A 144,179-nucleotide genomic window follows, 5' to 3' on the forward strand; every position below is an offset into this window, starting at 1 on the left:
TCCTGATTGTGGCGCTCACCTGCACGGCGCCAAACACGCATACGATCATCATTGGCACCAAGGCAGAAGCGACTCTCATCGCTGAAGACGACACGTCTCCATTCGTCCCTCCATTCACGCCTGTCGCGACACCACTGGAGGCGGGCTGCACGATGTTGGGGCGTGAGCGGAAGACGGCCTAACGGTGTGCGGGACCGTAGCCCAGCTTCATGGAGACGGTTGCGAATGGTCCTCGCCGATACCCCAGGAGCAACAGTGTCCCTAGTTTGCTGGGAAGTGGCGGTGCGGTCCCCTACGGCACCGCGTAGGATCCTACGGTCTTGGCGTGCATCCGTGCGTCGCTGCGGTCCGGTCCCAGGTCGACGGGCACGTGCACCTTCCGCCGACCACTGGCGACAACATCGATGTACTGTGGAGACCTCACGCCCCACGTGTTGAGCAATTCGGCGGTACGTCCACCCGGCCTCCCGCATACCCACTATACGCCCTCGCTCAAAGTCCGTCAACTGCACATACGGTTCACGTCCACGCTGTCGCGGCATGCTACCAGTGTTAAAGACTGCGATGGAGCTCCGTATGCCACGGCAAACTGGCTGACACTGACGGCGGCGGTGCACAAATGCTGCGCAGCTAGCGCCATTCGACGGCCAACACCGCGGTTCCTGGTGTGTCCGCTGTGCCGTGCGTGTGATCATTGCTTGTACAGCCCTCTCGCAGTGTCCGGAGCAAGTATGGTGGGTCTGACACACCGGTGTCAATGTGTTCTTTTTTCCATTTCCAGGAGTGTATTTGAGAGGTGGCGCTATAAAATAATGTTGAAAATTAGGTGGACGGACAAGGTAATGAATGAGGAGCTTCTCTGCAGAACCGGCGAGTAAAGAAAAACATTGACAAGAAGAAGGGACGGGATGATAGAACATATGTTAAGACATCAGGTAATAACTTCCTTGGTACTAGAGGGCACTGTAGAGGGTAAAAACAGTGGACGAAGGCAGAGTTTGGAATACATCCAGCAAATAATGAAGGATGTAGGTGGGAATTACTACTCAGTGATGAAAAGTTTGGCTCGGGAGACGAATTCGTGGAGAGCCGCATCAAACCAGCCATAAGACCGATCACCCAAAAAAGAAAAATGTATGCGTGGCCATTTCAGCGCTGTTCGACACAACGGCTAGAACCAAATTCACCACCCATTGCAGTTGTCCCCATGTACTACACTATACTCATATTTGGGAAACCACCCAATGCTGTGTACAAAAGGGGTGTGATTTGCGTTTGGAATATTATCTGAAAATCTCACTGACGTCTCCACTTGCTTAATAATTAAGGCTATTTCGATAACCGCAATTAATGCACGTAAAATTACTCTAAAGATTGAAGCGAAAGTGTTGGACTTCATGGAAGTGTGAGGGCAGGTATGATAGTCATTAGTGTTCCGGTCGGTCGACGACGTCTGACCACCACAAAGGAAAAACTGCCGCTTGTGCTCCAAGCGCATCATAACCGCTTCACACCAGCGCCGAGATCAACTAATGGACACTCTGCAGCATTCTGTGTCATCGTGGTCGGAGGCAAACACCATCCAAACTGCGAAATTACCATCCTTTGCATAGGTTGCCATTATTACCAAAGCACAAGCTGCTGCATTTACCATGGCAGGGTTGCGTGGGGTGCTAACGAATGGCGTCGCGTTGTGTTCAGCGATGAATCCTGTTTCTGCTGTACCTCGCTAACCATTGCCGGCTAGTATGGTGGCGACCTAGAGGGTGTCTGATTCTTTCAATGTTTTGGGGAAGCAAGGTGGTGTTATTCCTGGAGTCATGGTGTGAGAAGCCAACGGGTGTCATTTCACGTCACGGCTGGCAGTAACTGAGGTAACTGACGGCACAGCAGAGGTGAGACTTTCAACATGACAGTGCTCTTCCACACGTGGTACATGTGTTTATGAATTCTCTGCATGATGTAGAGGTTCTCCTGTAGCCAACAAGATCTCTGGGTGCGCTCCCGATAGAACATATGGGGACCAGATCCGATGTCAACTCCATCCTAGTGTCGGAAACCAGGATATCAAGGACCAGTTCTACCATTTGCGAACAAGCTAGCATCGGAGTGGAAAGTGTACCTCATCTACAAACGACACCACATGTAGCTTGTATAACCAATTCTTGAGTACTGCTCGAGTTCTTGGGATCCCCACTAGGTCGGATTGTGACATTACTGTTATAGATCGCCATGTAATCTCAATTCATTTCTCACCCACTATTTTATGGTTACATTTGGGAGACGCTATAGATGTGTACTTGGAGGTGAACCTTCGTTCCCTCCTATCAGTTCATATGGTATTGTCTTTGGTGTCCTTTCTAGGCAGAAGCCAGTCTGTGGATCTCATTAGGATAAAGAATGTTTCTCTGGGTTACTGACTAACCTTTGTGGAAGCCAGGCTGTAGCCTGCTCTGTAGGTTTCATGTGATCATGGCCGGCACCAGCCTAAGTGCTGGACTGCGAATAACGCACCCTCTCGACATCCTCTCAGGATAATTTGAGAACAACATTTTCGCTTTTCTGCAGTAACTTCGAACGCCCAGACATGGTAGTGCCACTTCACTAACGTGAGACTGTCTGTCCCGTTTCGCTCCAAAAATTTTGTTTATGCGATGAGGTTGCATCATCGCACCTCGCCCATGGCGGGCATGGCCAACCAATCAGGGTAACACTGCTTCAACCGAATGATAACCTCGTGATAGTAAAATGTGCATCTTGTAAGGAATGAGTTTGAAGGCTGCTGTCCCTTAACCGAGCTTTCGTAAATTTCGCTACATTCCTAGTCCATTACATTGGTAATAGCTTAGAGCCGCGACCTACCTGTTGAAATTTGGAAGTTGGATAGGAGGATGTAATGTTTTGGACGTTTAGTGACAGATTTTTGAAGTACTCCCGAGTGGATGGCTATCTCGAGGCACCATTCGCTGATCCCGAGAATAAAGTTTTCTGTAAGATGAGCACATTACACCCTACATGTTTCTGGTATGCATCCTCAGTTGCTGATTCAATTACAATTTGTGTTTTGTTTCTGTAATCTTGTATTCATGAGCTGCACAGATAAGGGTTTCTTTTACTTCCTCCTCCATACGGCCTTCGTCTCGTTCGGTGCCTCCCACAGTGTTTGTGTAATTTTTGTCACGTAACTTAGCAACTCAGTTATGCTTGTTCACTGATGGTTTTTGGTTAACCTTTATGAAACTTAAAAGTAAATAAGACTCTGTTAAAGATGTGCTTGGCATCTGTTTCAAGATCTTTAACAGAATGTACAACATTCCTGGTTAGGTGACCCATTGAAAATAAATATAGCCCGGTGTAGTACCAATCGGTGTTTTGGTGTGTTGTCATTGTCCTTTGTGAACAGGGACCAAATAAGGCAATGAGTTACAGATTATTTAACTCTGAGAGAGCAACCAGCATGGCAATCTGCTAGACATTACTAGAACACTTAACGTTTTGACCCTTAGGGTTTCTTTTAGACTCTTGCAGTTGCGATGGCACAAGGCGTAATTTAGAGACCATATTACTCCTTCTTGTACGTTAACATGTACTAATAAGCAACGGCAACATATGCTACCTCTAGAAAGTGTGTATTTTGTTTTCTGTAAAAATTATTTGTTGTTTGAAACTGTTGTGTATTTCATATGAGGATTTCTCGTATTTCGTGTGAAAATAATTTTGTCTTCAGAGAAATTCACTCATGGTAAATCTTCGATGGCGAGAGTACTCTGAGTCGTAGACCTTTCAATTTCAGTGATAGACATGGATAGGGCTAGCAGTACCTGGTCTAGAATGGCAGAGAAAATTTGCTAGGAGAGTGGATTCAGTAGATCCAGAGGAACTCGTTTCACAACTGTTCATGGGCAGGTGTCAGGAACAACTGCATTGCTAGAAATGCAAGAAACCGAACCAACGGCATAATTTAGAGAAACTAGAGAAATTAATGAGACAGAGTCTCAGAGACACAGAGCAATGCAGATTTTGGAAACATGGGAGATACTCCTCCATGGGCAAAGCAAATGCTAGAAAAAGCGACAGCAGATCGGAAAAGGCAGGGAATCACATGATACAAAGAGAACTGGACGGGAGGAAAGCTGAAGCAGTCAGAAAAAAAGCACACTGAGAGATTGCGAAGACCGAAGCAGACAGGGAATTAGCTGAAGTGGATAAGAAACAAGCCAAGGAAGACGGAAAACAATTTAGGTAAAATGTGGCAGCGATGTAAAGAGAATTTCATGGTCAATTTAAATCCATTGATGAAGAAGTAGTTGAGGCTTCAGAGGCAGTAAAAGCATCTCGACAAAACTGGTAGAAACTGAGGCAAATTTAAAGAAATTAAAAGAGGGAAACACATCGCTTTCTCAGGGAATGTTGACTTCCGAAGACCAAACTGAGGGTACAGAGCCAGTGTGTTTCTTCGAATGTGAGTGGTTTATGTTGATTACAGAAAGTGAGGAGCTCGTAACAAAAGAAATAGAGTGGCCATGAGTCGTAGAGCCAATAATGCTCCTAGTAGTAAGTGCGAATTGAGAGTCTAAAGGTGCGCCATCAGTGATACAAGACAGGGCCGTTACAAGAGAATCGTGGCAGTCATTGAGATTCTTGTCCATCAATGGACAGAACTTTTGATTATAAGCATTTTTTCTCACCTCAAAACCTGGCTAAGCCAATAGAAAGACAATTTGCTGAACTCTACGCCAGTCAAGAGAAAATCATGGTTGACGAGCAGTCATATGAGTCGAGACGTCATCGCCAAACTGTAACATATCGCGAAACAATGTACCACTTTCATAGAATGCGGAACAGAAATTATGAAGTTATACTGATCGCGTACAGAAAAAATAGGGTTTGATGAACTACAATAAAAGCTCGAACACTGGCAGCAACGTGTTTCCAGTCCTATTCAAAGTATGTAGACATCTTACAGAAGAATCAGTTTCTCGACCATTTATAAAATTATCGAATGCTGATTCAGTTTTTCTTCAGCACAGAGCAAAACATTGCTGCCTTGTAATTAGAAGAGTGACTTGGAGGCGTTTAGGCTGGTCTTAGCCATGTATTTCCAAAAACGTATGAGAATAATCTCTGCTTGCAGCAGGAATCTGTACAGAAACCCTCAGGAGAAGCAATGAATATATGGTAATGTCAGAGAAAGTACTAACGGTGGTTAGCTGCAAAATCAGAATAGTCACTGGAATAATCAGAGACCAAGGCACTACGAGCGTCGTCTGTTTGGAAATGACGTTCAAACACAACTGACGAAGCAGGACAACAGGTTAGAAGAAATATTAGTGATAAGAAACTCTGCCTGAGATGGTAGTCAACATGTCTGACTATGTATCCATTGGGAAGCGTGCGCAGACAAGGCTCAAGTCATGAGGGATAAATAAGTATATTTAGTGATGAACATGAAGTACGTTTTCTTTTCATTTTATATGATTATTTGCTTTCTCCTGGTTCTTTTGTAGGATTTTTTGAGGCAAGTCGGAGATTGAATAGATGCGTATGGGGTCGCAGATAGACGCACCCACCAAAAGTAATTTTTCTTTTAGTGTGAAAAGCCACATCAACCGTCGCAAAAACCCATGGCGTGGCTATTCGGTATTGCGTGAGCGTAATACCTGTTTTGAAATATTTTTAGAAAACGTTCACTCACCATCAGCATTAATCATCAGTGGATCGTGACGAAACACTTTTAATTTTTCTTTTCTGCAAGGTAGCATTGTAATGTACCCTTCCTCTATAATCATTGTTCTGATTTTATGGACTTCCATTTCATGTTTTTGCGACTGGTCTATGTCCTGTGTAATTTTAACTTCAATGACGAGATAGCAATGTAGGACAGTTTTAGTTCCTGCTCTTCCCTTTAATGTGAAGAAGGTGTAACGATATATTTTGAGAAGTGGAAGGTGGGTTTTTTTGGCGTGCCGTGAGGAGCAATTATAGTTCTTTGGTGTTTTTGTGTGGCCATTAGCCACTGCAGATGTTACTAATGTGGCCTGATCATGATGGTTATTTATATATACAGTCCACTCCCATCTTAACATGTACAGGCGGAGACCTCACTTTTGACCCCCACATGGGAAGCCGTTTGTAATGTTTTGTATTGTATGTTAACCGGGGGCCTAGAACCGACGGAGAGGCTCCGTCCCCGCCGCAGCCGCAGTGGTCCACAACCCCACGACGACTACCACAGTCCACTTCACCCCTCTGCCGCCCCACACCGAACCACTCTTTCAGGGTTATTGTGCCTTTCGGTCCCCGGTGGACCCCGCCAGGGAACGTCTCACACCAGACGAGTGTAACCCCAATGTTTGCGTGGTAGAGTAATGGTGGTGTAAGCGTACGTGGAGAACTTGTTTGCGCAGCAGTCGCCGACATAGTGCAGCTGAGGCGGAATAAGTGGAACCAGCCCGCATTCGCCGAGGCAGATGGAAAACCGCCTGAAAACCATTCACAGACTGGCCGGCTCACTGGACCTCGACACAAGTCCGCCGGGCGGATTCGTGCCGGGGACCAGGCGCTCCTTCCCAAACCGGAAATACGTGCGTTAGATCGAACGGCTAACCGGGCGGGCTTGGGAAGACGTTTAGTAGTGCCCCAAAGCAATTTGTCAGACTTAAAGACTTTTGGAAATAAGAAAACAGTCTAACATAGGAGTAACTACATTTTTTAAACGTATGAGTAATCTTCTAAGTGAGGATCTGAAATTATCTTTTACTATGAAATACGCAATTTGTTTGAACTTATTCAGGAAGAAAGTACCTTAAAGAAAGTATCGTCAACTTGCATATTTTTCTTCATACCAAATCTCTAGTGCTATGTTAATGATATTGTACACTTACAAAACTTTACTCTTTGAAGTCTACAGCTGTTACAGAAACAGGTGGGTCAATGCAAGAAACAGCAGGAGAGCCAGCCGGGCAGGTGCGCAAACCTGAATGCTTCCCTCTCTCTGCGGACTGCGTGGCCCGGGTGTCGGCTGACGCGTTGAGTCATAGAAAGACCACCGCACTGGGCAGCGTGGGGTCTGAAAGTGGTCCTAAGGTACAAATGTCAGCAAACCCCACCACAATGAACTGACGACCCTTATGAGAAAGCATCACTGTGCGCGACAACCTAATGAAACCAGGCCATCCTTCAGAGAGAAGGAAACTTCTCACTATCAATTGGCACAGAGAATTCTTGCAAAGACTTAATACGCGTCGATTTGCTTACATATTCAAATGGAAGTCTCCACCAATTAACCGTTTAATATCATACACTCTACCATCTAATGACTACTTTCCGTTTTAGTTTATTTTGGGGAACAAAATTAAGGCATTACTCCTTTGATACTTACAGAAACACTTTTTGGTATTGTCATAATATGCCGATGTGGGAACACATTATTTATCCTCTTGTTAAAGAAAAATGGCCGATGCATCAGTTTCTCTTCTATTTTCTTTTTATGGCACAAACAAACTTTGTAAGTCAAACACACTATTTTATTTAACTAACTAAATCAAGATACCCCTATTTGCGAAAACATAATTTCTCTTATCATGCACAGAAATAGTTTATAAGTCAATCAATTTTTCGTCATGTACAAAAGTAGTACCTAAGTCCATGAATTTTATTATTATACACTTATTTCTGTAAGGAAAAAGACTATATTAATTCAGTAACTTAATCAGTTCATCTCGATGTGGATAAGATTGTATTCACTTCTCAGAAACAGTATTACTCGCTATGTCAGCATTTTCAATTTTTTTCTGTACTATGGACAATTATTTTGTTCAAAGCAGCATGATATGATGTTTAAGTAACTCCGAACCATTTTCAATAACCTGATACTCAATACTATACAGTTGGTGGATTAAATTTAGACTGATTCCCTGTCGTTTACAATCGGGTTAATGTACGGGCCCTTCTCGCTACCTTAACAGACAGGTGTGAAACCTCAATGCCGGAAACGATTCTTTTGTTTTGTACAGAAAGGTAGTTGTTATGTCAAGTTCTCTTAAATCTATTTCTATCGCACACAAAAAATTTTTTGATGAAACATGGAATGTTATTTAGTTAATTCAATGAAGATAACGTTCATTGTGACAAACCTTTACTGTACCTAGCAACGAGTACATCACTTCTATAGAACACAGTTCGCTACTATATGGTCGTAATGTTTTGCTACCACATAAAATCTATCTGCAACCTTCAAGTACTATGTTCATCCTCAGATTACTTATTTTAATTAAGAATCAACTGGGCACTATTATATTCTCCCACTCCCATTATCGTGAAAGAACCGTTAAAAGTTGATTTGTGGATACGGTGCTCGCGTGAGTTTGTTAATTTTATAGGATGCCAATCCCATGGGGAAAGCTATAATGGAATTGCTTTTATTCATCTTGAGATTGACAATGTGGTGATGTGACATTATTTTTACATATCGTTATGCGATATCAATTCATTATTGTCCACTGACACTTGGTGGTGAAGGTAAGGCAGGATCCGGTTACGACTGTGGACGAGGCCGTAATCAGTTGTTATTGGTTGCCTTTTGCAGTTACACACAATTTATTTTAAATCAGTAATTCCAGACTCAACAATAAATTAAAAAATATCACACGTTATTAATGAAGGAATAAAACAAGTGTAAATAATAGTGTTTTTAGTGAGTTACGATTTAGCATATCACCATTAAATTCAGATACAACAGATAATGTTTTAAAAGCAATCCACTGTGATATGGGCAGAAGGCCTTACACGTGAGGAATCGCAATAAATTAAGAATTGTTCATAACTCGCTGCAACTTACGACTTACAGGTACTGAAATATTAAAGGCAAGTCGCCACAAACACCGCAGAAGGCATCAGACGCCAGGAATGGCAGTAAATAAGGTTTTAAGGCTTAGAACTAAAATACAAATACCAAATAGGATTTTAAAGCAAATGACCACAATCACGTCTGAAGGCCTTACACGCCGGGAACAGTAATAACAGAAAAAACGTTGAAACCTGCTGCAAAACAACAAATAAAATAGCAAAAGTTAGTTAAAAAACAAGCAACTGATCCAGCAGGTGCTCGAGGAATCGACCTCTGAGAAGGTCCGGCAACAGACACATTCGCGAGCGATGAGATAGGCAGCCAAGAGTTGCAATCACTCAGACTAGTGGCAGTCTAGTGAATGACTAATGTTAATCTTGCTGAAGCTACCTGACGTCAGATAAACCAAATGCAACGATGGAACAATACGCCACAGCCAGAACCGGCGGTCTGCACTACATCCACAGAATACTGTCTTTAGAGCGCCCAGAACGGGAAAGGAACCACTACCAGATTTCCGTCCGATTCCACAAACAAGTCACAGTACGTAACACGAGACAAGCTAACAGTAACCAAAACTCCACTCGATTTGCGTGCGAGGCAAACCCGAAATGTAAGCAACCAGAATCAGCAACCACACGTCATTGCGTGTTTCCGCAAAACCATCCAAATCCAAGTACAAAATGAGTGACATCAAATTCATTAGGCACACAACCGAACACCGGACTCACTGTGACAACTCTGACGACGGTTGGCAGAATGAAACAAATCTCTTCACTGCGTTATTAATTCATAGTTGAGTAACCGCACCGTCTATTCACTGAGCACAGGCCTTGCCATCAAGTCGGGATAATTTGAGCACATCATCTTTGCCTTGCTGCATAACTTCAGAGGTCCAGAGACGACAGTGCCTGTAGACTGGTTTGGGATCGTTGGTTCCGTTTTCTTGCAAAAATTTTGTTTGTCTAGTGAGATTGCCTAGTGTTACCTGGTACATGACGTGCATGAGATGATCAGTTAATATAACAATGCTTCAGCTCAATGCCGACCTCATCACGGTAAAATGCACATCATGTATGCAAGAGTGCAACGTTTTCTGTCGTTTTCGTGAGTTTTCGTAAATATTGTCTTATTTCTCGTCTGACACATTGGCAATAGCTTGGAGTCGTCCTTTGGAACCTGGGCATATAGGGACTGACCGTCAGAGGAATCAGGAGCTGACAACCCTCCATGACTGTTTGACACACTTTGCTCGTCTTGAAGGCAATAAGTTTCCACAATGAATGGTATGGCGATCTTTAATCTCAGCAGGTTGTATCACAGTTGATTTTGCTATGCAACCTGAGTTGTTATGTTCCTTGCATCGGTAATGATGTATCTGTGAGCTGCACAGATAAGGATATCTTGACGCTTCATCCACCATATGATCTTCCTTTCATTCGGTTCATCCCACAGTATTAGTGTAAATTTTGTTTCATTAATCCTTGTGAAACTTACGAGTAAGTAAAATTCTGTTAAAGATATACTCGACTTCTTTTGAAGACCCTTGGCATGCACTACAACTTTCCTGCTTACACGACCCATTAATAATAGGTATAACGTTCCGTACCACCAATTTGTGCTTTACTGTGTTGGCGTTGCTCTTTGCATACAGGCCCAGCCAGGTTACCTTATAGGTTATTGGTTATTTCCTTTTGTAATAGCAAAGGGCAAGGTAATCCGCTCGACAACAGCAGCACACTTTCTTAACAGGAGTAAATGAGGAGATCGGATCAATTCCGAAGCATGCTGCTAGATTTGTTACCAGATGTTTCGACCAACACGCGAGATACATCGTGAACTGAACTCAAATAGAAATTCCTGTATGGAAGACGATGTTCTTTTCGAGTATCAGTGTTTAGTGAGTTTCCAGAACAGGCATCTGCAGCTGACTGCAGAACGATTCTACTGCAGCTAACGTACATCTCGCGCAACCATCACGAAAACAAGATACGTGGAATCAGGATTCGTACTGAGGCTTACAGACAGCTGTTTTTCCCTCGCTCTGTTTCGGAATGACGTAGGAAAGGAAATGACTAGTAGTGGTACACGGTATCCTGTGTTACACACCGTATGGTGTGTGACGGAATGTATACGTATCATTAGATGTAGGAGAAGATACGACGGCTTTGTGACACCTTCCCCTACCAAATCTGTACGTTCATTAAGGGCAGAGGCGGTGCAACGTCAGACTGAGGTGTGAACTCGTGTTGCGCTTTCTGTGCAAATTTGTCTCAGTTGCAATCACTGAAATAAAGTTATCCACCATCTAAACCTGTTCAGTTCTGGGAGCTTCAAATTTTTGTCAGGCAATGTATTAACGAGATATTTGAGTAATAACACTGTCATTAACACGTATTTGAGAAAGAGGACTATTTGTTCGCGAGTCGTACTTCAGAAATTGTTGACGGGCAGAAGGTAACCCGTATGAAAATTACTGCAAATATCAGTGGTACGTGTACTTAGATTCATCTTCCACGCAAATCATCATCCCTGCCGATGATACCTGTTGCCACCTGTTATACCCAGAACAGAATAGAAAACCGTAGGAGGTCTAGTTTACAACTGACGGCCTTACATTTCGACATACATTAGAAGATGTCTGACACGATCGTAGGCTTCTAGTTGTGAGACAGTCTCCAGTTACTGTTGCCAGCTGTTTCATAAACTTTTATAGTGGACAACGGAGATCATTAGAGTACCTCAATAGACGGAAAGCGGACCGATACAGGACCACTTTGATATCAGCCTATCTTTCTGACTGTTAAGACCCCATTTTCTCTGGAACGGGCAGAGGATTCAAGCTGAAGGTGTTGTCACATACTGTTGTTCATGGTCCCTTGCGGTGTGCAAAACGTAAGCATCTAAGTCACTCCAACGAAAAGATACGGCCATTTAGTCACTTGTTTTGCTACTCGCAAACTCATCGACCTTGAAACATGGAATTTGGCTAGAAGCAAGATTTGACAGCACAATTAAAGGAAGAATACCTGAAAACAGTTAATTTGTAATTATTTCATATACAGGTTTCTTTGTGCGACTGGCTGTTTGTTCTCTGTTGAAACCCCCTTTCCTCAGCAACGGGTAGCGGTTAGAAGTCGAAATTTAGAGGTATTAAGTCGAAATTTATGTTTTATACTATGTCCACGGTCCCTTGGAGGTGTAAAAAGTTTGAGCTCACATGTCAATGCTATCAAAATATACCGCTTTTACGTCACATATTTTGACACTCGGTAACTCACTCACTAACCTGTAAATGAACTATCTGCATGCATAACTAAATTAGTACGGTACCCTCAGGATGCGGGTTCTCCGCGCACTTGTCTGGCTTCTCTTTATATGCTTTCTTTGTTCTCCATTGCTAATCAGGGCACTTTTGGGCGCTCGTTCACTATCTTAAGAGGTGACCCACTTGTAAGCTGCCAACCTCTAACGAGTTTTGGAACAATCAATGTGCGTCTGAGCAAAAAATTTCTAAGTCCTAGTTCGGTGGGACATGCAGGTCTCCTGTGTCAAGAAGTGGGGGTGACAAACAAAGTGCTGGTAGAATGTTATTAGAATTCGCGGACGGGAGGAACCCAGAGGCAGTGTTTACTCGGGACTCAGGGTTCCCGCTGCGGGCAAACAGTTATTTCCTGATGCAAATAACGGACGCAGCCTCGCACCAGCGCTGCTCGCATGCCGCTGGCCGAGCGCACGCCCATCGCCGCCTTCTGTGTACTCCGATTTTATTAGAGGGCGGTGAGACCGTGGAGGCAGCTGCGCGCTGAAATGGGGTACACATCTGTTCCCACAGCGCACCGCTCTGGACCCACGTATACCGTCAGATGGTGGTCGACTAGTCGTCAGCTCGCCTTGTTTACACCGTGTTCGCGTACAGTAATTGCAGCACCTTTGTCTTCTTCTGTAGTATTCATTTCCTCAGTGGTGTTCCCTGGTTCTGTTCTCTCTTCTGTTTCTCCGTGTTTGTCACGTATTACGAAATGGTCACAGTTCTTCGCTCCTCCACAGGTTTTTTCCCTTCTTCTCGGAATTTATTCTCAGATGCATGTTAATACTTTTATATCATGGCAGTGCATCACTTCCACCTGCTCATGTAGCTTAAAGGTTGATTCCTACTGATAGTGGAAGGAGCAATACGTTGTAAGCCGGCCGGTGTGGCCGAGCGGCTCTAGGCGCTTCAGTCTGGAACCGCGCAACCGCTAAGGTCGCAGGTTCGAATCCTGCCTCGGGCATGGATGTGTGTGATGTCCTTAGGTTAGTTAGGTTTACGTAGTTCTAATTGTAGGGGACTGATGACCTCAGAAGTTAAGTCCCATAGTGCTCAGAGCCATTTGAACCATTTTTGAGCCAATACGTTGTAGAGAGAGAGAAAAAAAGAACTTATCATTGACACGTGTGGCCATGTGAGCGTCACACAGTATCTAACAGACCAGTAGCAAAGTGTTTCGCTTTTATGTACTCATGTACATACATCGCAGTAGGCACTCAAAATTTGAAGCAATCAGACATCATACAACTGAGGACCTAAAGTTATCACAAGACTCAACTTTCGGTCTTCAATTGCTTCTGATACGCATCAATGATCTTCGATTTTCAGTGTCAGAATATCTAAGACTTGTCCTCTCTGTAAATATTTTTTTTTCTTTTTTCAGTTGCAAGAATAATATACATTGATTCCGAGAGATAGGTCAACCCTAAATACACATCTAACTTCAGAATTTCGACAACGGTCTCCGTTTTGATGCAATTATGGTTTCTACAGATGCTTATGGAGGCCTTTAGGTCCGTGTTATATGTTTCAGATAAAATGACGGGCTATCGCAATCAGACCTCCCTTTGCAAAAAGCAAAAATTTATGCCACTACACAAAGGACTCAACGGAAAGATCAATCTGAGAGTAAGCTAGAGTGAACAATCGTACCTAAAGGTACTGACTTTCCGGTTTCCTGCGGCACTTTCCGCAGGAGCGTCCCTTCCTAAAGACGAGCAGTAGTATTCCATATGCCTTTCTTACATTTTTCCATGGGAAAAATTCCCTGGCGCTACAGTTTTCCTTGTTCATTACTAACAGGGCCAAGGTTATCGAAGAAGAAATCCAGGTGATCATTCAACATACATGCTATAAGTGACATGCTACATCCCATAACCGGTTACTATGTCACTAGTTCTCGTTCAGTATTGCGTTAGTTCACTGCCCTATAGTTGCCTAAAAAGAGGATAATGCTATTCTTTCAGTAACACTCAACAAATGAAGGTCATGGTCATCAGACGTCAAAAGTGTAATCTGCGAAGCTACAAATACTCCTTTCTTTAGTTTTGCTTTGCCGATATTTAGAAAATTCTTTCACAAATACAGGAATCTACCTTCAGTTTTGGCTATGGTTCTCTTAAAGGTTTCGACCAAACTCAATTTTTTGTGTGTTTTAGAAAGATACAAATTTTTGGGGCAATATGAGGAATAGTTTGCGAAGTTGCTAAGCAACAGTCATACAACAATTCTTAGGTGAACACATCGTCGTTTGTAGTGTTGTTTATTTAATTACGACATAGGTTTCGGAGTATCAGGTCAATTTCAAGTGATTTTCATTAACATATGTTGTAGGACATCAAGCTCAAAATTGGCAACGAATTAAGAAAAATATTGGTTCCCCTCGAAACGCTAGATGCAAAATCACCATCTTGTAAGAAGATCAGCACGTAATGGTGGGACTATTATGACAATCATTATGACTCACGGACATGTGTTCATCTTTTATATACCAAAGAAAACCTGTTTTTACTAAATATGATGTGATCACACAGGTCTTTTAACAAGATGGTGACTTTACATCTTTAATTTCGTGGGGAGCCTATATTTTCCTTAATTAATGTTCAATTTTGAGCTTGCTGACCTGCAATATATTTTAATGACATAAGCTCAGTCACTTGAAAATGACATAAACAGCCAAATCGCTATGTGTTCATTAAAAAAAGAAGAAGATGAATGTTCATCACATTATTCTGTCCAATCACTAATTCACAGTGAGCAGTCTATTTTTCCTGCTACAATCGTTCATGCTGTCCCACTTCTATAGAAAGCCGCAATCGGTTCTTCATGTACCCTAGTTGTACTCCGAGAAGAATTCCCGGTACCTCGAGATCTTCGTATACGAGGGGCGTCTAATAAATAATGCAACATACTTTTTTCTGATAGTAGGTTGGTATTATTGAAGATTCCAATACACCATATTATTCCGAACTCTTTTGGCTAGAAAACAATGTTTTTCAGTATAATCTCCATTCAATGCAACGGCCTTACACCACTGACATGGGAGAGCCTGTACGCCCGCATTGTACCATCTTATTGGTCGACGTCGTAGCCAACGTCTTTCTAAATCAATAACCTGACCGTCACCCATGTACTGCTTCGCGCGGAGTGCATCCTTCAATGGGCCTAACAAATCGATGTAGGGAAGTGTGAATGGTGAATGGGGAAGAATAGTCCAATGAAGTTTTGTGAGCTCATCTCGGCTGCGCAGACTTGTATGATGGTTTGTGTTGTCATGGAAAAGGCGAAGTTCGTTTGCATTTTAGTGCCAACAAACCCGCTAAGGTAACTTCTTCGATTTCCTGAGGGTAGCCCAATACTCTTTATAGTTGATTGTGGTACCACAATGGAGGAGAGCGAACAGAAGAATTCCTTCAAGTCCTAGAAGACCATCGCAATGACTTTACCGATTGAGGGTGAAGCTTTGAACTATTCTTTAGAGGAGACGTGGTGTGGTGCCACTCCCTGGATTACGATTTGTTTCCAGCTCGTAGCGATTAACCCATTTTTCATCGCCTGTGGCACTGTTCGTTAAAACATTGTCATTATCAGCCTCGTAACGCTCATATGGTCCCTCGTTGCTTTTTATGGGCTTCCGTTAGGCAGCGAGGAACCTAGTGAGCACATACCTTTGAGTACCTATACTGTTAGACGAATGTGACTGCAGTGCCAACAGAGATGTCGAGTTAAGCATCGAGTTGTTTCATTATGATCTGTGGATCACCTCGAATCAGAGTGTCGGCACGTTCCAGTACAACAGGAGTCGCAGCTGTGTGCGGCAGGCCGGCAGGCGTGGGATCGGACAGGATTGGGCGAGATCGTTGTGCTGATGTCAGACTCCTCGCCAACGATCGACCGTGCTTTTCTTCACTGACAGATCTTCGTAGACATTCTGCAAGTACCTATGAATACCTGCGATACTCTAGTTTTCCGCCAAAAGTAACTCAATGACAGCTCTTTGCTTCCAACCCATCTCCGTTGCAGGCGCCACTTTGACGGCTACGTTTAGCTCCCCCACCATGAAGTATGGAGGCTGAAGCAGAAGTATTCCATATCTGAGACAGCAAATTCTGCAATTTTTTTCAACTGAAGTTTGCCGAAGAAAAAAAGTTTGCATTACTTACTGAACGACCCTTGTATGAACGCCATTTATATTTGTTGTACTAGATCCGCGAGAGTGATATTTTAAGTTTCATATACCTCTTTCAAACTAACATCAAGAGCAGTCAAAGAGAAGAAAAGTAGTCCACGTTGTGGAGACGTATCCCTACTGCTGGAATCAATGAATGAACGCTACTCATTTATAATGGAATCATATTGTAGAGTCTCCACAACGCATTCTATATCATTATAAAACCAATATCACCTTACAGGGAAAAATTCTCAGGAAAAAATCTTATGGTAGTCGCGATAAACTCTCACCTGTCGTGAAGAATAAGATTACATCATATTAATCTCTAAGTTAGTGCTGCTTTGACGAACTTAAATCTCGAACGAGTTCCTTAAGATCCCATCCAACAAGGGATGTGGGTCATTTGATTCGCTGTGGTCTTGGAGTTTTGGGTCTTCACTCATATCTTCCACGCTCTCTTCTGTGTGTTTGCCACTCTACTGCTTTCTCCTTACTGTGACTGGAACTGGTAGCGGAAATTCTTTACCGTGGCGTGCAGTCCAAAGAGTGCACAGTAATTTTCTATTATATCTTTAAAGTTGTCTACAGCCTCGTCGTAATTTCTGTGCGATTAAGTATTTTAATCATCCGCCGTAGGCTGTTAAATTTTTCATACAAAATGACTTTTATTGCGCCATGTAAAACATTACACGGAATGACAATTTAGGCCTGTGGTCAGTTTTAAATGCAATTGTGTCGGTGAATGTCACATTTAAAAACTATGACTAACATATCAACGACGCACTTGCATTTGAAAATGCCTTGTAGTGGACTGACAAGGCAGCCAGTCCATAGAGACGGGTAGCCGAAAGGGCACACGTACACACACGCCGACTGGCGCGAAGTCTGGAGCAGTATACGTGATGAATGTGATAAAGAAAAGAACGTAGCTACTAGAACACTTAACTTTTATATCGTCCTTTGGTATACAGCATTCTTGATGATACAAGTGAGACTCTTTAGATTCATGAAGTAACTAATGGCGCCTTGCTGGGTCGTAGCCATGGTCTTAGCTGAAGGCTATTCTAACTGTCTCTCGGCAAATGAGAGAAAGGCTTCGTCAGTGTAGTCGCTAGCAAAGTCGTCGTACAACTGGGGCGAGTGCTAGTACGTCTCTCGAGACCTGCCGTGTGGTGGCGCTCGATCTGCGATCACTCAGTGGCGACACGCGGGTCCGACATGTACTAATGGACCGCGGCCGATTTAAAGCTACCACCTAGCAAGTGTGGTGTCTGGCGGTGACACCACATGCCTACTAGCCGAAACTGGTCAGTAATGTAATGTACGTAGTACATGATACAATGAACATCATCTTGTACAAAACATTTGGCAGCTTATGGTGGATATTTAAACAGCAATTTAGGATACAGCACAGTTAGCCTTCTTTTTGGGAGAACTGCATCTGTGTCTGTCAGATAAAAATAACAGTCCATTGTGTGGTCCGTTGGCTCCAACGATATCGTTGGAACGGCTATGGGACACGTGACTAGGTCCTTTTAATCAGAGTGTCAGAATTGTAATACGTGTCGAACAGCGTATGGGGAGCCCAAATATTGGGCATCCGAAATAAGGTTTCTAACGCTTCTTTACAGGAAGGTTAATTTCCTGATTTTGCTATTTCAAACTTAGCTGCCCGCAGATATAACAAAAAGTACTTGCAGTATTTACGCAGCCACGAGGCATTTTTTCTCAGAATTATCAGTTAACAAAAACTACAAACACTTACGAATTTAGAAAAATAATCAGTCACCACGAAGAACTGTCTGAACTCTCAGTGCTGAGAGGCCAGTGGCAACAAACGGACCGTGATTCTGCGTATTCAAGTGTGACTCTTCGGCAATGGCCCCCAAAATAACTTAAAGTCCTCGAGGTTGATTTCTGAACTGTATGTCATACGTAATAATTTGATAATTTTTCAATAGTTAAATCTGCAGAATACCTAAATTAAGCCGCAGAAGAATAACTGACAAGAGCATTTTCTAGACAATGGTGTATACTGGGTAGCACGGCACAATAAATTTAAGCCTAGGAGCCAAAAATATTACTTTACAGTTTAGTAGCATCGACTAAGTAAAGAACTCTTCAGTATTATATTTAACAAAGCATATTATTGACCAGTGGTACATTTAGTCACGAGGTTTTGTTTAGAGCGACCGTTTCTTTCTTTGTAGGCTTTAACCCTAGGATGCGTGGTGACAAAAACACACATGAATGCATATGCAGGGCCTCCAAGGCCCTGCCCTAATTTAAAATTTTCCTCTTTTCATATAATCATTCTTTGGAGTTAAATTTATTTCTGTCAAATTTGTTGTCATATTGAAAGATTCCTAAGATGCAGTAACAGGATCTGGTGGGCCTGATTAATATTTTATAATTTTTTTAAAAAACTCTAAGAGTGAATTTTTATTAGTTACATCCATTTACATACAACATATACAAATAATTTTATTAATTCACTTCTAAGTTGCAGTTTACATTTTATAACATTTATTACAACCAATTTCTTCAATTAACACATACAAATTATTCACAATATTAGGTATATAGGCAATATTTTGACAAACAGTTATTATTCATTGTTCACATAAAATTGCATTTTTCTTAGTTTTCATCATGTGACAAACAAGAAGCACAAAGAACGCCACTATGTTTCTTACAAGTGTTGGTTACACACTTAGTGCATGTCATATCACTTTTCCTGTGTTTATTATATGGACAATAATTGTATCTTCTTCTATTTCCTGAAACAGGTAGTTGGTTTGGCAATATGACATCTTTTTGAACACCACATCTTTGCATGGCATCAACGATTTTCTTGGGAATATTAGGGATCTGAATACGAAGTTCCATTAGTGGTCTTACCATTTCCTCTGCTAAATCTCTTGGGAACAAACGCCTATTATCACTTCTTTCACTATGGTAAGAGATGGTGGGCGCAAAGTAAAATTTCACTGGTCATTGCTGCGACGTCCATCATATTCATCCATAATGCAAATGGACGTCTTCTTGTTTGTCTTTTGCAAGTGTAATGACGAATTTTCTGGTCCATTAGATCAACTCCAACCTTCGTAGAATTATAGAACTTTATTATATCTGGTTTCTTTTTTGCATGAGTTTCATCAATGTTTCTGACATGATGCATTGTGCTAATGAGAACTACAGACTTTTTCTTTTTGGGAACATAACTCACCATTGTAATGTCACCTCTAAATGCAAACAAAGAGGAATGAATCGCTCTTGAGGCAGATGGTTTCATCTCATTAGGAATTTCTGGTTTATTTTGTTTGATTGTTCCCACCACTGTAATTTGCTTCTGAAGTATCTCTTCTGCCAGCTGCACACTAGTAAAGAAGTTGTCAACAGTAATATTTTGTGATGATCCTTCAATGCTTTTAGCAAGATATTTCACTACATTCAATCCAAGATTTTTCTGAGTAGGTTCATGGGGCTTCCTTCCCGTGTAAACAATTCCGTCTAAAGCATATGCAGAAGTAGCATCACATAACCAAAATATTTTTATGCCATACTTGGCTGGTTTACAGGGCATATACTGCGTGAAGCTGCATCTTCCACGGAATGGGACTAGCTGTTCGTCATCTGTGAGCGAATCATCGGGAATCATTCTATTTCTACACTTGTCAAGAAATAGTTCCCATACATAGCGAAGAGCTGCAAGTTTGTCATCTGCAGATCGAACTTCATGGGTACGCCTGTCACCAAATCTAATCATTCTCCTTATATCCTCGAATCTATTTACTGACATGGTGGTCTTATATGTAGGATTTGCCTTTTCATCCAAGAATAATTCTCTTCTCAACACCATTAAGCAGTAAAGGACCAAGAAAACCCTCCATTTCAGCAAGCGAAAAATTTTACCACGTAAAGCAGCCTCTCTTCTGCCTTCAATATTTGTGCAGTTGATGATTTCCTCTGGTATTTCCTTGGAGATGAAATAGTCCCAGGCATCCTTAGATTTACAGGTTTTCAAACCACGGGCTGGACCAGGTGCCTTCTTTACGATATTATGGACAGGTGTACGAAAAGTTGCAGGAGGATCTAATTTCCAAATCGTTCCATTCCGACTAATGTATGTGTGGTCTTCTATACCTTTTTGTGGTGGATCTTCATGTTCTGACTCTGATGAAGTAATAATATCTGAAGGACTGTCATCTGCCTCAATATTCATATCTGCAGGTTCACTGGGTGATTCTTCACTACTTGCATCTTCAAAAATATTTATTTCCTCGCAAGAATCATCTTCTTCAAACCACTGAGCCACAACACTTTCAAAATTAGCTGCATTTGCACGTGCTGACTCTCTTGCTTTGCGTGTCGAAGCCATTGCAAAAGGCGTGTCTCTCGAACAGCAGCTTGTGCAGCACTAAACGAGTCATACTCGAAACAATATGGGCCTTGCAGCAACAAACAAACTACAGTAACAATGAGGCTGACAAGAGCAGCACAGGATAACAATACTATGCAATAATAAAATATTTGATAGCAAAAAGATCAATAATACACCGACATCACCAATACGGTAAGTAGTGTGTATCTCTTTTAGTTATACAATTACTACTACAGCTACTGCTGCTGTTGGCACTCCTGTTGCTGGAAATACCACTACAGTTATTGTTGAATTAGTAACAGCTCCCAAACAAATGTTGAAGACAATATAGGCTAAAAAACATTTATAAATGTGTGAGGGCTTCTGAATCCCTGCTTATGCATTCACGGTGTATGGGTAAACATATTGAATTATACAAAAAACGTAAAAAGGTATCTCGTTCAGACTTGATAGGAGGAATGTCACAGTGTTAGTGAAAGAGTACTGGAAAGCAGTTTGAAATCAAACAAAAAATTATAGAATTTTTTTAAAAATAAAGACATATAAGGGACTCTGAGGACCTGTATATGCATGCTAGGGTTAAATCCGTTGGCCCTTGTGCAGCTGGTTCAATATCAAATAGTCCTCAGCTTTTCATTTACTTATACACTGGAGAGTAAAGTTCAGAGTGCAACGCACAATGGTGGACAACGCGCACGTACGAACAAAGGGTTATATCGCAATCTGCAGTAGGTTTGTGAATAACAATACAAATAAATACTAGAAATGTTTAATGAGGTTTATATTACGTCACAAGCAGGGAGTTTGCACTGTATACAATAAGTCTTTCATCCACTCTTTGACAAAGCCGTCAGCTACGATAAACAATGCTAGTCGCGATAGCCGCAAGCGGTCATTTGCCGACTACCAAAACGTACTAAAATGTAGAAAGAAAAATAAATCTGAAACACTAATGTACGACACACAGGACACACGTGGATACTGTTTCATTACCTTTCAGTTGAATAAGTACGAGAACGTTCCACTATGCTGAATGCGTAGCGATCTAAAATGTACGCGACGTTCAGAAAAAATATCTTTATTACGAAACCCTCACTGTTTTAGAAATTACATAATTAATTATAACACTGTAGGTATAATTACTGTAATGGTTAAAATCCTTACGGTGTTCGGCTCTTTTCATAACGGTAAATATTAAGTATGCAGCTGCAGAGTTGGATATTGTTAACGAATCCAACACTATGCTAGCAATTACAGTACTTGTTAATGGCTGAAACCAGGACGTCTTGTCAAAATTAAAGTTTTCCATTGTGAATCTGTTGAGCTATTGTAAATACGAAGTTGAACACGGGTGAACTCAACCACATTCGTCTCTACGAATTTCGTATGGTTAGCGATAACCTTGTCGTTGAGCGCCTCTAACCCCCCCCCCCCCCCCCACACACACACACACGTGAACCAGCTGATGCATTTGGCTGCATTCAATACAAGTTGAAGACTTATGGTGCTTCCCGTTTCTCAAGATAATAACTCCCGAAGGCAATTCTGACTTTAGTTCGGAGGTAGTAGTCATAGCAGTAGTGGACTTTTTTTGTATCATCAGTCTTCTGACTGGTTTGATGTGTGCAGCTACGAGTTCCTCTCCTGTACGAATCTCTCCATCTCAGAGTACCACTTGCAGCTTAGGCGCTCAAATATTTCCTAGATGATTTTCTAATCCCCGCTTTGCTTTACAGTTTTTATCATCTACAGCTCTCTGTAGTACCATCGAAGTTACCCCCGATATCTTAATACATTTCCCATCATCCTGTACCTTCTTCTTCCCAATGTTTTCTTTGCCGATTCTGCAGGAATCTCGTCATTCCTTACCCCACTTAATTTTCAACATTCTTCTGTAGCACCACATCTTAATTGCTTAGATTCTCTTTTGTTCCGGTTTTCCCACAGCCCATGTCTCACTGGCGTAAAATTCCATACTCCAAACGTGCATTCTCAGAAATTCTTCCTCAAATTATGATCTGTGTTTGATTAGTGTCAGTATTAGTATTAGTAGACTTCTCTTGGCCAGGAATGCCCTTCTTGGGCTGTGCTGCTCGGCTTTATATTTCTTCCTCGCTGCATCCATCGTGGATTATTTTGCTTCCTAGGTAGAAGATTTCCTTAGCTTCGTCTACTTCGTTATCCCTAATTCTGACGATACATTTCCCGCTGTTCTCATTTCTGATACTTCTCGTTACATTCGTCTTTCTTTAGTTTATTGCCGGTCCGTATTATGCATTCGTTAGCCCATTACGTTCAACAGTTCCTGCAACCCTTCTTGGCTTTCGCTGAGGATAGCAATGTCATCGGCGACATTGATGTTCTTATACCCCGAATTTTAATCCAGCTCTTGAACTTTTTATTTCCATCATTGTTTCTTCGATGTAAGGATTGAAGATTACTGGTGAAATATTACTTCTCTGTCTTACATTCTTCTTAATCCGAGAACTTCGTCCTTGGGTCGTCTAGTCTCACTGTTCCCTTTTAGTTCTTGTAACAAATCGTCAACTAAAAGATCTTCAGTTTTGTTTTCCATTCTTCTGTATATTATTCTTGTCAGCAACTTTGATTCATGAAAGGCTGATGGTACATCGCCAGTTTCATACATTCTATACAACAACGTGAATAGTCATTTGGTTGCCGTATTCCCCCAGTGATTTTAGAAATCCCGACGAAAATTTTATTTATCCCTTGCGCCTTATTTGATCTTAAGGCTTCCTAAGTTCTTTTAATTTGTGATTCTAAACTGGATCCCTTTTCCCTTTCTGGTCGGCTATTACTTCTTGTTCCATCGCGTCATCAGACAAGTCATCACCATTACAGCGGGCTTCAGTGTACTCTTTCCACCTATCGGTTTTCTCCTCTGCATTTGACAGTGGTTTTCCCATTGCACCATTAATGTTACCGCCCTTGCTTTTAAATTCACGAACAGCTGCTTTGAGTTTCCGTGTCCTAACTCAGTTCATCCGACGATCATTTCTTTTCCGATTTCTTCACAGTTTTCATGCAGCCATTTCTTCTTAGCTTCCTTCCACTTCCTATTTATTTCATTCCTAAGTGGCTTATTTTCCAAATTTCCCTGAGCATTTTTATACATCCTTCTACGCGATCAACTCAAGTATTTCTTCTGTTACCTATGGTTTCTTCGCAGGTGCCTTCCTTGTACCTATGGTTCTCTTTACGATCTCTGTGACTGTAGTAGCAGTAGTAATTTCTTCATCCGTGTATCACTGTACAAGGATATTTGGCATGTCTTAGTGTTATAGTTTATTAACATATAAATAAAAACTTAATTCATGTACAAAGGCAACTAAATCTCTTGTTTGACAAAGATAGGTCAAGTATTAGATCTTAGTGTTATTGCAGGAATAATTCCGGCATTTTCCTGAGGTAATTTAGGTACATCACAAAAAACCTAAATCAGAATTGGTTATAAAGAGTGGAGCCTCACTTTTCTTTACAAAGAAATTATCTAATAGCGTAAAAACTGGTGCTACATTGTCCACTCATTTCCCACTGAAAATCACTACAAATTACTACACACTCTACACACTATACTGTAACACCATACACACTATGAGATGATATCAGGACAATGGCTATGCTGTTTGGTTTCCATTTTGTGAACCGCAGTCTGTCATTTGCTTCCTAGGGATATTGCGTCAGCATTTCTGCAGAACGTATGAGATGTTGAGCTCGGAAAGAGGATAAAGTGTTAGTAACATGTATTCCAGAGCTTTTGGGATAACGTTTTTCACAAGAGAAAACATTACGGTGCGGAAGTATACTATGAAGTGACATATGTTTATTATCATTATTATTTTATTCTGTTACCTTGTTTACCAAACAACAACTCCGTGTTATCTAAGTAATATTTCACTGTATAGAACGCACTGTCCAATAGGTACATTCCCACTGCATTCTGAAACACGTTTACGTTACTAATCTGTTTAACTTTCTAGGACAGTCTATTGTACTATTTTATTCCTTGGGAGAAAATGCCCTTAAGAGTTTTGTGTTTATTCTTTATTGGAAATATGGTCATGGACGGACCTGACTGTGCAGTAATTATCAATGTTATTTTGCATGTGCATGACGGATTGATAAATTCTCTCTCTTCGCTTTGGGATTTCCCGAATGTTTCGAGAGGAGCTTTCTGATAAGTAGAATTACAACGTTCGGTAATTATGTTTATGCTCGTTTTCTGTAATTTGAAAACTGTGTTCTCATTTTGCCGGCCGTGTGGCCGAGCGGTTCTAGGAGCTACAGTTTAGAACCGCGCGACAGGTACGGACGCAGGTTAAAATCCTGCCTCGGGCATGGATGTGTGTGATGTCCTTAGGTTAGTTAGGTTTAAGTAGTTCTACGTTCTAGGGGACTGATGACCTCAGAAGTTAATCCCATAGTGCTCAGAGCCATTTTGTTCTCATTTTGTGCGTTTGTTCCCCATAACTGAATTAATTATCTAAGAACTTATTGTAGCTATGAAACTAGCTTAAAAACTATGGCTGTTACATACAGAGAATAAATAGTCATTACTAGAAATTTTGTATATTTTCCTCGTAATGTATAGTGTCATTTTCCCTCTATAAAGTGAAATCCATGGCATTTGTTTTCTCTATGTTGAGTGTAACATGGATAAAGCCTGGAGACACAAAACGGTTTCAGATAGATTATATAATGATAAATCATAGGTTTAGGAATTAGGTTTTAAACTGTAAGACATTATCAGGGGCAGATGTGGACCACGACCACGATTTATTGGTTATGAACTGTAGAAGAAAACTGAAGAAACTCTAAAAAGGTAGGAATTTAAGGAGATGGGACCTGGATAAATTGAAAGAACCAGAGTCTGTAGTTTCAGAGAGACCATTAGGGAACGATTTACAAGAACAGGGGAAAGAGATACAGTAGAAGGAGAATGGGCAACTTTGAGAATTGAAATAGTGAAGGCAGCAGAGGAACAAGTAGTTAAAAAAGCGAGGACTAGTCGCAAGCCATGGGTAACAGAAGAGGTATTGAATTAAATTGATGAAAGAAGAAAATATAAAAATGCAGTAAAGGAAGCAGGTGAAAAGGAATACAAATGTCTCAAAAATGAGATCTACAGGAAATGAAAAATGGCTAAGCAGGGATGGCTAGAGGACGAATGTAATGATGTAGAAGCATATATCGCTAGGGGTGAGATAGATACTGCCTACAGGAAAATTGAAGAGATCTTTAGAGAAAAGAACACCTGTATGAATATCAAGTCCTGAACAAAGAAGGAAAAGCAGAAAGGTGGAATAAGTATATAAGCGTCTATACAAGGGCGATGTACTTGGCAATATCATGGAAATGGAAGAGGACGTAGATGAAGATGGATGGGAGATATGATACTGAGTGAAGAATTTGACAGAGCACTGAAAGACCTAATTCGAAATAAGGTCCCGGCAGTAGACAACTTTCCATTAGAACTATTGACAGCCTTGGGAGAGCTAGCCAAGACAAAACACTTCCATCTAGTGAGAAAGATGTATGAGACTGGCGAAACATACTCATACTTCAAGAAGAATATAATAATTGCAATGCCAAAGAAGGCAGGAGCTGTCAGGTTGAAAATTATCGAAATATCAGTTTAATAGGTCACGGTAGCAAAATACTAACACGAATACAGACGAATGGAAAAACTGGTAGAAGCTGACCTCAGGGAAGATCAGTTTGGATTCCGTAGAAATGTTGGAACACGCGAGGCAATACTGATCCTACGTGTTATCTTAGAAGACAGGTTACGGAAAGGCAAACGTACGTTTCCAGCATTTGTAGACATAGCGAAAGCTTTTGACAATGTTGACTTGAATAGTCTCTTTCAAAATCGGATGGTAGTAGGGGTAAAATACAGGGAGCGAAAGGCTATTGACAATTTTGTAAATAAACCACATGGCAGTTACAAGAGTCGAGGGGCACGAAACGAAATCTTATTATTCAATCAGTATATTGAGCAAGCAGTTAAGAGAACAAAAGAAAAATTATTAGTAAGAATTAAATCTATGAAGAAGAAATATAACTTAGAGGTTTGCCGACGACATTATAAGTAGAGGCAGCAAAGAACCTTGAAGAGCAGCTGAACGGCATGGACAGTGTCTTGAAAGGATATAAGATGAACATCAGTAAAAGCAAAACGAGGATAATGGAATGTAGTCGAATTAGATCAGGTGATGCTGAGGGAATTACATTAGGAAATGAGACACGTAAGGTAGGGAATGAGTTTTGCTATTTGGGAAACAAAATGACTGATGATTGTCGAAGTAGAGAGGATATAAAAGTAGGCAGGCCATGACAAGGAAAGCGTTTCTGAGGAAGAGGAATTTGTTAACATCAAGTATTTATTTGAGTGTCAGGCAGTCTTTTCTGAAAGTATTTCCATGGAGTGTAGCCATGTATGGAAGTGATTCATGGACGAAAACTAGTTTAGACAAGAAGAGAATGGAAGCTTTCGAAAAGTGGTGCTATAGAAGAATGCTGAAGTTGAAGTGGGTAGATCACGTAAATAATTGGGGGGGGGGGGGTACTGAATAAAATTGGGGAGATGAGAAATTTGTAGGACAACTTGACTAGGATATGTTCAGAGTCATCAAGGGATCACCAATTTAGAACTGGAGGGAAGTGTGGAGGGTTAAAATCGTAGAGGGAGACCAAGAGATGACTGCACTAAGCATATTCAAAAGGATGTAGGTTGCAGTAGTTGTTCAGAGATGAAGAAGCTTGCACAGGATAGAGTAGCACGGAGAGCTGCATCAAACCAGTCTCTGGACCGAAGATCACAACCACAACATTATTGCATATTGAAGATTAATAAACGTTCATTAAGGTTTCCTTTGATTTCTCTACAAGGAGCAAAAAGAAATTTCCCCTTGATCAATGATACTGAGGAAATACTTGTAATTTATGTGTATCAGGAATAGAACTGGTTTTACTATGTTACCCTGAGGAATTCCTGCATTATCGTATTTTGATTTTACGACTAGTTTAGCTTTATTCAAGGTTTATGTTATCTCTGTTCTTTGTAACCTGTCTGCAAGCTGTGATCGGAACCAGTCCATTAACGAGGCCTCTTATTTGTAACGAATCCAGCTTATTTTGTAGAATTCTACGGTCAACGGTATCAAAAGCCATAGAAAAATTTTAGACTACGCCTAGGACACACTTATCCTTTTAAGGGCAACAGGTACCAATATATGAATATGTGCTTTTGTCATTTTGGAACCATGTTGTTCACTGAGAAAATTGTATTTACTTAAAGAACTTATTATTATGGCTTTCATAATTGATTCTATTAATTTTGGAAAGATGACAGTGAAACTGACGTTTAGGTTTCTAAGTCTTTGCATTACTTTTCTCCAATGGAGGTGAAACTCTTGCCTGAACTGATTTACTTAGAATGTTCTGTGAAGCGAATGATTTATTTACTAGGCTTGTTAACTGAGTTTTTATACTATGTATGCATTGTTTCAGCAAATACATTGGCGTTTCATCTCACTCTTCTGAGTTTTAATTTTAGATTTTGTAACTTCTTGCTCTCGATAGGTAATAACTGCTTTACATTTAGTGTACACTTATCTACAATTGCTACATTTGCTTTTGATAATTTTTGTTGCTTTTTCTCGGCAAAACGTGAAAAATTTTCATTAATGTAGTTTACTAGCTGGTGTGGATTATTTATTATTTTACCCACACCGTTTTCAGTATGTCACTATACATTTGTTTCCCTCTCCCTCTTCCCTGTTAGATACCGTCTCAGACCTATTTAGTTTTGTTCTCTACGCTGTATCTTATTTTGTCATTAAATGAGTTTTTTCAGCAATCATCCTGTCCTATACCTATTTGTGTAGTACCTATGATAGTAATTTAATAGCTCTACCTCATTATAACTTTTTTTCATGAAACAAAGTTACGTAAGGGTCTAGTGAACATTGAAATAGCTTCTCCTATGCTTTGCTATTAATGTGGGTATTACCCGAAAATTTGTTTTCAAAGTTCAGTTTTAGAAATTTCGAGAGCAACTTTGGTTTTTTGGATTTTTTGTGGGCCTGCAGTTTTCTCATTTTCCATATCTGTTTTTACTATTACTATTTGATGCAAATGGTAATGAATGGTCTTCCATTATTCGCACTTGTAATATTCGCTTTCTACGCCGTTTATGTTTTGCAACGGAGGCCACGTACTTGACTGTAGACAGAGGACTGATAAGTCACAGCCGACGTATTTGGCAGCTTCTACGTACCTCTTGGAAACGTCATCTAAGCACAGTCGTGATATACGAATAAATTTTTAATTGTGACAAAAATATTATTAGCATGGCAGAAATATGATTTCCATGTACAACAATTTAACGATTACAGTGATAAGGGTAGTATCATCGTCTGTAGCTGATCTTAGAAGGTGTTAATATACTGCATCTAGAGCACTTATAATATGCAACTTATAATGTAACCCGAAATTATCTTCTAATCAACGCATTGAAAGAATTTCAGCACAAGATAAGCATCAGTGAAAAAATTGAGACATTGGTAATAATTGCGCACCATTCGTAGACTGTGTCAGCGTTTCTTCCCTTTTGAAGAATTTGGTGTAAAAGCAGTTAATGTAAGTTCATTTGTGGAGAGCAAGTTTTGATATGAAATAACTTCTCGATGTGAAAACTCCGTTGGATGTTCTTGCAGGGGAACTGTGAAATATTCGTTTACGAAAAGAAGACATTACATTTTCACGTTTGCAGCAACACAAATTATTGTCAAATTTTGGCTGTGGCAGATCTTCTTATTTCTGTGCGTAGTAAGAAAACCCTGTGACTTGCATAAGGCAGAATTAGTATTCAAGGAAAAGAAACAAAAAATTTCACTGATGAGGGCATATAGAGCTTCGAAACATATGAGTAGCCCAGAAGCAAAAGTCGCCAACAGCAACCAACTATTAAAGTTAAAGACTTCATTTCTTCTGTAAAAGTAAGTAAAAAACATAATTAACTACATGGTATTGATAGCTGGAATCGGCGATTATATGTTATATGTTAAAATCTTAACCCTCCGACAGTCGCGCATGTATCTGTGAGATACATGACCTACTTTTTCTCTAATATTACCGCAATGAACAGTGGTAACGGTTTTCTGGCCCACGACATCTTGTGTCATACCTTTCTTATTGCTTCACAGGAATTTCAGTCTTATCCCGATACTGACAAGGTCATAAATGAGTCAGGTGTGGGAACGTGTACTGCCTGTATCTCTCAGATACAGCGTGCTTACTCGGGTAACGCTTTGTCGCCGCTAATGACTGCAGCTGTTGCATTGTTTGCAGCGTACGCAAGTCCGCAGTTGCGTTGTTGTCTTCTAAATGAAGCAACGTTTCGTTGTAGCTACGTGTACTCTCTTTCAAAATGAGTAAACGATATGATCTAGAAAATCCTAAGGATTTGGATGAAGTACATCGCCTTCTTCTCGACGACGAGGTATCCTTTGAACATCAAGACGATCTTGCAGAAACTGATTCAGAAACCGAAGATATACTCGAAACACGATCTGTAGACTCAGACACAGATCATGAATTTGATGAAGAGGAAAATAATGAAGCGCAGGAAACTGATGAGCATTACTATTTTGGTGAGAAGACAATAAATATGCTTTCAGATGTAATAATAACAATATCTAATAATGTTGTAATGTACTTATTTTTTTAATTTTAGGTAAGGATGAAACTAAATGGAGGAAAGTGCCTTGGAAAGCAACACAGACACGGCCTCATAATATACTAACCAAACTGCCTGGGGTACTTCGAGACGCAAAGAAAATGGTAAATGAAATTGACTGCTGGAGCCTATTCATCAGTAATGATATCCTAGATCTAATTGTGGTCAACACTAACAGGCGTATAGCTGATCTAAAAGGAAACTTTGCTCGCGAGAGTGACTGCAAAGACACAGACGCAATCGAAAAAAAGCCTTTCCTGGCTTGTTATTCCTTGCTGGTGTGTTCCGTGGTGGGCGACAGAATATTCACTACTTCTGGACAGCAGATGACCTTGGTCTGAATATTTTTAGAATGACCATGTCCGAAAAACGTTTCCTGTTGCTAATAAGATGTATTCGTTTTGATGATGGAGCCACAAGACAAGAACGGCGCAACACAGACAAATTAGCAGCCGTGAGGGAAATGTTCACCATGTGTTTGAATAACTGCAAGACACATTACTCCTTCGGTCAGAACGTCACAGTTGATGAGCAGCTACCAGCATTTCGAGGCAGGTGTGGATTTCGCAAGTTCATACCATCCAAACCATCTAAATGGCTAATGGTACAAATGGCTCTGAGCACTATGGGACTCAACATCTATGGTCATCAGTCCCCTAGAACTTAGAACTACTTAAACCTAACTAACCTAAGGACATCACACAACACCCAGCCATCACGAGGCAGAGAAAATCCCTGACCCCGCCGGGAATCGAACCCGGGAACCCGGGCGTGGGAAGCGAGAACGCTACCGCACGACCACGAGATGCGGGCAAACCATCTAAATATGGCATCAAAATTTTCTGCCTATGTGATGACAAGCTTTATTATACTTACAGCATGGAAATATATTGTGGATTACAACCAGAAGGACTCTTTCAGAATAACAACTCCGCCAAATAAGTAGTTCTGAGACTTGCTGAACCAATATATGGGACGTGTAGAAATATTACAGCAGATAACTGGTTCACTGGTTTGGAGTTAGTAAGAGAACTGCATAAAAGGAGACTGTCGTTTGTAGGCACAATTAGAAAAAACAAGAAGGAACTGCCATCGAATTTCGTAGCACCAAAAAGTAGACAGCAATATGATAGCGTATTTGGCTACAGCAAGAATGAAACCCTTGTATCGTATGTCCCGAAAAACGGGAAAACTGTAGTCCTCCTTTCGAGTATGCATGTATCGTGAAGTGAGGTTTCGGAAGGTTTAGAGAAAAAAACATCAATTATTCTACACTATAACGACACCAAATCTGGAGTTGATTTAGTTGACAAACTCTGTGCAACCTACAATGTAGCTAGGTCACAAGATGGCCTATGGTGATTTCTTTCCACCTGTTGAACATTGCAGGCATCAACTCAAGAGTAATTTTCTTGGGCAACAAGAATAACTACTCAAATCGGCGCGAGTACCTCAAAACTTTGGCTCGGACTACTGCAAGATCCTCTCAAAAGAAGAGCTCTTATTATGATTCTACCTGATGATATAAAGTCAATGCTAGTAAAGTACAAACCTAAAGGAAAAGAGGAAGAAAACGCTGAACAATCCTTGGAATCAGAAAACAAGAAAAGAAAAGGTGCCAGTCATGCTACAGGGAGACAAAAAAGACTTGTCTCAGCAAGTATACATGTGAAAAATGCGGTACACATCTTTGTTTGCAAAAGCACGCAAAAATAATTTGTGAACAATGTCTTTTTGTAGAGGGCAATCAGTAAAAAGAGACATGCTTTGATTAGTTCAATAATTTATTTGTATCTATAATAGAATCAATTTTTAAAATAATTTCATGTACTTCTCCATTACAAAATGTCAAATATTTCTGTTAATTTGAAAGTGGGATGAGCCTGATGTTCACTTCTGTATTTGTAAAATCTGTAACAATAAAGGTAACTGCTATTTAAAACAGAAACAAAAGAAAAAGAACCTGTAAACAAACAAAAAACCACAAATATCATCGCATGTATCTACGAGATACATCGCGACTAGTGGCGTCATAAAAGTTGACGCGCCTGCTGGAGGGTTAAGTGAAATATTGAATTAGCTGTTTTTGCAACTGATTTATGCAATTAGCGAATTTTGCAAATGTATCGATCCAATACTAAACAGACTTTAGGTTGCAAAATCCGTTCTAGGCGCTGAGTCCGGAGCCGCGCGACTGCTACGGTCGCAGGTTCCAATCCTGCCTCGGGCATGGATGTGTGTGATGTCCTTAGGTTAGTTAGTTTTAAGTAGTTCTAGGGGACTGATGACCACAGATGTTAAGTTCCATAGTGCTCAGAGCCATTTGAACCATTTTTGCAAAATCCGCTATTCACTGATATGTTTGGAATGACAGAAAGGTGGAATTTAATTATTGTGAATATAAGCAGACTATGTTTTATTTAAAAGAGAAGTCTGAGAATTATGTAAATTTGAGTATAAAAATACGATGGTGACGTTATTTTACCAGGAAAAACTGACTTACCTAATGTCAGAAAGAGAATGGATGTGAATGCTCCACATAACGTTTAAAGAAAAAAAAAAAACACCATCACGTGTTTGATATCACAAGAAATCGTAGAAAATAAAATAAGCACCAAATCTGCACCTTCCATCGACAGCACAGTAGAAACTTATATTACTCGCAATTCGTTTGTATTGTGGTCGGCATTTAAACCGTCTACACAATAACTTATTTTGTTCAAAACACTGAGGCAAATACATTAATAAACAGACTACTGATCAGCTAAACTCTGCTTACTGGCGTATATTTAGACAACGCATCGGCAACGAGAGCTTCATTGTTGCTTGCAAGTTCGCCACAGCGCAGCCAATCCAACTCTGAATCAGACAAATATTCCTCCCAATCGTTACAAACTGAAAGGTAGCTTTGAATGTCTAGATCGGTAAGTCTGATGTAAATTGGCATTCCCTGCATACGGACGTGGCAAGGCGACTGCCAGGCCCATTCAACTTGGCAGGTTTTGCAATGGTCGGATATTTAGCCGGCTCTGAACCCCGCGACAACGTGCAGTTAGCGGCTTTTGCAACCGAACAAGATTTTCTACAGCCAGTGTCAACGCTTTACAAATGTTTTTACACCCTAAAACCTATTCCATCGTGTCAGCGCTGAAATAAATTACATACGGTAGTGTGCTCAACTCAAAATCGACAAAAATGCATTTAGCGGCTTTTGTATCCGGACTACTAATATGTAATTGAGTACTAACAAAACTATAAACGGTATCCTACATCAGGCGAAATTCCTCTCCAGAACGCATAACAGCATCCGTATCGCTTGGAGCGTACAAAACATCAGACGATGTACTGATAAATCATACAGTGAGACTAGTTGTAATCTTAGCAATCCATATGTCTACTACTCTCACTTCGAATCTAGAGAATACCGGTACATAAAATATTTTTTAATATATTATAGATTTTGTAGCACTTGCCACGATTCTATGAGGGTCGTATTTTCTCTACTTCATTTTTCTTTTAGCGCCTGTCTGAACAGGCAAAGGAGTTGCCGCAGTGGTAACACCGGTTCCGTGATTTTTCGATAAACTTATGTAATTGATGTTCTGATTTCATTTCTTTTTTGTTTCATGTCATTATGTTAAGAAAACTGCAAATAAGTTTCAATGTGAATATTAATGTTTATGTCAAATGTCAAGCAATATTGTAATAAAATTGAAACGTAACAAATGTTGAAACTGTTTTAAGATATTTAAAATTGTAACTGTGCGTCTGGTCCATACGTAGGCAATGTGTTAGGATATGTAGAATGCAAAACCTTGGATGAATACCCGGTCTGTCAGGGAGCGGTAAAAGGTGGATGGCAGGCGAGCGCGGGAAAATGCACACGGGCACTGCACAGCACAACGGGCTGAGTAGTAGTTGGAGTTTGGCACTGGTTTGAGCAAAACCTTCTGGAGCGAGGAGGCTCTCCTGGAAGACATAGCTTCACTGAGCCTCGGGTATGCCGTTCCAACGCCCACACAGCATGGCAAAATTCCATAGGCACTAAATGGAAAAGTATTGCGACGCTAAGAAGAATTAAAGGACCGATACGTCAAGAGCCATAGCTGTGGTTGTATGTGTGCTCTGTGCCTCGTCATTTCTTCGCCCGCCAACAGCCGCATCGATAATAGTAGGTTGAAACTTTTAGTACTGTATTCGTATCGATCAGAGAGTGAACTATGCAATAATAACCTAAATTTAACCAGAACTTTCCCATCATTTAATTATCCTCACAACTAACCTAGACAGGCTCCTTTCCAAATATTGTGCAATCCGAGTGTCCCGAAATGAAAAAATTAAATTTTGTCTTAATAATAATTATTTGCAGACCTAGCTATGTTAGAATGGTGTTTAAAGAAATGTTTTGTTAATGAACCAGTAAATGAATAACGAAGGTCTAACGAAGTTGAAGGATAACTTTAATATTGATGTAGTAATGAAGTTTATTATTTCGAGAGATTTAAAGGAATTTAAATGAGCAGTAAATAAGATGAAAAGAGTAGTAACCTATATTCTGGAAATCTTGAACGCATAATAGATTCAGTAATCATTTTTTTTTAACACAGCGATCGTAACAGTTTCAGGATCCCCCCCCCCCCTTTTATTCATTTGAATTCTGAAGTGTTCTAAATTGGTTTGACCAGCAAAAGTTAAAGTCAATTTAAAAGTAAAAATTTATCAGTGTTTTATCTTTATCAAAATTGACATTGTGTGTGTGGCACGAAAGTAATATTTCTAGGGTAGCCTATGCCCGATTTTAATCAGATTAATAGACAGTAAAAAGTTTTGCAGTATGCATTGTAGTGTATTATGTATTCATGGTTATTCCATACCAGTACAGAACGTGAGACTATCAGTGCAATAGATTTTCTGGCTCTAAAATTCTGCTATATTATGCAGTGTTACTACTTGTTGTTTTGCATGAATATATACCAACTTGTAAAGGGAAGAAACTCAGTTAATGCCTAATAAGGTTGGCGACCGTATTATTAACAAATCTTCAGAGTTGCTTTTGGTCCGTCCTGACGTGTAATTGCATTTCGAACTTACTTGACGTATCATTGTTATTACAGAGTGGATGTAAGTCTGATTTGCCACCATTCATGTACACGCGGTAGATATCTATACGAAAATCCTTTCTCATAAGGTGAACCCCGCTCACTTACCATAGTACAGGCTTTAACGAGTACTGTGTCACGCGGAGGTTACAGACCGTCCGGTCTACCGAGCGCTATTGGCAAGCGGAGTGGAGCCCTTCTGAGACCAACTGCTGAGCTACTTGATGGGGAAGTAGCGGCTCCGGTAGCGAAAACTGGCATGGGTCTGGAGAGTGGTGTGCTGACCACTTACCCCTCGACATCCGCATCTGTCGGCTGAGGATGTCACAGCGGTCTTTCGGTACCGTTGGGCCTTCAAGGCCTGTTCGGTCGCAGTTTATTTTAGTACGTCCGAATAGCCTCCATCGATTGCCGTCATTACTAGCTGATGGTTGGCAGCACTAGAATGCTGCTCCAAACTACTTGCAGTGGTGGCATAAAATTCAGATTTGACATTCATAAACAAGAGTTCCTTTCTTGACTCGTTTCGCATATCTCTTTCCACAGCTCTTGAATGCATGACTATTCTAGCTGTAGTTTAGGTATGGGGTGATTTTTCGCTCCGGAAACGGACTTTCCAATTATGTATCCTAACAAAGTCCAAAGTGTGGTCGAATGTATTTTTACTGATGTCTGGAATATTTCTCCTGGACATCAACAAATATTTTGCTTTGTTGCATTAAGGCTGCTCTGTGATTTCTGCCATTATGTCTGCTTGCCATTTCTCCTTCGTCAAAATTTTAACGTTTCCGACAGCTTCCCGCACAAGACTTCTCATTTATAGGTTACTTTCGCTTTTGTGAAAGAATGTAACAATTTAGCTCAATGTAATTTTCATACTGGTATATGCGTTTCAAAACAGTAGGAAAGACTCATAATTTCGATTGCTTAACTCGCAGTAAAAGGCAGAAACTTTTCGATCGTGTGACGTGTTGCGTTCGTTGCATACCGCAACATCCTTTTAATAGAGACAGACTACATCTTCTCCATGAATGACGATAAAGACCTATGACATTTTGGCTGGTTCAAATGGCTCTGAGCACTATGGGACTCAACTGCTGAGGTCATTAGTCCCCTAGAACTTAGAACTAGTTAAACCTAACTAACCTAAGGACATCACAAACATCCATGCCCGAGGCAGGATTCGAACCTGCGACTATGACATTTTAACGTTATGTAATGGACTACAGAGTTTTCACTTTGAAAAGAACCACCACATTTTACATGGCTATTTCTTTTAGATGCATGCACGTAACACACTGGGATGATATTTGCAACTACTTCTAGGTTTAATGTTTTCATATGCTCTTCACATACGTTCAATATGCCCTCCACCGCACCCACGACCAACATCAAGGCGATAGTCAAACTCAGAACCATACTTTAGCCAAGTGACTAGAGACGCTGTTTACTGCTGTTACTATGTGGCACCGCAGATCCCTCAAAGGTGTTGGAAGGAGACTCTCTCTCATAGGCAGAACCTCCAACCAAAAAGAATAGAAATATCATGTACCGTGAGATGAAGCGATCTTAAATGTCTGTTGTGTAATGGGGGCTCCATACACTCCTTTCACTGCACGAGGTGGAAAGCCGAACTCTCGATGGAAATAGTGCCACACCGTTGTAGCTAAATGTGCCTCTCGAAACGGACAACATAAAACTCCTTTTGATGCCCGGAACACAAAGTTTGAAGAACTAGGCGTAGGTATTCCAAGTTTCTGTTTTCTTTCATACAGAAAATTTGGACGTGAAACTGAAACGCACTCTATTTGCCATGGTGCCATGGAGCATTAACCCGGGGGTAGAATGGTAAGGTCTTGCCAGCATATGTGCATACGTTTATTGTGTGTGCTGACACCTAGTACATGGATCCACCAGTCAACTTTTAACTGTACGCCCGTCATTCAGATGAATTAACTTTTTTACTCTTTTTCAAATGTAACGTATTTGTAATCAAATTCAGGCAAATGGGTCGGAATTATTCTACAGTTCAATGAATCCAATTTGTTTGGTTGGAATGAAATTGACAGTAAATGTGTTTCCTAACATATTGTGCTTTGTGATAACGCAACATGCACCAACGAAAGGATGGGCACTTGACTGGAGTTGCAACGTTTTTATCACTCGTAACACAAACGGTCGGATGTCCATAAGTGTACTCGTTGTTCTGATTTTTTCAGCGTGTTTGAGTTTCTCAGTAATAGCCGTCTACTGCAATATAAAATCTGGCCTTTGAAAATGGAACCCCAGGAATTAGGACAAATAACCAAGTTTTTACGCAAAGTATGTGCAGCATAACACGACAAATGCATTATTACACTATGTGAGGAAGCACAGGTTGCCAAATTTTGTGCTCAGACTTGCCACGTCTGTCAGTAACAATAGGCCTAAACCGGCTGATCAATCAGTCGCAATGAGCGTGGATGACAAATACAGGTATACAGTTCCACGCTACGTCATCTCTACGACACAGTCGAGCAGCTATTAGGCGGTAATGTGCTATTCTCTCAGTAATCCGCGGCCAGATGTTTCTAATGGATAACAGACCTAGAAAACATGATAAGTAGGGCAACGTTTCCACTTTATACAGAGGTCATAACAGGATAAGTGTCCAAGGAATGGAAAAGCAACTGAAATCACTCAAAATAGGAAAGTCCACTGGACCTGATGGGATACCAGTTCGATTCTACACAGAGTACGAGAACGAACTAGCCCCCCCCCCCCCTTCTAACAGCCGTGTACCGCAAGTCTCTAAAGGAACGGAAGGTTCCAAATGATCGGAAAAGAGCACAGAGTCGTCGAGCAGATGCGCAAAACTATAGACCTATATCTCTGACGTCGATCTGTTGTAGAATTTTAAAACATGTTTTTTGTTCGCGTATCATGTCGCTTCTGGAAACCCAAAATCTACTCTGTAGGAATCAACATGGATTCCGGAAACAGCGATTGTGTGAGACCCAACTCCCTTTATTTGTTCATGAGACCAAGAAAATATTAGATACAGGCTCCCAGGTAGATGCCATTTTCCTTGACTTCCGGAAGGCGTTCGATACAGTTCCGCACTGTCGCTTGATAAACAAAGTAAGAGCCTACGGAATATCAGACCAGCTGTGTGGCTGGATTGAAGAGTTTTTAGCAAACAGAACACAGCATGTTGTTCACAATAGAGAGACGTCTGCAGACGCTAAAGCAACCTCTGTCGTGCTACAGGGGAATGTTATGGGACCATTTCTTTTCACAATATATATAAATGGCCTAGTAGATAGTGTCGGAAGTTCCATGCGGGTTTTCGCGGATGATGCAGTAGTATACAGAGAAGTTGCAGCATTACAAAATTGCAGCAAAATGCAGGAAGATCTGCAGCAGATAGGCACTTGGTGCAGGGAGTGGCAACTGACCCTTAACATAGACAAATGTAATGTATTGCGAATACATAGAAAGAAGGATCCTTTATTGTATGATTATATGATAGCGGAACAAACACTGCTAGCACTTCCTTCTGTAAAACATCTGGGAGTGTGCGTGCGGAACGATTTGAAGTGGAATTATCTTATAAAATTAATTGTTGGTAAGGCGGGTACAAGGTTGAGATTCCTTGGGAGAGTCCTTAGAAAATTTAGTCCATCAACAAATGACGTGGCTTACAAAACACTCGTTCGATCTATACTTGAGTGTTGCTCATCAGTGTGGGATCCTTACCAGGTCGGGTTGACAGAGGAGATAGAGAAGATCCGAAGAAGAGCGGCGCGTTTCGTCACAGGGTTATTTGGTAACCCTGATAGCGTTACGGAAATGTTTAGCAAACTCAAGTGGCAGACTCTGCAAGAGTCCAGGTTTCGAGAGGGTGCGTTTCTGGATGAGGTATCGATTATATTGCTTCCCCCTACTTATACATCCCGAGGAGATCACGAATGTAAAATTAGAGAGATTCGAGCGCGCACGGAGGCTTTTCGGCAGTCGTTCTTCCCGCGAACCATACGCGAGTGGAACAGGAAAAGGAGGTAATGACAGTGGCAGGTAAAGTGCCCTCCGCCACACGCCCTTGGGTGGGTTGCGGAGTATAAATGTAAATGTAGATTTAGACGTATAAAATATCATCCTGTGTTATCCTGCAACCGAGACCTCAAACATATTGCACAACCACCGATCTTGTAACTGAGAAATCTAATGGCTACTTGTTGTGCCAACTTGACATGTAACATAATGGGACCTCGTACCAACACACCAGGCACTGGTCCGTGTAGGTATGACGGATGAGCTCTGACGATGTTCGTTCTCCTCATACTTTCATAGAAGAATCCGTTCAAATGTGTGTGAATTCCTAAGGGACCAAACTGCTGAGGTCATCGGTCCCAAGACTTACCCACTACTTAATCTAACTTATACTAAGAAAAACACACACAAACAGACACACACACACACATGCCCGAGGAAGGACTCGAACCTCCGGCTGGAGGGGCCGCGCAATCCGTGACGTGGCGCTTCATACCTTGCTGCCACTCTGCGCGGCTAGACAAATCCGTCCATAGCGATGCATGGATAGACGAATACGTCCTTCGTGATGCTGTACTCAAAACCTGGGATCATCTGAAAAACTTCATGGTATCACCTCTACCCCGGTGTTGGGGTGGGGCGCAACACTGTGGGGGAACCTCTTTCTGCCTGTATTCGAAGAAGTTGCAACAGTGGCCTCTCAGGGCCTAGTCTCGCTGGGTTACTGGTACCTTGAATGTCGCTGAGTATGACCCCCTTGAATCCAGCAATTCCTTATTAGTAAGGCAGTCGGTTTTCCCCAGCCAACGTGAGCAGCAATATCAAGGAATAGTAAACTGTAGTTTTTCTAGACCCGATGCAGCCACTGTCGAATTTCACCTGTGCTGGAAGATGTAAACGGAGCGTGACGAACTCATCTGAGAAATAAACAAGATTCGAAGCGTCACACTGTCCGTGTGCATACATGTCTTATTGTTAACAAACCCATTTCCTTACTCAAGGTACCCTGACTTGGCTACGTAATCTGACCTTGTATACATAATGTAGATGTTGCAACTCCAACCTGCTTTGGGCTAGCACAGGAATACTAATAATATGGAAATACTGCCTTGTAGTATACTTCATGCCCTTTTGAGCTTTATTGCGTAGCTCTTCCGACATTGTGCTGATGCAGTGTCATTTGTCAGACGTGCATTTAAAAGGAACTGAGTTTTATTATGAATTTATTACATCAAAACTGAAGCGTATAAGAGAAGGTACATTCACAGTTTTATAGTTTAATTCTGCAGACTTTCCTCACTTTATGTTTCAATATTAAGAAGTTTCTACTAGAAACTCATAAGTTTAATACAGTAAGTCACAGGAAGGAAACTAGACATTTTTTTGTAAAAGTAATTATTGTAACATATCACTTGTCATACCAGGAAACTAAATGTTGATTAATAAATACATTTTAGAATGAGTTTGAATAAAATTTATCCTCCGCTAAATTCTACCATTCAAACTGTGGCTAAATGTAACTTATTTTAGTAAGGACTATGTTTCCTCATTTTAGACGAAAAGTCTCTAAGGGGTGTGTGACCATATCTATACTACTAAATATCTCAAACGCGCATCGAGTTTCAATTACAGGTTGCCTACCTAACGGCTTCCTCAGGCAACAAAAATTTAGTTTTCAATATTTCATACAATTATCGACCGAAATTGAAAACTTAAAATTCTGTCGTTATCTAATCCTTAAGAGGTACAATCTCACGTTAATGGTTAAACACTAAAAGTCAAGAATTGAAGTTGATAACTGTGTCTTGAGGCAGCGTATTTCATGGTGCACAAATTACCCAGATTATTTGTGATAAGCATTCCCAGTGAATAAACTGTTTGAACTGTTGTCCAGCGTCCAGCTAGGTGCCGTCGTTTCTGTAACACAATATTTCGATTGCGTCATCTATTGGTCATACATGCAGAATGAGCGTCTTTGCTACATACCGCCTCCTTTACACTCTTATCGCCCCCTCCCCCCCCCCCCCTCAACCTTCCTCCACTGCCGGCCGAACGCTGCGACAGATGGCGTGGTGGCTGGTGGTGGGAGTGGGGAGGGGGTGCGGGGACGCTGGGAAGAAGATGCCGCCGGAAAATGGGCGCGAACTCTGGTCCCACAGTACTCCTGTGGCCAGCGTCGGACTCGGAAATTGCTTTCAGCATCACTGTGATATCAGATTGCTGAGTGCTTGGTCCCAAGCTTTGCTGAGAGTGAATCCATTGTCTCTGTGGAGGAGCAGCCCGTCAGCCGCTTGTATTTCAATTGCCTCCTTCAGAACAGAGGCTCAAAACGACGAGGTTCGTGTTAGCACTTCCGTTTCTTCGTACTTCACGGAGTCCCCTGTATTCACGCAGTGTTCTGCAACCTCATATTTTGAAGGTTGCTTGAGTTCTATGAGTGTTCTGTATTCCTTGCAGCTTTTTTCGAGTGTCTGTACAATCTCCCCCACATAAACTTTACCTCATTTACATGGAATGCGGTAAACACCCGGTTTATGGAGCCCCATGTCGTCTTTCAACGTACCTAACAGAGCACGTGTTTTCGGAGGTGGACGGAAAAGGCTTTTAACGTTAAGTCGAGCCAGGATTCTGCCGATTTTGTTCGATACTTCACCGGCGCAGAGCAGATATGCCATTGTCTTTTCCTGCTCTTCGTTTGCTGTCTGCCGGGCTTTTACTTCCTGCCGGAAAGCACGCTCGATATGCTGGATTTTTATCTCGTAGTTTCCTTTTTCCTTGAAAACGTGATAAGGTAGTTAAGCTCCCTTGGAAAGCTTTCTTCACCCGATATTGCGCAGGTCCAATGTACCAATATACGAAGCACAACCTCAAGCTTTGAGGGACGATGGCAGGTGCCAGCGGGAAGTTACAAATCAGTGTGGGTGGCTATCCTGTGCACACTGTGTCCTATATTGCTGTTCGTTCTACGCTTGACTAAGATGTATAAAAAGGGGAGTTCGCCATACTCTACCACCTCTGTGGTCAATCTTATACTGGGGTGCAGAATGTTCAGATGCCGGAGGATGTAGGCTTCAGTGCAGGTGTTTCCAAAGATTTCTCTTCTAAGCTCTCCATAAACAATTTTGCCACGGCTGGTAGTAGAGGGTACCCCTTGGCGACACCATCAGTTTGTTCATAATAGTCGTCTTTGGAGACAAAGAATGTTGATGTGAGGACAAATTCGACTGTGAATAATTACCTCGATTTTTTTTTCAATAAATGTGAAACATAATTTGAAACCTTCTCCAAACACTTCTGGTTTTGAATTTTTTCATTAGCTGATGGGTGAAAAATTTGAAGTTAATAAAACACAATTAGTTACAATGAGTTACAAAATTAAAGAAATATGCATAATGTATAAATGTATAGCCACAGTATGCAACATAGTATGCAAAAATTACAAACCCTCTGTAATGTTTATTTAACTCAGTGTTTAACACGACATATCTCATTAACTTTTGTAGTACGATCATGTCGTTTTATTGGTACATTTGGCGGCGTATTTTTACACTCTCTGTGCAGTATGTTGGAAATAGAGGTAGTAGCAAAGAAGTAATAAATTATACGTCATGTTTCAAGCGGCAGTTTTTCACACATCTCTGAGTTTCTGACGTCGTGTTTCCTTATCTACATTTCATACAACGGCGTATGTAGATACTATCTGCGAAATCTATTGCGAATAGAATTACAGCACAGAAGCAAAAAATCTGAATATCGTGCGTGATGCGGTAATTTGTCACTCATCTCATTGCCTATGATATCATATCGCCTGAACTATGGTAGGTTGGTGCTTTCTATCCACACAGCGGTTGTTGCCCGACAGTAAGGGATGTGTGCACCAAGTTCGTTTGAAATCAGCCCAGTGGTTTAAGAGGAGATGTGGAATATGCATTCATACACACATCCATTTTTATAATACATATCGTTATGTACAGGGTGGTAAAAGAAAGCTCCCATATTTTGAGATGTGGTAGTGTGGACCACAACAAGAAAAAAATGTCCTGCGACGCTGGGTCTGAAATGCATAGCTTAAGAGTTGTGAGCAACTGTCCATCTTCGCTAACTGTGAAACATATCTCTTCTACCCTAGCCTCTTTGCTATTGTAGAAGTCACCCACGCCCGGTCTGGAATAGTATACTCTTTTGTCAGAATTGGTGGCCTGAGGATTTGTTAGACGTCATTTCACGCAAATAAGATATCTCACATTTCATTGTTCAGTATAAATCTCGTAGCGGTGACCTCAGCGAAAGCCAGTTGCTGCGTAGCGGACTCTGTTGTCATCTGTGACAGAACCAGGGTTGCCCGGTGGTTGGTGTGGTAGCCTGGAGTTCAGGAAGGCGAATCGTGATCTGGGGGGTTGCCCACATTCCGAATTGTAGGCGGTCCCCACGCAACAGTTCTGCTGCAAAGGAGGTATGACCGCAGCCGTATATGAGTGGTTCACACGGCAAGCTGAGAGTGCTCTGTCCCTCTCTTCTGGCGGTTGCCCCGTCACATGGACCACGGTGTCGGGTGCCGTGATGTCTGATGTCGTGGTGTAAGCTGGTCCTCACCCGCCGATTTATTAGGCCCTCTGGTTCGTGCGATATTGAAGTATCAGAACAGCTAAAACCTTGAACTGGAACGATGGTGGTGGAGCCATGGACTACCCTTCAGTCCTTGTCTCTAGCATCACTTATCAGTCGTAACAGAACTGCTGTCATTACTCATGGCAACGAGAATATGACTGGCACAGTGTGACAATACCGGCATCGTCTTACACGAGATGCTCCCGTATAACAACAATTAAATGCAAATATCATGGACGATATCGATTCTACTCATCGACTACCTCTAGGCTGGATTTTCAGAGTAGCGATTGAACTGAGGAGATGCTTTTCTGTGCGACGTCACTCAAAATGACAAAATTAATCCAGTTTATTATGAGCGGTTAGTGATTCTTGTTCTGCTACATTAGCTTAACGGGTCTGTTTCAGTATCGTAAGAGCTCTGTGAGGTACGCGATGTGCATCGGCGCGTCCTGTCTAGTGCATCTTTTTTAATTTTAATAGAGCAACGAAGGCAATTTGGAAAGCTTTCGCTTTACTCTTTTCCACTGAGCTCGTTCCCTCTCACATAGAGAAGTGTCTTGGTGACCGACTAATGTGTGCAAATGTTTGCGCCTTGCGTCTGGCTGGGGACTGGAATTTTTACTTTTGCGTTCCCTTACAATCTCAGTGTGTAACACTATTACGAACTAGCCATAGAATGCAGTAAAGAAATGAGAAAACAAATGACACATTATTCTGTTGATGTGAAACAGCAGAGCTTCAAATGTAATATGCTTTCCATTACGTATGATTTGCACTTGTGAGACGTCCCTATAGGATGTGCTCAATATGGTGTCAATTCATAGTAAGGCATGCTTATGTCCGACATCTTATGGAATCATGCACTCTCAAAAATTCCAGGTTGGTCACTAACGCGCAGACAGGCGTTTACGACGCTGTTCTGTAGTGCTCGTAATGCGGCTTACATACACCAAAGAAGTATCCTCACAACTAAAAATCCAGAAGAGCAAATTCGGGGGACAAGCTGACCTCCGTAATGGACTTCCCCGACCGATCCATTGCCCATTAAATGTCTTTATGTGTGTGTGTGTGTGTGTGTGTGTGTGTGTGTGTGGTGTGCGGTGTGTGCGGTGTGTGTGTGTGTGTGTGTGTGTGTGTGTGTGTGTGTGCGCGCGCGTATCCCTTTGTGTGTGATATTCTCGAACACTTCAGAGAAAATGATCTGGTGCACCATCATGCAAGAAGCATATTCCCACTGGAATGGTACCGCCTCTGGCAGGTTAAGCTAGTCTCTTGACAGGAAGTGACGATATCTTGCACCAGTTAATGTGTATGGTACTATGTAAGTCCTTAAGTCCTATTAATATATCGCCAATAATTGGTAACCATACATTAACTTAAAATCGTAGTGTTTGTTCGACTCCTTTTTGATTAGCATCAGTTTACATTTTGTGCTTATGAAACTGGCAATACCATCTCGTGTGGAACCAGCTTCGTCTGTGAGCAGTATCACTGTTGTGAAAAGTGGCTCTTCACCACATCTCTGCGACAGGCATTGCCAGAACTGCATTCTGGAGGCTGATATGACGTAAGTATAGCAACTGCTCACGCAGGATCGTGCAGACCATGGGATGACTATGTGAACAATATCTTGTGCGCACGTTCGTTTCCAAAGCTATATTCCACATATGTCGTTCATTAATACTAGTGTTTGGAAATAAAGTGTAATAATTGATAACTTACGTAACCAGTATTAATGTTATACGAAATAGTGATAATAGTAATGATCGTTTAAAAACTATTTAGTTTCGTGACCGGAACGCCAATTATGTCGTTTCCTGAAACTTCCTGGCAAATTAAAACTGTGTGACGGACTGAGATTCGAACTCGGGATCTTTGCCTTTTGCCCGCAAAAGGCAGAGGTCCCGAGTTCGAGTCTCGGTCCGACACCTAGTTTTAATCTGCCAGGTAGTTTCATCTCAGCCCACACTCCACTGCAGATTCAAAATTTCATCTGATATCCTTTTCTTTTCACCACTCAAAAAATTACATTTTACCCCTCGAGGGTAATTGATCCAGACTTGAAACCACTAGATTAGAATTAATAACGCGCTTCACTTACCCAGAACTGTGAACACGATTTATATGATCGACATTAATAGATATTTACTACAATCTGTAATCATGGTTAATAACACAGGAATGTGTCCTTATCTGTTTATTGTATTCTGTAGACCGTTCATAATAGAAAAGTTCGTGCAGTCAAAGATGTGTTTTTCACAGTAGCCAAGATGAAGAACTGTTCGTAGATTTTAAGTTATTCATTTTAGGGTGCATGTTTACTGGATGTTTTTGTCTTGTTTTGCTTCATGCTATCACTTTCCAAAATATGGAATAATTTTTTAACACCCTGTGCATAATAAAATTGTTAATGAAGTAATAAAACTGAAGCGCTGAGAACAGTAAGTGCCCGAAGCACATACACCAAGTTTTGAGAAAAATTTATGTTACTGAAAATTAAATTTGCAGTCTGATAGGCATGAGCTGTGTTTTAATCAAGTCTCAACATCTTATACTTCATATGAAAATAACAATTTTCCCATTTTATGCAATATTAATTAAAATTTAGGATTATATTTGTTAGTAATGTTAATTAAAAAAAATTCCATAAGCTAGTGACAATAGTGTCCTAAGACAGTATTGCTGGAGGTTTTTTTATGTTTCCTTAAATGGTCACAAGCAGTTACTGTATTCTACTAGCTCCATCAAACAGCCTTTCCCACAGAGCTGTAACTGGTTCTTAACTGCCGGTGGAAGAAACAGTGTAACTATTTCCATCATTCCAGTTTATTCACTGGTATGGATCGTTTCAGCTCATTCACCGAGCTTTAGAATATATTACCTCACAATGTGTGAGGTAACGGCTTTTGTGCGTGCCTTTTGTGAGTACTCGTACTGTACCTTTGTTACGCTCACGCGCTCTGCTCATTCGCAGCGTCTGCTAAATCTGCTAAACAAATGATTTTCCCTAACTAAAGTTCTTTGTCATAACAATTGTATTCTCATAGTTACATTTCCAAAGCAGTAATCAGTGATGTACAGCAGATGCACACATAAATTATTTACAAACTTTGTGTTTTATACAGAATGTTAAAAGAAGTGTCGAATATTTACAGAACTGGCAGCACTAACAGAAACGAGAAAAGCAAATCGAATAAACATGCGTCTTGAACTACTTTCTGAGTTTTGAAGGCATGTTCGTAGGAATGCCTGAAAAATAAATTTTTGTTTGCGGACATAAGCCCAGTCGTTCTATTGGCGTTCCGACAACGGAGCGCTTCGATGCCTTTGTCAACACACATTAAACTGAGCATTAGATAGTCTGTCGTTAGATAATTTGGTACGAGTATTGTATTACTTCTGTTTCAGTGGTGTTGGTGTGTTGCTATACAGTAAAATATTTGCAACTCTTGGTGCTCACAGAAATCTACATCTACATCATACTCCGTAAGCCACATAGTGGTGTTTGGCGGAGGGTACTTTCGATACCACTATCTGATCTCTCCAATCCTGTTCCACTCGCGAATAGTGCGTCGGAAGAATGATTGCCGTTAAGCCTCTGTATTGGCTCTAATTTCTCGAATTTTCTCCTCGTGGTCAATATGTGAGATGTATGTGGGGGGAAGTAATATTTTGTCTGACTCCTCCTGAAAAGTGCTGTCCCGAAATATCAGTAGTAAATCTCTCCGTGATGCACAATGTCTCTCTTGTAACGTCTGCCACTAGAGTTTGTTTAGCATCTCCGTAACGCTCTCTCGCCAGCTAAACGATCCAGTGACGAAACACGCCGCTCTTCTTTGGATCTTCTCTATCTCCTCTATCAATCCTACCTGATAGGGTGCGAACAAGCACCTTATAAGAGATACATTTCCTTAAGTTTCTTCTGATGAATCTGAGTATTGTGTATGCTTTTCCCATTATCTACTTTATATGGGCATTCCACTTAAGATTGCTCTGGATATTTTACGGCAGACGCACTCTCCAGATGTTTTTCATCAATAGTGTAGCTGTACAGTAGTGGATTTCATTTTCTATGTATGTCCAATATTTTACATTTATTTACGTTCAGGGTCGACTGTCAGAGTGTGCACCATTCAGCAATTCTCTGTAGATCGTTCTGCAAATTTTTACTACCTTCTAGCGTTCCTGCTTTGGTATAAACAACTGCATCACCTGCGAAAAGCCTTAAAGAGCATCTGACGCTTTCTACTAGATCGTTTACATAATTGTGAACAGCAACGGTGCTATCACATTTCCCTTCGGTACTCCAGATATTACCTTTACATATGTCTATTTAGTTCCGTTTAGAGCGACGTATTGAGTTCTACCTGCAAGAAAGTCTTTAATCCAATCGCAGGTCTGCTCCGATACTCCATAAGCTCGTATTTTTTTCATTAAACGGCTGTGCGGGACGGTGTCAAATGCCTTACTGATATCAAGGAACACAGCATCAGCGTGAGCGCCGTTGTCCACTGCGCTGTGGATCTCATGGAGGAACAGAGCGAGCTGAGTGTCGCAGGATCTCTGTTTGCGGAATCCATGATGATCTTTATAGAGGAGCTGTTCAGTTTCCAAGAACGTCATAGTTCTTGAGCATAAAACATGTTCTATAATTCTACAACAGACTGACGTCAACGATGTAGGTCTATAATTTGTGGATCTGTCTTACAGCCTCTCTTAAAAACGGGAATGACACGCGCTTTATTCCAGTCGTTTGGTACCTTCCGTTGCTCAAACGATCTACGATAATTTATTGCTAGAAGGGGAGGAAGTTCTTTCGCATAATCTTCATAGATGCTTATAGGTATCTCCTCTAGTCCTGAAGCCTTTCCACTACTAAGCGATTGTTGCTGCTTTTCATTTCCGCAGTCGGTTATCCCAATATCTGCATTTCGACGTTCGCACGACGATTGAAAGGAGGGACAATGTTATGATCTTCCGCGGTGAAACAACTTCGGAAGACCGAATTCAGCATTTCGGCCTTCTCTCTGTTGTCTTCCGTTTCGGTGCCGGTGTGGTCGCTGAGAGAATCAATAGACGATTTTGACCCACTTACTGATTTTACATACGACCAAAATCTCTTAGAGCTTTTACACAGGTCGGTTGACAACATCTTACTTTCGAAATCACTGAACGCTTCTCTCATTGCTCTCCTTACGCTCATGACTTCAGTTCTGCGATTATTGTTATTGCGCTGATTGTACACGTGAATGGTGCAGTATGTTTCATTTCTCGAATTGGAAAGTTACCTATTGAGCAAGTGATTTGTGGGATAAGATTTTCTGTTGTGATTGTGTTAAAAGGAGTAGCTTGCGCGTCCTTGCCTTCTGTTGTCAAAAATATCTTCATAAGAGAGTACTCCATGATTAACTTTTCTTGCATTATAGGGAATGCCCGCATATCGTGGTCGTGCGGTAGCGTTCTCGCTTCCCACGCCCGGGTTCCCGGGCTCGATTCCCGGCGGGGTCAGGGATTTTCTCTGCCTCGTGATGGCTGGGTGTTGTGTGCTGTCCTTAGGTTAGTTAGGTTTAAGTAGTTCTAAGTTCTAGGGGACTTATGACCACAGCAGTTGAGTCCCATAGTGCTCAGAGCCATTTGAACCATTATAAGGAATACAGGTTCTCTGGCATCCAGAAAGGTAAACAGTGGAAGGGCTCGATCAGTAAGCACGCCTGATATGTTGGAGCTTGTACTACGTGCACTGATACTATTGCGCGACGCTGTTCTTCATGAACAGCTGGTACACATCTGGGCGTAATTAGTTATTCCGTAAGACAGAGAGATTCATTGAAAGGGGTTGATGACACATCCACTCCCACGGAAATGTGTTCCAGTCTCACGATGAGTCATTTCGGGTCCAGCAATTGTTATTCTCCTTTCGCAAGAAGAACAAGCTCTCAAAATTTTCGACATACATTTTACAGTTCGCATATTGGCTTTGAAATAATAACTGAGAACAGTGTCCAAATTACAGTAAAACAAGACTATCACCTATCCAACGTGTGTGTGTGTGTGTGTGTGTGTGTGTGCGTGTGTGTGTGTATGTGTGTGTGTGTGTGTGTGTGTGTGTGTGTGTGTGTCTTTTGTACCGTATTACTTGTGCCACAAAATTTCCCGTAGAGTCAATGTGGAGTGTACCTCGATGTACGAGGGTCGCTCAGTAAGTAATGTCCCAAATTTTTTTCTCAGAGCGTATTTACTGTAAAGAGTCAGAATTTGGTGACAATATACATCACCATATCTTGTCGTATTTTTCTACGTAGTCCCCGTTAAGTTCTACGTTAGCAAGCCGACGTTGTGAAAGTGCACGTATTCCCTGCTGGCAAACGCTCTTCTTCTGTAGGTGTAGCCATGTTTTCACTACACGACTGACGCTCTTGTCATCTTCAAAGTGCGTTCCTCATACAGAATCTTTTAGCGCCGCAAAGAGGTGGAATTCAGAGGGTGCCAGGTCTGGACTGTAGGGTGAATGAGGCAATGATCTCAAACTCCATTTGACAATGTGTTCCCGGGTTCTCAGACTTGTGTGTGGGAGTGCATCATCGTGTTGGAACAAGATTTCTGCTTGATTCTTCTCCAATCGAACATATCGGAAACGGTTCTTGAGTATATTCAGAGTCTTCACGTACGACTCTGAACTTATGGTTAACCCTCTTGGCATTACATCGACGAGAGTCACACCATCATAATCCCAGAAGATTGTCACCATGACTTTTCCGGCAGAGGAGGTTGTCTTGAATTTCTTCTTTTGTGGTGAATGAGGATGATGCCGCTTCATGAACTGTGTTTTTGTTTCCAGCGCAAAGTGGTGCACCAAGCTTTCGTCTCCCGTAACGATTCGTGACAGAATGGCCTCTCCGTCGGTGTCAAAACGTTGTAACAATTCAGGTGAAATGGCCTTTCTTTGAGACTTGTGGTCCGCTGTGGGAATCGTATTCTTTGAATAGCCTAGAGTATCGATCATTGCAGAAACACTTCCAATGCTGACCGACAACTGTAAAGCCACTTGTCGAGTTGGGATGCGCCATTCGGCACGAGTAATGGCATCAGTGGCTGTAGCCGTGACTGGACGATCCGAGCGTGGCTGACCATGGAGCTCTGTTTCTGCATTTCCTGAGGCTGTAACTTTCTTTGCCCATCGCCCAACTGTACTCCTATCAACTGCAGCATTGCCATACACTGCAAAAAAAAAAGGTTTATGGATGTTCACCACGGTTTTGCGCATAATAATTCAATAATAGCACGCTGCTTGACAAGTGTGTCGTAAGTAGACGCTGTACTGCTTCTCTGCCATCAACCAGAACGGTTCAAAACTTCACCGGCGCACACAACAATCATCAAATGTGGAGCACCAACGCGGACGTTTGTCTGTGTATATTAATAGCTTTTTCAAAATATTTGAAGCATTACTTACAGAATAACCCTCGTACAATGCAAATACGTTACTACACTTTTTTTAAGAATGTTAACGGAGTCAACTTTTGGCAAACTGCGAAGATTATAATTATGAAATGAAATACGACGAGACCAGTACCGTGGTACCAGCGCCAAGTATCTGGGACATAGTAATCAAGGAGACTATTAAAATAAAACTTCAGAGAAGTAACAAACCGTGACGGATGTTTCAATTTGAGTGAGGTTTGGGACTAGGTCTTCAATTTTCTATGTTATCGCCACTCATCACGTCAATCCGAGTTGAACATCGCTGGCAGCTAACCCTCAGCATAAACTGTTGGATAATACTTCGTACAAAACGGTACGGGGAGGTGGGTTATACAGTGGTACAGCAGTGTCGTTGTATGGAAGATGAACAGGAGGGAGGATGGACAGGAGCAGAAATGATTAGCGAACACATAAATACAGTGAACAGAAGTTTTACTCAACTTGTAGTTTTCTCCAAGCATTGTAGCATTGTGAAGAAACTTCACAAAAGAGCAAACAGCAATAAAGTCTAGATATGAGAAGAAGCAACTGAAAGCGTCGTGCAGTGTGAGGCGTCCGTTACTAACGTAAGAGCGAACTATCGAAGACTAACTAGGACTCAAGACTGTCGAAGACTATGACTGAGACGGCGGTGAAGCTGCCGCCAGCCTTCATATATCGCAGCTTCCAGAGGGCGCTCGTAGTCGGCGATTTTGAACGCGTGACTTAGTGGACGTGCATTATTGGATCCGTCAGGTGTCTGCGCAACAGATATTGGTGCCTGATAGAAACCTGCATTTCCGTTGCCATCTGTGAGGCGCCAGTGATTGTTGATTGATCTATGACAGCACATAAACTGAAAGCTGGTTTCGCAGGATAGACCGAATCAGGTAGTTCTGGAGGGGGCCGTAATCAGTTAAACTGAAAGCTGGTTTCGCAGGATAGACCGAATCAGGTAGTTCTGGAGGGGGCCGTAATCAGTTACTGTTAGTTGCACAAAGCACACAAACTTTATTTTCCTAAGAAGAACTTAATTTCACATTGCCTTAAAAGGATCAAATAAAAACAAAAAACTGCTGAAGGCCAAGTTAAGAAAATTTGCAATACTTCCTGAGATGAAGGCGCAATACCACCCCAAAAACAAGAACGGCTGAAGGCCTGAACACAAGTTATGAAAATTGCTTTAAGGAATACACGCTACTGCAGGCCTTACTTAAAAAAAAATTCCACGTAAATACTCGGCTGAAGGCCACACACAAGACATTGAACAACTTAGTGTTTAGGGCCGGGATAACGAGAATGACAGACAGAACAAACTTTCAAAATTTTAGTTATTAAACAAATCAGTCTTCAAATTTTTAATTTAAGTTGGCTGAAGGCCTTATTTAAAATTAAAACAAAATAAATTAATAGACGGCTGAGGGCCTTGCACAGTACATCAGACTAAAATGAAAATCACAATCTAAAACCAACAGAACAGTGGTGCTCAGAAGTATTGCGAGCGTCGGCCTGAGGAGGTAGCTCTAACATAAGGTGAAGTGAGACAGGCAGCCAAGAGTAAGCTTAAATAATCGGATGGCAACCCGATCCAGAGACGGCTGAAGGACCGACCAACAACTTAATCAATGCCCTTTCGCCCGACGAACGGTACGACAACGTAAAATATGAGGCGCGAACAAAGATACCAGCAGCACTACGTCTTCCAAATTGGCGTCTAACAACTGCCAAGGCACAATAAACATTCTTAAGAAAAAAAATTGAACAAACAATTAAAAGGCTGCCGAACTACACGCGGTGCCGGACAGCATCAACACGGCGAGGAAAAACACACTGCCGGAAAACTACGCTAACGACCAGGGCAGGCAACTGGGGCGTTAACGGCTATTATCGATAAGCGCTGCTGCTGCTGCTGCCACTGACGCAAGCAAGTGAGCAACTCACTATGGTAGTAACTCAGGGAGAAATAAGACGCCACTCGATTGCGACAAAATGCCAAAGAACAAACGGCATGAATGCGAGCCGGCCACGGCTCGTAAACAAATGTAACATCGTGCGGATAAATAGACAAAAGTCCATAATTGTTTACGTTATTGCAGAACAATCGGCCGGCCGGGGTGGCCGAGCAGTTCTAGGCGCTACTGTCTGGAACCGCGTGACCACTACGGTCGCAGGTTCGAATCCTGCCTCGGGCATGGATGTGAGTGATGTCCTTAGGTTAGTTAGGTTCAAGTAGTTCTAAGTTCTAGGGGACTGATGACCTCAGATGTGAAGCCCCATAGTGCTTGAGCCATTTGAACCAAATGCACCTTTTAGTGGACGTTAATATGACATGTGCCCAACCACGGCCGTTACGGCAGCTTGACTCAGTTGCGGACGCCTTCAATCCAGTGATTTAATTTTTGTGGAGCAGCGGTAGCCTATTCTTCCTCAGAAGCCGAGACCATAGAAGGTACCGACGTCGGATGCTGGCATTTAGAACGATGTCGACGTTCTAACTCACCCTAAAGGTGTTCCATTAGGTTCAGATCGGGGCTCTGGGCAGACCAGTCCGCTTGAGAAGGTTATCGTTCACAAAAGGCTGGCTCACAGACGCTACTATACGACGGCAAAATTTGGAAATTTGTGGTAAGATCCTACGGGACCAAACTGCTCAAATTATCGGTCCCTAAGATTGAGATTTTCACTCTGCAGCGGAGTGTGCGCTGATATGAAACTTCCTGGCAGATTAAAACTGTGTGCCCGACCGAGGGCCAGGAAGTTTCATATCAGCGCACACTCCGCTGCAGAGTGAAAATCTCATTCTGGAAACATCCCCCAGGCTGTGGCTAAGCCATGTCTCCGCAATATCCTTTCTTTCGGGAGTGCTAGTTCTGCAAGGTTCGCAGGAGAGCTTCTGTAAAGTTTGGAAGGTAGGAGACGAGGTACTGGCAGAAGTAAAGCTGTGAGTACCGACCGTGAGTCGTGCTTCGGTAGCTCAGTTGGTAGAGCACTTGCCCGCGAAAGGCAAAGGTCCCGAGTTCGAGTCTCGGTCGGGCACACAGTTTTAATCTGCCAGGAAGTTTCATATCGGTCCCTAAGTTTACACACTACTTAATCTAACTTAAACTAAATTACGTTAAGGACAACAAACATACACACTCATGCCCGAGGGAGGACTCGAACCTCCGACGGGGAAACCGCGCAAACCCTAGACTACGCGGCTATACGACGGTGTGCATTGTTCCCGAAACCTTCCTCTACTGCAAGCAGTACACAGTGCAATAAAATTTGTCCACATACATTAAGCGTTTTCTTACACGGAAAAAGAGGACCACAGCCTAAGCACAGGCAACATCACCATACTATAACGCTACCTCCTCTATGATTTCACTATTGGCGCTGCGTATAATGGCAGGTAACATTCTCCTGGTATCCACGAAATCGAAAATCTTCCACCTCAAGTATCACTTACCACTGTCAACAAATGGCTCTGAGCACCATGGGACTTGCCGGCCGAAGTGGCCGAGCGGTTAAAGGCGCTGCAGTCTGGAACCGCAAGACCGCTACGGTCGCAGGTTCGAATCCTGCCTCGGGCATGGATGTTTGTGATGTCCTTAGGTTAGTTAGGTTTAACTAGTTCTAAGTTCTAGGGGACTAATGACCTCAGCAGTTGAGTCCCATAGTGCTCAGAGCCATTTGAACCATTTGAACCATGGGACTTAACTTCTGCCGTCATCAGTCCCCTAGAACTTAGAACTACTTAAACCTAACTAACCTAAGGACACCACACACATCCATGCCCGAGGCAGGATTCGAACCTGCGACCGTAGCGGTCACGCGGTTCCAAACTGAAACGCTTAGAACCGCACGGCCACACCGGCCGGCCACTGTCAACAGAAATGTGTGGCTTGTGGGAGACTGCTCTATCTACATCAATATCTATATCTACATGGTTACTCTTCAAATCACATTTAAGTGCCTGGCAGAGGATTCGTCGAACCACCTTCACAATTCTCTATTATTCCAAACTTGTACAGCTATATCTTTCCGCGTGAGCTCTGATTTCTCTTATTTTATCGTAGTGATCATTTCTCCCTATGTAGGTCGATGTCAACAAAATATTTTTGCATTTGGAGGAGAATGTTGGTGATTGGAATTTTGTGAGAAGATTCCGTCGCATCGTAAAACGCCTTTCTTTTAACGATGTCCAGCCCAAATCTTGTATCATTTCAGTGACATTCTCTCCCATATTTGTTAATAATAGTGCTGCCCTTCTTTGAACTGATGACCTCAGAAGTTACGTCCCATGGTGCTCAGAGCCATTTGAACCACAGCCATTTCTGCAGAACAATCACTGGAATCAGTCGCACACATAATATACATAGAAACAAACGTACGTAGTGATTTCAATTGGAACAGTCACAGAAAAGTAATCCCACGTAGGGCAGTTGTCAGATTAATTGACTGGAAGAATCCTCAGGAAGTGTATCTCATTAAAAAAAAAAAAAATGGTTCGAATGGCTCTGAGCACTATGGGATTTAACTGCTGAGGTCATCAGTCCCCTAGAACTTAGAACTACTTAAACCTAACTGACCTAAGGACATCACATATATCCATGCCCGAGGCAGGATTCGAACCTGCGACCGTAGCGGTCGCGCGGTTCCGGACTGTAGCGCCTAGAACCGTTCTGCCACTATCTCATTCACAAAGGAAGTACAAGCACTGGACAAAATTACGGAAACACCAGTGCCACAAATCATTAACGTGTCTAATACATGACAGGAAACCTACTGACATAGGAAACACCTTCCTGTCTTCTCGGACTGGATATGTATCGGTTCTGTGTGGTTTTCTTCTCGCAAAATTGTGATAAGTGTAGGTAACGATGGTGGAGGAGGATAGCGTTAACGCACCCTCCTCTCTACAATAAGCCACAAAGGATCAATAATATTGAGATCAGGTAAAGTGGTGGCCAGGGGAAGTGGACAATGTGAACTATGAACTGTTGTAACAATGTGCGTCCCATGGATAATTTATTCTTATGGAATATATTTCTGTAATATGTGCAAAGAATTGTAGATTCCATATTTACACTTTTTGTCTCATGATAGATCCTATGGTGGCATTTAGGCGAAATGCGTAATCAGAGTCTGAAATAATACATTTCGGTGAAGATGGGAAAAATGGGTACTTATGTAAATAGCAGCGTCATACGAACAGTACTTCACAGTTTAGTTAGCATTTGGGCGGCGAGTAGATGTAACACCACTGGTTGTACCACCTGAAGAAAACGACTGGTTTGCTCCAGAAGTTTTGTTTCACATCAGTCTTGCGCCTAGGTTGATGCTGCCCGCTACGAATTTCTTTCCTGTGCCGACCTCTTCATCTCTGAGTAGCACTTGTACATGACATCCTCAGTTATTTGTTGGACATATTCCAGTCTCTGTCCCCCCCCCCCCTCTTTTTTAGCTCATTTATGTGCTATGGAAGTTATTCCTTGATATGTTAGCACCTCTGCCATCAACATTTTTCTTATCAATGTTTTTCTGTGTGTTCCTCTCCTCGCCCATACCGCGGAGAATCTTCTCATTTCTTATCTTTTCAGTCCACCCAATTTTCAACATCCGTCAGCGCACAAACTTCAGCACCACACGTAAAAAGCTCCATTTCTCGATTCCAGTTTTTCCATAGTCGATGACTCACTTTCATACAATGGTGTGCACCAGGAGTACACGCTCAGAAATTCATAGCTAAAATTAAGATCTTTTTTTTATAGTACTAAGAAACTTCATTTGGTTAGGACTGCACGGGTTGCGTGGAGTGCTTTTAAAGATCTCATTGGATCTCATTGCTTCGTCAATTTCGGGTTATTTTGCCCACAGTGTAGTAATACTCGTATTTCTTAATTTCCTCTACTTCGTAGTTACCTAGTTTGATGTTAAATTTGTCGCTAATCTTATTTCTGCTCTTTCTCATTAATTCTCTGGTTTTTTCTCAATCCATAGACAATGCTCAGTTTACTGTTCATTTACTCAACAGGATCTACAATTCTCCCTGATTTCTTGAGGAGAGAAATGTCACCACCCAACATTATGGCTTATATGCTCTCACGCAGAATTTTTCTCCTTCTGCTGTACCCTTTCTTTTTATTTCCATCATTATATGTTAAACGTGTAGAACGAACAGAAGGCGCGAAAGATTACATCTGTCTTGTAAACTAAATAACACGAATACTTCGTTCTGCATCTTACGTAATTATTTTTTCACTCTCAGTTCTTGTACGTATTTTATAGTAGATACATTTTTTTTCAGAATTTCGAATATCTGGCACCATTTTACATTATCATACGCTGTTTCCTGGTCGACAAATCCAATGAGAGTGCTTTGACTTTTCTCAAGTCTTGTCTCCATTTCAAGCACAATGCCAGAGCCGATAATCTCGTAACAAACCTACAGTTTTTTTTCCGTTCTTCAGTACATAACTCTTGTCTGAAGTTTTTTTATTTAATATTTTAATTACGGTCTTCCGGGAGTCGTACATTCAACTATACCAACGGAAGAATTTCAATTATGACGATATGAACCGTAGAGACAACACAACACACAGTCCCCGAAAGGAGAAAATCTCCGACCCCGCCGGGAACCGAACGCGGACCCCTCTGCTAGGCAATCCCCCACGCTGACCGCACAGCTACCGAGGTTAACATTGTTAGAAGTTGGGTGCATGAGCTGTTACGCTGATTCTATGATAGTTCTCGCACTTGCCTGCTTTTGCTATTTTTAGGATTGCATAGATGCTATTTTTCCGAAAGTCTGATGTTAGTAAAATAATAAAAAAAAAGATCGAGACCATACTTAATAGATCGCAGAGTTCGTATGCATAAAAATGAGTAGTCTAATGATAGAAATTACTAATTAGAAAAAAATCTGTGAATTTAAACTATATGCTTTGTGGATAACTGATGACTATATAGCAAAAGTCACTGTACAATTTGAGTCTGCTTGGATTAAGCTTGCAGATTTGTAAATGAGAGACTTTTTCTAGCACCCACGCGACACGAAACGACCGCTTAGTTCCACCTGACAACCAAAGATTCTTGTATTATTCGAATAATTCTAAATCCAGATGTAGATTATCGCTATAATAAACGTGGCGAATCAGATGATTGTAATCACAGGTGGATAACACACATCATTAACGAGCTGATAAATTTGATAGGCGATTTTCAGCCTGACAAATAATTTTCTGGGTAGTTCCGAAGCGAACGATGGGTATACAAAGTAAAGAATTATTAGGAGAGAAGTCCACATAATGTTCAAATTTCTACAAGCCGAAATATTAATACAGTACCAAGATGCGGATTTGGTGAAAAGAGATTCTAGCCACTATATTAGAATTCGGTTCGGTGGAGGGCCTGTTGACGCCTTTTCAGAACGACTATAGTGAAACTTCCAGTTTGACCCGTCGCGAGAGGGAAGCGCTGCGACCTTATGCATTTTGGCAGCGTAGGAATACAGGGTGATTGAAAAAGAATACCACAACTTTAAAAATGTGTATTTAATGAAAGAAACATAATATAACCTTCTGTTATACATCATTACAAAGAGTATTTGAAAAGGTTTTTTTTCACTCAGAAACAAGTTCAGAGATGTTCAATATGGCCCCCTCCAGACACACGAGCAATATCAACCCGATACTCCAACTCGTTCCACACTCTCTGTAGCATATCAGGCGTAACAGTTTGGATAGCTGCTGTTATTTCTCGTTTCAAATCATCAATGGTGGCTGGGAGAGGTGGCCGAAACACCATATCCTTAACATAGCCCCATAAGAAAAAATCGCAGGGGGTAAGATCAGGGCTTCTTGAAGGCCAGTGATGAAGTGCTCTGTCACGGGCTGCCTGTCGTTGCAGAGTTTTAAATTCCTAAAGTTGTGGTATTCTTTTTGAATCACCCTGTATATTTTTCCAGGGTAGCAGCACTAGTGTGCCGTCCCCAATCTGAAGCAGATCCTCGTCGCCGTCAGTCACTTCTGGACCCCGTTACTTACAAGCCCGACGTACTCGATAAAGATGCAAGTTGAACCCGATTGCATTTCTCGATCATGCACGCTAGGATGCACTGACAGTAAGCAAAGTGCTGACGCACTCATTTTCTTTTTCCCTTGTCTAAATGTCATTTCATTATGTGTTCGTCTTCACTTGATTTGTTCCCTTTAAAGGCTACGGGTATTTTTTCCATAACACTCGACGAACCCACTATTTACTTCTGCCGTTCATGTAACAATTTTCCGTGGATACATTGATCGGGCCATTCGTAGTCCAGTATCATGGATTCCTGGCTTCCTCTTATCGTGAAGGCTGTAATATTGTTTTACATTGTTCTTGAAGCAATGAACCGATCATAATCCAGTTCGCAGTATCTCAGTTGCTTTTGAAGCCCTTTCCTTACCCATAAAAAAGGAAATGATCGTATGGCATTTATGGCCGGAAAGTTCGGTCGCCGAGATGCAAATCTTTTCAGTTGACGACACTTTGATGTGACTTGCATGTCGATGATGATGAAACGAGGAGAAAACAATGACCATTTTCTGAACGCAGGATGCCTCTGACCAGGCCAGGTATCGAACCTGGCCTACTGCAAGGCAGTCAGATGCATTGACCAGTTACCCAAGTGGGCGGACCTCCCACCCCCCCCCCCCCCCTCCTCCAACCTGCCCATAAGTAACCCCACTGGTCAGAAAGGCAGTTCTGATTTATCTCTGAAATTAGGCGAAGTAGTAGTCTAGATGCAATTAATATTGAGTCAGTCATTCTCCGTCTTTTCTGTTTCTTTATCTCTTGATGGAGAGTGATAATTCGTTCCAAAACTACACAAGCCTATCTCTTCAAAATTTACCACGGCAGCACATGTGCTGAACTGATACTTGTATCAGCAATAAAGAAGCGTTAAAACAAATTTGGGGCTTCCAGGCAGTCGTTGTTTAAGTCGTTGCATGATGTTTCGTCTGAGCACTGGCAGGTATTCAGCCTAAATATCATGCAATGTAGTAAACGACGACTGGCTGCAAGTCCGAAGTTTGTTTGAAGATTCAATTCGCCGGGAAAATTTAAAAATTCAGAATAAATAAATCGATTAAACGCGAACGTGAAAATAAACACTCGTAACAGAAGCATGCTACGGAAAAGGAAAACTACCATACATGAAAGATAACTGTAGGAATACAAGTATATAACTCTTCAGGCTTTCCCGGCGATCTAATGACATCTTGGGTTGTCGGGTGTTCTGCCGGATGTCAGCGTCGTACTTGCATGATATTTCGGTCACGTAGCTCGTAACCTTCATCAGGTGCGACCTGAGACTGCTCCTAGAGTGGACCTGGTCCAGTATTTATGCCTATGGCCTTCCCCCTCCAACAACGGCTGCAGGCGCTTCCTCTGTGGTCCGCGCCCATTCCCTGCGACCTGCTGGAGCGTTGCTGCTCCGTTTTCCATCCGCTGCGGTTCTAGGTGTTCCCTCTGCGGTCCGCGCCCACCAACCCCGCTCCTGGGGGTTTCATCTACGGTCTGGGGCACCAAGCGTTCCCCTTGCGGTCCGCGCCCGCTCACCACGACCTGTTGGAGCGTTGCCGCTCCGTTTTTCGTCTGCTGCGGCTCTGGATGTTCCCTCTGCGGTCCGCGCCCACCAGTCCCACTTCTGGGTGTTCCATCTTCGGTCTGGTGCGCCTGGCAGTCCGTCAGACGCTCGTTTTCCACCTCCATGTCTCTGGTTCTTCTGTTTGTATAGTGTCGCAGCTGGTCCCGTTGTTCCTTTAACAATTCCAGAGCCGGATCCCAGGCTCTGCTTAGCTGGTACCCTGTGTCACGGTTCATAAGATCGTCAGCCATTTTAATTTCTATCGATTCTCTTATAACACTGTCCCAAAATCTGGGTGTTTGTGCTAGAATCCTGGTATCCTCATACTTCATGGCATGATCTAGTTCTAGACAGTGTTCAGCAATGGCTGACTTAGTCACCTGTCTTAATCTAGTGTGCCTCTGATGTTCTTTGCACCTGATCTCCACAGTTCTTGTCGTCTGGCCAATGTAGGACCTGCCACATTGACAAGGTATATTGTAAATCCCTGGTTTTCGTAACCCCAGGTCGTCTTTGACACTCCCCAGCAGTCCCCCAATCTTGTTGGATGGACAGAAAACACACTTGATATTGTGTTTACGGAGGATCCTACTGATTCTGGCAGAAATAGAGCCAGCATAGGGCAGATATGCCACCTTCTTCGTTTTATCTTGGTCTTCTTCAGGAACCTGTGGTATAGTGGCTGGTTGGAGTGCCCTCTCAATTTGTCTGTCCGTGTATCCATTCTTGGAAAAAACTGTTTTGAGACGTTCTATCTCTATAGGTAGATTCTCTTGGTCTGACAGGGCACGTGCTCTGTGGACCAAAGTCTTCAGAACCCCATTCTTCTGTGCAGGGTGCTGACAGCTGCTGGCCTGCAGATATAAATCAGTGTGTGTTGGTTTTCGGTACACACTGTGGCCAATTGATCCATCTGCTTTCCTCTGGACTAGTACATCCAAAAATGGCAGCCGGCCATTCTTCTCCAGTTCCATGGTGAACTTGATATTAGGGTGGCATGTGTTAAGATGTTCAAGAAACTCATTGAGCCTGTCCATCCCATGTGGCCAGATCACGAAGGTGTCATCCACATACCTATAGAAGCATGAGGGTTTCCTCCAAGAATGGATACACGGACAGACAAATTGAGAGGGCACTCCAACCAGCCACTATACCACAGGTTCCTGAAGAAGACCAAGATAAAACAAAGAAGGTGGCATATCTGCCCTATGCTGGCTCTATTTCTGCCAGAATCAGTAGGATCCTCCGTAAACATAATATCAAGTGTGTTTTCTGTCCATCCAACAAGATTGGGGGACTGCTGGGGAGTGTTAAAGACGACCTGGGGTTACGAAAACCAGGGATTTACAATATACCTTGTCAATGTGGCAGGTCCTACATTGGCCAGACGACAAGAACTGTGGAGATCAGGTGCAAAGAACATCAGAGGCACACTAGATTAAGACAGGTGACTAAGTCAGCCATTGCTGAACACTGTCTAGAACTAGATCATGCCATGAAGTATGAGGATACCAGGATTCTAGCACAAACACCCAGATTTTGGGACAGTGTTATAAGAGAATCGATAGAAATTAAAATGGCTGACGATCTTATGAACCGTGACACAGGGTACCAGCTAAGCAGAGCCTGGGATCCGGCTCTGGAATTGTTAAAGGAGCAACAGGACCAGCTGCAACACTACACAAACAGAAGAACCAGAGACATGGAGGTGGAAAACGAGCGCCTGACGGACTGCCAGGCGCACCAGACCGAAGATGGAACACCCAGAAGTGGGACTGGTGGGCGCGGACCGCAGAGGGAACATCCAGAGCCGCAGCAGACGAAAAACGGAGCGGCAACGCTCCAACAGGTCGTGGTGAGCGGGCGCGGACCGCAAGGGGAACGCTTGGTACCCCAGACCGTAGATGAAACCCCCAGGAGCGGGGTTGGTGGGCGCGGACCGCAGAGGGAACACCTAGAACCGCAGCGGACGGAAAACGGAGCAGCAACGCTCCAGCAGGTCGCAGGGAATGGGCGCGGACCACAGAGGAAGCGCCTGCAGCCGTTGTTGGAGGGGGAAGGCCATAGGCATAAATACTGGACCAGGTCCACTCTAGGAGCAGTCTCAGGTCGCACCTGATGAAGGTTACGAGCTACGTGACCGAAATATCGTGCAAGTACGACGCTGACATCCGGCTGAACACCCGACAACCCAAGATGTTACAAGTATATACTTAATGGTAAGAAAGTATTTCTAGGGGATCAGTGATAAAAATAACTCAAATGAATTCGCAATTGTGAATAATGACTAGCATCAACTGTAGAGTGGAATGACGACAAGGCAAATTTGAGCCGGACAGGGACTCGAAAACGGATTTCCACGCTTATCTCGAGCGGTCGCATTACCATCTGGCTATCCGTGGACGACTCACACCCAGACACAAACTTACATATGTCATCAACCATACGTCTACGATCTGAACTCATACATCCATCATGTATATTCCCGTACAGGTCAGATGTTGTACTTTAAAGTCGCTTGCTCGGTATCGCCAGATGAATGCGATATTGCAATGCCTCTGTTATTCTAATTACGATGCAAAGTTCCTTTGGACATGCATGCTTGGGACTTTGCGTCGTAATCAGAATAACACAGGACTGTGATATCATAGTGATAAAAATGGTTATGCCGCGCAGGATTAGCCGTGTGGTCTAAGGCGCTGCAGTCATGGAATGTGCGGCTGGTCCCAGCGGAGGTTCGAGTCCTCCCTCGGGTATGGGTGTGTGTGTTTGTCCTTAGGATAATTTAGGTTAAATAGTGTGTAAGCTTAGGGACTGATTGCCTTAGCAGTTAAGTCCCATAAGATTTCACACACATTTGAACAAAAATGGTTATTGTCTCAGCGTAGCTTATTTGTCTAGTAATCAAACGATTATGGGTCCTATGTTCAATCCTAACCACTACTTTACTTCAGAATGAAAATCATCAGCAACGACGGCTGCAGATTCCTGATATAAGGTGTCACCTTTTCGGAATGAGCTGGTAAGCGGGCAGAGTTTCTGGACACCCTCTTTCGTTTGGGATTGGAAATTGTCTCTAAAAGGCAGAAGGACATGCTTTATCTTTTCTAATGGCAACCTGACCATCATCCAACAAATTACACATCGTGCATAAAAATCGATTCAAGAACAGGTACACGCTATGGTCCTGGCCAGGATGAATATCGAAGTGGGCTTATAAATGCAGGCTTCAGGTAAAATGAAAAAGTTATTTGATCTTGATTTCACATTCTGGTACACGGGACACAGTTTGGTGCGCCGGAGTCGGATTACCAGACTGTTAGCCATCAACGTTGTCATGCAAGGTTATAGTTTTGAAGTCAGAACAAAGTCTGGACAGACAAGGGGAGAGAGAGTAGGCTGTGTACGGTGGCGTGGTCTCCTGACCTTCATTTCTTACAAATTCCGTCCTCACTATCGTATTATGCACATCAAGACCCTTCATTCGCACCCAAACTCGATAAGGTAGAGTCAATTTAGTATGAATTCATGTAAGTGATATGGAAATCTAATAAGTAAATTGCAAGTGAGCACCAAGGTTGAAAAAGTCGAGGCTGGCGTACACAACATGACAGCCACAGGAATTTCCGTTCTAGGGAGGCGGCCAGTCCACTGGGAGGCTCATCCCTTCAGAGGGGTGAGTCAATACAAACCTACTTCGGTGGGAACGACCACCCAGAGAGAGGACAGCTTTTGCCAGAGCGAAAGGATAACAACCACCATGTTTGGCTTAAAAGCAAATTCCACTACATTTTGTGGGGGCGCCCAGAAGACGCATTTTTTGACAGAGCGACTGCATAGTTATGGAGTTCTCTCAGGAGGACAGTATACACCTAATGGAGATGTTACATCTTCCCGCATTGGTCAACTAAAACGAAATGTCATTCTCCCATTTAAAAGAGCAATGCTGATTGGCAGAATATTTCTGAAGCAAAGAGCCAGAGGAGTGAGGGAAGACAGCGAATGATATACCCTTGCAACTTTTCCAGAAAAGGGGGCCGTTCCGTTGTCGCTCTTGAAGTGGGAACATGTAACGAGAGTGAGTGCGCTCGTACATGTACGCAAAGAGTGAGGAACAAAGTCTCTCCTCAGTACTTCACTGGGAGATGACCTCTGTCGTTAGTGAATCGGAGTGATACTCTATATTGAGTCACTCGCGATTAAGCATTGTTCACTGTCTTGGCCGCCACACTTATTGTGTGGTGTGAACACCGACAGAGTACTAGTTAAACGCCTGTGAGCGAATATTGAGTGGCATTGCGGTGGACTGGTTATCTGACCGGTGTTCCACGCCAATAGTTAGATTAGGGGCGGATAGGAGTGCTTGACTTCATCAAGCGTAGGAAAAGTTTGATTGGCTAAGGTCAATCCAGATAGAAAGAGATAGTTGTGTTACTTGTTAGCAGCGAGCGATGCAGGCAGCAGTCGATGCAGCTCACGGTATTATCCGGTACATCGTATGCGAGCCCCATCTGTCCTCCAGAACAGTACACTCCATTACATTTCTCACGTGACAGCCTTGACCTTACCTAGAAAATTATTCAAGTTGTGTAGGCGCGTCTGTCAGCCATTCTGCCGAGTAAATAACATTCTTAAAGAAAAGGGCGAAAAGAACCTTTCCATACTTTGTAAAATAATAGCATTTCTATCCAAAAGAGGCAATCTACTGTTCCAAAGAAAATCTGGAATCTTATTAATTTATAAGAAAAACTTTCACTGGTTTTCTCAGAAACTTTTTGCAATAAATAATTTTTTTTCATTCGTTTAATGTTTTTCTTACACTAACTAGCAATACTCCAGTACCCAAGTAATCCACTAGTTACATAAAAATATAGAATATTTTTGTATCTTTTCCTTACAGTGGACGACTCCAGAAGATATTTGTTACTGAATGTTTTTCAAGCAGTTCTTTTTGGTACATTAGGAGCGTCTGTCTGACTTGTGTAATAGTGTGAGGTGGAAATTATTTCTTGCAGGAGCCAAAGGGTACTTGTTGGATCAATCCATTATGCAACTTGACAAAATAAAACCCACATACTCACTGCTGGAACCAGGGAGAGGCGATGTGCAGCCATCCTGCTATTTTTTTCACGCACTCACTGGCTGTCCAAAAGTGGTGCGGTGGGCGGGGGGGGGGGGGGTGTAGAGGTGGAGGGGAATGCCGATCAGCGCATTTTACGGGAACAAGCAACCTCTGCTGAGGCGACGATCCTAGTCAGCACTCAGACCGCAATAAATTTTATTCGAACATTATACCAGAAAAAGTTGATGTTGTTGTGGTCTTCAGTCCTGAGACTGGTTTGATGCAGCTCTCCATGCTACTCTATCCTGTGCAAGCTTCCTCATCTCCCAGTACTTACTGCATCCTACATCCATCTGAATCTGCTTAGTATATTCATCTCTTGGTCTCCCTCTACGATTTTTACCCTCCACGCTGCCCTCCAATGCTAAATTTGTGATCCCTTGATGCCTCAGAACATATCCTACCAACAGGTCCCTTCTTCTTGTCAAGTTGCAGCACAAACTCCTCTTTTCCCCAATTCTATTCAATACCTCGTCATTAGTTATCTGATCTACCCATCTAATCTTCAGCATTCTTCTGTAGCACCACATTTCGAAAGCTTCTATTCTCTTCCTGTCCAAACTATTTATCGTCCATGTATCACTTCCATACATGGGTACACTCCACACAAATACTTTCAGAATCGACTTCCTGACACTTAAATCTATACTCGATGTTAACAAATTTCTCTTCTTCAGAAAAACTTTCCTTGCCATTGCCAGTCTACATTTTATAGCTTCTCTACTTCGACCATCATCAGTTATTTTGCTCCCCAAATAGCAAAACTCCTTTACTACGTTAAGTGCCTCATTTCCTAATCTAATTCCCTCAGCATCACCCGACTTAATTCGACTACATTCCGTTATCCTCGTTTTGCTTTTGTTGATGTTCATCTTAAACCCTCCTTTCAAGCCACTGTCCATTCTGTTCAACTGCTCTTCCAAGTCCTTTGCTGCCTCTGACGGAATTACAATGTCATCGGCGAACCTCAAATTTTTTATTCCTTCTCCATGTATTTTAATATCTACTCTGAATTTTTCTTTTTTTTTCCTTTACTGCTTGCTCAATATACAGATTGAATAACATCGGGGAGAGGCTACAACCCTGTCTCACTCGCTTCCCAACAGGTGCTTCCCTTTCATGCCCCTCGACTCTTATAACTGCCATCTGGTTTCTGTGCAAATTGTAAATACCCTTTCGCTCCCTGTATTTTACCTCTGCCATCTTTAGAGTTTGAAAGAGAGTATTCCAGTCAACATTGTCAATAGCTTTCTCTAAGTCTAGAAACGCTAGAAACGTAGGTTTGCCTTTCCTTAATCTTTCTTCTAAGATAAGTCGTAAGGTCAGTATTGCCTCACGTGTTCCAATATTTCTACGGAATACAAATTGATCTTCCCCGAGGTTGGCTTCTACAGTTTTTCCATTCGTCTGTAAAGAATTCGAGTTAGTATTTTGCAGCTGTGACTTATTAAACTCATAGTTCGGTAATTTTCACATCTGTCAACACCTGCTTTCTTTGGGATTGAAATTATTATATTCTTCTTGAAGTCTGAGGGTATTTCGCCTGTCTCATACATCTTGCTCACCAGATGGTAGAGATTTGTCAGTACTGGCTCTCCCAAGGGCGTCAGTAGTTGTAATGGAATGTTGTCTACTCCAGGGGTCTTGTTTCGACTCAGGTGTTTCATTGCTCTGTCAAACTCTTCACGCAGTATCGTATCTCCCATTTCATCTTCATCTGCATCCTCTTCCATTTCCATAATATTGTCCTCAAGTACGTCGCCCTTGTATAGACCCTGTATATATTCCTTCCACCGCTCTGCTTTCCCTCCTTTGCTTAGAACTGGGTCTCCATCTGAGCTCTTGATATTCATACAAATGGTCCTCTTCTCTCCAAAGGTCTCTTTAATTTTCCTGTAGGCAGTATCTATCTTACCCCTAGTGAGATAAGCCTCTAAATCCTTACATATTCCTCTAGCCGTTTTGCACTTCATGGGAAAGTAAGTGGATAAATTTTAGTAACAACATAAAAAATTCCCTTAAGCCGTAGATGGGATAGGCGACCTACACCCATACCAACAATTGCCATGTCACTACAAGTGTTGTTAAGATAGGCTTGGTGTCGAACTGTCGCTGGACAGCCAGAGCAGTGGCAGCCAGCCAGTGGGTCGTTGGTCAGTGCGAGGTGCGAGAGGGAGAGGTAAGCTACCAGCGGACGGGCTGCGGTGCCCGCTGTGCTGCGTGGGCGCGGCCAGAGGCTGCAGGCGGTGGCGCCTGGCGGTATGCAGCCCGCGCTGCAGCGCCACGGAATCCCGCCCGCAGCGTGTCCACTGCTGTTGTGTTCTGTTCTGGACGCGCCGCAGCGGCGTGCGGTCGCGCCGGGCCCTCCCGGCCACCTCCGCAGCACTCGCTTTCCTGTCCAGTTGCGGTTACATTCCGCCGCAGCCGACATGCGCCAACATCGGCCACCAACAACGGCGGCTATCACTGCGAGGGATTAAAATATGGAAGTATTTTATATTTCTTTCATTTATTCTCTCTGGTTTTGTGGGAGCCTCCCAGCCGAGGGTACTTCAATGGCAAGCATATTTCACAGACAGCTAATTAAAAAAAATGAGCAAGATGAAAAAGAGATTTGCGGTATTATACGGGGAATCCCATTTATTTTGAGCGCCGTAAAGAACTTTTTATTCAGTAGAAAAACAAAAAATGCATCAAGCGAATGTTTAGTTACCGGGACGACATTAACCAACATGATTGTCTTCCCTGTAATTTTGTTCGTTACGAAAATTTGAGTAGCAGTACACCTCTTTTCCAATAGCACCTTACGTTTTTTTACGAGTATTGATTTAAGTGTCAGGAAGTCGTATCTCAAAGTATTTGTATGGAGTGTAGCCATGTATGGAAGTGAAACATAGACGATAAACAGTTTAGACAAGAAGAGAATAGAAGCTTTCGAAATGTGGTGCTACAGAAGAATGCTGAAGATTAGATGGGTAGATCACATAACTAATGAGGAGGTATTGAATAGAATTGGGGAGTAGAGGAGTTTGTGGCACAACTTGACTAGAAGAAGGGATCGGTTGGTAGGACATGTTCTAAGGCATCGAGGGATCGCCAATTTAGTACTATAGGGAGCGTAGAGGGTAAAAATCGTAGAGGGAGACCAAGAGATGAATACACTAAGCAGATTCAGAAGGATGTAGGCTGCAGTAGATGCTGGGAGATGAAGAAGCTTGCACAGGATAGACTAGCATGGAGATCTGCATCAAACCAGTCTCAGGACTGAAGACCACGACAACAATATCAATCAACTTCTACTCGAGACCCATTCAGAAACTATCACGACTTACCATTCCACTAACTATCGTTAAGAGCGTAAGACAAAACTGACATAGACTCTGCTATACCACCACCGGACAGGATGGCGTGCTAATGTAATTTTTCCACTCGATATAACTGCGAGTAAATCACTGGAAACACAATGAAAACGTACGACGGTCATTCTGTCCATTGCTTTCAGTTCAAATTCGAAGTCTTCGTTGCTTTAGCTTGTACTTATGCATGCCATAGACTATAGACACTCGACTCAGTGAACAGTGAGCACATGCTTGAGTTACTACTGTATTTGTCAGCCAACTCCAGCGAGCGGACGAGTTACGTACCGCCGGTATTTCTTCTGCTTGTTTGTACGGCAGAACCAGTCAATTTTCTACTACGTTTTTAATAACCAAGTTTACCTGAATGCGCCACTGTGATACGTATTTGAGCAGGTCTTGAGGACGGGAAATGTGTTATCGAAAATTTTAATTTTCTTTGTGGAGAAAAAGTTACTTAAGACGGTCAAGGTAAATTGTACAACCTCTGTACGCACAATGAGGGCGATAAAATTGGCTCCGGAAGTTTTCGCTTTAAGGACATGCAGTTGACCTTTGTGAGTGAACTTAAGACCTGGAATCGATGGAGCACTGTGTTCGATTTCTCAATTTGTAATGCATGCACAGCAACTCTGTCTGATGGCCAGCAGCAATAGCTTTTTCAGCGTTCAGCTGTACCTCTTTCAGTGTGTGATGATTAGTTTGTTACACCTGACCATTCAGTTAGCACCACAAGTAAAATAATCACAAGGAGAGAAGTTAAGTGATCGCGTTTGCCGAGGGCACCGCCTCTGCTGACTGCTCCCTCCTCACCGGTCACCTCATGCACAAGTAATAAATTCATCAAGGATGTGTGTGCTTTTGCTCAGTCTTAATGAAAGTATCCATACATTCAGTAATCATCTGTGAGCTCATCCAAATATGATTACAAAGTTTCTGGACACACCAGCCAACATTAAGATTTTGACAAAAGAATCGTCTTACGACGCGGACTCCAGACTCTGCGCACCAAACACCAATCTTGAGATTAACCAACGGCTCTTCAAAGCGCTTAGTGGAACTTTCTGGTTGATAATGGCACATGTTTTGTGTGTTAACATAACCTGACAGGCTGAAGCAGGCCATGTCTGAAGAGATGAAAAACTGCGGATCCTAGAGTTGCGATCCAATTTTACCAAGAAACCTCAGTCAGAACCTAACGCCAGAAAATTCTTCTTTAATTTATGCACAACAGTAGATTTGTGAGGATGTAGATGCAGTTCCTGTTTGGTGTTTTGATACTACTATTTCTTCATTCCAAATTGGACAGACAAACGCAGTAGAAATTATGTCGGACTATGTCCCAGGATTTCCTTCCCCAGTACAATGTTTTCGGTGTTTTTATTCGCTTCTGAGCTCGTTTCGCATTGAAGACTCTGCTGAAGCTTTTATCAAAACACTTCCAGGCTTCTGTAAGGGCATTACATGGCAAATGGACTTTAGTAATTTTTATGTTCATAGTACGAGAAAGTTACAATTCAAATTTCAGGCGTCCGAAGAAGGTCGACGCAACTCTGAAAGAATACCGAGAAAATAGAGTTTGATATTTTTTCCGAGCATCTTTAGTCCCGTAGAGCTAGCAAGATCATTCGATGGGCCACATAGCTCTGTGGTAGATGTTCGCATGCCATGCACACAGCCCAGGTTTGATTCCCAACTGACACAAATATTTAATCAAAGTTACATGTTGTACGAAAGATCGATAGTGCTCGAGACAGGTAGTCACTAGTTTGAGTAGTTTTTGTCATTATTTTTCTGACTTTCTTCCGTTCAGTTCTAATAGATACATCATTTAAAAGAAACATTTATCATATTATTACACATCGCACACAAAATTCCAGTTTCCACTCCATATATAAATTCTTAACCTCTTCAGTTCCTATCATATATTAAAACTGCAAATGAGCAACGTCTTTGGTAACTGCTTTTTGATAATGATAGCCAACAATGAACGACAAAAATTTTTTAGGAAGCCATAGTGAATTTGTCGTAGATTTTTGAGACATAAGCAGGAGAATCATGTAGTTTAAGGAGAACTTTGTACCAAATATTGCAACAATTATAAGTAAAGAAATCGAAATATTCACCAAAAATGTACTCAGTAAACTATAAATAGAGGAAAACAGTAATTATTTTAATCACACACTTAGTCTTACTCATTTTTATGTTTCCCGAAATCGTTTCCTCCTCGAATATCAGGAGGAGGCACTGTTCCTTCTTCTAATGTACTGCATCAAAGCATCATTTCATCATCTGATTCATCAGTCTCTATATCATGCTCATCTCCATTAATTCTGTTGAGCAGCTTCATCAGTCAAGTTTGGGAGTCAAGTGGGAAAAAAATATAAGCACACTTCAATTGACATACATAAAGTAGGAATGGAGTCGCGAGTTGTCATATGAGTTACCCAAAATTTTAAAGCTCATAAATCTATTATAACGCTAATTCAGATTTCGCTACTAATTAAGCAATGTCTGTACATTTTTATACCATACTAAAGCATGTGAAAACACATATATTTTGCCACACGACATTTCATTTCATTAGAAAAAGTGGTGTCTTTATTTCGCCGAGACATGCTTTGCAATCGAAGTATCCGAAGTTTCCAGTCAGTGCTGCCGCATCATGATAGTAGAGGGGCGAACAAATGAGCTTACGCAAGTGAGATAGTACATGATATCACATGTAAGAAAAGTTCAGCTGTGTACGCGAGAGAGAAATAAAACTTATGTGTATCATATACAATACCTCGGGGCTGAAGAAGTTTATTGGGAACTCATCTCTTACAGAATATTGTTAATGAATGCCGTTTAAATTTAAAAAAAAAATTGAAAATATTTTTTCAACTTAATGTATTTTACACTTCAAGGAAATACTCATCGAACATACACCTTTGCTTCAAATTTGTATCAGCGAGGAATCGAACACTTCCCTCCCACATGACAGGCGAGCAGTCTACTACACAGCTACTCTACTACACAGCTACGTGGCTGACTGGAAAGACAGAACTGGATTTAGCTAATTAAAGTTGCTCGGAATACTTCAAAGTCGATTTTCTCGAGAATTTTTGAGGATTACATTGAACTGCTTTTAACAATTGATATTTGACTCCTGAACTCCCACTACTACACATATAAAAATACGACAAAAAATATATAAATATCCGAATAGCGTGTGGTCCTACTGTAAAATTGTTGCACCTAGAGTTCTGCGCATGTTTCCCACGAATTGTGCATCCCTTAATAATGGCCAATGAGTTGGCGCAGTTTAAAGGTAGGCACCACTTTGTGTTGTATTCAACTGGTCACTAAACACGTCTGCTTCTCTCACTCGCTCAAACGTTGTGAAATGGCCAAATATTCAGGACAAGGCATATGGTAAATGCGCATGTGCAGGCAATTGTCGGTAGCTGGTTGGGGCATTCTAATCACAATTCCCACAGTTCTCCTGTTCGTTAACTGGGTTCATTTCTACGACGGTCATATAAAGGTTTTCCAGACCAGTTTTATCTCCTCCATGAATAAAACAAAATAGCAATCAACAATAAATTTGCAAGGATAAAATACTTCGAGTGGCAAAAAGAAACTAAAAACAAGTAGAACTGATGAAGGTCATCGGCTGCCGAAAATTGTAATACCATGACAGCCTCCGGTGAAGCAAACACTTCGATTTCGTTCCGTAATTTAGCACTTCTCAGTTTTTAACGTTCGTAGTCGATAACTGTTTGTGAATCCATCTAGCACGCTTTAGACATTAATTCCGCTGTCGGCGCAACATTCAGATGTCAAAGAGACAAGAACGCAACAGGAAGGGGAGACGGATCTATCATCGTTTGTATAGAATACAAGTCGCTGAGGAATGAAATAAATAGAAAGTGCAGGGAAGCTAAGACGAAATGTCTGCATGAAAATTGTGAAGAAACCGAAAAAGGAATGATTGTCGGAAGGACAGACTCAGCGTACAGGAAAATCAAAACAATCTTCGGTGACATTAAAACGGTGGTGGTAACACTAACAGATCAAGGATAATTCCAGTGTTAAATGCAGAGGAGAGAGCGGATAGGTGGAAAGAATATATTGAAATCCTCTCTGAGGGAGAAGATTAGTCTGATGTGGTAGAAGAAGAAACAGGAGTCGATTTAGAAGAGATAGGGGATCCAGTATTAGAATCAGAATTTAAAAGAGTTTTAAAGGAGTTAAGATCAAATAAGGCAGAAGGAATAGTTAGTATTCCATTATAATTTCTAAAATCATTGGGGGAAGTGGCAACAAAACGAATATTCCCATTGTTGTATAGAATTTATCAGTCTGACAATACACCATTTGACTTTCGGAAGAATATCACCCACACAATTCTGAAAACAGAAAGAGCTGCCAAGTGCGAGAATTATCACACAATCAGCTTAACAGCTCATGTATACAAGTTGCTGGCAAGAATAATTTACAGAAGAATGGAAGAGAAAATTGAGGATGTGTTAGATGACGATCAATTTGGCTTTAGAGAAGGTAAAGGCAAGAGAGGCAATTCTCACGTTGCGGTTGATAATGGAAGCAAAACTAAAGAACAATAAAGACTCGTTCGTAGGATCTGTCGACCTGAAAAAATCGTTCGAGAATGTCAAATGGTACAAGATGTTCGAAATTCTGTGGAAAATACGTGTAAGCTGTACAGAGAGACGGATAATATACAATATATACTAGAGCCTAGAGGTAATTATAACAGTCGACGACCAGGAACGATGTTTTCGGATTAAAAAGGGTGTAAGAGAGGGATATAGTCTTTCACCCCTAACTTTCTAACTGTACAACGAAGAAGCAATGATGGAAATAAAAGAAAAGTTCCAGAGTGGAAATAAAATTCGAGGTCAAAGGATAAAAATGATACGATTCGCTGATGACGTTGTTATCATTAGTGAAAGTGAACAAGAATTAAATGATCTGCTGAATGGTATGAGCAATCTAATGAGTGCAGATATGGAGTGAGAGAAAATCAAAGAAAGGTGAAAGTAATGAGAAGTAGCAGAAATGAGAACAGCCAGAAACTTAACAGCACGATTTATGGTCACGAAGTAGACGAAGTTAAGGAATTCTGCTACTGAGGAAGTAAAATAACCAATGACGGGCGGAGCATGAAGGACATGAAAAGCAGACAAGCAATGAAAAAAAAAACAGCGTTCCTGACCACGAGCAGTCTGCTACCATCAAACATAGGCCTTAATATGAGGAAGAAATATCTGAGAATGGGCGTCTGGAGTACAGCATTGTATGGTAGCGAAACATGGACTGTGGGAAAAACAGAACCGAAAAGAATAGAAGCATTGGAGATGTGGTGCTACAGACGAATGCTGAAAAGTAGGTGGACTGTTACGGTAAGGAATGAGGATGTTCTGCGTAGGATCAGAGAAGAAAGGAGTATGTGGGAAACACTGATAAGGAGAAGTGATAGGATGATAGGATATCTGTTAATATGTGAGGGAATGACTTCCATGGTACTAGAGGGAGCTGTAGATGGCGAGATCTGTAGAGAAAGATAGAGATTGGAATACATGCAGCAAATAATTGAGGGAGCAGGTTACAAGTGCTACTCTGAGATGAAGAGGTTGGCACAGGAGAGCAGTTGGTGTCGGGCCACATCAAACCAGTCAGAAGACTGGACTGATGACCCAAAAAAAAAAAAAAAAAAAAAAAGGGCGGGTAGAAGGCGGATGAGTGCACGACTGAGAACATGAATTTATTCCGATATACTCCATTACACTGTCGTCAAAAATTACAACACCATCACGGATTGTGGTCAGTGGCACCAGGTTTTAATATGCGCATACTGAGAGTTTGTAGTGTTATGATACATTTGTTGCGATCATCGGCCATTAGCTGTAGCTGAGGGGGCCTCTGTGTACATCCCTTGTTTTGACTCCGCAGGCGGTAACTGTGATGAACGTAGAGGTGACCAGTGTTGCAAAAATTCATTCTAAGGTACAACTATGCCGCAAAGGTGAACACATACTGCTGTTGAACAACTTCAGCTATTGGAGTAGGGTCGCACTGTTCCACGGACATATTAACGGGGCACATATTGGTCACAGTATAACGGTGCTGTGCCGCTGCTTTCAACGGGTATCCGTGGAACATTCCCACACCCGAAAACCAGGTTCTGGATGGCAGCATAGTACAGAAGCGCGTCAAGGTCGACGCACTGTGCAAGCAACAATGGAGGAAGTAGAATCATCCAAGAAAGAAATCTGTGCACATTTTGCATCTGATGTGTCACCAAGGTCCATTGGGAATCTTCTTTTTGCAAAAAAATGGCTCTGAGCACTATGGGGCTCAACATCTGAGGTCATCAGTCCCCTAGAGCTTAGAACTACTTAAACGTAACTAACCTAAGGACATCACACACATCCATGCCCGAGGCAGCATTCGAATCTGCGACCGTAGCGACCGCGCGGTTCCACGTTGAAGCGCCTAGAACCGCTCGGCCACTCCGGCCGGCCTTCTTCTTGCAGCAGGAATAAGATCACAGGTGCGTCTAGCCAGGATGGCATTGACATCACGACACCACAAGCACGGCTACTCTGGTGTCGTGCAAGGATCGACTGGAGTGTGGAATGGCGCTCTCACTGATCAGAGTAGGTTCCGTTTATATGTGAGTGATGCAAATATATACACGCGGCGTAGACTTGGCAAGTAGTCCTTTGCGCACTGCATCCGCCCACGACTCACAGGTCACAACTCAGGCACGATGGTGAAGAAAGCTATCACTTACAATGTGCGGCCGTATTTGATGTGCCTGCAGGATAAAGTAGACAGTGCCTGCTACATTTCTCAGATCGTTATCCCCCTTCTACTGCCATTTCTTTGACAGGAAGGTGATGAATTTTTTAGCAGGACAATGCCTGTGCACATAAGGCAACGTCCTCTTCGTGGCGTACGACAACTACCATGGCCAGCAGGATCACCAGGTCTCTCGCCAACTGAACACTTACAGTACGTAATCATGAACTTACCCCTTCTTCTGAGGCTGCAAGAACTATTGCTGAATTCCATCAAAAGGCGCAGTATGTTTGGTACAATCTATTGCAGGATGCCATTCGATGCCTTTATGATCCGTTGCGTGGAGGTATATATGCTTGTGATATCGCCGAAAAGTGTTACACTGTGTATTGATACGACTATTTTGGTACCTTTAACTCTCACGTGTGTTTCCACTGGTCTAAATTTATCATAAACTCCTACGATGATGAACTGCCTATCACATTACTTTTCAGCACTATATGCAGAAATTCCAACATTTATAAACGCTGCACAAAACAAGACTTCTTACCTCAAAACAAAAAAAAACAAATGTCTTGGAAACTGCTAATGGCGACTTGTAGCGCACATTCCTTCATGTGGCTCTAAAATCAGTCACTAGAATAAAACGTAAATAAAGGAGTTAATAATGTGCGATGATGATATGAGAAGCACACTTTCCAGTCAAACGTAACTCTACCCGTGACTGTAGGAAATCAGTGACTTTTTACATTTTTCCCATTTTCAAAAAATATTTATCGCGTTCTAATGCTTTAATTCACTTACGCATTACCCATAGGATTCAGACGGTCTAGTTGATGTACTGAGTGATCCTGCTAAACTTTTACCTGTATATGTCCAGTAACGTCTAATACACAGCATTTGTGTTCAAATGGTTCAAATGACTCTGAGCACTATGGGACTTAACATCTTTGGTCATCAGTCCCCTAGAACTTAGAACTACTTAAACCTAACTAACCTAAGGACATCACACACATCCATGCCCGAGGCAGGATTCGAACCTGCGACCGTAGCAGTCGCGCGGTTCCGGACTGAGCGCCTTAACCGCGAGACCACCGCGGCCGGCCAGCATTTGTGTCTCACCCGATACGACGTTTAATACGTCGTCGTAGTTATATTAGTTCAGTTTTTGAAATGGAGGTTTAATGACTTCTTCTGCTAATGCCATAGACCTCAACAAGATTCATCCAACCGAGTTTTATTATGTGACATCGGATACATTGATTCTGAGAAATTAGAACATTTTTCTGTTATGAATATCAAAAGATTTGTTGAACTTATGCAGAAGTTTCTGTCACTTTGCAACGACCATGAAGTTTATATGAAACAAAAGTGAAATTGGCACGATGTGTACTGAATGCTTTGATACCCAAATGATTATACTATCAGTGGATGTAGTAGTGTCTCCATCTACATTATAGAGGGTGTTTCAAAAATGACCGGTATATTTGAAACGGCAATAAAAACTAAACGAGCAGCGATAGAAATACACCGTTTGTTGCAATATGCTTGGGACAACAGTACATTTTCAGGAAGACAAACTTTCGAAATTACAGTAGTTATAATTTTCAACAACAGATGGCGCTGCGGTCTGGGAAACACTATTGTGCGATATTTTCCACATATCCACCATGCGTAGCAATAATATGGCGTAGTCTCTGAATGAAATTACCCGAAACCTTTGCAACGTGTCTGGCGGAATGGCTTCACATGCAGATGAGATGTACTGCTTCAGCTGTTCAATTGTTTCTGGATTCTGGCGGTACACCTGGTCTTTCAAGTGCCCCACAGACAGACGTCACAGGGGTTCATGTCTGGCGAATAGGGAGGCCAATCCACGCCGCCTCCTGCATGTTTCGGATAGCCCAAAGCAATCACACGATCATCTACATATTCATTCAGGAAATTAAAGACGTCGGCCGTGCGATGTGGCCGGGCACCATCTTGCATAAACCACGAGGTGTTTGCAGTGTCGTCTAAGGCAGTTTGTACCGCCACAAATTCACGAAGAATGTCCAGATAGCGTGATGCAGTAATCGTTTCGGATCTGAAAAATGGGCCAATGATTCCTTTGGAAGAAATGGCGGCCCAGACCAGTACTTTTTGAGGATGCAGGGACGATGGGACTGCAACATGGGGCTTTTCGGTTCCCCATATGCGCCAGTTCTGTTTATTGACGAAGCCGTCCATGTAAAAATAAGCTTCGTCAGTAAACCAAATGCTGCCCACATGCATATCGCCGTCATCAATCCTGTGCACTATATCGTTAGCGAATGTCTCTCGTGCAGCAATGGTAGCGGCGCTGAGGGGTTGCCGCGTTTGAATTTTGTATGGATAGAGGTGTAAACTCTGGCGCATGAGACGATACGTGGACGTTGGCGTCATTTGGACCGCAGCTGCAACACGGCGAACGGAAACCCGAGGCCGCTGTTGGATCACCTGCTGCACTAGCTGCGCGTTGCCCTCTGTGGTTGCCGTACGCGGTCGCCCTACCTTTCCAGCACGTTCATCCGTCATGTTCCCAGTCCGTTGAAATTTTTCAAACAGATCCTTTATTGTATCGCTTTTCGGTCCTTTGGTTACATTAAACCTCCGTTGAAAACTTCGTCTTGTTGCAACAACACTGTGTTCTAGGCGGTGGAATTCCAACACCAGAAAAATCCTCTGTTCTAAGGAATAAACCATGTTGTCTACAGCACACTTGCACGTTGTGAACAGCACACGCTTACAGCAGAAAGACGACGTACAGAATGGCGCACCCACAGACTGCGTTGTCTTCTATATCTTTCACATCACTTGCAGCGCCATCTGTTGTTGAAAATTGTAACTACTGTAATTTCGAAAGTTTGTCCGCCTGAAAATGTACTGTTGTCCCAAGCATATTGCAACAAACGGTGTATTTCTATCGCTGGTCGTTTAGTTTTTATTGCCGTTTCAAATATACCGGTCATTTTTGAAACACCCTGTAAATACAAAGAAAGATCACACAGATGTTTTACCATTTCGTTGTTGTCTGCTTGTGTGCAGTTCATGTTACGGCTCATGTAAGAAATAGAAAAATCTACCAAATTGTTTGGAATTTGACGGTTACAGTGCCGTGGCATCTACAGTGGTTGCTGTTTATCGTTTTGCGATAGTGGTTGGAAAGAACCGACTATCATGAAAATCGGTGATTCCGGAGGGTCGTATTCAACGCAATACAGGATATGATATTCTTATTCAGAAGTTGATAGCCCCATGAACCTATCACCCGATAGGACAGACATATTGTTCGATCGACCTCGCAGGACCATGAGAGGCTCTATGCGGGGAACAAAGATTTATAAGTGAATCAGGAATCTTAATTTCGTTGGGCCTACCCCCTTTCATCCAGAGAAGATGACTAGATTATAGGCAGCATAAAAGGCATACACACGCTGCAGACTGGCTACATGCCCTGTCATTTCTCAGGGGCACAAACAATACAAGAAAATGCCTAGCATTGCTGGGAAATACCAGGGAACATTCTGTCTCTAACAAAAGTTGTTCCCGATGTTGGATCCAAAGACTTTCAGACAACGTTGCATAGTATTCAATAGTCTCACACCAAACATTCACGCTCCACTATCTCTGGTCAACCCAGCTCAGCCAGTGCAGACTGTCAATGCTTCAATGACGCATATTTCCGCGGTTTAACACTCCATTATGTGTAACTGCTGCATTACCGATAAAGAGAATTCTTTGGAGGAAAAGCCTATACTCCTGACGTCTCATCAAAGTTTAGCAGCAGAACTCCACGTGTCTTCTGAAATCTCACTGGTTAATCCGTTGATTAAGTGTGACCTGATAGGGGTGGGAGCTGTTTGAATGTAAAATGAAAACAATATTAGCCCATCTTATTCCAGAGGTACTCACAGTTTTTCTGGAGCACACATAGATTATGAGTAATAGCTGATTGAATATCTATTTCGATCACTATGACCGTTGTAGACTTGCTCTTTACCCTCTGTGTAGCATATCAGTGCCCGTCTAATAACAACCTTTTGCGCGTCCGCGGAAATGATATCCTTGTTGGACAGCGTCTGTCATGTTACTCTTGTGCATTGTTCCATTCTTCTCTTCGCATTCCTTCTGAATTCTTTGTGCAGAAGTAGTATACTTTATGTTTCTTTGTTTGTGCAAGAAAATTTATTTTTCAAAGCAATTAACACTCCACTTACGTAAAATGCAAAGAGAGAATAGAAAACTAAATTTCTTTTTCTCCCCTTTATACTGGTATCCGAGGTGACGTAATTTCTTGTTATCAGATCACAAAATGCTCCATAAGACAGCAATAGAATTCAGCTTCAAAGTAGGTGAATGCAGTGTTATAAATAGTGAAGATTCTTCGAAAAACTTATCGCATTTCGAGATATGAAGGGTAATTGAATGCATCCCTTTGAGATCAATGACAGTAGCAGCAGAAAATACTGTAGTTTCATTTTGAAGAAGTGTCTAACAACCCTACCACAACAAAGGTCTGCATTAAATAACGATTGTGGTGTTGCTCACGCTGCTAAATACTGCAAAAAATGGTTCAAATGGCTCTGAGCACTATGGGACTCAACATCTTAGGTCATAAGTCCCCTAGAACTTAGAACTACTTAAACCTAACTAACCTAAGGACATCACACACACCCATGCCCGAGGCAGGATTCGAACCTGCGACCGTAGCAGTCCCGCGGCTCCGGACGCTAAATACTGCATTTTCGGGCAACAGCAGTCATATTATGTGGCAGGTGTCATTAGAGCACAGTTAATAAAGTCATTTCATGTAATAATAAAAAAAAACTAGGCACTCATATTTTTGTGTTTCCCACGCTGGTCTCGTCGTAAAATCATGGCTCAATCGTTGAAAATCTAGGTGGTTATGATTCCAAGCTCGGATGCAAAGGGGCCTAGGTTTTATTCTGCTATATTCAAAAGTTTTGTAGATGTGCTTCACAAACCATTCTTGAAGCTTACACTTTTGCTGGACAATGGTGATGTAAATAAATAATCAGCACTCCGAAATTAAGTTACACTTCCTTTTAATTGCTGTTATTGCAATATCACGTAAACACAAAACATCACTTCACAATACAAAACATACTTGAAAACATCTTCCTCACATTTTATAAGCCAACTGCAATATGCATCTTTCCAACATGACGTCCAAGACTTGACTTTCTCAACGTCCGACTCTCTAACAACTTAACAACTAACTAACAATCGCTTACGCGCCCAAAAATAAGATTAACAAGTACGTCAAAGCTCATAGTGACAAAAGAAAGAATACACATAAGAATAATATCATTGCAATATAAACATATCGATGTATCAAAAGTGAAATCAAATCTGAATGTTGTCTCAGAAGTATGTTAAGTAGTTAACAGAAATAATGTAGAATATTACTGGTATCGATAGGTTCAGGTGAGGTACCATAATGGTTCCGTAATTCAAGTACCATTACAACTGGAATATCGATATTCCTCTAATCAACACAGAGGGGCTGGACAAAAATATGGAAACACCTCAAGAAACCTATGTTTGAACATGAATGCCGGTTGCGCTGTTGTATTTGACCACGAACGGCATCTGTGCAATGTCGTCAATATATTGCAAGTGTCAGTCATGCTCTGAACGGAAGTCTGTGCAGTTGTGAGTGAATCACGTCGGAGCTAAGTGAATTCGAAGGTGGGCAAATTATTGATGCTCATGTGGTGGATTCTCCAGTAAAACAGGTTGCCGAAGTGTTTGGTGTTTCAGTAGGCACCGTACCGAAAATATACAACACGCAGAGAAGGCGAAGAAACATCAGCTGAGTCACAACGCGGACGAAAGAGTGTACTGAGTGATTGTGACAGACGATGTTTGAGGAACATTGTGAAGAAAACTAAAGGGACGACAGCTGCAAAAGTCACTGCAGAACTGAATGTCACATTCCCGAACCCCAAAACAGCGCGAAAGTAGCTCCATAAGCAGAGAACTGCAGGTCGAGTTGGAGTTCCAAGACCGCCCAACAGCAATGCAAATGCCCGTGATAGGAAGAACGTGGTGTCCAAGTCATAAAAGCTGGACTGTGGGACAATAGAGGAATGTCATTTGGCCGAGTGAATCTTCGTTCAAGGTGTTTACAAATTCTGGCGAAGTTCCCATCCAAAGAATGAAGCGTGGCGGGGGTTCAGTGACGATATGGATAGCCATATCGAGGTATCACATGGTCCCCATGGTTACTCAGCGAGATTGCGTTACCGACAAGGATTAAGTGACTATTTTGGCTGAGCGTGTCTATCCCATGGTAAAATGTTTACTCCATTGTGGTTATGCTGTGTTCCAAGACAATTGAGCCCAACGAATTGCACATGACTGTTTTGGGAAAACGAGGATGAGTTGTCGCATCTGACCTGGCCACCAAAATCACCAGATCTCAGTATTATTGCACCTTTTTGGTATAATTTTGGGAGAGGGTGCGTGATGTTTTTCATCACCATCATCATTACCCGAACTTGTCACTATTTTGTCAGAAGAATGATATTAGATTCCCTTGAAAACCATGCCGGACCTTTTCGGATAATTTAATTTTGTGTGCTGGATTCACCGCCCTGAAGTGGACCTTAGGAAGTCGGTCGAATCGTCGGCAGTTTATTTGTTTTAACAGTTTACAGTGACGTGACTCAGTACCCAAATACCCTAAATTAATTTCTCCAAAATGACACCGGTCGTGGAAGCCTACGAACGTACATCATACAGGACCTGTATTTATCCATTCAGATGCCGTTCAGTTGCTATCGACTTTCATGTACCACATAGGGATGATAACATATTCCATTTTGGATGTTCCACGTTTTGGCTCACCACTTATGTCAATAAAAGAGAGTATGGATCATTTATTGAGAACTTAGTTATGATTTACTCGCGGGAATACAGAATTACGGAATAAGTGTATCTGAACGACCTCCGTATTTTTCACCTTATTCAGAGTCCGCCCCCGGTAGCTGAGTGGTCAGCGCGACAGACTGTCAATCCTAAGGGCCCGGGTTCGATTCCCGGCTGGGTCGGAGATTTTCTCCGCTCAGGGACTGGGTGTTGTGTTGTCCTAATCATCATCATTTTCATCCCCATCGACGCTTAAGTCGCCGAAGTGGCGTCAAATCGAAAGACTTGCACCAGGCGAGCGGTCTACCCGACGGGAGGCCCTCATCACACCAGATTCCACCCTATTCAGACTGGGCGTTATACGGTAGGCGCTGAATACTCCAGGGGTCCAGAGTCTAGGCTGTTTATCAAAAGTTGCAACTTGTGCACGATTATTAGAATACGAGATTCAGTTTAAAGCTTTCTACAGCGTGACTGTACCGGATGTACTACCAAAGAAAAGAGATATTTAGTTTCCCGACCTCTAATACAGCGTCGCAGCAGTTCGTTAGCAGAAATTGTTCAAAATTTAGTTCCTACAATTTTTAACAATTTACATTTTACATAGAACTAGGAGATTGGTGTTCAGGTGCACGAACGGCCTTCGCCGACAATTCCGAATGCTTCGAAGTTTTTCTCTCTTTATATTTTTTGCTGAATAAATTTGATTTATGAAGAATAAATTTATTTGCTTGAATAACAGAAACATTCTAATTTCTAGACTGACACTGGTGCATTCAAGTAATTTCAGCGCTCAGCAGACACACAGAGGATACCGTCTTAATCCCCGTCCTACAGGACTTACTACTGATAATGACGGTGGCAGAAGACGTAGAAACCCCGGGTTCCTCATCCGTATTGTCACGGATTACCTACAAAGGATATTTAATCCATGAAAATTGCTACGTCATAGAGTCTGTCAAACTAACGTAGTTATCATTTAGAAACTAGTGCAGTTATCCTTGGGCTATGGATCTCCTATGAATCTCAGGGTTGAAAGTAAAGCGTCTTGTTGGACTCAGATTAGGCTACCTTTCCGATTTATATATATATATATATATATATATATATATATATATATATATATATATATATATATATATATATATATATATTGCATGTAAGAGAGGCTACCGTGTTCCTGCAGATAGTGGGTGAATCAGCTGACAGTGACAATACACCGTCCAGTCACATTAACATGACCACCTCTAGAAAGCCTTAATAACTACCTCCTGCAGTGCGTACGGCTGCAAGGCGTACAGGAAAAGTCATTGAGTTTATAGAAGATACCGAGAGGGACACGGAGCCATGGCTACTGCAGTTCCGTGGCCAGTTGCTATTAGTTTCTAGGTTGACGAACCATGGTGCTAATAGCCCCATCGAGGCATTACCACAGACTATCGATTGGGTCTAGATCCGGAGAGTTTGGTATCCAGGGGAGTACAGTAAATTCATCCTGGTTCTATTCGAATCACACACGTACACTGGGAGCTGTATGGCGGCAGGCAGATGACTTCTTGCCGAGGAAAAGGAAACTGCATGTAGGGGTAGACATCGTCCTCAAGGATAAATTCATACTCGTGTTAATCAATTGTTGCTTCCAGAAGACGAAATAACCCGGGGAACGCTACGAAAACATTCCCAAGATCAAACGCTCCCACCTGTTGCCTGGAACCTATGGCCACGTTTCACACTGTACACGTCAACAGCCATTTGTACAATGAAGAGTTAAATGTGATGAACAGTAGTCAGCATGGGTGATGCTGCGGAGGCCCACACGCGGCAAAGTTCGTTGAACGGTCGTTGAGGAGACACCTTTTGGTAGCGCCTTACTTCATCTTGACAGTCAATTGCTCAACAGTTGCAAGTATATTAGTCCCTAATCTCCGCAGCCTCATTCACCCCTATCGTCTGGGATCTGTTGTGCCATACAGTAGCCTCGGTCCGAAATCCATGCCCTTTTGGACGTCACATAAATCGCTCCCTTTCCTCATTACGACAACTAGTGCACTGCTCTCCGCGTCCCTCCGACATGCGTTATGTAAAGTCCACTGGTAGTGCTCTCAACTGCTATCTGTATGTGGATATTACACATTGTCGTCGGACATAAGCCGTGGCCACATTAATGTGTCTGAACTGACTTTGCTCTGCGAAGCTATCTGGCTCAGACGATAACTGATAACTGAATGTATCTTGCAGTTTTCAATGGTGCCTCACCGAATAGGCGCTCTCTACTATTAATCTAAGCGTTCCTACAAACCCAAGCTCGGTAGCGAATGAAGATGCTCGCGGTCTTACGAAGCATTGTTGACGTGATCTCGAGCGTTCGAGCTCAGAGAGCACAAACGTAGGGAAGGAACTCGGATCTTTCCCAGCATTCGCCTAAGTAGACTTAGGAAAAGAAATGGAAGTCAAATTAGGGATACCATCATGGGTATTTTCACACTGGTATTCCCAAACATGAGTTCAATGGCTTAACTACTACACCACATCGTTCAGTTTTGGATTCAGAGCCGGTTCTCACGTGCTGGCTTTGCTGATACTCTCCAAATAGGACACACACTCGGGCAGTCGTTATAGACGTCTGACCACAAAATCTGTGGCTTTTACTAGCATCCCACTGCCCTTTGGGAACACGGTTTGTCCATGTCACCTAACTTCTAAAGATGGCCGAGCATCTCTGTTACATTTTCGTAGGACTTATACCAAAGTGTTTGATCCTGAATTCGAGCGATGGGACATGTTATGCCCCGTCAATTAGGACTTGAATGCTCTGTCCTACCGTATATTGCACTGGGTAATGGGTGAGCAGTACAGATAACATTTAGGACTCTATCCTTTCTTTTTATGGAGGGGGCGGGAGGTGCGGGGCGTGTGGTGAGTTCATCTGCCCTACCTCATCGACAGAACATTATTCATTATTGAACAGCAGAATACAGCTGCCAGCTAGCGCAAGTCTGTGTATGTAGTGTGTGGGTTGAAACGGAGTGCGCAATTTTATTTTATTTATTTATTTTTTTGGCTCTCAGTCCACTGACCCGTTTGATGCTGCCAGCCACGACTGCCTCTCCTGTGTCAGAGCATCGCTTGCAACCGACGTCCTCAGTTATTTGTTGGATGTATTCCAGTCTCTGTCTTGCCCTACAGATTTCCCCCTCAACTGTCTTGCCCTATAGTTATCCCCCTCAACAGCTCTCCCAAGTAAGATGTAAATTAATCCTCCATTTCTTAACACATGTCCCATCGTACTGTACCTTGCCCTTGTCTAATTTTTTCACATGTTCCTGACTTGCCGATTCTGCGAAGAAACTCCTCATTTGTTATCAGTTCGGCCCATCTACTTTTCAACATCCTTATATAGCATCACATATTCTCCTCAGAGTCCAAAATGGTTCAAATGGCTCTGAGCACTATGCGACTTAACTTCTGAGGTCATCAGTCGCCTAGAACTTAGAACTAATTAAACCTAACTAACCTAAGGACATCACACACATCCATGCCCGAGGCAGGATTCGAACCTGCGACCGTAGCAGTCCCGCGGTTCCGGACTGAGCGCCTAGAACCGCTAGACCACCGCGGCCGGCTCAGAGTCCATGATTCGCTCCCCTACAAAGCAGTGTTCAGTAATTTCTTCCTTCAAATTAAGTTCTATTTTATTAGCAGGCATATTTTGACCAGGAATGTCTCCTTTGCGTGTATTGCTGTACTAGTCTAGTTTTTATGTTCATCTTGCTTTCTAGCGTTAATTTGCTTCCCATATAGCACAATTCCTTCCCTTCGTTAACTTCGCGATCACAAATGTTAATCTTAAATTAATCGCTAATCTCATTTTTGGTACTCGTCATTTCTTTCGTATTTCTTCGGTTTATCTGCAATCCACATTTTGTACTCATTAGATTCTTAATTGCATTCAATCGGTCCTGTACTTCTTTCTCAATTTCGCTGAGGGTAGCAATATCATCAACGTACGTTATTACGGTTATCGTTATAACCTGGAACATTCCGAAAGTCAGACTGATCGTATGTCAAGGGTATCGCATAGAAATAAACAGAAATAAGTCTGTATGTCCCCACTCTTGACCTTCCATTCTTGTCGTTCACTTTTTATTTTTGAACGTATTATGTACTACCCGCCTGTTCCTGTAGGTCGCAGCTATTTTCCTGATAATTTCAGACGTCTTACAACATTTCACATTGTCAGTCGCTTTTTCTAGGTAGATAAATCCTGTGAATGTGTCTTGAATTTTCTTAGGTCCTACGTTTATTATCAACCTTCCAGGTGCCTCTGACTTTCCAAAATCAGACGGGCCGTGTGTCAAGGAGATCGCACAGAAATAAGCACCAGCAAGTTTCAGCGTGTCTTTTACAAAATAACTACAGCGCATAGAAGGCATTATTATTCGTCAAATATACAACATGTACCAAAATGAGGTAGCAAGTAACGTATGATGCCTCACTAATTATTGCGACAGCGGATACTACGGGCAGTTGAGGATGGCGTGTGGGCAAAGGTTAAACAACAAAGCCAACAGCGAAATTGTTAACGAACTCCACGTTCCGCAGTTCAGTTGTTATGAATACTGCCTGAGAAATATTTCACAAATTTAAAAGTATAAATATCCTCCAGGATGGTCAGTAAACTTTCTTTATCAGCTGTATGACGTATTGACAAATAGCTGGAGTTGCAGTTGACTCCTTGTCTCTCTTCTTTAACATGCAACCTTGGGTAAGAATGTTTGCCTCCACTAACGTCCACACGACCTCTAAATCTTACGATAAAGTTTCTACCCATTTGGCCCACATTCACATTGTCACAGTCGCAATACGTTATTGTTATGATTCTCGTCGTCACTTGTTATGACAGGTGGCCAATGCTAAATATAAACATATATTGGAGGTTTAGCAGTGAACTCGGTAAGGAGCCGGCTGCATAGTCTGTATCTGCAACTACTGAAATAATTAGTAGTCGTTGGTAAAAAAAATACTATATTCTGTACTTAATTTGTGTTACAGGTTTCTTCAAATGCTGCATACACATAATCACAAACATATCTAGAGATGCATTACTTATGCCTTACTAGACTAAGCGCCATGTTAGCGGTTGCTTCCTATCAGCTGAAGGCTATGCTACATTCCTAGTTGACGTCCCGAGCAAGAGTGGATGAGAGCTCGCTAGATACTTGGCACAAGCCGCGGAGGGGCGCTAGTCTCGACTCGCGGGTCCAGTGATATCTATTACGGACCGCGATCCAAATCTGCAACATCTAGCAAGTGTGGTATCGAACGTTGATACCACAGTTATTTCATGTACTCCTAAACAGCCAGACATTGAAGACTGTTGTAACGAGTAACATAGCCAGCTCCTACATAGTGTGCTGGATTATGTTGATTACTCTGGAAATTTTTGACATACACTCGCTGCATATCCTGTGCGTCCCATCTTTACCAGACGTACTAGTAAGACCACTATAAAGTTGATTTTGTCCATATCCTGTTCATTCAGTGATATTTATGATCTTGTACAAGTTGTTGGAGACACTTCTACTTCCTTCTTTACCTAGAACGTTAAAAAAAATCACAATAGTGGACTTTCTGCAATCGTAAATCAGTCCTATGTTTGGGTTAGAATGGTTTTACTTAAAATATTCAGTTCAAAATGGTTCAAATGGCTCTGAGCACTATGGGACTTAACATCTGAGGTCATCAGTCCCCTAGAACTTAGAACTACTTAAACCTAACTAACCTAAGGACATCACACACATCCATGCCCGAGGCAGGATTCGAACCTGCGACCGTAGCAGTCGCGCGGTTCCGAACTGAAGCGCCTAGAACCGCTCGGCCATCGGGGCCGGCAAAATATTCAGTATTTTATTTAATACTGGACTACCAGATTTGCTTTACTCAATCTACACTGGATGATCCGACCGTGACTGACATGTGTTTGAAACTCTACGAGGTCAAGGAGTGGAACAGGATTATGTTAAATGGTTACATAAAATATACAAAATCAGCTCAGTGTATGTACGTGTTGTTGCAGTAAACAATGGATTCCCCACTGAAAAGGATGTAAAACAAGGTGAATCTATTTCTTTAAAACTGTTTTGAGCAGTCCCAGAAAAACAATGTGAAAATGAACAGGAAAAGAAAGGAAATCCAAGTTCTCAGAAAGAGATTAAATAACCTGAGATTTACCGATGGTACAGATATCTTTCAAAATGGTATAGAAGTACTTCAAAAACTAGTTAGCGAACTCGTTTTACTCTGTTCTGAAAATGAACTATGACGAAATCAGGATCACAACATACGACTAGACACCTAATTGAAATACAGCTATGTGATTTATGATATTAGAAGCCAAGATCGTTTGATGGGAAATAGTTTATTTCATAGCTATTTTCGACAGTAACTGTCACCCTTAGGTTCTCAGATCTCTCAGAAATCTAACTACATATCAGTCTCATGGAAATGCTGAGAATATGCTCCAGTTACTGCCTGAGTTGTCACTGACGTATCGTCTTTACTGATGTACATGCTTTTGCTCCTGTACTCCTTATTGGTACTATGGATACTTTATTTACGCAAGTTTTATGTATCTGACAAACTGGTGTGGTGTTCTGTTGTTTCAATTGGAGTATTTTCTCAGTCCGTCGATGATACTGATGTGTAATATTTCTGAGAGATCTGCTGTCTTGGCTTCTAATATTATAAATAGTAACATTATTTCGATTCAGAAACATGTGTAAATTATACAGCTGTATGTTACACGAACACAAATGCAAAGGCTACAGAAGATGTCTATCTGCAACAAGGAATAAATGTGAAATGAAACTTAAAACCAAAAACTCTTGACTTATTAAATTACGCTACAAAGTTTACGGAAGATACTCTTCAGCTTTCAGGTATAAGAGGTCAGCTGGTATGACTCCGTAGCCGACAGATCAGCGGTTTGACTCCTATACACAGGATATGTGTTCAATTCCCAGTGACGCTGGTGATATTTCCGTGGTCGAAAGACTGGAACCGGATACAAGCAGCCTCATGTTGCAAACTGAGGGGCTACTTCAGTGAGAAGTATCGGCTTTAAGGTTTGAAATCGAAAACTGTCGGCAGAACGGTGTGCTGAGGGAATGAGCGTTGACTGAGGGTTTTTAACCTGATGTCTGGGCTGAAGAAAATAAATTTTTACGTATATATACTATCTGTAACAATTTACATTAGTATTAAATGTGCTCATTGTTAGAAAACTCATAGTACCTCAAATGAATGACAAGGCAGTGTTGGTCAACATAACGAAAGACAGAAACAAAGCTGTAAATATCAGAGGTACAACAAAGGTCAGTGACGTAATGGGAATAGGGGACACATTAGAAAGGTATTGGGTTGGTCATGCCGCTCGAAGGAAGGAGGGCAGCCGGTCAAAACTAGGTTGTATCCCACTCTACCAAAAAAAGAACAAGGGGAAGGCCACCGGATAAACGGGACAGAGACTTACTACAGACTGCCGGATTCAGGCGGCAACGAAAAGATCAAGATAGGCAGAAGTAGAAGAACCAGGTCGGATCCAATGCAGCACGCCGACTCAACTAAGGCTACTTCACCAAGTGTTTGAACTGGTTGATGTTGACGATGATGAATTTACAATCGTTGGTATCCAGAAGATGCTGAGAATCATTAATCGAGATGGCGCGTAATTAAAAAAAAAAGGTCCAAATGGTTCTGAGCACTATGGGACTTAACTTCTGAGGCCATCAGTCCTCTAGAACGTAGAACTACTTAAACCTAACTAACCTAAGGACATCACACTCATCCATGTCCGAGGCAGGATTCGAACCTGCGACCGTAGTGGTCGCGCGGTTCCAGACTGTAGAGCCTAGAACCGCTCGGCCACCATGGCCGGGCGCGATCCAGCCACTGTCGAATTTCGCCTGTGCTGGAAGATGTAAACGGAGCGTGACGAGCTCATCTGAGAAATAAACAAGATTCGAAGCGTCACACTGTCCCTGTGCATACATGCCTTATTGCTAAGAAACCCATTTCCTGACTCAAGGTATCTGACTTGGCTGCATAATCTTACCTTAATCGACCATCCTCAGTACTGCCCTGACTTGAACCCATCCGATTTCCGTCTGTTTCCAAAAATGGTTCAAATCGCTCTGAGCATTATGGGACTTAACATCTGAGGTAATCAGTCCCCTAGAACTTAGAACTAGTTAAACCTAACTTACCTAAGGAGATCACATACATCCATGCCCAAGGCAGGATTCGAACCTGCGACCGTAGCGGTCGCGCGGTTCCAAACTGTAGCGCCTAGAACCGTTCGGCCACTCCGGCCGGCGCGTAATTTAACTCTACACCTATACACCTTCGCTCGAACAATGGATGTGTCCCTGTTCGTTCAGGAAAACGTATTATTCACGTAGTTAAGTTTCACATCTCTTGCATGAAACCGAGCGTTAATTGCAGAAACTGAATGGCAGCTCTATGCAAATTATAACTGCACAAGGTTTTATGGGGCTGTGGGGATGTCACAAACTTCTGGCAAGCTGTGTACGTCATTGTCATTAACTTTACCTTGTTCTGTTAATGATTGTTACTTGTTCTGTCGCATGTACGGCTTCCGCCTGTTATACATAACAGATTGACCATTCATACAGTGTAATTACTTTAGCTGTGTCTGCCCTAGTTTTAAATCTATCTATCCCCTTGTTACGCTCGAGACCTGGGAGCCGTTCGTAATTATTTGTTACACAACTCTATTCTGTATACATTGTGCGTTGTGCTTTTTGGTTTTAGTAATGCGACACATTTTGCAATGACGCAAACATTTCATGTGGTAATTTGTTTTCGTTCAGTTGCATCATTAATACATCCTTTGGTCTTGTATCAGAATACTCAACACAATGTAAGCAGATTACAAAAGATAATAATAAATACGTGATAAATACTTACGTAGTGTTTTGTTAACATACTTCGTGTACTACCTGTAATATCACCTTCAACAAGGATACTTGTTATACATTTTTGTGAAGCGATTTGTCCACATCACCTTACTTCTTGGTCACTATTTTCAGTCTTTTCCTCTTGGCATAATTCAAAATGTGTGTAACAAGCATTTTGCTTTATTCATACTTTGTTATTACAAACACAGGTTGAAGCAGTTTTGTTACCATGATTGACTGAATGCTGTGCTACAATATCTGTAAATACATTAAGATGATTACCTTGAATAAACTAACAAGACTGATCATGATCCCTCGTTCTAAGGCCAACTACATAAATTGACTGACTTCGGTATTTTCTAAAGGTCATTTAGGAGTCTCGTAGCCTCACGTTACGTCAGTCAGCTGTACGTTGCCTCCACCAGCATTTCGATGCAGCTGGCGTGTCCAGTCAGCGTATCGCGATTGCTGCCCGTTTATTCTGAAAACGCAATCACTGTGCATGTTATGTTATTTTGTTTCCTGTGTGTGGAAATGGCAGTGACGCTATATTTTCCTTCGTTGCCATATTCCAATCGCACTTTTGTTTTACATTTCCGTATTTTCATTTGAATAACTATTTAATATTAACCAGTTTCTTCTACTAATGTAGTTAGTGAAAAGAAACGGATGACTATCCTTGTAATAAAAATCGTAGTGAACCTTAGTCACAGTTTTCCAGTTGTAAGTATCTTATTATTAACTGTTTACATATCTGTTTGTTCGAGCAATTATTCCAAGTGATATTTAAAACTGTAGCAGTGTGTCTTCGTGGTACATATGATTTATCGTTTCATGAGTTTCATCTTACAACTGTGCTTTCGTATTAATTATGTGTTCATGTTCATACATCAGATTAAACTGTGACGTGGTTCAGGATGATACATAAGGGGCAGTCAGATGAAAACCGTTCACCCACCACAATAGGACCATTTAATGATTCCAATCAAAAGCAATCACCACACACGTTACAATATTGATGCCACTTGGAGACGAGATCATCAATTTCTCTTTCACAGAACGCGTTTGGCAGCTGACGGATCCACAACCGCATCCACTCTTTCTCTTCCTCGTCCGACTGAAACACACGTCCATGCATGTCTTCCTTCTGGAATCACGCGCTGAAAGATCCAGGCAGTTCATCCATACAAAGTCGCTGAAGCTTTGTCTTTGCCTGGTTAGCAGTGAGGGTGCGCGCGTTATCATGTAGCAGGACGATTCCCTCCGACAGCATTCCTTGGCGTTTTGACTTTATGGCATGTCGCAGTGTCTGCAAAGTGTCCTCAAGGCGCTGCGCATTGATTGGGGCTCCACGCTCGAGAAATTCAACAAGCAGAGGGCCACTGCAATCGAAGTAGCAGGTCGTCTTGACCATATCGTAACTTGTATGAACCGTTCTCAATTTCTTTGGTGGGGGAGATGTGAGATGTTTCCGCTGTTGGCTTGCCGTTTGCCCTCAGACTGTCGGAATGCTGTCGGACAGAATAATGCTGTTGCACGGTAACGCTCGCCCACTCACCGTCAATCGGACGAAGGTTACGCTTCAGCGATTTCTTTGGGAAACACTGCAACATCCCCCGTATAGCGCGGATCTTTCACCACGTGATTTTCACATCTTTGGCGATCAGAAGAAGGACACTCGTGGACGTCCGTTTTAAACGGACGAGTAAGTGCAAGAGAGGGTGCGATTGTGGATCCGTTAGCTGTCGACTGTGTTCTACGAAAGAGGATTTGGTTGCCTCGACTCCCAGTGGGATAAATGTCTTAACGCGTGCAGTGATTACTTTTGAATTGGACAATTCCAAGATTCTTTTGAGGAAGGTCTTTGGTTTTCATTTGATTGCACCTCACAATACTTGCTGACTATGCTAATTCTGTTAACGTAACATAAGAAAAAGTAAACGTAGGAAACTAGCGCGTATCCTTCTTTGTTACACAATAGTAAAATTTTCACCAACAAGTCGCACTGATATGTAAACTTGTGAGTGTCTTTTTGCTGAAGATGGGCATCTACTCTTCATCCGTCCGACCTATCTACGAATGAATAGTAATATGTTATTTATTTCTGAATGACAGTGAGGTTCTTCAAATTTTTAGGAGCTTCGGGGCATCCAAAACAGAATATTTTTGTGCGAAACACTTTCTTTTAAATAGCAATTGTTTAGCTTCTACGCAGAGCGCAGGATGAACTTACGGCGCCTTAGAAAATTTAAACCACACGTTCCAGTTGCTAATGTCCATCTGAAAACTGGAGCCATCGCTTAACACAATACGAAACTTGGTCTCATCAGTAAACGTAGCACTAGCTATGCCACACTAGAGAACTACGAAAATAAGTGAGTCTTTCGCCCAATGGACAAGAAATCATTGCATTTATTACGTTCACTTTCATACACTAAGATGTTTATTGTCACTTTTGTTTTGGATATGCTTCTTCACTAGAAACTATTCTGCTAGAGTCTTTCGATGACCATTGGCCTTTATGTAAAAGTCAAAAACTTTCCCGGATTCCTCTGGAATATTAATGTCATGCATTCACACAGTTTTGAACAATTGGAGACTAAAACTACACCGGAGACAAAATTATTCTGTCCACAAGGTGAATAGAATAGTTCGGCATGTCTGTAGCTAGTGTGTCACCAGATCCGATACAGGAAAGCATCTTGACATTGGAGAGCAACATTCACAAAGTCAATGGTTTCAGTGCAGTAATTCACAGCCAACACATGGGACGCTATCTTTCTGATGATGAGCCACCGTACCAAACGTGCTCCTTGAGTTCCTCTATTAGGGAAAAGCCACAGCTACCAGTCGACAGCCGTAGACAGAAATTGCTGACTGAGTCATCTTCGAGTACCAGACTGGAGAGGCGAACCGTAGCGTGACAACCTTCCACCAAACCAGTGTTGAACGAGAAGGACCGTTGAGCAGCCTAACCAACCAGAATATTCTCTTTGCTGCGGTTACAGAAGCCATCACCCCACACGTCAGCCTCTGAAAACTGCTTGTCATCGGTCTCAGAGTCGTCCATGATCTCGAAAAGACCGCCACTAAGCGCTCGAAGCCTGGTCTCCTGGAACCATGACTCACGTTGTGTGCTGACATGAGAGCTCGAGTACATCGAAAGCATCAAATGGCGATTCAGCCCATTTTCAAATTGAGCACCACTCAAGCAAGTGACGGATGTGTGCAGGGAATGTTCAACCCACAATGGTACGTGGTTATTGAACCTGCCGTCCATTCATGTCCACCTGTTTTATCACTCACTCCTACTTGGAGTCCACCCGTAGTTTTAGCAGACAGTCACAACCCTTTCCCACCCAGTTTCTCGTTAGAGGAACAGACCACAGACGTTCACTTTCTTTCAGCGTATCTGAGACACCAACTACTCAACGCCAACTAATCTCTGTATGTTCCAGGTGATCGTTAAAAATGGTGGTTCCTCAATAACATGGTATTTGGTTAAGTCCGTGGCATGTCGGGGTACTAAAGCCATAATCATACAAGGAAGTGGCTTACACTACCAGGAAGGTATCAATAATATCCAAGGATAATTGTAAAGTGGATGGTGGAAGCTACTGACTGAAGTATCTGCTGGACTGCAGATGGGTTGCAGCCCTTCTCTCCAGAACGGCTTGGAGAGGGGTGGATGCTGGGTCCCTCATCCTCGCAGCCTTTTCCCTGGTCTGTTGCTGATTATGGTTTCAAGGTAACTAATCGTCTGAAGTTATCAGTACGCCATTCACCACCAAGATGGAGCCAGTGTACCCCACCTGTCTGCATCTAGAGCCAATTCTATGTGCAAATATGGGATGGAATCTGGGTACCAGCCTGGTATTCACCTAGAGGGATGTGGCAAACCACCTAAAAACCACATACAGGCTGGCTGGCACATCCACCCTCCACGTGCTGGCTCTAGTCTGCATTCATCCGACGAGTTACCGCTGGGTGAATTGAGACCGAGGCCAGCACATCTCCGACCAGAAGCAGGTGCTCTAGAGCGCACGGCTATCCAGGCAAGTTTTTACCGCCTCCCCCGGAAAAGAAGTGCGTTATATTTCAAGCAAGCTGAACGGGTCTGCGGCAGACCGACATACAGGACGAAAGTTCAATGCCCTACCTGTTGGACCACCATGACCACAGAACACGAGAGCTTTCGTAAATTATCCTTAGACTGGCTAAAAAAAATTGTAATACACAATCAGTATTTACATGTTGATATTACTTCTCCACGTAGTCCCCCAACTAAATTAAAACATCTGTCGTAGCGTGACACCAGCTTCTTTATCCCTTCATCAAATAATTGCGCATGCCACTTTGTGCTTCATTCAGTTGTTCACAGCATCCATGAACTCATCGTGGTTCGTGAAAGCTGCTTGATGTCAAGTTTGTGCTATAGGGAGGACGTTGAAAAATCTCCCAGCCAGAAAGTTTTTACCTCTTTCGATTCTATTCTGCGTCTTTTGTTTTCCATTGACCTTCGGTAATTCTTAGGTCTCACAAAAAGTGGGTGATTCTCAAGTGTTTTTCACATTGAATTTGTTGTCGAAATTGCTTTGCGATACCAAAAATCTACAACCATTCTTTGCAATTTGACGTCATCTGCTCGGATTTTTTGCCTGGCAGAGGGTTCATCGAACCACCTTCACAGTTCTCTATTATTCCAAACTCGTACAGCGCGCGGAAAGAACAAACACCTATATCTTTCCGTATCAGCTCTGATTTCCCTTATTTTATCGTGGTGATCATTTCTCCCTATGTAGGTCGATGTCAACAAAATATTTTCGCATTCGGAGAAGAAAGCTGGTGATTGGAATTTTGTGAGAAGATTCAGTCGCAACGTAAAACGCCTTTATTTTAACGATGTCCTGCCCAAATCTTGTATCATTTCTGTGACATTCTCTCCCATATTTTGCGATAATACAAAACGTGTTGCCCTTCTTTGAACTTTTTCCATGTATTCCGTCAGTCCTATCAGGTAAGGATCACTCACCGCTCAGCAGTATTCTAAAAGAGGGCGGACAAGTGTAGTGTAGGCAGTCTCTTTAGTAGATCTATTACATTTTCTAAGTATCCTGCCAATAAAACGCAGCCTTTGGTTAAACTTCCCCACAACATTTTCTATGTGTTCCTTCCAATTTAAGTTGTTCGTACCCAGGTATTTAGTTGATTTTACGGCTTTTAGATTTGACTGATTTATCGGGTAACCCAAGTTTAACGAATTCTTTTTAGCTCTCATGTGGATGACCTCACACCTTTCGTTATTTAGGGTCAACTGCCAATTTCCGCAGCGTTCAGATATCTTTTCTAAACAGTTTCGCAATTTGTTTTGATCCTATGATGACTTTATTAGTCGATAAACGACAGCGTCATCTGCAAACAACCTAAGACGGCTGCTCAGATTGTCTCCCAAATCGTTTGTATAGATAAGTAATAGCAAAGGGCCTATAAAACTACATTGTGGAACGCTAGAAATCACTTCTGTTTTACTCGATGACTTTTTATCAGATACTACGAACTATGACCTCTTTGACAGGAAATCACAAATCCAGTCACGTAACTCAGACGATATTCCATAAGCGCGCAATTTCACTACAAGCCGCTTGTGTGGTACAGCATCGAAAGCCTTTCGGAAATACAGAAATACGGAATTGATCTGAAATCCCTTGTCAATGTTACTCAACACTTCATGCGAATAAACAGCTAGTTGTGTTTCACAAGAACGATGTTTTCTAAACCCATGTTGACTGTGTGTCAACAGACCGTTTTCTTCGAGGTAATTCATAATGTTCGAACACAATATATGTTCCAAAATCCTGCTGCATATCGACGGTAATGATGTGGGCCTGTAAGTTATTGGATTACTCCTCCTACCTTTCTTGAATATTGATGTGACCTGTGCAACTTTCCAGTCTTTGGGTACGGATCTTTCGTCAAGTGAACGGTTGTATATGATTGTCAAGTATGGAGCTAATGCATCAACATACTCCGAAAGGAACCTAATTGGTATACAGTCTGGACAGGAGACTTGCTTTTATTAAGTGATTTGAGTTGCTTCACTACTCCGAAGATATTTACGTTATTTATGTTGGCAGCCGTTCTTGATTTGAATTCTGAAATGTTTACGTCGTCTTCTTTTGTGAAGGCATTTCGGAAGTCTGTGTTTAGTAACTCTGCTTTGGCGGCACTGTCTTCGATAGTATCTCCATTGCTGTCGGGCAGAGAAGGCATTGATTGTTTCCTGCCGCTAACATACTTCACATACGACCAGAATCTCTTTGGATTCTGCCAGATTTCGAGACAAAGTTTCGTTGTGGAAACTGTTATAAGCACCTCTCATTGAAGTCCATGCTAAATTTCGAGCTTGTGTTAAAGACCGCCAATCTTGGGGGTTTTGTATACCAAGGAGAATGAGCTCGGTCGTTTGTTAATTTATTTAGTATAAATCTCTCAATTGCGACCGATACTATTTCTTTGAATCCAAGCAACATCTGGTCTGCACCTATATAATTAATTTGGAAGGAGTGGAGACTGTATCTCAGGAAGGCGTCAAGTGAATTTTTTTCTGCTTTTTTGGATAGGTATATTTTTCGTTCATTTTTGGAGAGTTTGGTGGTTACAATATTCAATCTCGCTACGACAACCCTGTGTTCACTAATCTCTGTATCCGTTTCGATGCTCGTTAGTAGTTCAGGATTATTTGTTGCTAAGAGGTCAAGTGCATTTTCACAACCGTTTACTATTCGCGTGGGTTGATGAACTAACTGCTCGAAATAATTTTCAGTGAATGCGTTTAGCAAAATTTCGGATGATGTTTTATGCGTACCTCCGGAATTAAACATGAACTTTCACCAACATATCGAGGGTAAATTAAATGTCACCGCCAACTGTAATTGTATGAATCGGGTACGTGTTTGAAATCAAACTCAAGCAACTGTACCATCTGAATTGGGAGGTCGGTAAAAGGATCAAATTATTCAAAATATCCACGGGTGTACTGCCGGTCTACAGTGCCCGTTGGTCACTGTAGACCGGCAGTACACCCGTGGATATTTTGATTTCAAATACGCCGGGAGAAACTCAAGAATCAGATCAAATTATTATTTTATTCCGGTTGCCAAATGCATTCAGTTCGTATTAACTCCTTAAACACAATAGTAGTTAAAAAATGTTCAAATGTCTGTGAAATCTTATGGGACTTAACTGCTAAGGTCATCAATCCCTAAGCTTACACACTGCTTAACCTAAATTATCCTAAGGACAAACACACACACCTATGCCCGAGGGAGGACTCGAACCTCCGTCGGGATCAGCCGCACAGTCCATGACTGCAGCACCTAAGACCGCTCGTCAAGTCCCGCGCGGAAACCTCAATAGTCGTGTTAGCTAGACTGCTGGAAGCACTTTGTAACTTTCGAGCTGCAGAGTTCAAGTGATTTTTTACAACCACCCCATGCAATGCTCGACCGTCCCTGCCAGTCAACACATGAGGTCCGATTGGTCTTGTGGTAGCCGTGGTTCTTCCTTTGCGTTTCTAATTCATAGGCACATCGCTAACAGTCGACTTGGGCAGCTTTAGGCGCGTTGAAATGTCCATGACAGACCTGTTACGCAGGTGACATCCAGCGACCAGACCTCGTTTAAGGTCACAGAGTTCTCGCGACCTATCCGTACTGCCGTTACCACTTCCCTACTGAAATAACTGTAGTCCTCGCTTCCTGTTATAGTGGCGGTATCATATCTTGTGCTATCTAGTGTTTAGTTTACATTAGGATGTCAGGATACATTTTATCAGGTAGTAAATGAATACAAGCTGCGACATCGTCTCGAAAAAACACTGACCCGTATATGTAATCAATTTCCATTAATTTACGTCTACGGTCACAAACTGTTTAATAACAGATTACCGGTTTCGGTCTTTAATGACCATCATCAGATCTGCAGCAAATGGGAAAAACGTAAGTACACTCGCAAACTGTATACAGCTTAAGAACAATACATAGACCATAATGAAAAGTAGTACTGACAAAATTTACATTCGTGCGCTTTAAATATGAAGAAGCATACCTGTTTCATAAAAACAGTGTCCTAATGTACTGCAGCCATACTGGCATCGTCAAATGTTAAATGCGGAATCAGCACCAGCATCGTCAAATACACGTGGATAACATCACATGCACGGGTCATGTTGTCAGTAGTACTACTGTTTAAAACAAACTGCCGTACAGTAGCCACAAGATGTTTGTGTTGTAAGTTCACCAGATGTCGCTAATGTCGGCATACACTAGTTTTCAATAATTTGTTGAAACAGCGAAAATAAAGGGGGGATACAATAGTTGAATTCTATAATATGCCTATAACGTTCAAAAGGCATTGCACTAATAAAAAGCAATAAAAAGAAGAACACGATAAAAGTACTATTGTTAAAAAGAGGAAGAGTTAAAAACAGTTGTTGACATGTGCTCTGGTGCCAATAATCTAGGTAATGACATAAAAATTAAACACCGTTGATAGTGTACCGGGCAATATTAAACAAGCATAAAACAAATCGCTAAAGGAGCCACAAATGAAAGAAAACCCCCTAGTGCTGCACATAATCAGCGCCCTCTGTTAGCGCTAACGCCAGAATTCCGCACAGGCGGGAAGTGGTTGGAGGAACGTGACCGGCAGACGGCCCCTCGTACCCTGCGGTACTCCGTTGCAATAAAAGAATGATAAAATTCCGTAACAGTGGATGATCCACATTATCTCATTAGTGTAGTCTATGAAATGAATAGAGAAGGAACGAGAAAATACTAGTCATGCGTAAAATGTATGAAAACGAAGTAAATATGTGATACACTCAGTACTACGTGAACTTATCAACACACTATATATAACAGAGGCGTGCAGTGCTTAGAGAAAAACATTGTCAAATAAAACAAAATAGGCATTGGGTAAAATGTTGTTTTGGCAGTTGAGTAGTTTAGTTGGCTCTTTATTTTTTGCCTTATAAATTTCAAGCTCCGCCAACAAATTAACAATATTACTTTTATGGTGTTCTTTTTATTACTGGAATGCCTTTTATACGTTGTAAGCTTATTATAGACTTCAACTAGTGTATCCCCTTTATTTTCGCAGTTTCAATTAATTATTGAAATCTAGTGAATGCCGACATTAGCGACATCTGGTGAACTTACAGCACAAACATCTTGTGACTACTGTACGGCAGCTTGTTTTAAACAGTAGTACTACTGGCAATATGACTATCTATATGTATTTGACGATGCTGGTGCTGATTCAACATTTGACAATGCCACTATGGCTGCAGTACATTAGGACTTTGTTTTTATGAACCAGGTATGCCTCTTCATATTTAAAGCGCACAAATCAAAATTTTGTCAGTACTACTTTTCATTATGGTCTATGTTAAGCTGTATACAGTTTGTGAGTGTGTTTATGTTTTTCCCATTTGCTGCAGATCTGATGCTGGTCATTTAAGACCGAAACCTGTAATCTGTTATCAAACAGTTTGTGACCTTAGACGTAAATTAAAGGAAACTGGGTAAATGAATAGCCCTCATGCAATCGTGAATGAGTACGGTTCCATATTCAGGTACATACAATGCTTAGAGCTAACTTCATACGCAAGTATAACGTATGACACCGATTAGCTGAAGCCCTGGGGTCCAGACGACCGAGTTCCTTAACTGTCCTCCCACTGACAGGGGGTAAACAGCCAGAGATGGCACTGGATAACATCAGCTTTAGTACTGTGCCACGCCGCATGGCCCAAGCCATCACTGCAGCTGAGTCGTTACTGGCCTCCTGGAGCAGACAGAGCCGCGGACACCGCCGCCGTCCACCTCTCTGTTAGCCGCCTGCCCCCATCGCCAGGACGTACCGCGCGCGGCGTGATGGGCTGTTAGCCGCGACAATCGCCAAATGGGACGCGCGACGCGGCCCGCCCGACCCGATATGAAACCGTGCTCGTGGGCTATGAATGCCGGCGCTGTCGCCGCCATCTGCTGTTACGGCGGGCTGCCAATTTAGCCGGCTCATTCGCTCGCAGCTGTACATCCCAGCTGAGCGCTCCACCCGGCTCCACAGCTAAGCCGCCGCATTCATCCCGGTCGAGCGCGCGTGGACGTGTCATCTGCTGAACTGTTTATCGTCTCTGGAAATATGCAGTACACATAAAGGAAATGCGTTAAAAAATAGCATTATGGCATACAGTGTCCGTGTAACTACGACCACGTTTCATATTTAATGCCGTAGTGCTCATAAAAGCTGCTTGAGTGCAGAATGGAACTCGCGGCGAGTGTGTCCGACGAACAGGAAATGTGAAGTTATGGTGCACTGCATGCGAGTAATGGGATTCGCACAACGGAAAGCGGCAGCGAGTTTCGAGACGCCTAAAATGGTTCAAATGGCTCTGAGCACTATGCGACTTAACTTCCGAGGTCATCAGTCGCCTAGAACTTAGAACTAATTAAACCTAACTAACCTAACGACATCACACACACCCATACCCCAGGCAGGATCCGAACCTGCGACCGTAGCGGTCGCTCGGTTCCAGACTGTAGCGCCTAGAACCGCACGGCCACTCCGGCCGGCGACACGCCTAAAGAGTACGAACTCAGACAGTGTTCTTTTCAGTGCAGTTACACCTGCATTATACCCGTAACTACACAGATAGCTAGTAAAAATGAAACAGTAACAAAATGGCACGCAACAAACGTCAGATTACTATGGAGTGATCTACATTTTCGGATACACAAAGGTTAGCACTTCTTCATCTTGGCCACCACGGGTGAATAATGCAAATGTTAAAAATAATTATTGGGAAAAGCAAATTCTTCCTTATTTCACATTTTTGAAATGGACTATAAAGTAGAAAATAATTTATCGTAACTCCAAAAATATTCCAGACCCAATACAAATAGCCCTGAAAATTTGTGTTTGTATATTTTTAACAGCAATGCAAACACTTGTAAAATTTCAAACGAAAGACTGTAGTCCACATAATCGTCTTCAGAAAGTCAGCAACTGTTCAGACAATTAACATAATTCTTGTTTATCGTCCCGTCTCATTTCCACTCTGATATGTGTTTCTGGGTAGGCAAAACGGGTTGCTGACACAACTACAGTACTAAGATCTGAAGATGATCCAGAGTGATTGAAATATGTAATCTGCAACTGAGGGCCGAGTGGTTCTAGGCGCTACAGTCTGGAACCGCGCGACCGCTTCGGTCGCAGGTTCGAATCCTGCCTCGGGCATGGATGTGTCTGGTGTCCTTAGGTTAGTTAGGTTTAAGTAGTTCTAAGTTCTAGGGGACTGATGACCACAGCAGTTACGTCCTATAGTGCTCAGAGCCATTTTTTTAAATTTTTTTTATTTTTTTTGCAACTGCTGTGGAACAATAAATGAGAATTATCTTAAAAGGAAAAGATTTCCATGATTAATTTATACATTCCATTCCGTTTAAAAAAAGTGTTATATTAAAAAATTCTATTCAAAGTAATTATTTTCTGCGTTTTAGTCTCCCGTGCACGAAATGTTTCAATGTCTTTAAAACATTCTGACGAGATTATAACAGAGAAATGAGTAAATTTTTGCAGTGATACATAAATTACCTGCCATCACCTTTTAATATTGCATTATCGTCCTTTTCTGAGCTACGTTAAAAGTTGCAGGGCTTTAGTTCACAGGGAAGTTAGTTTGAAAACAATTGCAAAATTTGTACCGAACAGAAAAATTATAAAGAAAACGATAAAATTATATCGCGTTAAAAATGGAAATAAAATAAAAAAGAAGAAACCACAGTTGTTTAACATGCACATTTGTTATGCCGTAACAAGTTTCGTTCTAGATAAATATCTTCAAGGATAGCGAAAAGTCACTAATAGTTTTCGCAACTAATTTTCATAAAGCGACAGACATGAGGAGTTGTTATGACTTTAGCAGAATTAGTTATGAAGAGCTTTAGAGAACTTCCGGTGTCGCTTGTAGAAGTTCACTTTAGGTGAAACCAATTGAGGCGTAATAAGAGTAGACGAAAAACAGCTGTGACGGCTTTAGTTAACGTCTGATTACTATCTCAGCGTGAAAGATGGCTGTTCCGTAGCTAATGCCTTTCATACATGGCGGATTCGCCCTCTCTCTGAAGTAACTTGTTGACTGACAAACGTTCCGGCTATTAGTCGTCCCTGTGCGCAAGAGAGGTATGATCTTTGCCAGACAGGGTAAGAACAGAGATTTGCTACTGCAGGACTTGAAGTTTGGCCAGAGACAGGCAACCAAAGCGATAGGTGCGCGTAATTCGGCAGTGTCACTAATGCAGTTTGAAACATAAATCATTCTTCTCTTGACATAGGCAGTTGTAATTCTCCTCACAGTAGTAGTAATGAGCCGGCCGGAGTGGCCGAGCGGTTGTAGGCGCTACAGTCTGGAACCGCGCGACCGCTATGGGCGCCGGTTCGAATCCTGCCTCGGGCATGGATGTGTGTGATGTCCTTAGGTTAGTTAGGTTTAAGAAGTTCTAAGTTCTAGGGGACTGATGACCTCAGAAGTTAAGTCCCATAGTGCTCAGAGCCATTTGAACCATTTTTTAGTAGTAATGAGACACATGTGAGCGTACGCGACCAGCAGCTGTTATCGTAATTATCATAATTGTGAGATCGCAGATAGCAGGGTTGTATTCACACGACTGGAAATTTTGTAGTATTCAATTAATGTAAATTCTTGTTGTTTTCGGGTTGTGTTTTGTATCTGGACGTGTCGTGCATAGATTCTCGTTTTCATTCGCTCTAGAACATGTGGTCACCCGCTTTCGTCTATGAGCTAACCATCTTTAAGTTCAAGTGAGTTATAAACGGATTCTTTCAGTCGCATTTGTATGTCTAAACAGTCTGTAATTTTTTTGGTGTGATGCTCGAAAGGAATTTCAGTGTTCTGACTCGATGTCTGTTCGTGGCCATAACGTATAACTTATATGTGTGATCGGTTTGGGATTTTAATACATTTGTATTTCGAAAATTAACTGTCTACACCTTTCCTCGATTGAAAAATTGGACCATCTGTACTTTGTTGATTGTTTGGTTGATTTGGGGGAGGGGACCAAACAGCGAGGTCTTCGGCCCCATCGGTTAGGGAAGGACGGGGAAGGAAGTCGGCCGTACCGTTTCAGAGGAACCATGTGGTGTCACCGCCAGAGAACACACTTGCTAGGTGGTAGCCTTTAAATCGGCCGCGGTCCGGTAGTATACGTCGGACCCGCGTGTCGCCACTATCAGTGATTGCAGACCGAGCGCCGCCACATGGCAGGTTTAGTCTAGAGAGATTCCCTAGCACTCGCCCCAGTTGTACAGCCGACTTTGCTAGCGATGGTTCACTGTCTACATATGCTCTCATTTGCAGAGACTACAGTTTAGCATAGCCATCAGCTACGTCATTTGCTACGACCTAGCAAGGCGCCATATTAAGTAATTAGAATGAATTCTGAACAGATCATATTGTGAATCGTGTACTGTCAAGAGCGACGTTCATCATTAATGGATTAAAGTTAAGTATCATACTTATACATCCGCTTTCTGAATTCTCATCCCTTGTCATGTTCCAGACTTCACGTCAGAATAGTTCTTCCCTCTTCACGCCAGCCTGCGTGAGCTAAAACGCGTGCATTTCGGCCTCCTCTAGTAACACGGTGTTGGCTCTTCTGCCAACACAACAAACCATGCCGGCATTTTCCTGAAGCGTCCTCCCGAATGCGAATCGAGTGTGCTAACCACTGCGTCACTCACTCGGTGTGTACTTTGTCTCCATCTTTCACTACTTAAACTTTGTAAAGCGTGCTCCATTCATTCACGTAGCATTTGCGCAGGGCCTACACTGCATAGGCTTACAATACTCGCACTCATTTTTCGTACTGAATTCCAGCACTGGACGAAATGTAACGGCATTGCAGTTCTTTGTTAGAAGACATAATTCTATATTTATCAACTTTCAGCAAGCTGCAGGTGAAAGATAGGACCACAACTTGTCTCATAATTGAAATAAATTGTGGTAGCTCCGTCATAAGTCGCACTGAGTAGTTTCTCTCCCCTTTTTTTTCTTGATGGTGACTAGTTTCCAACACCTTTGTCCATTGTAAAATCATCCTACAAAGAAATTCACAGTTGGCATGACAGTTTTATATAAACCGGGAAGATATTTGTAATATAATTGTAGTACGCTAATACACATGTAAGGTACAGCAATTTGTCATGTTTGAGTTTTATAAGTTTGCCATACTAGTTATACACCGCGATTGTCCAAGAACAAAAACTGCCCCTTCAACGCTCAGAGTGGCATTATAGTCCACTCAACAGCATTAAATACACCAGATAGGGTCGGGTATGAGAGACCTGGTGTTACCACATACAACTCCAGATACCACTGAGAGCAGCGGGTATCGAAGACAGAATGTTTATTGGCTAAAAAATACATCCTTTTTCTTTTCATTAACTTAATACACATGTAAAAACCCTACAATGCCAAAAAATTGTAGGACTACTCATTGATCTCCGGTGGGTCAAATTATACGAAACTGCTAAGCGTTAAGTCATAACGTGACGTCACCTACAGAAAACCAAGGCCCACAAGAAAGACAGGCCGCGGCACGTACGTCACGTGGTAGGCCTGAACTCTCTCGCTCGCTCAGCTCAGCAGAGAAAATGCGTTTCTAATCGTGTTAACTCGCAGCAGGGCGTATAAGTACAGGGCTATTACAAATGATTGAAGCGATTTCATAAATTCACTGTAGCTCCATTCATTGACATATGGTCACGACACACTACAGATACGTAGAAAAACTCATAAAGTTTTGTTCGGCTGAAGCCGCACTTCAGGTTTCTGCCGCCAGAGCGCTCGAGAGCGCAGTGAGACAAAATGGCGACAGGAGCCGAGAAAGCGTAAGTCGTGCTTGAAATGCACTCACATCAGTCAATCGTAACAGTGCAACGACACTTCAGGACGAAGTTCAACAAAGATCCACCAACTGCTAACTCCATTCGGCGATGGTATGCGCAGTTTAAAGCTTCTGGATGCCTCTGTAAGGGGAAATCAACGGGTCGGCCTGCAGTGAGCGAAGAAACGGTTGAACGCGTGCGGCCAAGTTTCACGCGTAGCCCGTGGAAGTCGACGAATACAGCAAGCAGGGAGCTAAACGTACCACAGCCGACGGTTTGGAAAATCTTACGGAAAAGGCTAAAGCAGAAGCCTTACCGTTTACAATTGCTACAAGCCCTGACACCCGATGACAAAGTCAAACGCTTTGAATTTTCGGCGCGGTTGCAACAGCTCATGGAAGAGGATGCGTTCAGTGCGAAACTTGTTTTCAGTGATGAAGCAACATTTTTTCTTAATGGTGAAGTGAACAGATACAATTTGCGAATCTGAGCGGTAGAGAATCCTCACGCATTCGCGCAGCAAATTCGCAATTCACCAAAAGTTAACGTGTTTTGTGCAATCTCACGGTTTAAAGTTTACGGCCCCTTTTTCTTCTGCGAAAAAAACGTTACAGGACACGTGTATCTGGACATGCTGAAAATTGGCTCATGCCACAACTGGAGACCGACAGCGCCGACTTCATCTTTCAACAGGATGGTGCTCCACCGCACTTCCATCATGATGTTCGGCATTTCTTAAACAGGAGATTGGAAAACCGATGGATTGGTCGTGGTGGAGATCAGGATCAGCAATTCATGTCATGGCCTCCACGCTCTCCCTACTTAACCCCATGCGATTTCTTTCTGTGGGGTATGTGAAAGATTCAGTGTTTAAACCTCCTATACCAAGAAACGTGCCAGAACTGCGAGCTCGCATCAACGATGCTTTCGAACTCATTGATGGGGACATGCTGCGCCGAGTGTGGGAGGAACTTGATTATCGGCTTGATGTCTGCCGAATCACTAAAGGGGCACATAACGAACATTTGTGAATGCCTAAAGAAACTTTTTGAGTTTTTGTATGTGTGTGCAAAGCATTGTGAAAATATCTCTAATAATAAAGTTATTGTAGAGCTGTGAAATCGCTTCAATAATTTGTAATAACCCTGTACTAACGAGAACTGCATCTTCTATTGGAATCTGCTATTATGAAGTCTTACTTAATAACAATACCACACCAAAATTTAATTTATGATCAGTACTTGATATGCTAGGTATAACCGCTTGTTTATATATAGTATTTAGTCTCTTCTGCTTAACAGTCCTCATTTCGTGCAAGAAGTAGTGCCTTACGAAACTTATAATCATTCTTGCCTGATTTGAATTTTATTGTACCTGTAACAAATTGTAAGTAGGCCTATGGACTTCCGATCATTGTAGGAATAAGAACTGTAAGACTCAATAGTAGCGGATTCCAATAGAAGATGCAATCCTCTCTTGTATTTACACACATAGTTAAGATGGCTCTGAGCACTATGGGACTCAACTCATAGTTAAGAGTTAACGGGTGTACAAACGTAGTTTGTCTGCTGAGTTGAGCGAGCGAGCGATCTCAAGCCCACCTTCGTGACGTACGCACCGTGGCCTTTCTTTTTCGTAGGCGTCGCAGAAGACGCTGCAGGTATATGTACGCTTAGTAGTTATACTGTTATGCATTTCACATAATTTGTGTCCAGTCCCCAAAATGTTAAACGTCCGTACTACAACTCAAAACCCTACCACAAAAATAAATTAACCTGCTAATTTATAAGAAGAATGTTCCCTATGCAGATCGCCTCCAAAGTAATCCATTAGTTTATAGTCAGTTCTCTAACGGAGAAGAGCAGTGTCTTATTTTCATATAAAACGTAGTAAAAGTTTCACATACAGTGTCCAAAGATTAATCTGATTATAATAATCTAAAATCATAACATGCAGCTTTAGGGTGAAAGACAAAAAATTAGACGCGAACAACCAGCATACAGTAAATCACTCTTAGACAGTCTATTTACAACATATTTACATTGTTTTACATACTGTGCTCTAACGAGCAAAATTACATTGTTTTTTTGTTACATAAATAATCTACGGCGCTACTAGTGCAACAACACATCTAATATTGAAACGACAAGTCACTTACAACTTTACGTAGTGTTGCTGAGAATTCTTCTGCGTTGTATGGCCGTGGTCAATGGAACTCTTCTATCACTGACATTTCGTCCACGGCTACGTTGGACATCTTCGGAGGTGCTCCTGGTTGTGTTGAGTCTTGCCGACTGACGAGTTCAGACACTGCCTTACCTCTAGTAAGTTCCAGTCGGAAGAAGTGTTTTATGAACAGGTTGATGGTGTGGCGATGGGTAATCCATTGAGTCCTACGATAACTAATTTTTACAAGGAAAAATTCGAACAAGTAGCTCTGGAAAAAGGGAATAAGAAGCCATGTCGATGGTATCGATAGTGGATCATCCATTTGTGATTTGGTCACATGGCAAAAAACCTTTTGAGGAATTCTTTTGTTATTTAAATGGTATGAATCCTAAAAACCAGTTTACCATGGAAATGGAGAAAGACAATGCAGTTTCCTTCTTGAATGTCTTCGTTATGAGACAGATTGATGGCAGATTGAAACATTAAGCCTTTCGGAAGGTTACACATACCGGCAGATACTTGCGTAAGGATTAAAATTTTCATACACAACAGAAAAGAGGTGTAATTAAAAGTCTCGTGGACAGAGATAAAGCGTCTGTACGCCGAAATACCTGAACGCCGAGTTAAAACATCTCAAGCAGGCTTTTGAGAAGAATGGGAACTCTAGTAAGGAAATAAATAAAATTTTGCGACCGAATAACAGGTGCCCTAAGGACAACGATAGGACACAGCGAGGGAAGAATACGGTTTCTCTACCCTTCATCAAACAAGTAACGAATCAAAGCGGCAAGATTTTAAGGAAACATAACGGCCGACCGATTTTCAGACCAACTAGGAAAATTGGCCAAGCACTTCCTTCCATTAAGGATAAACGTCCCCCTCTATCTGCAAGTGGTGCATACAAGATTCCGTGTACGTGTGGTAAGGTCTACATTGGAACTACAAATGGCTCTGAGTACTATGGGACTTAACATCTGACGTCACCGGTCCCCTAGACTTAGATTTACTTAAACCTAACTAACCTAAGGACATCACACACATCCATGCCCGATGCAGTATTTGAACCTGCGACCGTAGCAGCAGCGCGGTTCCGAACTGAAGCGGCTAGAACGGCTCGGCCACACCGGCCGGCCATGTTAATTTATTTTTGTGGCACGGGCTCCCGCATTTTCTGGTTTTGAGTTGTAGAACGGACGTGTAACAGTCTAGGGACTGGACACAAATTATGTGAAATACGTAACAGTATAACTACTGAGCGTATTTCCTGTACCTGGAGCGTGACACTTAGCAGTTTGGTGTAATTTGACCCACCGGAGACCAATGAGTGGTCTTAGAAAAACAGTTTTTTGGTATTGTAGGTCTTTTACAGGGTGTTTCAAAAATGACCGGTATATTTGAAACGGCAATAAAAACTAAACGAGCAGCGATAGAAATACACCGTTTGTTGCAATATGCTTGGGACAACAGTACATTTTCAGGCGGACAAACTTTCGAAATTACAGTAGTTACAATTTTCAACAACAGATGGCGCTGCAAGTGATGTGAAAGATATAGAAGACAACGCAGTCTGTGGGTGCGCCATTCTGTACGTCGTCTTTCTGCTGTAAGCGTGTGCTGTTCACAACGTGCAAGTGTGCTGTAGACAACATGGTTTATTCCTTAGAACAGAGGATTTTTCTGGTGTTGGAATTCCACCGCCTAGAACACAGTGTTGTTGCAACAAGACGAAATTTTCAACGGAGGTTTAATGTAACCAAAGGACCGAAAAGCGATACAATAAAGGATCTGTTTGAAAAATTTCAACGGACTGGGAACATGACGGATGAACGTGCTGGAAAGGTAGGGCGACCGCGTACGGCAACCACAGAGGGCAACGCGCAGCTAGTGCAGCAGGTGATCCAACAGCGGCCTCGGGTTTCCGTTCGCCGTGTTGCAGCTGCGGTCCAAATGACGCCAACGTCCACGTATCGTCTCATGCGCCAGAGTTTACACCTCTATCGATACAAAATTCAAACGCGGCAACCCCTCAGCGCTGTACCATTGCTGCACGAGAGACATTCGCTAACGATATAGTGCACAGGATTGATGACGGCGATATGCATGTGGGCAGCATTTGGTTTACTGACGAAGCTTATTTTTACATGGACGGCTTCGTCAATAAACAGAACTGGCGCATATGGGGAACCGAAAAGCCCCATGTTGCAGTCCCATCGTCCCTGCATCCTCAAAAAGTGCTGGTCTGAGCCGCCATTTCTTCCAAAGGAATCATTGGCCCATTTTTCAGAACCGAAACGATTACTGCATCACGCTATCTGGACATTCTTCGTGAATTTGTGGCGGTACAAACTGCCTTAGACGACACTGCGAACACCTCGTGGTTTATGCAAGATGGTGCCCGGCCACATCGCACAGCCGACGTCTTTAATTTCCTGAATGAATATTTCGATGATCGTGTGATTGCTTTGGGCTATCCGAAACATACAGGAGGCGGCGTGGATTGGCCACCCTATTCGCCAGACATGAACCCCTGTGACTTCTTTCTGTGGGGACACTTGATAGACCAGGTGTACCGCCAGAATCCAGAAACAATTGAACAGCTGAAGCAGTACATCTCATCTGCAGGTGAAGCCATTCCGCCAGACACGTTGTCAAAGGTTTCGGGTAATTTCATTCAGAGACTACGCCATATTATTGCCACGCATGGTGGATATGTGGAAAATATCGTGCTATAGAGTTTCCCAGACCGCAGCGCCATCTGTTGTTGAAAATTGTAACTACTGTAATTTAGAAAGTTTGTCTGCCTGAAAATGTACTGTTGTCCCAAGCATATTGCAACAAACGGTGTATTTCTATCGCTGCTCGTTTAGTTTTTATTGCCGTTTCAAATATACCGGTCATTTTTGAAACACCCTGTACATCCGTATTAAGATAATGAAAAGAAAAAGAATGCGTTTTTCAGCCAGTAAACATTTTATTTTCGACACCCGCCGCTCTCAGCGGCCTCTGTAGTTTTACCTGGTAGCTAATGGTGTCTCTGCACACCAAGTCCCTGCGCGTTGAGCGCGCGATGCCGATGAGTGCGGACAACGGAGCGCGCGCGTCCGAGCCCGCCGGCTCGGTCGCACCGGGGCCGGCCGCTGGCCGGTCGGTGAGGCCTGCCCCGCCGGCCGTCCCAGCGCCCCCCCCCCCCCCCCCCCCCCACACCACAGGACGGATACAGTGGCGACGACCGCTGCAACGACGACGGATTCTGACAGGCAAGCTAATGAGGACAGGACCACGACGAGTGCTATGCGAATGCAGAGCGGAGGACAACGTACGTCAAACCCCTATGACGAGAGGCATCAGCTAACACAGAACGATCGGCAACAACGGGAACTAACACGTGAAATAGAACACATTATTCTGCAAAGTCAGGATGTATACGACAACCGCACTAGTACAGTTCCTACTTCACAGCCTGAAGAACAAGTAGACGACGTGGAACAATTTTCTCCACCAGAAGACGACGACGAAATGGAGGGAGTTTCTCTGAAGAAGTTCGGACCGTGCAGGCCACCGATGGAGAGGGCGATTTTACACTAGTTCGCCAAAGATAAGGATTCAACGCTTCTCCTAAGCAGAACAACTCTCGGAAGCGACAACGTCCTGCAGAACTGAAAACTTCCAACCCTTATGCGGCTATTGCGACGGAAGATACTACGGATGCACCAGAACGTACGGACCTGACGAGTGACGTCAATCTCGAAGCAGATAAAGAGGGGACAGATGGCTCCGGTCGGAACTTACTCCGCAAAGTCCCGCCCGTTACTATTTACCATACCAAAAACTACATGGAACTCAACAAGGCGCTGAAAGCGAATATTGGAATATTGACGGCAGTCTTAAGGCCATCTACCAACGAGACACGATCAAATATCACGTTGACTCCTCTGAAGATCAACGGCGGGCCAACAATTTCTTTGTGTCGAATGACATCCACATTTTTACACATCAGGCCACAGAGGACAAGGACCTCAAAGTGGTTGTCAAACGTCTACCTGCCGAAGTTACGGAGGAAGAACTGACAGACGCACTGATAGAGAAGGGTTTCCCTGTCATTAATGTCCACCAGTTTAAAAATCGAGACGACAACACGAAGGAATTACGACCTCAAGCTGCTTACTGTGTCACGTTGCCAGACCAAAAGGAAAACTACAAGATTTACATCAGATACCTTCTACATACTAAAGTCGTTATTGAAACCTACAAGAGACAAGCAGGACCTGTTCAACGTCGCCACTGCCAGTGATTCGAACATACAGCTAATTATTGCAGCTTGCCTGCTCGCTTCGTTCGATGTGGAGGACAACACCGATCTTCAGCATGTACTCATCCCCGAGGGGCTCCGCCTAAATGTGTTAACTGTGAAATGGACAATCCTGCCACATGGCGTGGCTGCCAGAAGTACCAGGAACTTCCCAGGAAATACAGACAACGGTCTTCCCCGCAGCCCTCTCAACGGAGGACTCGTGTAATACGGAACTCCAACCTCGTGCCACACCCTCCGCCCCACCGTCAGCAAACGCCACAAGAACAGCCGGCGGCGACACGGCAGCCAGTAACACAGCCTCCTCCTGAAGCACTTCCACCTCAACAGCACCGCCAGCATTACTCATACGCCCACGCAGCATCACCACGACGACCGGAACCGGAAACCTACGTATCACCAGCTCATTTGATGGAATCTATAGCTCCAGCGCTCTCTGATGTCGCCAAACTTCTCATCGCCGTGCAGCAACAACTAGTGGGGATACTTTCTTTAATCTAAAGTGTATTGAAGGCCTTTGGAACACCTTAAGATGGATCGCCGTGGGACCACGAGAAACCTGAAAATCTGTATATGGAACGCCAACGGAATGAAACACAAGAAAACAGAATTCACTGAATTTTTTCAACGTCACAAAATCGACATCGCACTTGTATCGGAGACGCACCTTCGTCCAACAACTGAGCTCAGATTTCGTAACATGTACGTCTATAGAACGGACAGACAAGGCCAACGAGGTGGAGGGACCGCAGTTCTGCTTAAAAGGGAACTGCGGCACCATCATGAAACACTACCACACCTCCAACATCTGGAGGCAACAGCAGTAACGGTTCGATCCGCGGCAGGCAACATCACTTTCATTGCGGCGCACAACAGCCCCGATAAAAACCTGGTGCCAGACGACCTACGGAGTATCTTCACCAATTTTGACAAAATCTTCCTAGATGGTGACCTTAACAGCAAGCACGTCGCGTGGAATTCCCGGCGTACGAACCCTCGTGGACGAACTTTGATTGCCATGGAAGAAGAACTGGGCATCACAGTCCATGGCCCACGAGAGCCCACACGGATTCCTTACGTCGATCGGCAAGAAGCAGACGTCCTAGATATTGCTGTCATCAAAAATATTGAGACAAACCTCCAGCTCCTCACCGTCGACGATCTTTCGCCTGACCACCAACCTGTTATCAGCATAGTGGAAAACGCAACGGCCAACCATCCGCCCCCCACCTCACAAACTCTGAACTGGGGTCAATTTCGGACATATCTTGACAACAATATCTGCCCGACGCAGGACGTTTCAACACCGGAAGCCATCGACATCGCGGTACAAACTTTGACGCAGAAGATAAAGGTAGCCTCCGTTTGGAGGGCAACTAATCACACGGTCTACCCTGTAGTAGCTTTCGACAAGTTCCCGCCTCTACTCCAAGAACTGAAGACACAGAGAAACAGGAGCAGGCGACGTTGGCTCCGCTATAGAAATCCGATCGATCGACGAGAAACACATGTCTTAACACGAGAACTGCACAGGAGAGTGGCCGAGTGGCGATAGAAGGTCTGGGAAGATAAGATGGATGAATTCTTACGTCGAACCAAGAACGAATGGCAGGTAGTCAAGAACATACGACACCAGCGGCGCCGGCCGGCGTGGCTGTGCGGTTCTAGGCGCTTCAGTCTGGAACCGCGTGACCTCTACGGTCGCATGTTCGAATCCTGCCGCGGGCATGGTTGTGTGATGTCCTTAGATTAGTTAGGTTTAAGTAGTTCTAAGCTCTAGGGGTCTGATGACCACAGATGTTAAGTACCATAGTGCTCAGAGCCATTTGAACCATTTGAACACCAGCGGCCACCTAAACGAGCCATCAGAGGACCAAATGGCCTCCTCTATGACGAACTCGCCCAGTCGGAGCTGTATGCTACGACTTATCAAGAACAGATGTCTACACCAGCGACCTCCGTGAACGACGTCCGCTTGCAAGAACAGGAAGCCGTCGTTACAGCAAAATGGACTGCTTTTCGTACTGCGCCTGTGCAGAGCCGCCCACAACTCACCACACCAGCAGAGATCCGTAAAATTATCCGGAAGACTCTGAATAACGCGCCGGGCAACGACTCCATAAGCAACACCTATTTGGAACAGTTGTCCAGGAAGCCAACTGTGCTCCTTATCCGAATTCTCAACAGCTGTCTTCTGCAGGGGTATTTTCCTACGGCATGGAAGACGGCTCGAGTAGTTCCAATACCCAATCCAGGTAAAGAACCAGCAGAACCCAACAGTTACCGGCCAATTAGCCTCTTGCCGACCCTTGGCAAGGTGCTCGAGAGCGTGCTGTTGAAGAGGCTCCATTACACGCTTACGACCCGAACAATTCGGTTTCAAGTTATCTGCCGAACTTCAACTTCTACGGATCACCGAACGGATACAAGAAGGATACAACAAGCAGCACTTCACGATTGGTGTCTTCCTTGACATCGAAAAAGCATACGATAAGGTGTGGTGGCCCAACCTTATCGTCAAACTGCATCGCACTACCCCTATTGCGGATTGTTACATTGGACTCATAGACAGCTTTCTGCAGGACAGGAAACTGTATGTCCGAGTCGACGATAAAAACTCCGAAATGAAACTGATCTCCGCAGGAATTCCGCAGGGCTCTGTCATTTCGCCTCTGCTTTTCGATTTATATATAAATGACATCCCAACAGTCCCCCTTGTTACGGCGAGTTTTTATGCGGACGATACGGCCTTTCTGACAACTGGACGACACTTGGACCAGCTAATCGCTAGGGTGCAACGGCAACTTGCTGTAATGGAACGCTGGGCGCTACAAAATAAGATAACGATCAACCCGACGAAGACGGCAGCCGTTCTGTTCACACGGAGGAAGCCAGTTCTGAACGACAGGCTCCAAATAGCTGATCAATTTATCCCATGGTCGCCGGGAGTGAGATATCTCGGTGTCTACCTTGACAAAAAATTACTCTTTACGCAGCATATTGACGACAAGAAGACGGAAGCCCAGAAGATGGACAGGTCGTTGATTCCGTTCCTGAAGAGTAAGGATCTCAACCCTAAGACTAAACTCCAATTGTATAAGGCAACGGTGGAACCCACAATGTCCCTCGTGGGGAACTACGTGCGTCTCCAACTACAACAAACTCCAAACGCTGCAAAACATTTGCTATCGATGGATCACAGGAGCACCATGGTGGACAAGAAACGTCGACATCCGCACCGCACTCCACGAGACCACTATACAAGAGAAGGTCCGTGACAAGGCTCTACGAGTTTTTGACAAAATCGATGCCCTTAGGGACGACGTTCGACAATTAGAATCGGTAGGAATGGTAAACCCTGCAAAATGGCACAAGTATCGAGTGCCGAAGTCAATAACGTTTCATCCCCGTAGGCAATCTGTCATAACACGAGGAAGTAGTCACACATAACAGCCTCGACACATTTCACCCTCCACAGGAGATAGACATCACCAAAGACAGCAGGCTAAAGGACCCATTGCGTGCCCAAGCCTAACTGAATGTGTAATAAATAAAGTGTTTTCCTTTTATCCTTACATCCCATCCTAGAAAAATAAGTCATAAAGGATGATCTCTTCAGTCCACACTACAAACTATTAAAAATAAAAAGTCCATAATGTCCGCCCATATGTGGTATATCGACTGTATTTGTTGTACTTACGGTACGGTGTGTAACTAGTAAGTCAAACTTGTAAAACTAAACCACGACAAATTTTTCTACTTTACGTGTGTATTGACGTACTATAATTGTATTGCAGTTATGTGCCTGGTTTGTATAAAATTGTCATGTCAACTATAATTTTCTTTGTAGGATGATTTGAAAATGGACGCAGGTGTCGAAAACTAGTCACCATTAAGAAATAAAAAAGAAAAGAAAATAAGTGAAATAAAAAGAATGACACGTCTCAATGTAACTTACGTAGGAACTACGACCATTTATTTCAGTAATTATATACTTCTGCTTTCCCCACACAAGCTTTTTATTTTTTAGAGTATGCGGTATTGTAGGTAAGAGAGGACAAATCATTTCTCCTGGCACAAATCGAGCCTTTAACAAGCGATTTATTGCACTTAGTAACAGTGTGGAATGAGGTCCCCAGTTAATGTGCTAGTTCAGTTCTCAATTGTGTTACTTCCGAGGAATTGCGTAATTCATTACCACAATCAGATCCTGTTGTTAATGGACAATATAGAGTGTTCTGATGTTTACTTAAGAGCATAAACCGAGTTCATAATCTTGTAAGAACGTGCGGATGTATTTCTCAAAGGAGTTGCAGCTTACAAGCCCAACCGTACAAAGCTAGTAGGAGTAACGTATTCTTAATTACGTTTACATGAGGGGTAGTCATACAAATTCGATTAATATCTCAAAAAATTAAACTGCAATCATAAAGGTGGTCGATTACGTTAGTTCTTCTCTACATTTTCACCATTCAGTATATTCCTCCATTGATGGGTTACTTGGCGGAGGTCTTGGCTTTAGAAGTCTGCCTGTTGACTGTTCAGGAAACATTCCATCTCGAAGATGATCTCGTCGTCATTCTGTTAATACTTACCACTAAATCCAAGGAAACAACACAAGCTGCTATTATTATATCAAGGCAGTCCCACGAAATATTACCTTGCGAGATGATGGTTAGATCTTCCCCTTCCTTCGGGAGTGATGAATCCACATGTATCCATTTCTTGCCTTCTTCTTTGGGGTCAAGGTCGTAGAGGTATACCTAGTACTTGTCTATGATGATTAGGCGACTCAAGATGTTATCTGGATTGGCCTGGTACAGCTCCAACCCTTCCACTACAGCTTAGGTTCTGCGCTTTTATTGTTTATAGTTTTTATTTTTAATGACTGGTTTCCAGTCACGGAACCTAGATGCTGGATAGAGGAGTGGGGAGGGTGGCTAGCTTTACCGCATTCACAAATAGGTGCAAGATAATGGGAAATGATCCGTAACATTTTCACTTTTTGCACCACCGGTCCAGCTGCGGTTCCGAATGTTTACAGAGAGATATCTGCCACTTTGTTCTTCATAATTCGACGTGTTCGACCGCACAGAAAGCTTCGGCACCACTCAACTGCCGTGAACATGATGATGCATTGCTGCCGTACACTTGCACCAACTGACAGTGGGTTGTCACGGAGCTATTCACCTTTAAAAGAAGAAAACTAATCATCGTACGACACTCCACCGTATGACTGGGCTGCGTCAATTTATTTTGGCTCCTGTACTGGCGCGGAACGGTACTGTGGCGCGAAGCTACCAATGTGTAACTGGGCCACCGTCACTTACCTCCAAAGAAGTAGAAAAATGATATTATATTGGTTTTCTTTGAAGTGATAATCAAAACTTTATTACTATCACAGGGCAAGATTATGCAGGGAATTTCTCACTCAGAAATCGCGTTTGAGTGTTGGGTGCCTGTAAATAAATTATAGAATGCCTCCTGTAAGAAGGAGAGACATGTATCAGCAAGAGCCGGCATTGCACAGTAGCAAGGTCACGACCTATTGGCAGTATCTTTTAACATTCCTCCGTATTGCTGCTCGCGTTAGCCGGGTTCCAACTCTTATGATAAGGTGCAGTTGATGGGTTCAGGAAGGGCGCATGCAGAACGTCAGCTGTTGCGAGTGACTAGCGCCCAAGAGAAATATAATTTTCTATCGGCAACCAAAATCATATAGGTCACATAGCCTGAGTCGCGAAGTAGGTTTGTTTACAGCCAGGCAAGTGCCCATACGGACATGACAGCGACGTCTGGAGAACCAATGACTGTCAAAACGGTAATAATTGTTAGGGCTCCTCTTGACACGGGACTGGGACACGCTCGCATATAGCAGTGCGTGTCAACACAAGATGCTGAAATGGAACTCCGTTCTACGTGCGGCACAACGATGGACGTATTTGTGTGTGGCACCTCGGATGTGAACAAACGCTGGCAGATTTGCATTTGTCATCGTGATGGTGTGATGGTAGGACGTGATTAGGTGTATAACATTATCACCTGAGGTTCAAATAGCCAGTAATTTGGAGAGTAGCCGTCAAATTTGTGGAGCGTTAAGGACGATGGCAGTGTTCTTCCTTCGAGGTGGTGGTGGTGGTTAGTGTTTAACGTCCCGTCGACAACGAGGTCATTAGAGACGGAGCGCAAGCTCGGGTTTGGGAAGGATTGGGAAGGAAATCGGCCGTGCCATTTCAAAGGAACCATCCCGGCATTTGCCTGAAACGATTTAGGGAAATCACGGAAAACCTAAATCAGGATGGCTGGAGACGGGATTGAACCGTCGTCCTCCCGAATGCGAGTCCAGTGTGCTAACCACTGCGCCACCTCGCTCGGTCTTCCTTCGAGGTCTCTGTGAATTTCTTTCTACAGAATAACGCAAGACACCGTGTTGCATGTGCTGATCTGTCTCGGAATAGCCACCGTGGTTACTTATTTTTGCAGCTATTGATGCCAGATGTACCAAATATACTCCATAATGACCTACAAATGGGGTAGTAGAGGAGGTGTAAATGTGGAAAGCTGGTTTGTTGTTGCCATATAAAAGAAATGTTTACTGCTCTTCCAGCTTCAAAAATTATCCAAAGCTAGTTCATAATATTTCAGACATGAATCTAATAATACTAAACACAAAAACTGTCTACATCTACATCCAAACTCCCCAAGACACCTGACGGTGTGTGACAGAGGGTACCTAGAGTACCTCTATCGGTTCTCCCCTCTATTCCAGTCTCGTATTGTTAGTGGAAAGAAAGATTGTCGGTATGCCTCTGTGTGGGCTCTAATCTCTCTGATTTTATCATCATGGTCTCTTCGTGAGATATACGTTGGAGGGAGCAATATACTGCTTGACGGTGAAGTATGTCTCGAAACTTCAACAAAAGCCAGCATCGAGCTACTGAGCGTCTCTCCTGTAGAGTCTTCCACTGGAGTTTATCTATCATCAGCGCGCTGCTTTCCGTTGGATCTTCTCTATCTCTTCTATCAACCCTATCTGGTACGGATCCCACGCTGCTGAGCAGTATTCAAGCAGTGGGCGAACAAGCGTACTGTAACCTACTTCCTCTGTTTTCGGATTGCGTTTCCTTAGGATTCTTTCAATGAATCTCAGTCTGGCATCTGCTTTACCGACGATCAACTTTATATGATCATTCAATTTTAAATCACTCCTAATGCGTACTCCCAGATAATTTATGGAATTAACTGCTTCCAGTTGCTGACCTGCTATATTGTATATAAATGATATGGGTTCTTTCTTTCTATGTATTCGCAGCACATTACACTTGTCTACATTGAGATTCAATTGACATTCCGTGCACCATGCGTCAATTCGCTGCAGATCCTCTTGCATTTCAGCACAATTTTCCACTGTTACAACCTCTCGATATACCACAGCATCATCCGCAGAAAGCCTCAGTGAACTTCCGATGTCATCCACAAGGTCATTTATGTATATTGTGAATAGCAACGGTCCTACGACACTCCCCTGCGGCACACCTGAAATCACTCTTACTTCGGAAGACTTCTCTCCATTGACATGCTGCGTTCTGTTATGTAGGAACTCTTCAATCCAACCACATAATTGTTCTAATAGCCCACATGCTCTTACTTTGTTCATTAAACGACTGAGGGAACTGTATGGAACGCCTTGCGGAAGTCAAGAAACACGGCATCTACCTGGGAACCCGTGTCTATGGCCCTCTGAGTCTCGTGGACGAATAGCGCGAGCTGGGTTTCACACGATCGTCTTTTTCGAAAGCCATGCTGATTCCTACAGATTTCTAGTCTCTAGAAAAGTCATTATACTCGCACATGATACGTTTACCAAAATTCTACAACTGATCGACGTCAGGGATACAGGTGTATAGTTCTGCACATCTGTTCGACGTCCCTTCCTGTTCCCTTTCCCAATCTTTGACACGCTACGATCTTGTAGAGACCTACGGTACACCGGTTCAAGAAGGGGGGAGGGGGGCAAGTTCCTTCGCGTACTCTGTGTAAAATCGAACTAGTATCCATCAGTTCCAGCGGCCTTTCCTCTTTTGAGCGATTTTAATTCTTTCTCTATCCCTCTGTCGTCTATTTCGATATCTACCGTCATCTGTGCGACAATCTAGAGGAGGAACTACAGTGCAGTCTTCCTCTGTGAAACAGCTTCAGAAAAAGACATTTAGTATTTCGGCCTTTTGTCTGTCATCCTCTGTTTCAGTACCTTTTTGGTCACAGAGTGTCTGGACATTTTGTTTTGATCAACCTACCGCTTGCACATAAGACCAACATTTCTTACGCATTTCTGCCAAGTCAGTACACAGGACATTATTTTCGAATTCGTTGAACGCCTCTCGCATAGCCCTCCTCACCCTACATTTCGCTTCGCGTAATTTGTGTTTGTCGGCAAGGCTTTGGCTATATTTGTGTTTGATGTGAAGTTCCCTTTGCTTCCGCAGCAGTTTTCTAAATCGGTTGTTGTACCACGATGGATATTTTCCATCTCTTACGATCTTGCTTGGCACATACTCATCCAATGCATAGTGTACGATGGTTTTGAACTTTGTCCACTGATCCTCAACACTATCTGCGAGGGATTAGCCGAGTGGTCTAAGGCGCTGCAGTCCTGGACTGTGTGGCTGGCCCCGGCGGAGGTTCGAGTCCTCCCTCGGGCATGGGTGTGTGTGTTTGTCCTTAGGATAATTTAGGTTAAGTAGTGTGTAAGTTTAGGGACTGATGACCTTAGCAGTTAAGTCCCATAAGATTTGACACACATTTTCTCAACGCTATCTGTATTTGAGACAAAACTTTTGTGTTGAGCCGTCAAGTACTCTGAAATCTACCTTTTGTCACTTTTGCTAAACAGAAAAATGTTTCTACCTTTTTTAATATTTCTATTTACGACTAAAATTATCGATGCAGTAACCGCTTCGCTGATTCCCAGTTCTGCGTTAACTGTTTCAAATACACTGCTGGCCACCGTAAATGCAACACCAAGAAAGACAAGAGGTAGCACAACAAATTTTATTTTGTAGATAACATGTTGACCAAGTATCCAATGATTACGTTTACAGACGTCTGTGACATGTGGTTCCTGCCAGAATCAGTAGCCAGAGTAGCCGCCATTGATGGAGATCACCGCTGCCACACGTCTCGGCATTGAGTCAAAGAGACGTTGGATGTGTTCCTGGGGTACAGCTGCCCAAGCAGCTTCCACACGTTGCCAAAGATCATCTGGTGTGGCAGCTGGGGATGTAATCTGGGTCACTCGTTGAGCAACCATCGACCACATGTTTTCTATCGGCGAAAGATCCGGAGAGCGAGCCGGCCAGGGAAGCAATTCAATCTGGTTATTGACGAAGAACCTTTGGACAATGCGTGCCACGTGTGGTCGCGCATTATCCTGTTGAAATATGGCTGTGGCCCAGCCCTGAAGGTAAGGAAGGACAACTGGCTCCAGCACCTCGGATATGTAGCGCCGGCTATTTATAGCACCGGCAATGCGTACTAGAGGCGTGCGAGAGTAATATCCAATACGGCCCCATACCATAATACCCGGTGCAAGACCAGTGTGGCGGTGCATAATGCATCTGTCCAGCATCCTCTCTCCATGGTGTCTCCACACTCGAATCCGACCATCGTGGTGCTGCAGACAGAAGCGTGCCTCGTCAGTAAAGACAACGTCATTCCATTCTGCCGTCCACATCCGTCTGTCATCACACCATTGGCGACGGAGACGTCTGTGGTTCTGCGTCAATGGTAGACGAAGCAATGGACGTCTTGCGGACAGACCACTCTGCTGTAAACGGCGTCGAATGGTACGCGCAGACACTGGATGATGCGTTACAGACGCAATGTGCTGTGCTATGGTTCTGGATGTCACTGAGCGATCCGTCACTGCCATGCGCACAATTTGCCCATCAGCACGTGCAGTGGTGCACCGAGGTGAATGCGATCGACCACTTCAGTCCGTCGTACCCTCCTGCATCCAACGGTCACATATCCGCACTACAGTTGCTTGGTTTCGTCCAACACGAGTAGCGATTTCTCTGTATGATAATCCACAATCTCGGTAAGCCACTATCCTTCCTCTGTCGAACTCGGATACTTGATCAAACGATGTTCGCTGTTGTCTACGAGGCATAACTGATCGTCTTGTGAAACAACCACAAGGTGAACACACATGCCGAACGTACACTCGTCGAAATCGCCAAGCCTTAAATGGCGCTATGACGTGGCGCCACAGGCGCGCGTGATGTGCGTCTGTGCTGAAATTCTAATCAGTTGCATATCTCATCGCTGCAAACCCATGGTGTAAATTTCACTTGATTCGGGTGCTTCCTTCAGGGTGTTGCATTTACGGTGGCCAGCAGTGTAGTTCGGGTCTGTTTGTCACCAGGTCTAATATGTTATCGCCACGAGTCGGTTCTCTGTTTAACTGCTCAAGGTAGTTTTCAAATATTGCACTTAAAAAAATTTCACTGGATTCTTTGTCCCTGCCACCCGTTATAAACGTTTAAGGCTCACAGTCTATATGCGGCAAATTAAAATCTCCACCAGGAACTATAATTTGGTCGCGAAATCTACTCGAAATATTTTCCAAATTTTCCTTCAGGTGCTCTCCCACAGCAGCTGCTGAGCCAGGGGGCCTATAGAGACATCCAATTACCATGTTTGAACCTGTTTTAACCGTGACCTTCACACAAATTATTTCACATTTCGGATCTCTGTCAATTACCTTCGATACTATTGCACTTTTTATCGCTATAAACACGCCTTCCCCCTCCACTGTACAGCCTGTCTCTGCAGTATACATTCCAATCTGAGTTTAGAATTTCATTACTGTTTACATCTGGTTTCAACCAACTTTCCGTCCCTTGTTCTATGATGGCATTGTGACCGTTTATTAACGGGAGCAGTTCTGGGACCTTTCTATAGACGCTCCTGCAGGTTACCATTACCACATTAATATTGTTATTCCCTGTTGCGTTTAGCCTACTACTACGTTGTCGCGTCTCAGGCGGCGTCTTGTGGGGCCTAGGGAGGGAATTCTCTAACCTAAAAAAACTCACATGTGCACTCCACACGTACTCCAATACCCTTGTAGCCCATACCTGCGTGTAGTGCACGCCTTACCTATTCAGGGGGACCCTACGTTTCTGCACCCGATAGCGGAGGTCGAGAAATTTGCACCCCAGATCTCCTCTGAATCGTCTGAGCCGCTGGTTTAAACCTTCCACTCGGCTCCAAACCAGAGGACCGCGATCGGTTCTGGAAACGATACTACAAATAGTTAGCTCAGACTCCACCCCGCGAGCGAGGCTTTCCGGCTTCACCAACTCCACCAACCGCCTGTATGAACTGAGGATGACCTCTGAACCCAGACGGCAAGAGTCATTGGTCCCGGCATGAGCAACAATTTGCAGTCGGGTGCACCCAGTGCTCTCTATCGCCGCCGACAGGGCCTCCTCCGCATCTCGGATGAGACCCCGCCCCCCGGCAAGCAGACAGAGTGAACACTGGCCTTCTTTCCCGACCTTTTCGATATTTCCCTAAGGGGCTCCATCACCCGCCTAACATTGGAGCGCCCAGTCACTAGTAAACCCCTTCCCCCTATGTGCCTGCTCGGACCTTGCTGAAGGAGCAGCCACATGTCCACTCACAGGCAGAGAGGGCAATGCCACACGGCCGGCTTCCACATTGACCCTCCGCCTCGTGCGACGCGAACGCCGTTGAACTCACCACTCCCCATGGGGGGAGGGTGGCCCAACCGCGCCCGGTACCCGCGAAGATGTCTGGACAGCAGGGACAGTGGGTGAAGCATGTAACACCTGGGGTGTACCATGCGGCCGGCCGAAGTGGCCGTGCGGTTAAAGGCGCTGCAGTCTGGAACCGCAAGACCGCTACGGTCGCAGGTTCGAATCCTGCTTCGGGCATGGATGTTTGTGATGTCCTTAGGTTAGTTAGGTTTAACTAGTTCTAAGTTCTAGGGGACTAATGACCTCAGCAGTTGAGTCCCATAGTGCTCAGAGCCATTTGAACCATTTGTACCATGCGACGCACCGGACTCCCCACTGCCTCTACACTCCGAGGCAGCAGCCTGAAGACGGCTGACGGCGGCCATCAACACGTTCAGCAGTTCGCGAACAGGGGCCAGCTCCTCCTGCGTCCGTACACAGCACTCACAAATCCTATCCATCCTAAGAAATCTATTTGCTGTAGAGAGTTAATCAACTAGACTGCTAATTCACTAAAGACGGCTGATAGCTGACTAAACTGAGGTTACTAGACACTTCTTGTTGAAAACAATGAAAATAAGCACTACCTGTCTCTGGACTATATTCGAAACAAACACTGACACTACTGGCACTATGGCTGACTAAAGGGACTCTCTCTGACTGTATTAAAAAAAAAAAAAGAACACGAAATCTACGGAACGCTATTACTAGTAGTCGAAAATTAAAGCCTCCTAAAAGCAAAAACACACGGAAGAAGAAGTAACAAGTACGAAAACTGCATGTAATACTTAAATTAACGTAGCTCGCTGCACAGCAGATGTGAAGCAGACGCACTTACGACGACACTATGTGTGTAAACCAGAAAAAAATATTTTCAGTTTGTACTATACTTCTTTAATTTTTCACAAAATTTTGGGTCATATGAAACGCCTTAAAATTATGGAATGCGAAAACATTTTTAAACATTACTCTAGAAGAAAAGTGTTTCATAAACGCCGGCCGGAGTGGCCGAGTGGTTCTAGGCGTTTCAGTCTGGAACCGCGCGACTGCTACGGTCGCAGGTGAAAGGTGGCTACACTGAGCCACAGCGCCAGAGATCGCTAGAGAGCATTGTTCGCCCGCCTCCACTGGCAGAGTGATTATTGAGATGTCGTAGTAGTCAGTGCTTGTCGAGGACTCGTAGTAGTCAGTTGGTGTTCAGATGTGCTAGTAGGGAGTGCTTGCTGAGATGTGATACTGAAAGGTTCTTGTTCAGATGTGGTAATAGCGAGGCGGTGTGGAGATATATTGTAATTATGAGAGTGATTTTGGTCAATATATGAAGGTAACGAAACTTGATTTATTTTTCATTATTTCCATGTTTTAAATAATGTGTCATTACAGGTTCAGTCAACAAAGCATCTGGCTTGTGTTCTTGGATTAGAGTGTAATTGTGGTTCTCTTGAGTAATTATGGTATTTGTATTTTCTTTAATTAATTCAGTATAATGTTATTTAAAAATTGTTGTGTTGTTGAAGAAGAACCGTGCCAGATGCGTACGTTGAGTCACACTCCCACACACAGAACAGTTACTCTTGTGCTTGTTGTTGCGTTGGTTTTATAGTTGCTGGGGGCTTAATTAATTAACTGTGTTAATGAAAATTTCCATTTCATTCTTTGTTATTGTTCTAAGCAGTCAGATTGCGTAACAATAACAGTCAGGGCCAACCGTTACGAGACTTCGTAATCGGACAGACAGCTACTAAAGCAAAAAAAAAAAAAAAAAATTAAAATTATTTGCATTAATATTTTTATTAAGCCCCCATGCACGTGGCGTCCACTGCTTCGGATCGTCCCTTGGAATTCTCCTGATTGTAGAAATAGTAGACAGTAGGATTGTTGTAGTAATTTGTAGTTAGTAATTGTAGTCTATATTGCATGTGTAGATTTGGTAATTAGCATTCTTCTAATGGTATTTTTCAAAATTTAATTTTTATTGCCTTGTATACGCGTTTGACAATTTAATGCAATTATTTCAATTGTTCGTTAATCGTGTTTGAGGGAAGCATTTCGTGTGAAGGGTATTGTTGGAGATAAAGAGTCATTGTGTGTAATTTTCATATAGTGACGAGTTTTGTATATTTTGTAAATGATTACGCGATCAATGAAAAAGGCAAAAATGATGAATAGTGAGAATGATGAAATTGTTGACATGGCGAACTCGCCAACACAGGAGAACAGTATGTTGAATAATGAAGTGCAAATCAATTTAATAAGTCGGGAAAGTAGTCCGGAACCATTTCAAAATTTTTCTCAATCAGAAAATTCACAGAATACGAGATTAACGATAGAAAATTCTGGAATAGCATCAAACACAGATAGCTTTACAGCTATGACGAATGAAACTGGTTTTGCGGGAAATGTTAGGGGCGAAAGGAATTGCGAACAAGCTAATATGGAGCAGTTGATGGGTGCAATATTAAATTTGGGATCACAAATAGGAACAATTAAAACACAGATGGGAACAATGGAAACACGGTTAGACTCACTGGGATCACAGTTACGATCTGAATTAAAAACAGATAGGGGAACAATGGAAACACGGTTAGACTCACTGGGATCACAGTTGGGATCACAAATAGGCACAATTAAAACAGAGATGGAAACAATGGAAACACGGTTAGATTCACGAATAGGGACATGTTTCAAAAATATGAAAGATGAATTAAAGAAAGAAATCAGAGAAGAAGTACAACCGATTTTGAATGCTCACAATAATAGATTAATTGCAGTAGAGATTAGACAAAGGGAACAGGATAGAGAACAGGAGGAGAGAGATCGCGTGATAGTACAGAAATTTTCAGAGTTAAATTTACAACGTGCACACGATAAGGAAGAAATATTTGAGAGAATCGAGGAATCCGTACCAAATGACAGAATAAATAAACTAACACAACAATATGAACAGTTAACCACCAAATGTGTTAATACTGAAACCCGAGTCGCGACACTTACGGAAGACGTAAATAGACAGAAAGAACAAATAGGTGATTTATCGGAAAGAGTTGAGGAGATTTCAGATAAATTGACAAGTCTTAGTTTAAATGGGGATAGAGATTCAGATGATACAGCTCCATTACCATTTGCAGAAACCGAAGAGTACCAGAACATAAATAAGCATGTTGAAAATCAGGGAAAATTTAATGAACGCGTTAAAAGGGAAGTTGAGGCATTACGAAAGCAAGTCAAACAAATTGAAGGCGAAATCGTAGGAAAAGACAGCAGAAGAAATTTAGAATCACAGATAGCAGAAGGGTTTGAAGAAAGTAATTTATTTCATTTACGGGACACAACAAGAGAGCGCCAGGCGCGCGAACTTGACAATAATCGACATTCAAACTGGGACAGACGCGGTAGGTCTTTGTCGCCACGAGGCGAAAACTTTGACTATAAACACTTTTTGACTGTTCGGAAATTTAAGATCTTCCGCAATTCTAAAAATGACATACATCCATGTGCATGGTTAGATCAATTTATGTATGCACTCCCACCAAATTGGCCACTAAGTCACAAACTGGAATTTATGTGTGGATATTTAGAAAACGAACCGGCGACGCGGATGCGTGCACTCATTAGAGATTGTAATAATCTGAATGATTTTTATCATGCATTTCTATCGGCATATTGGTCCGAAAACACGCAAGACAGAGTCAAACACAGTCTTATTATGCAGCGTAATTTCAAACAGTCTGAATTCCGCACGCCAGCAGAATATTTTGAAGACATGATTCGAAAGAATCAGTTCCTTTCCAACCCTTACAGTCCGACTGAATTAATTCGCATTTGTTTAACTAAGCTGCCACAATCCATAAGACAAATTGCTTTAGCCGGAAGATGTAAAGACGACATTGAGACTTTTAAGACTTTGCTACAAGAACTTGAGTATGACAACGACGACGGGACTTCTTGTAATTTTTTCAGTAGCAGTAATTACAATACATTTTCAGAGAAAAGGGATAGTGATCGGAACGGACGTTATTTGGGTAACTTTGAGAATGACAGACGTAACAGACAGGACAATAGATACCAGCCTTATGACAATAACAGACGTTCTAACAGAAATTACACAGACAATTATAATAACGGTAATTCCTACCGGAATGATCAACCATACGGAAACAGTAATCGGTATCATCAAGATAGAAATTATTCATACAGTAACAGAAATTCTTACTACAGAAATAACCAGGGTAGTAGATACAACAATAATTTCAGAAGTGACAGTCGAAATTACACAAGAAGTAGTTATGCAGACAGACAGGAAAACAGAAATTTTAATAACAGACACAACCAAGAATTTGCATCTAACAGACAGGAAGGACCTAATTGGCATCCTCCACGTGACAGAACTTCAGAGAGACAAGTGCAATTAGTAGAAATTGATCCGCGAAATGACGCGAATAATCAAAGACGTGACGCAAACAATCGACAATGACTAGCAGCTTCGGCTTCTGGCAGCAATATAGACGGTTCAGAAAGTAATGACACTTCGACTTTACACTACGTACGACTGGAAGACATGAGAGACATTTTGTTAGACGAAAAGGAAACTAATGTAGACGCATTTTTACATCCTGTTATTGAAGTATGTGTGGGTAAGAATAAGTTCACTGCAGTTTTAGATTCTGGGAGCCCATTGAACGTCATTAGTGAATCAGTTTTTCGTATATGTGAAAGAACTATTGCCTGTCCCGTGTTACCTATTTCTAAAACTACAAATTCGAGGAGCGATTTCTGGAAAAGGTGTGGAAGTTAAACAACAGACCAACCTAAATTTCATTTGTCAAGGATACGAATTTTCTGCTAATTTTATTATTGTTCCATTACTCAGTACACAGATTATTTTAGGTATGGAGTTTCTTAACGCACATAAGGCAATTTTGAACTTTAAAGAAGGAAGTGTGAATTTGACTGTTGCCGGAATGCTGAAATGTTTGAAATTTTTCGAGTGTTTAGCAAGATCTGAATCAAATACAAAATGTTTAAGGTTTCTTACTTCTGATGCTTTTGTTGAGCATTATGACGACAGTGTGTTTATTCATGACAATGACAATAGATACAGGGACGCGATGGATGATGTAATTAATAGCGAAGAATTAATTAATGAAAAGGTTGAAAAAGCTGAAGTGCCAGATGACGTTGCAAAAGAAGAGCTGCGCCATATTTTGACTTCACATGCTACAGTGTTTAGTCATCACACAGGAACTATACAAGGCTTACAATATTTATTTAAGGTAAAAGAACACATACCATTTCGCGGGAAAACGTACGCTATTCCTTTGGCTTACAGAGACAAGGTTAAGAATGAACTTCAATACATGTTAGATCAGGGCATTATTGAGCCAGCTGTCAGTCCTTATACCAGCCCACTACACGTTGTTCTTAAAAAGGATGGGTCAATTCGTTTGGTTCTGGATTCCAGACAGATAAATAATATTATTATTCCTGAAACTGACCGTCCACAAAATTTAGATGAACTTCTTCAACATTTCCATGGAATTAAAGTTTTATCCACGATTGATATGCGCGCAAGTTTTTGGCAAATAGAACTCCACCCTGATTGTAGAAAATATACTGCTTTTTTAGCCTTTGGTAACTGTTACCAGTTTCGGAAATTACCGTTTGGACTTACTGTATCTTCAGCAGCATTCATTCGTAGCTTAAATGAAATTTTACCTGTTTATCTTCGTGACAATATTACTTCTTATGTTGACGACATTCTTATTGCTAAACGTTCTTGGAGTGAGCATAACAAAATTTTGGATTCATTATTACGTATTTTTGCACGAGTTGGCATGACAGTGAACTTGGAAAAATCTGAATTTGGTCGTTCTCAGGTGAAATTTCTCGGTCACATTATTTCTACAGAAGGTATTCTCCCTGATCCAGAGAAACTAGACGCTATTCATAATTATGCTGTTCCTACCACAAAACGTGATGTTCGTAGTTTCCTTGGTGTCTGTAATTTTCTTAGACGTTTTGTTAGATTGGACAATTTGGGCATACCTCGTTTATGTGAATTATCTGGAAAAAATTCTAATTGGTGTTGGGATGAGGAAGCTCAGTCAGAATTTGAACAACTTCGTGATGCTTTAGTTGCTGCCCCACTTCTTTCACATCCGGATTTATCTAAAGATTTTTGTTTGGCGACGGACTCATCATACAAAGGCCTAGGTGCACATTTATTTCAAGAGATAGAAGAAAACGGCGTTGTAGTACAGAAAACTGTTGCCTTTGGAAGCCGTGTTCTCTCTAAATCAGAGAAGAATTATTCGATTACGGAACTTGAAGCTTTGGCTGTTGTATGGGCCTTCACAAAATTTCGCACATTTTTGTTTGGCAGACATACTAAGGTTTACACCGATCATCGAGCTCTGGAATTTCTTATGTCGACAAAATTAACTCATGGCAGATTGTCACGATGGGCGTTGTACCTACAGGAATTTGATTTTAGTATTGTTTACATACAGGGATCTTCAAATATTGTTGCTGATGCTTTATCACGTGCACCTATGGGTTTGAAACAAAGTGCCGAAGAGGACGGCAAAGAAAACCTTTATTGTTTGATGTACATTCAAGGTGTTGCGTTTGAGAACTTTATTTCGTCTTCGCTCCAGGACATCGCTAAGGAGCAAAATAAGGATCCAATCTGGAAGGACATTAAGGAGAAGTGGAGGAGAAAGGAAAGCGTAGCGATCAGACAGTATTATTTAGTTCGCAATGATATTCTTTTCAAACGAAAATCGGTCGACAACTCTGTTTGGTTAGTTTGTATTCCTGATGAGTGGGTCAATAAATTGATTTGGTACACACATTTCAGTTATGCGCACTTTGGTCCCAGAAAATGCTTTCATAAATTACGAGAAAATTGCTACTTCAGTAATATGGAAAAACGTATTCGATCTGTTCTTGCCAAATGCAAATTATGTCAAAAGGCTAAGCCGCCAACAGTTTCTCACAGAGCACCGTTGTTTCCTATCATTCCAGCGAAATTAAAGGAGATGGCTGCAGTCGATTTGTTCGGTCCAGTGGTTCGTTCTACTAATGGTTTTGCGTATATTTTCGTAGCAGTGGAATTAACATCAAAATATGTGTGTTTTACACCTTTACGCAAAGCAACAGCTCGTTCAGTATCTTGCTGAGATGTGATACTGAAAGGTTCTTGTTCAGATGTGGTAATAGCGAGGCGGTGTGGAGATATATTGTAATTATGAGAGTGATTTTGGTCAATATATGAAGGTAACGAAACTTGATTTATTTTTCATTATTTCCATGTTTTAAATAATGTGTCATTACAGGTTCAGTCAACAAAGCATCTGGCTTGTGTTCTTGGATTAGAGTGTAATTGTGGTTCTCTTGAGTAATTATGGTATTTGTATTTTCTTTAATTAATTCAGTATAATGTTATTTAAAAATTGTTGTGTTGTTGAAGAAGAACCGTGCCAGATGCGTACGTTGAGTCACACTCCCACACACAGAACAGTTACTCTTGTGCTTGTTGTTGCGTTGGTTTTATAGTTGCTGGGGGCTTAATTAATTAACTGTGTTAATGAAAATTTCCATTTCATTCTTTGTTATTGTTCTAAGCAGTCAGATTGCGTAACAATAACAGTCAGGGCCAACCGTTACGAGACTTCGTAATCGGACAGACAGCTACTAAAGCAAAAAAAAAAAAAAAAAATTAAAATTATTTGCATTAATATTTTTATCAAGCCCCCATGCACAGGTTCGAATCCTGCCGAGGGCATGGATGTGTGTGATGTCCTTAGGTTGGTTAGATTTAAGTAGTTCTAAGTTCTAGGGGACTGATGACCACAGATGTTACGTCCCATTGTGCTCAGAGCCATTTTAACCATATTGTTTCATAAACAGACTTCACTTGCAAAAGTGACAAGTGTTACCTTCGTTTCCAACACACAAAGAGTGACTCCACTCTTTACATATCACATACTAAGTCCATAATTCTACCTGAACGTCTTTGGAAAATGCGCATCGACAAAAAATACGAAAGGCACCTTCTTCAGTAGGTTCTTCTTCCCGAATTGGAACGTCATAATCTGACTCGCCTGAAGAGGTGTTTAGTGCAGTGAGTGCTTCATCCGAATCCTGCGATGACTTTTTTGCATGTTTTTCTAGGAACAGCTTCATGTTTTTTCCTATTTTTGGTAGTGGACTTTGGCAGCTCCTGTTTACGCTTAAATTAGGAGTCTTCGAGAAGTGTTTTCTAAGGTGAAGATGTCAAAACAACTGATGTCCTTGTCTTACGACCTCTGTTGGAAACTTTCCTATTTAGAGGAGGGATTGGCGTCACCTCTTGTGGAGACACACACACGCTTGATGAAATATTAGCCAATGATGTTCTACTTCATCTTACGTCAATTACAGTTGGGCTGCTTCTTGGTATAGGTTTAAAGAAGCTCGGAACTTCTTGTTTTAGGTCATTATACACTCCTGAAGAGGCTGGATTTCCATCACTTTCCGGCTTTTGCTCATATCTTCTCAAAATGATGGCTTCATCTAATGGCAGCTGTATTTGCGGAGACTGAGTAGGCAAAGCCGGAGTGGCAGCGATAACGTCGATTTCTAGAAAACAGTTCCGTTAAGCATAAATTTTCCAGTCTCAAAAACTTTTTGCAGCAAGAGAGACAGCCTGGCAGTGAAGGTGGCCTTTCCAAAACAACGATATGTTACACGAGCCTAAGGACGGGTTGCTGTGCCACAACGGCTGGCGAACGTACTTCACCATAATATTGTTGTTGTTGTTGTGGTCTTCAGTCTTGAGACTAGTTTGATGCAGCTCTCCATGCTACTCTCTCCTGTACAAGCTTCTTCATCTCCCAGTACCTACTGCAGCCTACATCCTTCTGAATCTGCTTAGTGTATTCCTTTTCTTGGTCTCCCTCTACGATTTTTACCCTCCACGCTGCCCTCCAATACTAAACTGGTGATCCCTTGATGCCTCAGAACATGTCCTACCAACTGATCCCTTCTTCTAGTCAAGTTGTGCCACAAACGTCTCTTCTCCCCAATTCTATTCAATACCTCCTGATTAGTTATGTGATCTACCCATCTAATATTCAGCATTCTTCTGTAGCACCACATTTCGAAAGCTTCTATTCTCTTCTTGTCCAAACTACTTATCGTCCATGTTTCACTTCCATACATGGCTACACTCCATACAAATAATTTCAGAAACGACTTTCTGACACTTAAATCTAAACTCGATGTTAACAAATTTCTCTTCTTCGGAAACGCTTTCCTTGCCATTGACAGTCTACATTTTATATACTCTCCACTTCGACCATCATCAGTTATTTTGCTTCCCAAATAGGAAATCTCCTTAACTACTTTAAGTGTCTCATTTCCTAATCTAATTCCCTCAGCATCACCCGAGTTAACTCGACTACATTCCATTATCCTCGTTTTGCTTTTGTTCATGTTCATCTTATATCCTCCTTTCAAGAGACTGTCCAATCCGTTCAACTGCTCTTCCAAGTCCTTTGCTGTCTCTGACAGAATTACAATGTCATCGGCGAACCTTAAAGTTTTTATTTCTTCTCCATGGATTTTAATACCTACTCTGAATGTTTCTTTTGTTTCCTTTACTGCTTGCTCAATATACAGATTGAATAACATCGGGGAGGTGCTACAGCCCTGCCTCTCTCCCTTCCCAATCACTGCTTCCGTTTCATGCCCCTCGACTCTTGTAACTGCCATCTGGTTTCTGTACAATTTGCCTTTCGCTCGCTGTATTTTACCCCTGCCACCTTCACCATAATAGTTTTGAGAATCCAGAATGAGATTTTCACTCTGCAGCGGAGTGTGCGCTGATATGAAACTTCCTGGCAGATTAAAACTGTGTGCCCGACCGGGACTCGAACTCGGGACCTTTGCCTTTCGCGGGCAAGTGCTCTACCAACTGAGCTACCGAAGCACTTCGGTAGCTCAGTTGGTAGAGCACTTGCCCGCGAAAGGCAAAGGTCCCGAGTTCGAGTCCCGGTCGGGCACACAGTTTTAATCTGCCAGGAAGTTTCATATCAGCGCACACTCCGCTGCAGAGTGAAAATCTCATTCTGGAAACATCCCCCAGGCTGTGGCTAAGCCATGTCTCCGCAATATCCTTTCTTTCAGGGGTGCTAGTTCTGCAAGGTTCGCAGGAGAGCTTGTGTAAAGTTTGGAAGGTAGGAGACGAGGTACTGGCAGAAGTAAAGCTGTGAGTACCAGGCGTGAGTCCTGCTTCGGTAGCTCAGTTGGTAGAGCACTTGCCCGCGAAAGGCAAAGGTCCCGAGTTCGAGTCCCGGTCGGGCACACAGTTTTAATCTGCCAGGAAGTTTCAGTTTTGAGAATGTCCAAAAAAGTCCTGTCAAGTGATCGTGTTTTATGAGAGGTCTATATCGGGATGTCTCGATTGTAACACGATTCACCCTTGCATGTTTTATAATTTCAAGTTATATCGCATGACTGTTGCTCCCTTCGAGAATTATCAGATTCTTTCGAGGGATGTGCCTTAGAAATTAAGTGGTCAGATCACTCCATGAAGAGATCCGTTTGAATCCCTCCTGAAGGATGGCTTTTACCAACTGTTCCAGGTGGTGCCCCTTTCACTAGAGTATCACTCCAGTTCTTCCTCAGGAAGGCCATCATCGGTTGTATGGAAGTACCGCTGGCACCCGTACAGCCTATGACAGACACCGTCGATCCTCCCTCTGCTACCTGACGTTTAGCATTCAGTCCAGTTACGTGTGATATCTTGCTCTGGATGACAGCGAGCTTAGTCTCGTCTACACTGTATACACGATCAACACTGCATGAATATTTATTGCACACAGCTTCCAAAATATTGAAACATTTTCAACAGCTTTTTTATGAACTGGTTTGTGAACTGTGAATTCATTTTTGTGTCATGTAAGAGAATTCAAACCAAGCTCCACATGTAGCATTTGAAGTGGGTTTATGGATATTATTTCTTTCCACTAGCTGATAAGCCAGTCTCTTGACCTCAAATCTGGTAAGGCCACAGAAGCCGTTATCCATTTTAACATGATGCTCTACCAAACGTTTCACTGTAGCTTCAGAAAGTACAGGCTTTCGCCCAACAGTTAAAAAAACACATTCTTCACGTGATGTATCACTATACACAAGCCTCTGAAGAGTCGTCTGAGGTATATTGAACGCTTTTACTGCTCATCTGGATCCCATATGCTTTCCCCTTTAGGCTGTTATAGCCTTAACCACGTTTTTAGCATGCTACTTCTTCAAAATAGCCCTTGGCTTCTGATCAGTTAGGTTCCGTGTCATCTAAAACAGGAGAAAAACTAGTTAGATGTAATTTATTTGATATGGGTATGTGGAAGTCTTTCCAAAATGTTTCCGCTTTACATACTCTTGTGTCATTTTAAATTTCGGTACATTACATTACGAAACAATTCATTTAAATTCGATAGGGGACTATCAAAATCTTCTATGTAACTCCCTTTACAAGCTACCCGAAGTAAATAAAGATAACCACAAAACAGATCGACAAATTTAATACAAAAAACTTACCTTGTAAAAGGATTACAAAACACGTAGACGTAAACTGCATCACTATGACGACGTCTGTTGCTAAACTGGCTGCTAAACCTCTACCGTGACAAAATGGAAGCTACCGAAACCCTCATAGAGTGCAGTAATCTACAGGCCAAGTACACATTTTCTCACAATACCCACACGCTTCAATATTTGCACACCTATCTCTAACTCACCGATCGGCTAGAACATTATGACCACCCATCTAATAGCACCTACTTATGTGAACTTTTGGCACAGATAACAGTGGCGACATGTCGTGGCAGGGAAGCAAAGAGCCCTTGGCACACACAAGTCACCTAAATCCCGTAAATTACGGATAAGGGGACTACGAGCTCTGACGTCACTTTCAATCACATTTCGGATGTTTTCGACTGGGATCAGATCTGGCAAGCTGGGGGGAGGGGTCAGCACATCGACTGGAACTCGCCACTGTGTTCCTTGGGCCACTCCATCGCACTTCTCGCCTTGTGACATGGTGCATTATCTTGCTGAGAAATGATGAGAAATGATCGTCATGGAAGGGCGTACGTGGTCTGCAGTAAGTGTACGATACCACTTGACAGTCATTATGCATTGCACGAGTTCCTATGGATCAAACGGTGCCCACATGAATGTTTCCCAGAACATAATGGAACCACCGTCAACTTATCTCCGCCCTGCAGTACAGGTGTCAAGGAGCTGTTCCCCTGGAAAACGACGGGTTCGCGACTCCCGTTGGCATGATGAAGGAAATATTGGGATTCATCAGACCATGCAACACTCTGCCACTGCGACAACGTCCATTTCAGTCGTAGTTGTCGATGTCATTGTGTTAACATTGACACACACATGGGTCGTCGGCTGTGAAGGCCCATTATTAGGAGAGTTCGGTACACTGTGTATCGAGAAACACTTGTACTCCGCTCAGCATTAAAGTCTGACGCTACTTCCGCCCCATTTCGTCACTTGTCCGTTTTATCACTCTATCCACCACACAACGTTTGACATATGTAACGAGGGGTTGCCACCTAGCCCCACGACGTCTGGATGTAGTTCCATGTTGGATTCACCACGTGTTGAAGACACTCACTACAGCACTCCTCGAACACCCGATCAGCCGAGCGGTTTCCGAGATGTTCGTGCTGAGCCTCCGGGCCATCAACACCTGCCCTCGATTGAACAGACAGATAGCGTGCCTTCCCCGTTCCACGCACGGACAGTACACTCACTTCTGTGTGCACTGTAAGAGTGTTTTACTGGCAGTCATTCCTTGCCAGGTGACGCTGCTATCGCCTGGTCACTATACTATACTCACAGCAAGTAAAATTTCGTTAATTTCCTACCTGCTGTTGCAGTTTTAGTTGCTAGCAATGTAAATTTGCATTTAGACTCAGGAAGCCACTTCACGGTATGTGGCGAAGGGCACATGTATGCGATAGCTAAATGCGATAGCTAACTGGCAGGTTTACATCTAATGCAGAAAGGTACTGAAAGTTTCGTGTCACAAAATAGTTTGGCTGTCCGTAACGCGCTGAGACATAAAAATTTATAGCACACGATTGCGAGAGGACGTAATACAGTGTAGTTAACAAGGACCGGAAATCACATAGTCGATTAACTCAAAATAACTTGGAAATTGATGTGGCCTCGCGTATGAAAACTTTTTTCACGTGACCGCTGGCCATATCGTGTTTGGTTCTACAATGAATATATTACCAGGGTAATTTATTTATTTGACGAGTCGATATTTTCCCGCTTTCAAAAAAAGTCACCTTTGTTTCAGGAGAGGCAGTTCTATTATGCGAAAGTCTGAGTATGATGATGTGTGAGTAGTGTGGAAGCAAGCCAGTGACAAAGGAGACGCCAGTGCTGAAATTAGCATATTTGTAAGAAAGAGTAATGTCCGACATCAGCAAGCCGAAAGTTGAAAAGGAAGGAAGCCATAGAAAAACTAGAGCATGGAAGTGAACTGAAATTTGCATATCTGTGAAAATGAATTATAAAGGCAACAATAACGTCAGAGACAGAATCGTCTTTTACTAACAGCGATTTTACACTTTAAAAGAAATCTTTGTTTGGTTTATTCTCTTGTAATACACTTTTTCATGTCAAACAACGATACAGGAACTGTGTAAATATAATGTTTATCGACACATTTGTAAAATTAAACATAATATTCCCCTGTTTTAGAGGTAATAAATTTTTACTGCAAATGGTTGTATTAATTCAATGTACAGTATGCACTATACATCCAGCTCCCCCCCCCCCCCCCCAGAGATTACTAATGAGCTATATTTCCTAAGTATAGGAAAATGAATCTACTGTGGCTTTGTTTGAGGAGGCAGAGAAACAACGTTAAGTTCCAGTATCAAAGTGCTGTAGAAAGAGAACCACTACTCAGAATGATGTCAGGCTTGAACAACGTATTATTGAGGCAAGTGGAAACATCATGGAACTAAAGAAATTTAACTAAAAAATTTAACCAATAGATGGTGCTGTAAGTGTCCGAATATGAACACAAGACGTGCGGTACACGGCTGTTCCTGAGTTTGCATCCGAGAGGTCCAACATGACTGTCTATGAAGGATTGTGCGCTGTCGGTAAAGCTCTTTTACAAGAACGATCACTACGCCAGTAGCCCTGAAGAATGCTATAATTTTAAAAATTTTATCTCACCTCTATGTTGCTCCTTGTATATAGCACAGTATTTACAAATTACCATATAAGTAGCATTCACACAAGCTGGTTGCTACATCTGTCAACTTCATTTGTAATATTATACGCTCATAATTTAAGGTTTATCTTTGTGTTTTAATTTTCATTAAGTTATGTTATTCTTTAAAAACAGTCAATCTGTGAAATCAAAGCAACCTGTATATTGTGATGTGTCTGAGAGAGAACGTCTCTGACACTGTTGTGATCCTGCAACTTCGCAACAACATCCGCAGAATTTTCGACGTAAGTACCATAACCACTTTTCCTCACATATTTATTTACGCTGTATTTCATCGTTTGGAGGATAGTTATTTTCACAAAGGGCGTTTCTAACACTGTTTTTCTACCGTAAGGCAACAACACACCAAAAATACTTCGCCACAGTGCAATAATAAAAATCCAAAACGGACGATAATGTAAGGTGTATTTTGAAAATCATGCGAACAGTCGTCTGATGAATAACTTACCAGTTCGGAACCGGTAACGGCGCTATTTACCTAAATAAATAGCAGTATTAATAGTGGTAGTTGCTGTTTCCTTCTGTGTAAGAATTAACCTACATTAGCCCTGAAGAAGTTCCGGACACATAAGGGTATTGAAAAAGGCACTGGTTCCATGTCTGCTGAGGGTCTGGAGAAAAAGATTATATTTCAATATTTATTTATTCTTCATAATTACAGCCTATTATCTGAAAAGCTAAAATAGGCCATACAAATCACATATCCTTGTGTAGTAATAAATTATGTATTAATTATTTATTATTGACACTTAGTTTTATGTTGTATGGAACTTAATTTCTGAGGTAATCGGGTCGGCCGGTGTGGCCGAGCGGTTCTAGGCGCTACAGTCTGGAACCGCGCGACCACTACGGTCGCAGGTTCGAATCCTGCCTCGGGCATGGTTGTTTGTGATGTCCTTAGGTTAGTTAGGTTTAAGTAGTTCTAAGTTCTATGGGACTGATGACCTCAGAAGTTAAGTCCCATAGTGCTCAGAGCCATTTGAACCATTTTTTTGAGGTCATCAGTCCCCTAGAACTTAGAACTACTTAAACCTAACCAACCTAGTGACATCACACCGTAGCGGTCACAGGAGGTACGTTGTTGTGTGCGGTGGTAGTGACAATTTTACACTTAGACACTCGTGGAGGGCCGCGTTTCACTTGTCTTCTATAATTCTTCTCGAGTCACCATTTACAACGAACAGCACGTCGTCTGCAGGTGCCATCAGTCCGCTTTTACTACCGCTATCATGTAACTTCTGCAGTATGGGCTCCAGCGCTACACACAAAACTCCGGACCACACACTGTCCCTGCGAACAGCCTTTTCTTGTTATCTTCGTTATTTTCTTTCCTGGGCAGGTTAAAGAAGCATGTCGCCTGTGGCAATAATCTCTCAGGCAATCATACAGCGCTTCCAAACACTCCAAATCCCTAAGGCGGCGGCCGGAGTGGCCCAGCGGTTCTAGGCGCTACAGTCTGGAACCGCGCGACCGCTACGGTCGCAGGTTCGAATCCTGCCTCGGGCGTGGATATGTGTGATGTCCTTAGGTTAGTTAGGTTTAAGTAGTTCTAAGTTCTAGGGGACTGATGACCTCAGAAGTTAAGTCCCATTGTGCTCAGAGCCATTTGAACCATTTTGAACCTAAGGCAGCCAAAGAAATACGGCCACCATAGGTCATTGAAAGCCCCAGCAATATCAGTCACAATCGCTAGAGCATACGTAGAATGAGTGTCTGCTGCTAGCGAAATCGCATTATTAACTGATTCTTCAGTTGATTTGCCTCTTCTAAATCCGTACTGGTGAGGACTCATCCCGTGTACGAACTTGTGATCTTGCAGTCTTTTGCGTCATAGTTTTTCAAATATCTTGCTGAGAAGGTTCAAAAGACAAAATCACCTGTAGGATTCGGGTATCATTGGATTCTTATCTTGCCCTTTACTAATTATAACCACTTCAGCGTTCTTCCTCGCAAGAAACACTCATTTTATAAAACTCACAAGTAACTATCTAATTGGTAACCACTAAGACTTGTATTACTTCGGCAGTGATCTCGTCCAGTCCTGGAGATACTTCCCTTTTCAGTCTTAAAATTATTTGCCTTATTTCGTGTTGTGAGAAGGGGTACCCAAGTTTATTGTTTCCACATTCTTCCCATAAAATTTCCCGTAACCTACGCTGATCATCTGTCTCACCTCCTTCTCCATTGTCAAGAAATAGTGTTTCCATTAGTAGGGCACCTGATTGTTCCCAACTTTGTGTTACCGTACCATCATTCCTTTTGACGTGGATAAGACTGTTGGTGATCGTATTGTCTCCCAGACAACTTTATATGTAACATCCCAGGGATCGGTTTCTAAGTTAGCCTCCACTAACTGCTTCCCTCGTTGGCTTCTTGTTTTCTACAACTCTTCCTTAAAACATAGTTTAACACACCTGTATCTTTGGAACCTTCGAATTCTTTTTTCATGGATCCTACTGCTCTGGTATAGGTTCCTGGCTCTTCTTGTTTTGCGTCTTAATTTCTGCAGCGTCTCGGTCCAGATGCAAGGAACTGCTTTAGAATGATCTTTGCTGACAGATATCGATGCCTCCATTGCTCAATGTATAGCCACTGCCAGTTCTTTCGCTTTAACATCTACATTATCACCCAGCGAGGGACTTCCTGGACACTGAAACACTCTTCTTGGTTCTTCCCAGTTAGCGTCCTTGACCTTATATATGTGCCTTACGCGCACGTTTTCTGTGGAGTTTTGGATTTCCCATCCGGTGATGGTACAGTATACGATATTGTGGTCGCTCGAACGATCTGCACGCTGCTGCCGAAATCCCCCTCCTCGAAGAAAGATTCCAAGATCTGGCAAGGGCATTTGAAATCTGGAAATAACCTCATCCACTCCTTAGGTCAGTATGACATGTCCCGTGATAAGCACAAATGCCCTATGACAAGAAACATCCCAATAGCTCCATGTCTTAATAGTAATCCTTAATCCTTAAAATACCCAACATCTCGCCAGCCTCAGGCAAGTACAAGACACCACCAGGACTCCACCGCAATACACAGACAGCCAAAACAATGGCTCTGAGCACTATGGGACTCAACTGCTGAGGTCATTTGTCCCCTAGAACTTAGAACTAGTTAAACCTAACTAACCTAAGGACATCACAAACATCCATGCCCGAGGCAGGATTCGAACCTGCGACCATAGCGGTCTTGCGGTTCCAGACTGCAGCGCCTTTAACCGCACGGCCACTTCGGCCGGCTGCCAAAACAATCAAAGAAAATCACACACACACAAAACGCACACTGTGGAGTAAAAGCCAATAGGCTATGAACTTCACCATACAATTCCCCAAGGAGGGGAAAATAAAAGGTGAGAGAGAGAGAGTGTCCGCTCCATGTCCTTCCACTCCCAACCTTCCAGCCCATCACGTGGCGCACGACTGCCGTAGTTGCTAAAGTGACGCGAATATTTGACGTTTACCCGACCTTCACTTCGTAGTTTGTTTAATTATGAGGTGCTTTCAATACCTGTAGCCTGAGTTCCATAATGGCGTCTTCTTGTTGCCTTCCACGGTCATGAGTCAGGCGGCTATGCCACAATACTGATTTCTCATTTGCATCAATGGAGTACACAGAGGCTTAGTTCGTCCTAGGTGACTATTATCCTTTAATTTTAGCAGATACTCGTTGATCTCATCACTAAATTGAAAATACTAGGAAACCAGGATGCAACTCTCCCTTGCGGTTAACATTTCCACACACTTTACGAGTTCTGAAGAGTACTGTGATATTTTTGTCATAGTTATGGCTTTGTTAAGTACTGTTATTGCTGCCGTAGGACGTTGCCATTGTCCGACTACCCGTGCAGTTATTGGCAACATGGGGATCATTCCTGCCTTCCTATCCTGGAGGCACAGTAAATCTAACTGCAGTTCTTCTGCCAGAAATTTCTAGCTCTTTCGGCGTCCCTCCTCCCTCTCCTCGATGGTAACTTTTGTTTCTTACATAGACGGCACTTGATGGTGTAATTATGGTTCTACTCTTATGAGACGCCTACCCATAATCCGCTGTTAAAATCTGCCTTCTTAGGAGGGTTTGATACGTGCGACATACGTCTCTGTTCCCTGTGAATTTTTACGCCTATATTTATATGGCCACACATTGCCGCTTGTTTGATTTTGTTGCGGT

This window comes from Schistocerca nitens, chromosome 2 (assembly GCF_023898315.1).
Source record: "Schistocerca nitens isolate TAMUIC-IGC-003100 chromosome 2, iqSchNite1.1, whole genome shotgun sequence".
Classification (NCBI taxonomy): domain Eukaryota; kingdom Metazoa; phylum Arthropoda; class Insecta; order Orthoptera; family Acrididae; genus Schistocerca; species Schistocerca nitens.